Raw genomic sequence first — 144,179 nt, forward strand, 5'->3', positions numbered from 1 at the left:
AAATGTCATCTCTAGAGTTCCTTGCTTAGTTCAGAACTGGAGAGTAACCACACCTTAATTATGTACTCACTAGATGGCCTTTAGTAAATCACTGTACCTCATCTTCCTCATTTGCAATGGGCATAATACTGAACTACTATCATTATTGTAACAGTGATTAAATGATGTAAATGATATACAAATCTGAAATATTACTAATAATCAAGACTAAACTAGGTTTGTGCTACAGCCTAAGTGAAAGAACCCAGGAGCTGTTCACATATGCCTGAGCCTTTTCCTGGGATCATTTGAGCATTCGTATCTGCCAGGGCTGGCAGCATGGCTCTTATAGGGAGGCAAGAGTTGGTCTTAGCAAGGGCTCTCTCCTCTATTCCCTCCCACAGACTCAAACTCTTACACTAATGGTTGCTTATAAAAAGGCAAGAACAGGTAAAATGAATTCAATGTCCTTTGTGGCCATCTTTTAAAACTGAAAAGGAGGCACAGCCTGCAGTTACAAGGAAAGTAATTGCCATCTTGCTGTGCTGATTTTCAGTGTGCTTTTCTACTGTGGCCAAAAGCATGACCCGTAGTGACCATGTTGTTCAGTTGCTACCCTAGACTGTTCACCATCATCTCCATCCCACTGCTGCTTCCATGAATTTCAAGCAATTCACTCAGAAGTTTAACAAAATAGGCACTTTCTTGGAAGGGTGGCTATACATGCATTGGAAACAGACTCAGCATCATGCTCCATCCAACACACCACTCCTACCATACTTAGACATTAAGCATGTCCCACTACTGTATGTGTGCGTGTATAGCCATCAAGTCACAGCTGATTTATGGTGACCACGTAGGGTTTTCAAGGCAAGAGACGTTCAGGAGTGGTTGGCCATTGCTTGCCCCTGGTCATGCCCCTGGTATTCCCATCCAAATACTTGCCAGGGTCGAGGCTGAGAGTGTGTGACTGGTCCAAGGTCACCCAGCAAGTTTCCATGGCAGAGTGGGGATTCGAACCTGGGTTTCCCAGTTCCTAGTCCAACACTTTAACCACTACACCATCCTGACTCTCTGGAGCTATTCCCAAAGCCACTGCCAGCAAGTCTTGTGTAGCTGGCTGTATGGAAGAAGACACTGTGGATTCCCCTTTTTAGCTTTAACGATCAGCATTCAAAATGAGCTAGAGCCTAGATCTCACCAGCACTAAGCTTCAGAATTGTCTTTTCAATGCAGTAATACATGAGTCTGCACTAGTTGCAGAGAAAGATGGAGCGAAATATTTTTTATTAAATTCATCTCTGGAACATATGAAATACAACTATTCTGAGCATGCACCAAGTATCTCTCCATCTCCATCAGAAAACTGATGTCCATCATCCCTTATCTGGGATAAAGAGCCAGCAAGTCAGAATTGTGAGTTCCTGGCAGACAAGAGTCTCTGCACTTCTCTTCATAGAAATAATAACTATTGTGGAATATTTCTTACCAAATCCCCCCAAATCACATCTTTAATTTCATTTATTTATCCTCCTCAGTTATAAGAAATAGGATGCAAGCAAGCAAACAATGTACTTAGCCAACTCCATTTCTGCCCATGTTTCTGGCCACAGCCTCGCTCATTTTATTACTGCCGGGGTCAGCCTGGACTAACCTAAATTTACTTGTGACAACTGTGTGGGTCATGACAGATGCAAATTCAAAACTTTATCCTGTCCTAAAGCACACACAGATACAAAAAGACATATAATCTGGGAAGCTCATTTTCTTTTATTAACTACCACATGCTAATATTCTTGTTAGGCAAGTTTATTTCTGTTCAAAATAGAGTTTTGCTGTAAAGACAAAGTTTCACGGACCCCCCTACTCTTCTTCTAATAGAGCAGAAACAACAGACTAACCCTAAACTGACAAGCTCATAGGCTTCTCTTCATCAGAAATAGGCTACCCCAATTAGCTCCCTTTTCTTCAGAAGGGGCTTAAGGAACTAGGGGAGAGTGGAAGCCAAATTTGCCACTTAGCTACATTGTAAATGTTTTTGTTTTGTTCCAGGTCTGCTTTAATGTTAGGCAATTCTAAACTTGCATATATTTAAACGAATTAGCATTTGAAGATGAGCAATACCAATTTCCCCCTCTGGGACAGGGCAAGCATATTAGGGGGTGGTTGTTTACGAGGCTGGGTCAGAGCAAATTCAAGCTGCACAACAAACTTAGCTCAGGCAAGACTGAACAGACAAATGAGCAGCCCTTGTAAGTAACAAGATCAGAGTAAGAAAGTTCAAGGGTAAAAGCAGCCAGAAACAGGTATGCTTAAGACTGATGTGCACAAAGTTATAACAATGTCAGTTTATTCCATAGACTTGTACAGTATCACAGTTTACATTCAGGGCTTTCTACTGATTCATTCGCTGTAAATGCAATCAATTTCCTTTCAAGTACAACCTTTCCCCTCCTTTTTCCTTGAACACTGATAAATATGGTTGGTTTTTTTTTTTTTTGTAGAAATAAAGATCCTAGCCTTGAAAAAAGGACAACGTTATTGGCAAAGCTGCATCTTAAGTAAGAATGTATCAACCCCTGGCTTTTTATAGCTAAATGGCAGAGGAAAGCAGGGCAGATATAAAGCCACCATCAATGCAACACCAAGGCCAGAATGTCTGCTGAACTTTTCCTGCCAAGCAGACATTAAAGTTATGCAAGACAATATAATGAGGTGCCTGCTTCAGGCAGCAGATTGGGGGAGGCACCCTCTCAGCCCACCCTCACTGCCAGCTGCCTACCTGCTGCCTGCCACCCGTCCCAGTGCTGCCCCTACCCAAAAGCTAGAGCAGATAATCTCCCATGGTCTCCTCTTTAAAAGCTGCAATGCAATCCACCAGTGCCATTTCCTGAACTCTTGAGAGCGCTCTTCTTTTGTTGGGCCACCATTTCTGATCACCTGTCTACAGGAAGGATTCTGGTGAGTGTTCGGAACGCCCTACAGAGCATTCACACCTCTGGCAGCAAACTGCTTTATCAAATCTCATTTCCCCTCCCAGTCCTCCCTCCCTTTATTCTGTTCTTTCCCCTCCCAATCCCTTGTCAGCTGCAGTAAAACTAAGAGATCCCGTATAAAAGAAACAGAAGGGTCATCTCAGGTCAAAACATCCACAGTCTTCCATTCAGATCTTACTAGGGTTGCCAGTCTCACACACCCCAGCCACCCAGTAGGGGTGGGAGGACACTGTTGCCAGCTCCAGGCTGGTAAACTCCTGGAGATTTGGGGGTGGAGCCTGGGGAGGACAGGGACCTCAGTGGGGTGCAATGCCATAGAGTCCACCCTCCAAAGCATCCATGTTCTCCAGGGGAACTGATCTCTTTAGTCTAGAGATGAGCTGTAATTCCAAGGGATCCCCAGGTCTTACCTGGAGGCTGGTATCCCTAAATTCAACTGAACAAAATAGCCTTTTGACAGGAAAAGCAGGTTGTTCTTGTAATGCAATTGCATCTGGAAACTATTTGAAGGTCTTTATTATTAGACATTTTGCATTTCATTTCTAGCATCTGATTCAACCATCTCCTTGGCCTTGTAGATTAGTTTGTTCAGGAAACGCAAAACAAGCATTTCGATTAAAGGAGACAGCAAGAAACCAAAACAGGAAATTTGGGATCCTGAGCCATCTGAGCATTCCACAACTGGAGATAAAGTCCTGGATTTAAGACTTAAGCGTTACAGCCTGAATGGATAGGCAGACTTTGACGGTGCTTCTCGGATTACAGTCAGGGTGTTGCTGCCATGCCCCAGCTGGCGTTCTCCTGTTGTACCTTCTGCACTCTGCTTAATGTCAGAGACAGTCTGATAAGTTGACTGTGGCCTTTTAGCCCCACATTTCTCTCAAGAAGTCACACAGAGAAAGGGAAGCAAGTCTCACACAATGCCATTGTGTATAGGGTGTGTCCGCACTCTGTAAATAATCACAACTGTGGCTGGGCACAGTACTAAGGCGGTCATGACAACAATGGTGACCAGGATGATCAGGACAATGACCCACACATCCAATACATGCTTTGGAAGAAGCAATTGTGCGGGCACAGCATCCATCCTGCCCCTCCTCTTCCTCTCTGCAGGGAAAAAAAGAAAAGGTTATGAATGAAAGAGGGAACAGGAACCTTTTTACAGTATAAAACCCCTTTCCCCAGAATGGAAATGATTGAGATAGCATGAGCTCCTTTAAGCATTGTAAGACAATTTTTGTCTGTATTTCCTTTAGTCATACTAATATTCCTGAAGTTCAAACTTAACGGGCTAAGTCTTAAAGATAGATACAAATCTATGGTCTCACCATAGATTTGTATAGAGGCAGCATGTTCGCAGCAGTTTTATTCTCTATTCCTTGTCTAATTATGGCCAGCATGGAATTTGCCTTTTTCACAGCAGCCACACACTGGGTTGACATCTTCATTGAGCGATCCACTACCACCCCAAGATCCCTTTCTTGGTCCGTCACTGCCAGCACAGATCCCATCAGTTGGGATTTTTTGCCCCAATATGCATCACTTTACACTTGCTCGCATTGAATCTCACTTGCCATTTTCATACTTATTCCCCCAGTTTGGAAAAATCTTTCTGGTGCTCTTCATAATCTTTTTTTAAAAAAAACTACTCTAGATAATTTGGTGTCATTTGCAAACTTAGCCACCTCACTACTAACCCCTAACTCCAGGTCATTTATGAACAAGTTGAAAAGCACCAGTCCCACTTACCATGGAGTTTTCAGAGATGGCCAGAGTTCCCACCTCATCCACTTATGTCAATCCTGGGTTTTCAGGAGGATGTGACCAACGGCACATGCTGCACAATGTCATTTCTACCCCCAGCCCTTTCTCCTGTCGGTCTGAGGAGCATGGGCAGGAGGGCAAGCCAACCAGCCGGAGCCCTCCTGCCATAAGTGAACAGAAAGCCTGGGTGGAGATGAGCTACTGAATACACTGCCCCTTAGAACACATTCCTACGAAATCTCACAGAACATCGTTTTGATACCCTTCAATAAAAGTGTTGTAAAACTATGGTTAATCATTAGCATTTATTACATGCCATTATTTTTTCCTTCCAGCATTAGCGTAGAATCTGATAGAAAACTTACCAGCTCTGCTATTCGGGCCCTTAATTCCATAACAACACTCTGTTTTAATAAGAGAACCACCCTTTTAGAGTCATAGAATAGCTAGTAGCAAAGTCCAGTAGCCAGATGGCCCTTATTTCAAAGACAGCCACGGGTCATACGTAATGGAATAAAATATATAGACTTCACTTCAGAGCACTGCACCTCCACAGAATTTCACAATGTAACAGTTTGTTGTCAGCTGGCATGCTCTATGGCAATAAAAGTATAAAAATATTTAAGACATCTAAATGTTAAAAAGTACAAGATGGATGGGGGGCAGTTCTCTGTGCTGATCTCCATTTGGGGCAGGCTCTCAATTATCTGGTTCCCTCCACAGGCTCCAGCACCAAGTAAATTCAAAAGCACCATCATATATTCTAGGATACACACACTTAGGCCCTGCTTTGGCTGCCCCCGCCATCTGAGACTAGATGGGTGGTGACCCAAGAAAGGGCCTTCTCCATTGCGGCACCAAAACTTTGGAACCCTCTCCTCATAGAGATTTGTCTTTCTCCCTCTATCAGTGTCTTTCGCCAGCAAGTGAAGAAGACCTTTTTGTTTTGTCTGGCATACCCCAATAATGGTATTGTCTCTCCTTCTAGTGCTGCGTGTTTTTGTATTTTTAGTTGAATTTTACAATTTTAACCATATTTTTGATTGGGTAGAAAGGCAGCATAAAAATGTTCTAAATAAATAAATAAAAATAAATAAATAATCCCTTTATCCATGTTAAGTAAAAAAACCCTTGTGGTTATTTATAGGATATGTTAAAAGTCAAACCTCAAAGTCCGTGGACTCTGACTCAGACTGCACCTGAGATTTTGCATAGGCAAGTGAAACCAGTAGTGCTGTGAAACATCACCATCATCTCCAGTGATGGGTCCCACCTCTTGGTGCTTTTTTATGACTCTGGATGTTAATGCAAATTTTCATGCTGTGGCATCTTCTACCCAAATCAGCAACCTGGAGGCATCTCACCTGGTCTTAATCATGATTGCTCAGTCACAAAATTAGTATCTTAGATTATATTACTGAGGCATCACTTGACATGAGCTATTCATCCCTGCCAGGTAAATAGCTGATCTTGTTAGTCTATTATCTGCCTTTACACAAAACTGCTTCTCTTTTAAGTTTCTCCAGCCCGAATCAGTGTCTTAGCCTACAGAGCAGGGCCGGTGCTACCATTAGGTGAACTAGGCAGTTGCCTAGGGCGTAGACCTCAGAGGGGCGCAGAACTGGCCAGAGGGGCACAGTTTTTAAAATATTAGTTTCTTGAAAAAAATGCAACTGACAATTTATTTTTTTTATTTTAAGATAAGTACCACAACAGTGCTATGGACTATAATTAATTACAACATCTTATAAAAAGTTTTGTGCTTTTATTTTTTTCTACAAGACATCTGTTTTTGAAAATTGCTTAGCAATGGGGGCGGCATAAGTAGTTAGCCTTGCCTAGGGCGCAAAAATGACTAGCACCGGCCCTGCTACAGAGGCAACCTCCTTTCTTAACAGTAGGCTCTAGGTTGCCAGCTCTGGGTTGGGAAATACCTGGAGATTTTGGGGGTGGAGCCTGAGGAGGGAAGGGTTTGGAGAAGGGAGGGACTTCAAATCCATAGAGTCCAATTACCAAAGTGGCCATTTTCTCCAGGGGAACTAACCTCTGTCTCCTGGAGATCAGTTATAATAGTGGGAGATCTCCAGCTGGTACCTGGAAGTTGGTCTAAATAAGACAGTAGTAGGCGAAAATAATCAAGCAATAGACAAAGATAGCAAATGGCATGGACAGCAAAGCTGTCACTGTATTACAATGAATGTAAACATAAATAGACGAACCAAGCTAGGCAACCGAGGTTACAACGCAAAAGTAGCAAAGACAATGTAGCGAAAAAATTCAGCAGAGGCTGACAATGAATATACAAAAGTTCATGTGAAGCGTAGGGTAAAGTTCTAGTCAATTTCAATTTCTTCAGGTGACGGAGATATAGATGGTAACACGGCTCCGGAAGTATTCCAGTGTTTTCGCTACAAAAAGTAGCTTCATCAGCCTGATACAAAAATATATACATAAAAATACAAAAGTGCACAACAACCTCTATAATAAACTACAAAAATTTCATATAAATATTACAACTCACCACAAGGGCTTAATTGTACAATTCCTAGGATAAATTTGGAGCTCCCGAACGGGCTGCTATCTGGAGAGTTCATGCGTGGGAAAGGCTGTGGAAATGTCAAGGTCAAATAGAAAGCTCGGATAGAAAGCTCAAATAGAAACAGCTCCTTCTTCTAACTTCCGGTTCAGCTTAAGCATTTTTCAAATTGCTCCACGAGCCGGGTCGTGTATGCAGTCTCCTGTGGGTGCTCTTTGCTTTATATTGGCTCCACAATGAGACAAATTCGCCTACGCATAGGTGAACACAGGTCCCGGATTAGGGCACGCAATTTTGAGGCGCCCCTCACAAGTCATTTCGTGGCAAAGAAACACTCTGAAAACGATTTACGTTTTTTCGTCCTTTGGGTTTATAAGGACTATCCCCATAACACCAGTGATGTTCAAAAGATTTTATTACAAAATGAAATGCGCTTCAATTTTTTGTTCAACACCCTTACCCCAAACGGATTAAATACAGAATTTGATTTATCTTGTTTTATTTGACTTCCCCTTTAAGAGCCATGTTCCATCTTGCAGCTGTTTCTATTTGAGCTTTCTATCCGAGCTTTCTATTTGAGCTTGACATTTCCACAGCCTTTCCCACGCATGAACTCTCCAGATAGCAGCCCGTTCGGGAGCTCCAAATTTATCCTAGGAATTGTACAATTAAGCCCTTGTGGTGAGTTGTAATATTTATATGAAATTTTTGTAGTTTATTATAGAGGTTGTTGTGCACTTTTGTATTTTTATGTATATATTTTTGTATCAGGCTGATGAAGCTACTTTTTGTAGCGAAAACGCTGGACTACTTCCGGAGCCGCGTTACCATCTATATCTCCGTCACCTGAAGAAATTTAAATTGACTAGAACTTTACCCTATGCTTCACATGAACTTTTGTATATTCATTGTCAGCCTCTGCTGAATTTTTTCGCTACATTGTCTTTGCTACTTTTGCTTTGTAACCTCGGTTGCCTAGCTTGGTTCGTCTATTTATGTTTACATTCATTGTAATACAGTGACAGCTTTGCTGTCCATGCCATTTGCTATCTTTATCTATTGCTTGATTATTTTCGCCTACTACTGTCTTATTTAGATCAACACTACTTACAGTAGAGTGAGTTATTTGTATAGATACCTGGAAGTTGGCAACCCTAGCAGGTTCAACCCAGAATCCTAATATTGTCACATTCCCAAGAACTAGTACATTGGCAAGACATTAAAAACAAGAATTTGGAAATCCTTTCTTTGTAGACAGAAACCATCATACCAAAACAGCAGCTCTTGACGCTTACGACTATTGAAAGTATCAAAACTCACACAAAGAATAGCTATAAATAGTTATAAGCAGGCCCTTTTAATGGACAATTTCCCAGGCCTTGTACAGGGATGGGTAATCATTAACATAACATACTACATTTCAGTGTTTGAAGTGACCAGATCCTTTTCTTTCCAAGGCCATGAAAAGCTGATTAGTGAAAATGTAATCTTGTTACCAGGAGTAATATCAGTACCTTAGTTTTGCAGCTTTTAGTGGGCCATTGACTTCCGTGGAGGGATATTTTTCATTGTCCTGTTAGACCTGCAAATTTAATCAACAAATAGCCTTTACAAACTTCTTCTCTCCAGACCAATTACTTGGCTGACATCCAGACTGAAGAGAAAGCAATACAGCCATGACCCCATTGTCATGTCCCATGACCTCTCAGCATCTGAATCTGAAGACACGGGGTCAAACTACATTTTACCCTTTACACAAGTTCACCATAGGGACTTTCAGCCATACTGCAGCTGCGAGTTCCTGTAGGAGCCCCATTTGTAAGTTCCACAGTGGTCCAATTTGGGTTGAGACCATGGTACAGGGGGAGCAGCGACATCTGCCTTCCCCATTGTGCCATTTTCTGAGCCCAAAATGCTCCAATGAGGTCTTGTTTGTAGGTTGGGAATTACCTGGAGATTTGGGGGGTAGAGCCTGAGGAAGGCGCGGTTTGGAGTGTGGATGGACTTCAATGCCATAGAGTCCAATGGCCATTTTCTCCAGGGAAACTGATCTCTATCACCTGGAGATCAGTTGTAATAGCAAGAGATCTCCAGCCACCACCTGGATGTTGGCAACCCTAGTTATTTGCCCCTTTGGGGGGGGAATGCACATGAAGAGAATGCTTGCATATGAAGCCCTCCCATGGGGCAAATAACACCCTCTGGGCCATTTTGGCTTAGGAAAATGGTGTGGAGGGGAAAGCAGGAGCCCCTCCTCCCCATTCTACAGTCCTGCCCTGTGGTGCTTCTAAATGGAGTTACTTCTGGGAACTTGCAGCTGTACTATGGCTGCGACTCCCCATGGCAAATCCATGTACAAGGTAACATGCAGTTTGGCCCTCAGCCTTAGTGGGCAGGGAGCAGGGGGAGAATAACCATATGCTCTGAATCCCAGCAAGGATGCTCCAGAGGACCCAAGTACAACTAAGAAGCAAGAGGAGTCAAGTCAACACCTCAAGGGTGAAACGTAGAGCAATCTGCCAGGAAGCAACCTATGAACCTTGTTCTATCCTGGGAACCAGAGGAATTGCTACCTCTTGAGTTCACTAACCCATTCAGGATTTCCTGCAATCACCCCAACACCCCAAAACCAGAGAAGGCAGCAGGCCAGAGCTGAAGTCCAGAGCAGAAGATATTAGTTTCCCGCTTTTAAGGTTTTCTCTATGGAAAGAAAGGAAATCAACACTGAGATTTTTCATGTGTTTTTGTGAGCAGTACTAATATCTTTTACTGTAAAATTAGAGCAGCACATATTCTAATCAGAGTAGGTTTAAATTTATACACACTGGAAACATAAATCACTTGTGGAAATGGTTCTGTGGTCTCTGTGTTAAACCGTTTAGTGCTTCAATTGATCAGTGACTCAATTTTGAGCCCATTCCTAAAGTGGGGCGAAGCTCCATAGGAGCAAGCGTGACCCCGTGCTGGCGTGGGGACAAACACACCAGTGTCAGGGAGCTGCCGGGCCCCGCCATTAGCACAGCTACACTGGTGTGAGGGTGGGGGGCGTCCCCAGGGTGGTCTTGGGGGAGGAGAGATTCCTTACCCCTTTCGCCCTGGGTTTACTCCCTCACGCTGTAGTGGTGCTGTGCCACCTTTTTTGGTGTTAGCCAGGAAGCCTCTGAGGAGGCAGCTCGACTGTGCTGCTCCCGGCCACCGCACATCTCCCCCCCCCCCACCGCTTCAGGATTGGGCTGTCTGAAGACTTATTAGTTAAAAACCACGTACAACCAAAACAGACTATCCATTGTTTTAACAATGAACTTTATCAGAACCAGTCATATGTATAAAGGAAAATGTTAACAAGAAGTTATTGTACTTTGGAAAGATGAGTGATGAATCTGCTAGGAGCATAATTCATGATCAAGTCTCTTGGGAAAGTTTGCTAGTGTGGAGAATGTTTTAAATTTAGGATTCAGATTTTACCACAAATGCAATTTTGTGGGCTTCCGCATCACAGTCTGACGTGGGAACAGGCTTCCCTGTTTCACAGGGGGCTCAAGGCCTATTTTGCTGGCAAACAAGTTCATACTGACGTTGAATGCTGTTCTTCTTCTGTAATTGAGCCTTCACATAGTACAGGAAATGTCCTCTGTAACCAGTTTACAGAGAATTGCATTAGCAATGCCACTGATTCAAAGGAAAAACCTTCTTGGAAACAATAACTTTTAAAAAATCTTATTTTCCCAGACTGAAATGTTATTAGCTTTTATATTGACAAGTATTCCATGGTTCTAGGCCCCAACTCATGACTGTGTTCTGGTATCATGAGCAAGCTCATTAAACTAACTAGCTTTCCCTGTTTATAAACCAATTGAACTCCTATACGTGGATTTAAATCTCTCCTGCACTAACCTAACATTCCATTAATTCTATGCAAACACAAAAACATCATTTAAAATACAATATGTGACAAGCAGTGTGGAATAGTGTTGGATGTAGAGTAAGAAGACTTGAGAGTCATCTCCTCTCAGCCATTAAGCTCATAGTTAACTAAACCACCATCACAACATTGCTGCAAGGATAAAATGACATAGGAGTCTGTATCCAACCATGCATTTATGAAAGTGCCCTTAAATTTTCTAAGACAGGGCAGTGATATCCTCCTGTTGAAGCCTTCGAGTCCCCTGAAATTTTGTTTGGTGGTGGTTAGTGGGCCCTTGTATCCGCATAGTGGAGGTCTGTAGTGGGAGGCGGAATCATTAGAACCCCCCTAAGGAAAATGTAAGTGCCCTTAAGCTTTTGGAATGTATTTGGATACAGGCCAATACCAATAAAATCTTGAGTTCCTGGGAAGAAGTACAGGATACAGATTAGACCGCTGGGGGAAACCCAGCTAATTGCAAGTTACATAATTTGTGTAACATCTAGGGTTGCCTGGTCCCTCTTCTCCACCGGCGGGAGGTTTTTGGGGCGGAGCCTGAGGAGGGCAGGGTTTGGGGAGGGGTGGGACTTCAATGCCATAGAGTCCAATGGCCAAAGCGGCCATTTTCTCCAGGTGAGCTAATTTCTATCGGCTGGAGATCAGTTGTGATAGCAGGAGATCTCCAGCTAGCACCTGGAGGTTGACAACCCTAGTAACATCACATTTTGAACCTAAAATATTGGCTTTCACAGTATCCAAATAGAAAAATAACATATAACTCAAAATTGCATATTGTCACTGCAATCCTTGAATGTGATTTTCAAATTGCTGTGTATAGCTATTCATAACAGGACAGCCTAAAGAAACAAAAGGATAAAGAAAGGATCTTGGGAGAGGAAAACCTAGGCTGCTACATTGACTGGATGCCTCATATATGAGTTGTACCTTGAATGGCAAACTGCTGTCATTAGTTCCCATTAGTTGAGTACACAGCAAAGATCATTGTTGGATAATAACAGAGTATTGGGTTTGGGTATAGGAAATTGAAGTTCAAATTCTCATTTAGTTATGAAGATCACCGAATGATCTTGGGCAAGTTGCTAGCTCTCAGGCTAACCTAGCTCATAGGACTGCTGTAAGACAAAAGTAGTTTTGACCCCTTGCTTAGTAAAGGAACAAACAATAAAGAGTTTATGCAACTCTGTCTCTCCTGTAATTAGGGTTGCCAACTTCCAGGTACTAGCTGGAGATCTCCTGCTATTACAACTGATCTCCAGCCGATAGAGATCAGCTCACCTGGAGAAAATGGCCGCTTTGGCAATTGGACTCTATGGCATTGAAGTCCCTCCCCAAACCCCACCCTCCTCAGGCTCCACCCCAAAAACCTCCCGCCAGTGGCGAAGAGGGACCTGGCAACCCTACCTGTAATGAGAGGACTATGGGATTATGTGAATGGTTATTATACAAAAAGCCGTTGGTTTTCATTGTACGTTGGACTGGCATTCTGCCATGCTTGCCTCCTTGTTTGCTTTCCTTCTCATTACTGAAACCATATGTGATGGGCCTGCTGACCAATGACCTGTCATGCAAAATAGCGTGATGCCATCTTTACTGTACTTCTTGGCACTTTGTCAGTGGTATTTCTAGATCTCTAGAGCATGTTGTCACTTTGACGTCAACAAAACAGGTTGAGCTGGAACCACAGTGTTAATCTCTGAAGCACTCCAGATGAGAGATAATAACATTGCATCAAACACTGCGTCAAGATTTGTGTAGCTTCAAAGGCCAAACTACACTCCTCAATGCCTTCAAGGGATAACTTGTGAAAACACAAGCTTTTTGTAAGTAACCAACACATTCTTTGTTCATGAAAACACTGGTAAACACTGCCTATGATTTATGATGCATTTTTAGGAAGTGCTTTCTGAATTGGCCTAATTCTGAAAATGTAGTTAGAACACAAAATAATGCCCTTATAAGGAAGGAATAGCTTTAGCTAAATCTGTTTTCACTAGAGTCTAATTGTAGCAGAATTGTACCAGAATGATCAGAAACATATTACAGTTGTTCCTCTACACCAGGGGTCTCCAATAAGCTTGAGAAACTGCCTGGTGGTTGGCGGGCGAAAGAGGGCGAGTAAAGGGGGGACCCACCATAGAGATTCGGAGTGAATTGCTAGATCGTCCCCATCACTTCCGGGTAAACCCGCAAGTAATGTCGGAGCGTCTCACACAGGTTGCTTGCCCCCCAATTGCGGCCGCCAGCCACTCCCCTGCAAAGCTCCCGCCAGTGGCGAGGAACAACCTGGCAACCCTAGTCTCCAACCTTTTTGAGCCTGAAGGCTCCTTTGAAATTTTGATACCTGGGGTTGGACACAACCACAAAATGTTGACTGCAGGAGGCAGAGCCAACCACACAGAGTGGGTTGCCAACTCCAGGCTGGGAAATACCTGGAGATTTTAGGGATGGAGCTTGAGGAGGGCAGGGTTTAGACAGGGGAGGGACTTCAATGGGGTATAAATGCTATAGAGGCCACTTTCCAAAGCTGCCATTTTCTCCCGGTGAAATGATCTCTGTCGCCTGGAGATCAGTTGTAATTGCAGGAGATCTCCAGCCACCACCTGGAGGCTGGCAACCCTACACACAGAGGAATCCCAAGTACAGGGTAGAGGAAGGCAATTAATTAAAAATACATTGGGAAAGAGCTGTGGGAGAGAATAAAACTAACATGGTGGTGGCAGTTGCTGCTGAAATGTTATCTTAGTAACAAATTCACAGCAGCAAAGCCAAATTTCAACATAATGAACTGTGCAAATAATATAATAGAATTGCCTGCCAAGCAATGAAGTAACAATATTCGTTATACAATGCAATGCAATACTAAACACACAAAGGACTGGAACCTAGCCAAAGCTGCGAGGGACCACCTGAGTGATCAACTTGGCTGAGTAATCAACAAGACAGAATTCCTGTAAAAGTCCTGTTTCGCAATATCTTCATCAGATGTATGAGACGGGTTCTGTACATTTCAGTCCTAAGTGATGTCCTAATAATAAATAATAAAACAATCTATACAATGTTATTTTAGTCTGCATAGCCAATCAACGCTCCAATGGCCCATCAGAAAACCCTGCTGGGCAATGGCCCCACCTGGCCCCACCCTCTTTCTAAAAGACACTTGGTGGGCACCAGGAAAGGTGTCCATGGGTGCCATGGTGCGCATGGGCACATTGGGGATTCCAGTCTACACATTAGATGCATTTGCTTCATCATTCTGTGCTCAGAAAGAAAACAAGCAAGTGTAGCCATCAGAAAGAATGATATTCATTGGCTGATACCGGGGAATATATTGGGAAGTACAGAACGTTAAATAACACACCCTTATTCATTTAGAATGATTATAGACTCTAATAACCAGTTATACAAATATCCAGGCACCCAATACAGCGACTGGTGTCTAAAAACTTGGCCCTTTGATCAGTTGCTGAAGACAGCAGAAAGCAGATTTCTTCACCTCCAATGTGTCACTATTTCTACAACCTGGCTAACCGCCTCCACATATTCTTTTAGAGCTGAACTAGATGCGATGTGGAAGATTTGAAAACAATATCTCCTGGTTTTTTGTTTGTTTAGCTTCACAGTACCAGCATGGGGGTGTTAATTTGATTGGGGAAGGAGTATCTAACCCACACTAGTCATGTCATTATTCCAACTTAAATATCCATCACTAATAAATAAAGCTGTTATTATCTCTACATTAGTAAAAAGGCAGGTAAAGAGTCAGGAGTGCTAGTAGTACAGGCCTTGTCACAGTTAGGAATTGAACCTATTAGGAACGTCACATCTTGACATTTCATTAGGTTTAGGGACGGGGAATCAAATCATCCTTGCAAGTATGTGGTTGGTCGGAAACCCCTGTCTTTAATAGTCTGAGACAGAGTGACTGACCCAAGATCACCAATCAAGTTTCATGGCACAGTGGTCTCCCTAGCCCAACATTCTAACTACTATAACATACTGGCATCATCAGCCAATGTGTCCTCCTCTTTTCAACAAGAGGAAGAGGCAGTAGCTACACTGGGACCTCCTTACAAGGAAGAAGTGGCAGCCACTGCATTCTCCTCCTTCTGAAGAAATAAGTCCAGGCCCAAGTGCAGTGGCTGCCTCCTGCCTTCCTCCTCCTCAGACCCAGCCATTGTCAATGATGGTGGGTAAAGGCTCGGCCAATGCTTTCCCATTACTTGCCTTCACTGCTGCTGGTCACGGGCAAGCCAAGCACCAGCAACCATGAACTGGCTCTCTCAGCCACTGCCAGCCCTCCAAAGCAGAAGCCCATTAGGAAGTGTCACTGTATGATAAATGTCCAATCCACTCTGAGTGTAAAGGAGACAACTATCTACCCAACTATCTACCCACCCATCTATCTACCCACCCATCTATCTATCCATCCATCTAATATTCTAATAGCTAAATTGGCCAAATCTGAGCATACTTAAATCTGGTAATTGAAGCTGTGAATGGGCAAGTCAGATCTTTCTACAAACCTGAAAAATGGCGCAGGTTTGCAGAAAAATCTGAAATCTAAAAAAAATACACTTGGGGCTTTTAAAAAATCCCAAATGATAAAAGAAACGCCTGTAGCTTTAAACAATGGATTGCCTCAGTGGCTGTTGCTAGGCAACCACAGTAAGGCTTGGTTCTGTCAGTAAAAGGCAGGGGGAGGGGGAGGGCCCTTTCCAGGGCTGTTTTGGCCTTTGAGAGAGGACTCATTGGGGCCAGGCCTGGCTAGGGTTGTCAGCGCCAGGTTGGGAAATTCCTGGAGATTTTAGGGTGGTGTTTGAGGAGGGCAGAGTTTGGGGAGGGGAGGGGCCTCAGCTAGATATAATGCCATAGAAGCTGCCCTCCAAAGCAGATGTTTTTTTCAGGGGGGATGGTCTCTGTTGTTCTGGAGATCAGTTGTAATTTTGGGAGCTCTCCGGTCCTACCTGGAGGTTGGCAACCCAAGGCCTGGCAGCAAACACTGGGGAACTTGATACCACCTGATTTGCATGACTTAACTAGGCCTGGCTGTTTGCTACTGTTCAACAGCAGCCACCTTAGGAAAGCCATTGTGGTATAGCAGTTAGAGCTTCAGAGTAGGGTCTGGGAGACCCAGGTTCAAATCCCCACCTTCCTGTGAAAGCTCACTGGGTGATTTTAGGTTAGTCACATACTTTCAGCATAACCTTTCTCACAGGGTTGTTGTGCAGATAAAAAGGTGGAGTGCAGAATAATGTAAGCTGCTTTGGTCCCTAGTGTGGAAGAAGGTAGGGTATAAATGACATAAATAAATAATAAATATAGTTGAAAATAGAAGGCAGATAAAAGGGATGTTGGTGAATAGCTGAGATGGAGAGAATGAGGCAGGGAACAGGGCGAGAATGTGGGAGTTGCCAGGAAGAGGGAAAGAGAAACTAGTTCTGGGAGGGGGGTACAGTGAGGTGACCCCTCACTAGTCCTTGAGGGTTCCCTACCATGTAAGTGGGCCATCACCACACAACTGTGCCACAGTTTTCCTAGGTACAGGGTGCTGGGGAGGAGAGGGAAAGCTGAAGACAGAGGTGCAGATAAATGTAGGTTGGCCTTTGGAAGAGAAGGAAAGGAAATAGGAAAGGGGAGAGGCTATGGGAGCTTGGGAAAGGGAAAGAGGAAATAGTGGGGGAGGGAGGAATAAAATGCATCCTGCAAGTCCCTGTGGGTTCCCATTTGTATATATATAATACACACATATCATTAAGGGAAACAATTCACTTTTTGAAGGCAGATACAAAAAGCACTCATAATTCTTATTTGAACACTGATAATGCCAGCAAAGTAAAACCCATCTCTCCCTGAAATTCCTTTGATCAAGAACAGAATGTAGCAACATTTTTCTAACAGAAAAGGAGGCTGCTTCAAATAATTTCTATGAAAAAGTTACATGTATTGTCTCATGTGATGAATGCAAACACATATTGAACAAACATTGGCTTCTGATCACATATACCTATGGTGAATTAGACGTGTCTGGCAAACCACCCCGCAAACAAAGTCTGCCTTGGAAACGTTGGGATGTGACGTCACCCCATGGGTCAGGAATGTCCCGGTGCTTGCACAGGGGACCTTTACCTTTTTATAATCACATAAGCCTATGGTGAATTAGCCGGGTCTATATTAATCATACATGTAAACCTATATATGTAATGCACATATTTTAATTACATAAAAGTGAAAATTATGTTGTATGTGAAATGGCCTTGAGGAAAGAATCTAGCCCCAGGGCAATTACTGCTAGAAAAATACAAGAACTGCAAATTTCTCAACAGTTAAAACATGGAACAAGGCAGAAGCCATCTGGTTTTCTTGTAAGTCAGTGGGGACTAATGTCCGTTGAAACAGACTGCTAATCACAATCCTTCTGCTTTAGAGAAAGATCACCCTCCCTGCAAAATAAAGAGGATTCTGAAATGAAAGTCAAACAAGGAGACGATGAAGTCCTTATTACGAATTGCCTGCCAAGTTTCCATTAGTTACTTTAGCGTGTCTGATCTCCGAGAGGGGAACTGAGAAATAGGAGTAATTATAACACCACATGTAAAAGGAAGAGAACAACAACACACACAAAGACCTAGACAAAAAAATTAGGGGAAATTAAAAAAAAAATTATCCTGGCAGCTGCCAGGAGAAGCCGCTCTCACAGATTGTATTACATTTTGATACAAGCCATGTGTCAGTTGCAGATTCTAATGACAAGAGCTGGAAGAGTCAGGTCAGACTTGCGAGAAAAGTATCCTTACTACAGAGAGTGGTCTCAAAGACTTACAGTCCCCATAGAGAGTAGTGTTCCGAAAGCTACTTGTTAGATTTCTGAAAGTTTGTGGGTTCCAAGGAGTACAATACCTGTGAGTCGCCGTCTACGAAGAAGGGAGGGCAATTCAGCAGATCAGATCCCCCCCCACCAGGAGGCTGGAAGACAAAACACCCGCCGCGCCGACCAGTGTGCTGCTGGGTCACTGCTGAAATGGGGAATCCTCAGTGTAGTGAAAAGAGAAAGCCTCACCCTGCCCATGTGATTTCTTCCTCTTACTTGAGGAACCGTAACTGCTGTAGCAGCCTTGGGTTGGAAAGTCTGTCGCTTTGGTTCCCTCCTCCGCGAAACATCAAAGGCGACAAAAATTCACTCGGAGGAATTAATGCAGTCACCTCCCAGGCTTGCAGGCAAGCCTTTGTATGCCTCATCATAGGATGAGCCACCCAGTGGTCATAGGCAAGCTAGAAGAAGCCCAGGTTTAGTAAATCGTTAGAACTGTTGTGTTTAATGGCATGAATCCACGTTATAAAATTCCAGAATTTGTCATATTAAAAATACAATTAAAAACCATTAAAATTACAGCTGAAAAATAGTCCCACCTTTACTTTTACCTTAATTTCCTTTGGGATCATCTGCTTTTCTGTTACCATTTCCTACAAACTGCCTTCCCTTGAATTATTCCTGATATTACTTTTTAAATTGCTGACTTGTCCAGACACTTTAAAATAAAGAATTACGTTTTTGAAAGTCTGAGTGTTTGATTTCTTTGACAAATCTCTTACAACTCAGCTTTGCATTGTGCTGTCTAGTCCCCTATAAGAAGATTATTGCTTGTGCAATAATATTTTTTTACTTGAAAATTGAAACAACCATACCAGAAAACAACATAGTCAGACGCTTTCACATCCCACTTGCCCGCAGACAAAATTTAGCAACTTTATAAGTTATCTCCTGGGAAGAGTCAGCAAGAAGAAAGGAGGCATAAAACTGTCAACAAGGGGAGTCAGCAAGAAGAAAGGAGGCATAAAATTGTTCAGATATTCCTCGTACGATTGACAAAACTGGAGCGATATACTGATGTCGGATATCATTATAAAATGGGCAGTGCAGCAGAACATGTTCAACAAACTCGACTTTCCCTGTATTACATGGACAAAGTCGTTGAAAAAGCAGGACATGATGAGGGCTGAGGATCGAACATTAAAACACGCCAGTGTAAAAAGTCTCCGATATTTGGGGGTCTTGAGGGACCTAAGATAATCTGCTGGTCAAAAATATTTGGTGCGCTACAAAATAACTGTATTTTTCTGTATCCGTGCCCTGTCAGATTGTGAGGTATGGTCCCAATGCTGCTGTTTAATCATTTCTTTTGCTTTTTGGGGCCTAAGGCACAACAGAACTTGGTGGGAAAGGCCATACCCCTAACGTTTCCCCTCAACTGCTGTTAGCCAAGTTGAACATATTTGTCTGCAAAAATCAAGGACACCAGACCCATAGGATTGAAAATAAATTTTAGCCCATAAGTGACTGCCAATAACCACAACTGTGCCTCTAAAGGGATCACCCCAGCCTCTAATCTGAGAAGGGCATTCAAAGTACACACAGTGGTTGGCCACTGTGTGAACAGACTGCTGGACTAGATGGGCCTTGGTCTGATCCAGCAGGGCCTTTCTTATGTTCTTAAAAATCTTTCATAGGTTATATCCTATGGTATGTAACTCCAAGCGACATTGAAAACATGAATAGTAAATCCTCGGGACTATGCTGGAAGATCAGAGGCACCTTTTATCATTGCGGGTGGACATATGCAGTTGTGCAGAAATTCTGGAAGAAAATCCATATGATTTTGGAAGGTATCCTGGGACAAAGCATAAAATATGATCCTAAACTGTTCCTTTTGAATAAAACACCAGATACAATGGACAAGGATCAACAGGACATAATAAAATATCTGGTAATGGCGGCGAGAGTAACTGTGGCATCACTTTGGAAAACAGACAAGATTCCAAAAATACAAACATGGATAGACAAATCACTAGAATATATAACTATGGCACAACTAACGGAATATATAAGAGACAATTCACAAGAACAAAATTACGAGAAATGGAAATCTTTTTATGATTATATTAAAATTATCAGACAAAAGGACCGACTAAATCAAACTACCACCTAGTTAAGAATATTAATATGTTTAGAAGACAATGATATAGAATATTGTATTATGTATAAAAGAGGGGCAGATAGCCCTTAGATGTTTACAAAACAGCTTTTATATAACCTTATTTCCCCACTCCCTATTTTCCCTTCTGTTCACCCTATTAACAATAAAAAATAAAAAATATTGAATTAAAAAAATATTTCATAGGAACTTGGATTGAACAGCTTCCAATAGGTGCCTTTCTTTAAATATACAGAGCTGGGAGTCATACAGGATTTGGGTAATGACTTTTCACTGAAAAACCTTGATTGCTGCAGGGATAAAGGAGGCCCCTACGTGAAGTGAAACCTTATAATGGCAGTCTGTTGGCAGTCTCTGTTGCCCTGTTGGCAGTCTCTACAGCATGCAGTGCCTGAGTTTTCCAATGTCCAGATGACTGAAAGACTATACCAAGATATTTAAAGATTTTTGTCTGTTCGAAGTTGTGACCCTCTATTTGCCATCTATGTTCCCGATGTTTCTTGGTAAAAGTGAGGACTTTTGTTTTTTGGTCGTTTATTGCAAGCTGCTCTTCTTTACAATGTGCAATAAAGCCATGCAGTAAACATTATAAAACAACCAACCTCTCTAACAGAGCCACCCCAAGGAGCTCTGCTCATCATCTTACAATGGGGCTTACATCCAAGAAAGTGTTCTTAGGATTGCACTATATATATGTTGGGTATTGTAAATTGATTATTTGGTGTTGTTTTATTTTATGTATTATGTATTATTGTTATGGTTAAGCTCAAGAACTTTGGTCAAAGGAGCTAGTAAATAAATGGAATGGATTGCACTATAAATATAACAAAAAGAAACGCAGAAAGTCTTCTAAAGAACAAAAATGCCAACAAAAATAAATGTTTTAGCCTGCTTCCAGAAGGATGACAGGATGTCATATTAGAATAACAGAATTGGAAGGACCCACCAGGTCATCTAGTCCAATCCCCTGCACAATGCAGGAAATTTCAAACTACTTCCCCATCACACACCCAGTGACCCATACTCCATGCCCAGAAGATGGCCAAGATGCCCTCCCTCTCATGATCTGCCTAAGGTCATAGAATCAGCATTGCTGACAGTTGACCATCTAGCCTCTGCTTAAAAACCTACAGGGAAGGAGAGTTTACCACCTCCTGAGGAAGCCTGTTTCACTGAGGAACCGCTCTGTTGGAAACTCTTTTGATTTAATTTCAACCCGTTGGTTCTGATCCGACCTTCTGGAGCAATAGAAAACAACTCGGCACGACAGCCCTTCAAGTACTTGAAGATGGTTATCATATCCCCCCTCAGTCTTCTCCTCTTCAGGCTAAACATACCCAGCTCCTTCAACCTTTCCTCATAGGACTTGGTCTCCAGACCCCTCACCATCTTTGTTGCCCTCCTCTGGACACGTTCCAGCTTGTCTACATCTTTCTTAAACTGCAGTGCCCAAAACTGAACACAATACTCTAGGTGAGGTCTAACCAGAGCAGAGAAAAGAGATACCACCACTTCACGTAATCTGGACACTATACTTCTGCTGATACAGCCCAAGATCACATTTGCCTTTTTAGCTACCACATCACACTGCTGACTCATGTTCAGTGTTTGGTCTACTAAGACCCCAAGATCCTTTTTGCACACGCTACTGCTGAGACAAGTCTCCCCCATCCTCTAACTATGCATTTGATTTTTCCTATCTAAATGCAGAACTTTACATTTATCTTTGTTGAAGTGCATTTTATTAGTTTTAGCCCAATTCTCCAGTTTTGTATGAGAAGGTATTCTGAAGCTCCTGTGCTACTATAGCAAAGGCACTGAGTCTTGTGGAAACCATCTTTGCCTTTATGCAAGGTGTTACTTTCTGTTGGAGGGGGTGTTCTTGCTTTCATTTGTAACATTAGTAATATGGAACATAAGTATCCTGTCTTGTACCTGTTAACAGCTGAGTGCCAGCATTTTGCAGTATTTTAAGTTATCAGATTATAGGAAACCCACACACAGCACATTACAATGATCTGATCTAATCTTGAAGTCACAGAATGACAGTAGCCAGGTCTGTATCTTCCACCAGTGGGTGTATCTAGCACATAAAATGAAGCTGGTAAAAGGCACTAAGGCAACAATTCGGGGATCCACAAGGTACGAAGCTGCTTTTTGAAGAAGAATGTGACCTCATTCTGGTCAACAGTTATTTCCCCAGCCAGCTGGTACACTAGCACATGAACACCCATTTATTTTTTACATGTGTAAACATGGTGAGAACCCAGTTATTCACAATTAAATGCCTTGTAACGCTTTAAAGACAAACGACACACTATAATCCAAGCTTTCATTGGGAAGAAATGACTATCAGATTCTTTTACCATCAGTCACTACCTATCACAATTTCCTGTTGCATGACACATTAGTGTTCACACAGACTACACATGGCTTTCCTACATGGAAATGATATTCATGTAGAAAATTGATTTGTGCAAAGAGGCCCTAAGATCTAATGATTTCTGTGACTTTACTTTAGCCAATTTTAGCCACAGAATCAGTTTCTAACGTCAGGACTTAGTCCTGACACATGACAGAATTCTAAAGAACAGAGTCACCTTTTGACCAAGGGAAGCTTTCATGATGTTCTACCATCATGATCTGTTATCAAAATTCATATGTACAATAATATAATATAACTGTGAGAGGAAGCTAGTATTTTCTCATGAGACTAGTTGGCCACTGTGTGAGACAGGATGCTGGACTAGATGGACCACTGGAACTCTTCTTGTGTTCTAAAGAGTATTTACTGACTGTTCTGAGTTGACTGTGACTTCCTGCATGCTTCTGTACTCGTTATGTAGACTTAAATCTGTTTCTTTTATTCTGAATGTAAGATTATGCCAGAAACAGAGGAAATCGTGCATTATCTTCTCTACAACTTAATCCTCTGAATTATCACAGTGGCCAACACTATCATTATGAGACTGTTCAGATTACTAGCAAGCTTGTCGAGATCACTGAGAACTGTCAGACTGTGACTAGTTAGATGGTTATAGTACCTTCCAGTTCTACTTAGTTTTTATACGGATTTGTAAATCTACATTTCAATGCAGATGTGGACGTAAATTAGTTTCAAACATATTGCTTTTCAAATTAATCAACTAAATAAAGCGACCCTTTTGATTTAGATCTGCATCGTATACTGAATAAGAGTATTATACAAGTTCATTAGACCTGGGTTTAAATCCATACTCCTTGGATCACCTTGGATCTCAGCCAAGCTTACATCACAGGGATGTTGTGAGGACGAAGTGTGGGGAAAGGAACCTAGCACACTGCCCTGAGTTCCTTGGAGGAAGGGCATATTAAAATGAATAGTTAGAAGCAACTTAGTGGTTTCTATTTATTTGGTTTTGGCTAGTGTTTGGATGAGAGACCTCCAAGGAATACCAGGGTTGTGATGCAGAGGCAGGTAATATCAAACCGTATCTAAACATCTCTTGCCTGGAAAACCTTAGGGGTCACCATAAGTCAACTGAAACTTGACAGCAAAAAAACAAAAACAACAACAACAGCAGTTATCTTTGGTAGTATTTGAATGAAAAACATGCTACTCATACTGTTCTCTATATATAAAACCCTACATTGCACATTTGATAATAAAACTAGTATATTGCTTAGTTTTTAAGAGGATAGTGGGAAATGTAAATCACGTTCGGTGCAAATTTTAAAAAGTATGATTAAGATTGAACGATGGTTACCAGGTAGCAAACCCAGAATTTAAAACAACATAAAATAAGAATTCTAATTGCACAGAGCTCTGCCTGCTCATCACTCTCAAACACAAGCCCACTGCACACTCTATTTATTAAATCAGACACAGCAACATTTTTAAAAAATATCAAATTACTGTTATTAACCGCTTTCACATTTGTCCCCCTCCTTTCCCAAGAGCATCATTTCCCCTTCCGGCACCGTTAAGCGGAAACCATCAAGCGACCACGTGGGTGCAGCCCCGAGGCGGGCGCTTCCTGGTCATGTGCCGGAAGTCAGCGCTCTGGGTGAGGCGAGTGACTGGAGAGGCTGGGTTGGTCCCCTTTTTTCCTGAAATGGCTTCGCTGCTACAATCCGAGCGGGTCTCCTACTTAGTCCGCGGCGAGAAGGAGATTCGCGCGCCGCTCTCGCAGCTCTATTTCTGCCGTTACTGCAGCGAGCTCCGCTCCCTCGAATGCGTCTCTCATGAGGTCAGCTGGGCCCTGTGGGGGGGTGGGGGGTGGGGAAGGACCACACGCCCAGAGTGCCTATAGGCCTTTCCCACTGTCACTCCTTTTTTTCGTCCAATTGGGTTAGTCCCCCTGCTTGCCGGTGTAGATCAGATCGCTTCACAACTGTGTCTGGTTGGTCCCTGGAGGTGTACAGAAAGAGGCGGGTGGTTCTTGAGACTGGCTTCTTGATTGTGGCACTTTCTTGTCTGTCAAGTGTGATTTCTCGTTTGATTGGACGACTTCGAAGAGGGCCGGTTTGCCCTGGCAGGAGACGACTAAGCACAGGGGAAAGAGGAGGGGGAGGGAAGGCCTTATTTTCTGATTTCTGACAGCCTTTTAAGGATTTCTTAATGAAGAATCTCTTTTTCCTGCATGACGTGGCATCACTTCTGTCTTTCCCCCTAAGTCTCCCAATGATTTCCTACGATCCTGGGGGCTCAGCTAGTTTATTGTTTGCTTGTAAAGCGATGCTCCACCTACACACACAATAATCTCTTGGTTTTGTAAACTTTGTGAGTGGTGGGGGCTTCTTACCCTCTCCATGGCCACACATCTTTATTCTCTTTTAGTTTATGTGGTATATTGGGCATAAATTATGACGACTTTCATCTTGTAACAGTTATGTAACATTAGCCTGTTTCTCAGATCCTGCTGCAATATGTCATAGAAACGCAGAGTTGGAAGGAGCGTCAAGGGTTATCTTGTCCACCCCCCTCACAAAGCAGGAAATTCACAACTACCTCCCCACTCCCACAATGACCCCCTGCTCTATGTGTAGAGGAAGGTGAAAAACCTCCAGGATCCCTGGGCCAATCTGGCCTGGGGGAAAGTTCCTTTCTCACCCCAAAGTGGCAATTGGCATTACCCTGGGCATAAACAAAGGGGCAATGAGGGGTCTACCTTTTCATGATCTGAACACTATGTCTGTTGATGCAGTCCAAAATTGCATTTGCTTATTTTAGCTACCGCATCACACTGCTGACTCATGTTCAGTGTATGGTCTACTAAGACCCCTGGATCCTTTTTGCACACACTACTGCCAAGACAGTTCTCCCCATCCTATAATTATGCATTTGATTGTTCCTACCTAGATGTAGAACTGTACATTTATCTCTGTTGAGATTCATTTTGTTAGTTTTAGCCCAGTTTTCCAGCATGTCAGCATCATCATAAATCTTGATTTTGTCTTTTGTCTTGACTTGTTTTGATTTTGTCTTGATTTTGTTTTTTACTGTATTTGCTACCCCTCCCAATTTAGTGTCATCTGCAGATTTAACAAGCATCCCCTCTACTTCTTCATCCTAATCATTTATAAAGATGTTGAGCAACACAGGGCCCAGGGTAAATCCTTGAGGCACTCCATTGTCACTCCTCTCCAAGAGAGTGAGGAACCTTTAACAAGCACTTTTTGGGTATGATCTGTCAATCAGTTACAAATCCATCTAACAGATGTAGGCTCCAAATCACATTTTACCAACTTGGCAATGAGAATATCATGTGGAACCTTATCAAAAGCCTTACTGAAATCAAGATAAACAATTCCCACAGCATTCCCCTGATGCATCAAGGTATTAACTCTCTCAAAAAAGGTTAGTCTGACATACCCTGTACTTAAGGAACCCATGCTGGCTCTTAATAATCACAGCCATCTTTTCTAGATGCTCAAGGGTTGACTGATGATTTGTTTAAAAACCTTTCTAGGTATGGACGTCAAGCTCACGGGTTGGTAGTTACTTGGATCCTCCTTTCACCCCTTCTTGAAGGTGGGGACATTTGTCCACCCCCACTCTTCTGGCACGTCACCTGTTCTTCAAGAATTCTCCAAGAATTGTTACCTATCCAAGGCCACCAAAGAGATTACCACTTTAAAAGGTTTTATACCTAGTTTTAAGTTGCAGTTACAATTCCCAGAAACTTTGTTCTAGAGCCCCACTGTGGGCAAAGAGAGGCTCAAGAGGGGAATTGGGTTAGAATCCAAGCCATCCTATGTCATGACCTTTGACTTTATACAAATAAATGGAACTTAATGCTTAAAAAGCTATCAAATTTTATTAGATGTTAGTCTTACAGTATCTGATCTAAACATTTATTCTTATAGTAAGATGATGAATGTGAATATATGTTGAATTTAACAAAGATATGTTAGATTAAATGAGTGGCTTGTGATGATTAGAACTCACCAGTTCTTTTGATTTCCTATCTATAATTAGCCTTGGTTGTCCAACTAAGATACTAGATTCAAATCCTAAACCTGCTCATGGATTAGCTGTGTGGCCATGAACAGAAACTAGCCGTCACCCTTACTTGGCATTTGTAGAATTGGTGTAATTGTTACCTATCTAAAATGTACCATCATTCCAGGTATTGTATAGGGTTGTTTCTGCTGTTTTCTCTTCCACTCAGGAAGATATGTTTAAAGAACAGGCACCTTTTGTAAAGAGAAAGAAGTTGTATATAAGCTTCAGTTTCTTATGCAATGTTCTGAGAAGTGTGTTCACGCCGTGGCTGCCTCTAACATTCTCTAGAGAATGTGATAATTCACAAAGGTGCACACTGCAAGGAGCATAAAATATGTTATTCATATGCTCCTTCCAAGGATATAGAAGTCAACTATTGACTGAATAGCCTGTAATTTGCCTTGAATCCCAAGAAGAAAGGTAGACTATGAATTAAGCTGATAATAATAATAATAAAATTCTTGATATGTGAAACAATAAGGATGGAACCTTTTCCCTTTATAAGCAGTTTATAACTGAACGTTTGCAGTAATTAGAATGCCTTTTTATATTGGCATGGTAACCATGGGCAAGCTAATGCTTTGTTAAGGATTGTGTAATAGAACCCAACTTTTAAAAAAATTAATCAGTGGTGGAGTGGCTGTGTGTGCATATACATGCGTACGTGCACATGATTTAGCCACTTTCACCACTAGACTCAAAATTGCTCCCCTCCACAAGAAGCTGTTTCCCCCCATTGGGGCTCCAGATGTGCTTACCTGGGGTGAATATACCTCTGGAACCCCACAGGCGTCATCTTGGAGGTGATGGTTTTGAACAGAAAATGAGCAGCAGAGAAAAGGCTCCATTGTGCACATACCAGTGCTCTTAAAGAATATTTAAAGTTTGCTCTACCTGCTTTTGGATTTATATAGGAAAAAGGGAAATCAGCTAGTTCATTGTATGCAAGGAACAGTTTGCTCAGATAGTTTTACTTGGGTTCATATTGATTCATATGGCAGCTGGGCTTGTATAAGGTATCATAAGGGTAGCTTGGACAGATAATTAAGATAGGATATAACAATATTGTGCCTGGACAGATTCTTTAGCGGTTGGAGATAAATTTGCTTGCAAGATGAATACCTTGGTGTTTTTTTTTATTTAGACAATTTATATGGTACTTCTCTAAAGTCTTGCTCAAGGCTTTAATTTGCTCATTCTTTCATTTGATACACTAAATTGTCAGATGATTGGCTAAGCTTTTCATTGACACTAAATTTTATAATTCACAGTTTGTGTTCATTAAATAGACTCATTAAATAGACTTATGATATGGTGTTCGTAATTGCCCCTGTATAGTGGTGAGGAATGTAGAAACCTTTCTGTATTCTCTAGGTGGATTCTCACTATTGTCCCAGTTGCCTAGAAAATATGCCATCAGCTGAAGCCAAGCTGAAGAAAAACAGGTAAGACTACATGCTGCTGATTCCGTTTTTGCCAATTGTTTCTTTGTTTTACCTCTGTGTATACTCAGCTATGCTACATAGTTATTTGCTTAGATCCCAATATTTAGTAAGTCTAAGAAACTTACAAAATCATTCCTGTCATGTGGATTCTACTTAGGCATTCTATTCCCAATGAGATCTTATTCTATCCTTTTTGATGTTAGACAGCTCGTGTGATGTAGTAGTTAGAGTTTCAGATTTGGATCTGAGAGACCCAGGTTTGAATCTGCCCTCTCTCATGGAGGCTCATTGGGTGACCTTGGGCCAGACACACACTCTCAGCCTAACCTACCTCACATTGTTGTCGTGAGGATAAAATGGAGGACAGGAGAATGAAGTAAATAAATGCTTTTGATCCTCATTGGGGAGAAAGGTGAGAGGAAAAGGTAGTAAATAAATTATACCCATTTTGCATTCTATGTGCTTATTATAAGCTGCTGACTGCTTTGGACAAATGTTACAAATTTTGCTGCTCACACTTGAGTGTAAGGATGTTTACCTCTTGAGTAGTAATGAATTCATATCAGGAACGTGAAAAGCACTCTGAAGAATAGTTTATTTTAACATGCATCTAATTAAATGTGTGCTGGTGTATAAAAGCTTAGACCATAGTAAGTTTGATAGTTTTAAGACCCCACAAAAATTTGTGTGTTTATGTGTGTTTTCCCCTTAATTAATCCTTTGGGGAGAATTTGTTTTTTCTAAAAAATCTAGAGGTACCCTCCGAGTTTTCCACTCAAAATGGGGAACCTTTAAGGCACATCATTGACAGTGCAGAATTTCAAGCTGGTGTTTTTTCTTTAGGTGTGCTAACTGTTTTGACTGCCCGTGCTGCATGCACACTCTTTCTACCCGAGCAACAAGCATCCCTGCTCCACTGCCTGATGATCCTGCCAAGACTACAATGAAGAAAGCTTATTATCTGGCCTGTGGCTTTTGCCGCTGGACCTCCAGAGATGTAGGCATGGCAGATAAATCAGTTGGTGAGTGACGTAGTTTTGAGACCTACATTGGAAGAACATCTTGTTGGGTGAAAACTGTTCCATTTGCCACCCAAAGATTTGATGGTGCTAGGGAAGAATTGGGCTCTGGGGACATGGATCAGGGAAGCTGCTTTCTGAGCGTTCAGTTTCTCTTCCCCTCCAAATTCTTTTGTTAGCCACTTATAGAAGTCCAGTTGCCCGTAATGCCAGGGAATTGGTACTGGAGAAGACCCCATTTCTTAGCGTTTTGGGAATGGCTTCGCTGGAGTCTTTCCATCATTGTTGGCTAAGTGAGAATGACCTATGAACCAGTACACTTAAACATCTGCTTCTCAGAACTAGTAGTTGGCCACTGTACTCTGCTGCTGGGCTATTCTCTAAAATCATGAAGGAAGTATGCCTGCAAGCCCTCGCTGGGGAAGCTGACAACAGTCCTGCCCCAGGAGGTAAAGGATGTTTATTGTGCATCACTTTCTCATGAGTACCAAAAGCTCACTCTGCAGCATACCGAGCATGTGCATTGCATCTCATTTTTGGGGGTGAGGGTTAGATTACTGCTGAAAATAAGCTGCAGTGATTCTGAATCAGCGTGAGGGTAATTCATATGTGCCAGGGAACCAGGTGAATAGTAGTAGTTTGCCAGCCTGCAGTAGTAGTTTGCCTGCAGAACTCTGTGAGCCCAAAGGAACCTCCCAAAACTTTATCTTTTATCTGGTATCTTTAACATCAAGGTTAGAATAGCAATAGCATTATCCTCTTGTGGGACTGTAAAGTTTGGTTTATTTTAGTTATTCAGTGCAAGATTTTTTACCTTTTGATTTTGTTTGTTTTGTTATACAGCCAGTGGAGGCTGGCAGGAGCCAGAAAATCCTCATACTCAGAAGGTAAGTTAAAGAAACTGAGTATACTGTAATAGGGTGTCCTAAGACAGAATTCCTACTGAAGTGGCTTTTGCTTATAATCTCACTGAGGAAAAAAAAATGAACATACTGCCTGTATTCAAGAGCCTGAGTCTTGAAATATAACACTGGGCCTGGAGACAAAAGTTCCATGTGGAAGAGGCACCAAGCAGTAGAGGGATTTTTCACCAGTAGTTACTCTTTAAGATTCTGGCTTGGATCCACATTGGTGTTTCCACACACATGACGTTATATGATTTTTTTTCTCTCTCCCCACCCCTCGTTTTTTTGTGACAGCCCCAAATGCCCTCAGAAATGGACTGCAAGGACCAAAATTTTGGGGGGAATTTGAGGCTTCCATGGGGGGAAGATGAGAAAGTCATACTCTGCAGGTGGAAATCTTTGCACCCTTGAAAATGCTAGTGTGAATCCAAGCCTTTGTCACCTGCATGGGTTTTATACTTGATATGGGAATTGGCACAGTCCTGTGCTGCTGTCGAGCAAGATATCCATTACCTAGACCAGGTCCCTTCCCAGGTACACTGCACTTCTCTGCTGGTAGTCTCTCCATCACAGATGCAGTCAGTTTTCACATACATTATGCAAGTAGTCCTTTGAGTAGATGGCTTCTATCCCTTGCCATGTTATAAGCTGATAGTTGTTGAGATGCAGGATGCCACTCTTGTCCAAATCAGAAAAAGAAATCATGTGACTCGTACTTCATCTTTAATTGTTGTGCTCACTGAAAAGGTCATGTGTGCCGCTGTTAAGATGAGCATAGCAGTGGTAGGCCAGCTTGGCCAATTGTTAGTGAGGCTGGGGATTTTTCTCGAGAACCGTACAATAGTTAAAGAATATGCAGCCGGTTAACAGTTTTTGGTAAGTTGACATGTGTGTCCCTATACATGGTATTGGGCACTGAGAAAGAAAACAAAGGGAAAGCTGGAGAGAGGATCATAAAATAGTCAAAGGGAAATTGGTAGTATGAACAAAAGCGATGAAATGGTGGCATGAATCTAACGATCCATGCACAGAGGTCACATGGAGATTTCGTACATTCCATTCTCTTCAAGGCCCCTGCAAGGTTATCTGAGTAGTCATGGGAACTGTGTGAAGGAACAACCGTGCACATTGGTGGTCTGGAATGAAAAGGAACAAGGAGTGAAATATATTTCATTTCTCAGCGAAGCTGGGCTTGTGGAAGCAGGAGCAATTTCACTCCTTTGTCCTTCCTCAATCCAGCCTATCGCTCTTTCCCCTGGCTGTTCCTCTGCATGGGTCCTGTAACCCTGAGAATTATCTTTCTGGGATTTGGAAGGGGTGCAGGAACAGGGAGACACAGGAAAACTCTGCATTCTGTGCACGGGGTGGTATGCACACATTATGTGGGTGGGATGGCACACATTCAGCTTTTTTAAAAAATGTGATGATGAACTAAAAGTGGGACAGTAGCCAGGAACAGAAATGTGATGTTTTCCTCATGATCATTTGTGAGAAGCGTACATCAGTGGACAATGAGTATCTTTTCAAAGTGAATGGAAGTAAAATCCCTATTTTGTCATGAGTAGCTTTTCTTCCAGTCCATGGTTTTAACCTGATATTAATTCTTATACAGATCAATAAATTGGTTGAGTATTATCAACAGCTGGCTCAGAAGGAGAAGATGGAAAGAGATCGTAAAAAGCTGGTTCGACGCCGGCCCTACATGCCGCTGGCATTTTCGGTGAGCTGGACAAGAGGACCCTATTCCAGAGCTTCCAGTTTGAAAATCAGACCATGTTTTTTTAAACACAGAAGCAGAACTGTTATTTTAGTAGTGACTTTGCAGAAAAGGAGCCGGACAAATTTATAGACAATTGATCTCGAAAGCCCACTGTTTTATCAGATCAGTAATCTGTGGTCAAACTTCAAATACCAACCAACAGAATGCTTTAAAAATTCAGTCCACCATAGAAATGCAAGCACCTGTAATTTGGGAATCCCTAAAAGTAACTTTGCCTTCGCATGACATAGTTAAGAGAAGAATGAGTTAAATCTTGGGTTCAAAGCCAGGAATGCCCCAGTTCCCACTACTTAAAGTGCTATAATCCTGTCTGGTCCACTAGCTCAAAGCCAGTAAAATTTGGTATATGTGAGAAATCAGCTTTGACTACATATTTCTTTCTGATTTTTAGTGGCACATCCTGTGTCAGTACCAAGGGAGAGGCTTAATTTTGCTTAGCTTGAATATGTTTGCCTATGCTTCCTTCCTCTTGAATAACTGTATAACTCACCTGCTCTGTGCGTTTGCTTTTATCCTTATTGCTGCGTTTTTCTTGTCTCCATTGCTACCTGCTGCTATTTTGGGGGCTCTCCTCAGCAACACACTATACATGTAGTGGTAAGTTCCTTCAGTTTCTGATAAGAGTGAAAGCCTGTAAATCCATTTGCATTCTACTGGGGTATTCTTTACCCTCTCTGGACTTCTGATCATGGGTATGCCCCCAATAGTGCGCTTGACATCCAGTTGGAAATGCAGCATTGCTGACTTGAACGTGAAACCTGAGCCAGGTTGTGTGGTCGTCCTTTCTGTCATATAAAGATAATGTCACTCCCCGGAGCATTGCGGAGCATTGCGCTGGTTCAAGTCTCCATTAATGTGATATGTGCTCAGAATACTTGGGCTATTGGCTTAAGTGTTGTAAAAAGAGAATAACGGAGACCTGATTTGCAGGTGATTATGAGGATAAACAAGGAATGTGTCTCAAGAAGCCAAGGTCATTAAAACTCATGCAGTTGTTAATAACGTAACTTGGGATTTGATAGGCTTAAATTATCTACGAGGAAAGCAGTCTGCCACTACTTCAAATATAACAGCTTGCTATTGAGCAACTCACCTGATGACAGCTAACTTGAGGTGCAAATAGGTAGATACCTTGTAAATATCATAGTTGTATTTCATCATGTCTTCTGCATTTCAGTCCATAAAAGCTCTTCAGTATGTGAGCAACCATGTTTGGAATGAACTAGATTAGCCATCAAGTGGAGAATCCATTTGATAAGTGAACTCAATTAGGTAAGGTAGGAGTTAAATAAGAAGGCTCCATGGCATGCAGCTTCCTAGCTTCTTTGTCCCTGTTTAATTTTACTAACCAAACTACCAAAAATGCTTTGAGCAGAGAGAAACCTTATAAGTTTTGCTTTTCTTTGCTTTGGCCCTTTGTGGCTTGAAAAGTGTGTTGAAAACTGAGGGATCTTTTCAGCAGACCACAGGCTTGAGTTGTCTTATGTTGTTCTTCTTGTAGGACAAATATGGCCTCGGCACCAGGCTGCAGCGTCAGAGGCCCGGAGCACCAATCAGTGCTCTTGCTGGACTCTCGTGAGTATTAGATCCTCGTATGTGGGTGGTTGGGTGAAAGGGGGATGTCATTATAATAGTTTGGCAAATGGTCACCTGTGGTGAGTATAATTTGTCGCCAGGGCTGATTGCATTTTTGTCTTTAGAAAGGCCCTTTAAAAAGAAAAAACCTGTGCACATGCTGAGTTAAGCACTGTGAGTACTTTCAGTGTGTGTGTGTAAAGTGCCGTCAAGTCGCAGCCGACTTATGGCGACCCTTTTGGGGTTTTCATGGCAAGAGACTAACAGAGGTGGTTTGCCAGTGCCTTCCTCTGCACAGCAACCCTGGTATTCCTTGGTGGTCTCCCATCCAAATACTAACCAGGGCTGACCCTGCTTAGCTTCTGAGATCTGACGAGATCAGGCTAGCCTGGGCCATCCAGGCCAGGGCAGTACTTTCAGTACTCAAGCTGAAAGGCTACTCCCACTTTCTGGTTTCTGAAATTTCCTCCTTTGTTTGGAACTAGCAGGGCTGCCCCAGATGCCTTTCACTTTGCACCTGAGAAACCTATAACCTTCTGAGTAGGCTTGATTATCTGTGCTAGTTTACTGCTGAGGATTTAACAGTCCTTCTGTTGCTTGTATACCCTGAGGCTGGAAGCTATGTCTGTATTCTCTATTTGCAGTTATTTATCAGGTCTCTTGTTCATTTGGATGCTTAAAGGTAAAGTTAGTCCCCTGTGTAAGCACCGGGTCATTACTGACCCATGGGGTGACGTCACATCACGACGTTTACTAGACAGGCTATGTTTATGGAGTGGTTTGTCGTTGCCTTCCCCAGGGGATGCTAACTTGGAAATAAGTCCAAGTGGATTCACTGGAGCTTACTCCCAGGTGACTAAGCATAGGATTGCAGCCATACTTGAATTATGTGCATCTTAACGCGAGTGTATGCTCTGGGACAGGCCAAGACACGTGTTCCACGCAAACTTCATGTAACCCAGTTGCCCCATTTTTTGTTTTAAAAAATGTTTCATGATAGTGTGAATGTGTGCTGAGTGGGCAGAGGGGCGTCCCGCACTCTGTGGCTGGAAGAGATCTGCTTACTTCATCCAGTGTTCTCCCAAAGAAACCAGCAGCACGGTGTGAAATGCTTTTGGGGAATGCTTTAAGTGTCGGCATTAAGTTTATTTCCATGAGATGAATATAGTCCATTCTTAATACTGTCTTAGACATTGTAAGGATATCTGAATATAAAACAATAGCAGGTTGTGAATGATTCTACTTTTATTGTACTTTTTCAATAGGACCTGTCATCTTTTTACAAACTCGCTGACTATATTAAGCATACCTTGTGTTCATTTGTTCTCTTTTTGCCTCAGGCTGAAAGAAGGAGAGGACCAGAAGGAGATAAAAATTGAACCGGCCCAGGCTGTGGAGGAAGTGGAACCTCTCCCTGAGGATTATTATACAAGACCAATCAATCTGACAGAAGGTAATAGGTTTAATGTATCTCCTGTGCTGTTGTGCCCAAGCTGGTGAATCGGGCTCATGGTCACTTTTCATCGATGGTCACTTCGGCACCGCCTTCTCCAATATATCCCTCAGAGTGCCCTTCGTTTATCTGCGGGCAGCTTACTTGTGGTCCCTGGCCTGAAGGCCATCCGGCTGTCCTTGTGAAACTCTCTGTCAAATGAGACCCGGCCCAGTTTCATCAAGCCTGCAAGACTGAGGTGTTCCACCAGGCCTATAGTTGAGGGCAGCCAGAGTTTATATGGCTAACATTGTTTGCCGGCCTGGATCATGGGACTCCTTTCTGCCATTCTGCCACCAGGTCTCTCCAGCTACCAGTCCTCCTGGTATTACCTGGGCCACCGCTAACCATTGTACCCCCCAGTTTTCTATAGGGTGATAATTTGATTTAATATGGGATGCTGGTTTTAATGTGTCATCTTTTATGATTAGATGTAACTTATCGAATTTATGGTTGTGGTTTTAATAGTTTTACCTTATTGTTATATTGTGCTTGTTGTGAGCCGCCCTGAGCTCTGCTAGATGGAGGGTGGGATATAAATAATAAATAAATAAATAAAATTGTTGTTCAAAACTGTTGACTAAGAATTTGAACTTTCTGTGCTGTGGACAGTGACAACCCTGCGGCAACGCCTCCTGCAGCCAGACTTCCAACCCATTTGTGCTTCTCAGCTTTACCCACGTCATAAGCACCTGCTGATCAAACGCTCATTACGGTGCAGGGTATGTAGCCACAAATGTGGGAAATGTATTATGCTTCTATCCTGCGCTTGTTTTTAGAAAGCAGAGTGGCTAACGTGGGGCTCCCAGTGGTTTTGATTAGAAGTCACTTATTTTGAGTTCTGAACTATGTAATCTTGGGCAAGCTGCCTCTTTTCTTCATGTTCCAGAGGAATAGCTTTGATCCATTTTGCAATGTCTGCAAATTTCCAGTGTAGAATGCTAAATGTTCTGAGCAATGTTGTTTTAACAGTTGCAAGCAACAGAAGAAGCAATTGATATCTTGTTTCAGATGAAGTTACTATAAGCCTGAAACCTGCAAAGAACGGCAGAATCTTGACCATGTCAGTGAGAGGTTATCTTTCTGGCATGCAAATGTCTGAATTAAACATTGAGATCTCATTTTATTACACAGACTTTTTTTTTCTTTTCTAGAAATGTGAACACAATTTGAGTAAGCCAGAGTTTAATCCTACATCCATCAAATTCAAAATCCAGCTAGTAGCTGTGTAAGTATTTTGGAAATGGGTGGGGGCAAGAATATTATAAACTTTAGGTCTTGTTCTCACTGGGCTGTACCATCTGAGACCACAGCTGGAGGCATGCGTGATTGAAGGCTAGAGCATTTCTCCCTGCCATCTAATGTTCTGTGCGTAGGAGTAATAGGGGAATGAAGAAGGGGTCTCTCCCCCCTCCACTCCCAGACACACGCACACAACCTACAGTCTTAAATGGCACAGCCCAGTCAAAGACTTTTGGTGCTTTAGTGAGAACTGTGCCAGAATGGGAAGCCCAGCTTGGTTCTAAATTTTAACTTTAAAATGTCATGTTAAGCTGTCTGGAGAGCTGTTGCCCCTAGCTAAATTGCTATAAAGTACAATGTGCTTCTTTGGAAATCAATTGCAGTTCTGCATATTTATTGAAATAGTCCTTTTTAAGAAAAGGGTGTGTGTGCCTGCTTGTTTCATTTCTGATTCTGTTGTGAGGAATGTAGGCCTTTTAATATTTTGTGACATTGCATATTTGCAATTGGTTTCTAAAAGTCAAACTGGAGGTCTCACCTTTTTTAATTAAACTAAGTTGTGTATAACTGACAAATATTTTTGCCAGGTGTTAGAATTTGACACCTTTAGGGCACAATTTAAGTCAAAGGTTGGCACAGACATGTAAAAATAACAGTGAAAGTGGAATCAGAATACTAGGGACAAGAAACTCATTTTGCTATTTCTTCCCACCTGTTTGTATTGTAGCAACTACATCCCTGAAGTGAGAATCATGTCTATTCCCAAACTGCGCTACATGAAGGTTAGTTCTTGTTGATGCTTGCACCTGTCTTGGGGTGAAAGTTTGGAAGTGTGAAAGGATGGATGGGAGACTTACTTTCCCCTTTCTTTTTTCCCAATATTGCTTTTCTGGCCCTAAACCTAATACACTGCTTTACTCAACTGTGCCTCAATTTAAGACGTCACATCAAACCATGGTTTACAATACCATAGTTTAAATGCCAGACCATAACTCAGTTCAGACATTACACACAGCTCTGGTATATTTTAACTGTAGTTAGTTTGTGAAACCAGGATTCAATTCACAGACTACTCAATCCTAGTTTGCCTTAACAAATCCTAGTATCAGCATTTTATCTCTCTTCCCTGTTCCTGCAGCTGCTGTCCTGGCCTGCGTTGCAGAGCCAGGTTAAAGAAAACTTTGCTGTGCTAGCAAGTATTGGCTGGCATTACTGTAATGCCACAGGTTCATATCACCTTTCCAGTCAAACTGTATGACTTCTGCCAGTAATTTTTTCTGTGCAGCAAATCAGGAGACATCCTGATCAAACTATGCACCATAAACTCACTCACCTAGACATTGAAGGCTCCAACAAAAGATCTCCCACTACATGTGCATGCACACACATGTGTACACACACATACACACAGCAGTCTTATTCTGCCACTGGAGCTTGCCTTGCATGCTGGAGGCAGCCAGGAAAGTAAGTAAGAGGAGCACACGCTTCCCAGACTCTGGTGGCAGTGACATGTGATTGGGGTACACCATCCAAATGTGAGCCTGTGTCACTCCAGCTGCTTCTGGAGCATGTAGCCTTTCCATCTGCCAGTACAAGGATGAAAAGGTACTCACTTCCCCGAGCTGCCCTGTCATGGGCTAGGAGAGATGAGCCTCGGTGGAACTGGCAGCACTACTGTAGCTGATCTTGCACCTAAGTGGCAGTGAGATAGGTCTGAAGTGTTGGTCATCTTCTAGGCCTGTCCTGTCACTAGCTTGCCTGGGGCAGTGAAATGCATTGAACTGTTTAACCAATAGCAAAGGCAGCTGTGCTTGCTTTACAACATGTAAGGAAGAAACAGCATTTCTGGGCCTTTAAGAGGAGGAGGTTAGCAGCCATGAGCTTGCAAACACCAGCGAAAGGCAGTGAAAGGTGAGCGGTTTTGATTTGGAGAATAATTTTGTCTACTATGTTCATGTCTTCATAGGAGAGTCAAGTTCTTCTAACTCTAACTAACCCAGTGGAAAACCTTACCCATGTGACGCTGAAAGAGTGTGAGGAAGGGGATCCTGACGACATCAATAGTACTGCTAAGGTATTACACTTACTAGCACAAATGCTAGTGCATACTTGAAGTTGGTGCTGGAAAATGCACAAACTGTACACTTGGTTGTAGCCAGCTGTATGAGAATCCTCCTCTTGGAGGAAGAATGTAATTGCTGCAAAAAACGCTGAAAAACTAAAACCAACAAACCTTGTGTCTGGTATCAATCTTTTATGGCTGCCATAATGTGCAAGCTTACACGTAGATGACAAGCAGTTGAATACCTGTCACATTAATCCTTTCTACAATTTTTCAGGTGGTGGTTCCTTCGAAGGAGCTAATTCTGGCTGGCAAAGATGCAGCAGCAGAATATGATGAGTTGGCAGAGCCTCAAGATTTTCAGGATGACCCTGAGTGAGCTATTTCCCCTCCTCGTGTGTTTGGGTTAACAATGTGTCACTTCAGATTCATTGTTGGTTGGCATCATTGGCTTTGGCAGCTGACCTGTACAGTAATTGGTTTCCTTTGTTGTGTATTTCTGTTTGAAAGTTGTTCTTTGCCATGTTGGGTTGCATAAATGGCTGTCCTAGGACCAATCTATATGTATGCATATCATGTTGGTAGCACTAGAAAGAGCCACCAGGTGGACATGTCCATGGAGGATAGGGCTATCCATGGCTACTAGTCAAAATGAATACTAGTCATGGTGCATACCTATTCTCTATATCAGAGGAGCATGCCTATTATATTGGGTGCTGTGGAACGCAGGCAGGATAATGCCGCTACAGTCGTCTTGTTTGTGGGCTTCCTAGAGGCACCTGGTTGGCCACTGTGTGAGCAGCCTGCTGGACTTGATGGGCCTTGGTCTGATCCAGCATGGTGGTTCTTATGTTCGTATGACATTTGTCTCTGCTCAGTTCCCTGTCTTGCTTTGTTCTCTGCCTTAAGCAGTTACAATGGCAGTTGTAGTGACAATAGTTCACAAGAGACTGAAATAAGGCGATGAGGTGATATAAATCTTAACATAACTAACGAAACTATACAAATTGAAATGATTTTGAGGCTTAGTCTGAAAATGTGGTTGGACTAGGTGACCCATGAACATAGTTTGGCATGGAGCTGTTTGGAAGGGGAAGACTTGCATGAACTTTAATGATTCATTGTGCAAACGTCAAAGTTAGTGTGGCATTTATAAGACTATTAAATCCATGAAATGCACGTTTCTATGTATCGGGGTAGATAATAGCTGTAACGTCTTTCAAACTAATAGCAACTTCACAGAACATCCAGCTTTCAGTTCTTTTTATTTCATACCTTTCCTTTTCTCTCCAATGTGGACCCAAAGGGCCTTACATCATTCTTCCCTCCTGCATTTTATCCTGACAACAACCTGGTGATGTAGGTTAGGCTGAGTGTGTGAGACTGGCCCAAGGTCACCCAGCAATCTTCCATGGCAGAGTGGGGATTTGAACCTGGGTCTCCCAGATCCTAGTCCGACACTATACCACACTGGCTGGCAAAGCTCTGCTGAAACAATGATGCTCTATTTAAATAATCCTAAAAATACACATTGGGAATGGAGATAATGTATTATTTAAAGTAGATCTATATATATTAAGTTATTTCAGGAACCGTTCATTAATACATCTGACTGCAGTGGAGTAATTAGGCTATTACCCAAAATATCAAGTAGATCGGGTTTTTTTTTTTAAAGCAACTCTATGAAAGATGCAGAGATTCAATCGTCCTTCTTTCTATTTTGCAGCATTATAGCATTTCGGAAGGCTAACAAAGTTGGAGTATTCATCAAGGTTACTCCACAGAAAGAAGAAGGAGAAGTTACTGTAAGTTTTAAGATGAAACACGAATTTAAAAACCTTGCTGCTCCGATTCGGCCCACGGAAGAAAGTGATCAGAGCTGTGAGGTCATTTGGCTCACTCACCATGTGGAGCTCAGCCTGGGCCCTCTCCTTCCATGAAGTAAGCGGATCCTGAAAGATGGCCATGTGCTGCACCATATCACTGTTGTAAAAGATTGTGTCCCAAATAGATGTTGAAGGCACTGGTTCATGGAGCTTCCTTTGGATGAGAACACACACCACAAATATCAGCCAAAAGTTGTAGAGGTGGAATTAAAGAGGAAGAGCCGTGCCTCTGAATGATGTGTTCCTCTGCCTCCCTCTTTGTAATGCCTACTGAGATGGTTTTCTGACTACCACGTGCTTGGTCAACTTTACAGCACAAAGCGTACACACTTGTGGCCGTCTATGTACTTGCATTATGCTTTGATTGAATCACATGAGATTTCTTAGCAAAAACCTTCTTTGTGTCAGTTTCATAAAGCTAGAGTTAGAGAATGCCAAAATCTCTTTCTAGTAGGTTCACATGACCGGACAAATTTATTCAAAGGCTGCAGTAGCATCTTCTTGCAAAGCAGCTAGCAGCAGGGTGTGCTCTTGCTTACCACTCTCTATTACAAGTGGCACTGCCTAGGTACCAAGTAGACATTCTGTGAAACATTCTATTGTCCTGTACAGTTTATTAAGGAAAGGAAACTATTAAAAAGGCACTTTGTGCCTCCTCAGTATTCTATGGTTTTGGGGCTTAACGTTTGTGCTACTCTTAAGCTTGGAGATGCAGGATTAAAATTAAACAGGTTATAGGGCAGTCTGTAAGTGAAAATGCTGCTGTAGATGTCTTATTGAAGCTGCAGGGAGTTTGGATCAGGAGGCACTTGTTTGTGTTCATGAAATTATTCCTTTTAAAACAGTATATCAACCAAAGATATTTGATAGGCAAGATCATTTTGGGTATGTGTGTTTGAACTTAACACCTTTTAAGAAAGCATTTTTTCACTATGTACTTAAGACCACACCATTATAAGCATGGCTTTCTGAGTAGCAAATGAATAAATTGTTAAATGCTCAAGACTTGGCTCTGTATTTTGATTGGTAACCCTAAATTCAGTATTGCCATGCTGCACACACAAAAAAGAAATCGACACATGCATGTCAGTTAAATCTTCTCTTTGTTAGAGTGTTGGGAAGAAATGCACTGGAACACAGTGGTTTAGGTTTGTTTTTTTACCAAATTATCCTGGAAATAAACAACAGATGGAAGTATTACGATTGAGGGTTTGATGTGTAGCCTGCAGCAAATAGTAGAAGGAAGATCTTATCACCGTAAAGATCTTGGCAACAGGAATAAATTGCAATGTGACTGTATGCAGTACTGCAGACAAATGGAAAAAGGGGTATGCTTATCTCAAGTTTAGATTAACTATTTACTTAAATACATAATTGGAGACACACTAGATGGAAATGGTTGGAGACATGCTTTTTGTAGATCGCAGATTGTTCAAGGGTGTATTTTAAAATGATCTGCATTTGTCTGGCAGCATTTGGCTGAAGGTTGCGCCTTATTTTCTTGTTTGTGCAATGGGTGGTTAAAAAAAGTAATGTTTACAGGGCTTGTGTAGAGTATAAAATGTAAAGCATGAGATTTAGAAGTCTAGCCAGTGTTTACTCTTAAATGTGTAGTGTTAGTGTCTGCTGACCTCAATTTATATACTAAAAAAAAAAAAAAATCCCTGGTTTAACCTCCCCCAAGCCAATTCTTGGCTAAGTGATATTTTGCAAGTTGGAGGTGATAAGAGCTGAGATCTTGCTGTGCTGAAGAGATTAATAGTTAGTCCTGCTTGTAATATATATAGGAAAATTGGAAGTATTTGGAGATTTTAAGGGCTGGCTCAAAAATTGCAGCATATATTGGAGTCTAACAACTTAGTCAAGTAATTTGTTTCTTTTTATTTACGCTTACAAAGCATAGGAATAATTGTTGAAATATATTCCACGCCGTTCTGCAGAAACCTCTCACTGTTTCCTCATGAGAGAACACTGGAAGCACTCTGCCTCTCTGTTTAATGTACTGTTTAACTTTGAAATAAAGAAGCAGACAAAGCTGTTTATGTGAATTTTTTTTCTCCTCCCAGCAGCACAGAAAATGCAGTGCAAGTTTATACCATAAGGCATTACAGTCCTAAAATACCTGGACAAGCAGTTTTTTTTCAATACCAACAAAACATCTGTGGGGTTGACCCTCAGCAGAGATGAAATGATTTCAAATGTTCCCTCCTCAGCAACGGCTTGGAGAGTTTGGGCTAAGGGATGAAGTGGAAATATCTGACATTCTTATCAGTGATGACCCTAAGCAGCTGTGGTCCCAACCAATTGCTGGATGGGAGATTACAGGCGGCTTCTAGTGAAGTGCTCTCAGTTTCAATAAGAAGACTGGAATGCAAATATTCTTGAAAGCAGACAATGGGGGCCAATTCTGTTTTTGGATACATTAGCTTAAATTAAGCTACTTGAACCATGGTGAAACTGCTGGAAGAATTGAACACACACAAAGCTGCCTTATTCTAAATCGGACCATCGGTCCATCAAGGTCAGAATTCTCTACTCAGACTGGCAGTGGCTCTTCAGGGTCTTAGGTAGAAGTTTTTCTCATGACCTGCTGCTTGTTCCGTTTTGACTGGAGATGCCAGGGATTGAAACTGGGACCTTCTGCAAGCAAAGCAGAGGTTTTGTCAATGAGCCACAGCCAGTCCCTTAATTGGGATGAGCTTCTCATTACTTCTGTTGGTGTGAGGTCCACTTTTGAGTCTCACATTCCTTGGATACTTTTGTACACTACATAACACTTAGAAATAGGGCTTTTTGAGGTGATAAGGTGATCCATATCTAGAGATGGGTTTTTTCCTTTTTTCCAAAGGCTGTTTTTTTCAGGGGGAAATGGCTTTGGGGAAAAAAAACCTGTTTTTTCCAAATTTTTCTGTTTTTTTCCCCAGGCTTTCCCATCTCTGTCCATATCACAGGGTACATCCTTTACATGTCTTACAAAAATGCAGCATATGTATGCATCAGCTGTATTAAGCTATGTAAGATGTTTAGACTGATGTGTTTTGTAGAGGTGTAACCATCAGTACTTAACATTTGTGTAGTGCTTTTGGGGTTTTCAAAAAGCTTCATATACATTACTAAGCTAATTCTTCAGCCATAGAAACTAACCTGTTCTTTTACTATTATTGCAAATGAGACTGTTGAGAGAAACAGTAGCTTTGGCCAGGGCTTGTGAATTTCTAGTAGAAGTAAAACTGAAGAAGTAGAAGAATTGGTTTTTATATGCCGACATTCTCTACCACTTAAGAATCAAAGCTGCTGCCACATGGTGCTTCAAGTGTTTCCTCCTATGCCCAACTCGAAAGTAATACTTTATGCAGTGTTACTGGCACAGAGTGGTAAGCTGCAGTACTGCAGTCCAAGCTCTGCTCAGGACCTGAGTTCGATCCCGACGGAAGTTAGTTTCAGATAGCCGGGTCAAGGTTGACTCAGCCTTCCATCCTTCTGAGGTCGGTCAAATGAGTACCCAGCTCTCTGGGGGTAAAGGGAAGACAACTGGGGAAGGCACTGGCAAACCACCCCTTAAACACAGTCTGCCTAGGAAACGTCGGAATGTGACGTCACCCCATGGGTCAGGAATGACCCGGTGCTTGCATAGGGGACTACTGTTCCCTGTACTGCTGAGGCAGGCTGTGGCTGCTAAAGGTGCTACACCTTTAGCAACCTCGAGAAGGTGAACAGAGATCGTTGCGTCAGCAGCCTGCAAGCAGCTAAGAACCAGGCGGAGGGCAGACAAGGCTAGGCAAGCAGAGAACTTGGGAAGGGCCGTGGCTCAGTGGTGGAGTATCCGCTTGGCATGCAGACGGTCCCAGGTTCAATCCCTGGCATCTCCAGTTAAAGGGGCTAGGCAAGTAGGTGATGTGAAAGACCTCTGCCTGAGACCCTGGAGAGCCGCTGCCGGTCTGAGCAGACAATACTGACTTGGATGGACCAAGGGTCTGATTCAGTAGAAGGCGGCCTCATGTGTTCAGCTATAGAGATTAGGAGGTGGAGTGGCTACCCTAACTCTAGGGCAGTGATTCCCAACCTTTTTTTGACCAGGGACCACTAGGACTTTTTTGTTCGTTGCAGGGACCCCAAGGTTCAAAATAAAAATTCCGAGAATTTGAAAATAAACTTTAATCATAACTGTTAGTTAAACATTAAACTTAGAATATTTGAATATATATTTTTTATAATAGAGAACTTTTAATTGAAAATATTAATTTATTATGGGTTTATAACTTTGTTTCGTGGACCTTAATTTAGTTCTCGCGGACCCCCGGTTGGGAACCAGTGCTCTAGGGTATACTTTTTAAAAAAGTAGAAAAGGGCCAGAGTCCAGGAGCACCTTAAAGACGAACAAGAATATTTTCTGGCAGGGTGTGAGCTTTGGTGAGTCACAGCTCACTTTTCTGGTAGGGTATGAGCTTTTGTGAGCCACAGCTCACTTCTTCAGACACAGCTAGAACGTGAATCCATCTCTTTAAGTAGAGGAGAGTGAATTCAGACAAGCATTAGTATGCAAATGTTAACAGTATGTAAATGTGAATAGCAGGCGTGGTGGGATGAGGTGTGGTCTGCAGAAGAGTCCGTGATGTCCAGGGGAGAGATGGGTGGGGAGAAATCAGCATTGGTCATGGGCCATGAATGCAAGGTCTTTATTCAGGCCAGGTAAATGCATTGTCTTTAGTTTGAATGTGCCTTTTAAAAAAGGTTTACCTTTTTCTAGCTCTACGCCTGAACCTGGATGGCCCAGGCTAGCTTGATCTCGTCAGACCTCAGAAGCTAAGCAGGGTCAGCCCTGGTTAGTCTTTGGATGGGAGACCACCAAGGAAGACCAGGGTTGCTGTGCAGAGGAAGGCACTGGCAAACCACCTCTGCTAGTCTCTTGCCATGAAAACCCCAAAAGGGGTCGCCATAAGTCGGCTGCGACTTGACGGCACTTGACACACACACACCTGAACATCCCACCTCCCTCTGCGCTGCTCCCCCCGCCCCTTGACGCTCTACGTCCGCGTCTCTGTGTGTGTGTGTGTGTGTGTGTGTGTTTTTGGTCGCGATTCCCCGCCCCTTCCGGAAAGACAGCCGGGTCGTGAGGCCGACGCTTCCGGCGTTGCGGGCGCCTCCACTTCCGCCGCTGTTCCCCCGGGTGCCAAGATGGCGACGTCTCTCGGCTCCAACACTTACAATCGGCAGAACTGGGAGGATGCGGTAAGGCAAGGCGAGGCGGGGCGGGGCGGCGGGGGCTCGGGGACCCCCGGGGGGCCCAAACGCCCGGCTTTCCGCGGCTCTTTTCCGGCCGCCGGAGCGTTTTTGTAGCCGTGCCGCCGCTCCTTCGGCGAAGAGGTTTCGGTCCCCTTCGTGGCCGAGGGGAGCAGAGGGTGCTGGGAAGCGGCGAGGGGCAGGAGCCGCCGCGGGCTCGCGTGGGGCGCAGTTCAGGGAGGAGGGTTGGGAGGCTGCACTTGCGCCTTCGGTTCACGGGCAAGGTGAAGGCTGATCTCCATATAGGTACAGAATGGAGCTTTCATAGACAACGCAACAAACTCCACCTTGTATCCCGTCAGGTTTCCCAGAGGGGGGGGGGGAAATGCAAATAACGTGTCCATATTAGACTAATGCAATTTATTAAAAAAGGGCCAGAGTCCAGTAGCACCTTAAAGGCTTACAAAAATATTTTCTGGCAGGGTTTGAGCTTTCGTGAGCCACAGCTCACTTCTTCAGATATAGCCAGAATGTGAATCTTAAAGACAGGTGGATTCACATTCTAGCTGTGTCTGAAGAAGTGAGCTGTGGCTCACGAGAGCTCCTACCCTGCCAGAAAATATTTTGGTTAGTCTTTAAGGCGCTACTGGACTCTGGCCCTTTTCTACTACTGCAGACAGACTAACACGGCGACCCACTGCAGTTTATTAAAGTCACTGGAAAAGAGCCATGCTAGGAAAAGTGGAGGGCAGCAGGAAAAGAGGAAGACCCAACAAGAGATGGATGGACTCAATAAAGGAAGCCACAGCCTTCAGTTTGCAAGATCTGAGCAAGGCTGTCAAAGTTAGGACATTTTTGGAGGACTTTCATTCATAGGGTCGCCATGAGTCGGAAGCGACTTGACGGCACTTAACACACACACACACACACAATTTATTAAGGTGCATATTAGAGAAAATATGGCTTTTCTGCAGTATTCGGTTTAAAACAAAGGTGAGCTTCGTGACACCCCTGCCTTGGAGGCTTGTTTGGGGGAGTTGGATGTAAAAAAGAGCTGTGGTCTTAGGCTTGAAATAATTTTCATGTGTTTTATTTAGGATTTCCCCATTTTGTGTCAGACGTGTCTCGGAGAAAACCCATATATCCGAATGGTATGTGGTTTTTTTATGTGTTTGTAGGGAGGGGTGGCTAAATAAAATCGTGGTGTTTGCACGCTAAGAATTTAGTATACAAATAAACATGGAAGAATTAACGTAAGGCAAAATACCAACTTCCGCATACTACTTTATATAAACATACACGCCTTAAAGCAAAGAATAGCTATAAATGCTATTTTTGAAAAAGGAATTACCAGCATATGTTGTTATGCAATCAAGTTGTAGTTATATATCTTATACAAGAGTGCAGCCTCGGGAAACTGGATTCTTTCATAGTGAGATTCATGTGTCTTTGTGGAAGCTACCTGATACTCTGTTTATTCTTTTTTGATGGGAGTTTGTATAAAAAAACCCTGGGTGGTTATTGTGAAATGAGCATTTTAGTAAATGTTTTGGTAATTTGCATTTACAAAGTAGTCACAGATCAGCAGTCTTATGTACTTATATAAACGGAAGTAAATCCCATTAAAATTGGCAAGATTTTAAGGTATATATGCTTGAGAGTGGAGCAGCAGATCTCATGTTTTCATGTGGTTAGTAAAAATTTTCTATGAAACCATATTTCTGTGCTATTTATAAAGATTATACTTCTGTGAAACTGTGTTCTTAACATTCATGCCATGATCCGAAGTTCTGAGTATACTCCATTGTATGACAGCAGCCCATACTTGAGGGTGGGGATGCCAACTGCCTGGAGGAAAAAAATATCTTGTCCTTTTAAAAGAGGTTTAATGGCATTTTGTTTACGCCATGCTATTAAAAGCTTCAGTTCCCCTTTCCACACATTAAGCCTCTGTTAAATGAACAGGATACTTTCCCCCAGGCCTGTTAGCAAACCTTTACTCTGTTAATATTACACGTCAGTGCAAGAAAAGTGGGGACACTTCTGTCAAAAAAGCAGAGCTCCATGGGTAGGGGAAATTCTCCGTTTTTGCAAAGGGTTCATAATCAAACCAAATAATGCTTCAGATTAGGCCTGTGGGAGGGTGTAAACATTTTGAAAAAATGAATTATTTTCCTGTCCTATAGAACTGTCCTACAGAACTGTGATGTTAGTCTCTTTAGAAGAGGAAAGGTTGTGTCGCATGTGGCCAGCTTGGTGTAGTTGCAGAGGCTAATCTGGTGAACTAGATATGTTTCCCCACTCCTACACACAAAGCCAGCTGGGTGACCTTGGGCAAGTCATGCTCTCTCAGCCTCACCCACCTCACAGGGTGTCTGTTGTGGGGAGAGGAAGGGAAGGTGATTGTAAGCCGGTTTGATTCTGCCATGAGTGGTAGAGAAAGTTGGCATCTAAAAACCAACTCTTCTTCTTTTTCCCTTTGGTGATGATAGGAGACTGGGGTGATTGCCTTTGTTCCTGAGGGAATTGGGACAAATGGATATCATGTGCTGAGAATTTAGTAGATGATTATTTGTGGGAGCTGGTAAAGGAAAGGAGAACCACTTTTTTTTAGTAACATGCGTTTTTTGTTGTTGTTCTAGACCAAAGAGAAATATGGAAAAGAATGCAAGGTATGTTTAAGAGATTTTCAAAGCAGTATAGTTCTAATAGGGTCGCCATGAGTCGGAAGCGACTTGATGGCACTTAACACACACACATAGTTCTAAAGTTCTAAAGTTGTATCATCTAAAAATCCTGCCAGTACATTCTCCATGATTGAATACCATGGATTTAGATTCTGCTAGTGCATGCCTCCAGTGGAGTGATCCTTTCTATTGATAGAAGAATGGGTAGGATTCGGCACAATCTCCTAAAGGGGGTTAAGATTTCAAGTAATCATTAACCTCCATCAAAGTTGGTAGAACATGTACATGATGCCTTGCCAGCTCAATGCAAAAAAAATCTCTTACGTTATATAAACAAGTGCTTTTTGTTAAGGTCTGTTTTGAAGGTAAAATGTTATCATCATCTGTAGTGTTTTATTTTTCACTTTCAGTGTATTCTTAGGTCCCCAATCAAATAATGGGTCAGTGTAGATAATATTGTCCCAGGAGGACTAAATATATTCCTGTATATTGCAGACAGCTTCCTTACCCACTGGGTATTGCTGGAACTGTTTTCCTTCTTTAGTTTTCAGAGTGCATGTAGTTCTGCTGATTGAAAGTGAAGATGTTGTTGTGTGCATTATTCATGTCTTACGGTCCTAGGTTAAGCTGCTACATGCTAATGCAGCCTTTGTTTCAGATCTGTGCCAGGCCGTTCACAGTATTCCGTTGGTGCCCAGGTGTACGTATGCGGTTTAAGAAGACTGAAGTGTGCCAAACGTGCAGCAAGCTGAAGAATGTATGTCAGACCTGCCTTCTGGACCTGGAGTATGGTGTGTAGTTATCCTTCTAGTATATATTGAGCAAGTTCAAAATTAACATACTGTCACTCCAGTAAAACAAGGGCAGTATGTGTACAGAAACATACTTCTGTGTTTGGACTGTGTTTCCTGATGTGAACCTAAATACAATATGGATGCTACAAGGGAAAGAATACCCAGTAATGATATTGCTGTCACTGTGGAGTGGGTTGAATGGTTGAATTTACACCACCTTCCTCAAACAGGTCATCATTGTGAACACATAATGGGGGAGATTTAGCAGAAGACAATACTACAGGGAGTCAGGCTAATCTCCCTGTGGAGGGAATTCCCAAGTTTTGGCACCATGACTGAGAAGGCCCTTCCTTGTGTTGCTACCCGTCTAGCCTGAGATGGTGGGGGCAACCCAAGCAGGGCTTCTGAAGTTGACTTGAGTCGATGGGTAGGTTCATATGGGAGAAGGCAGTCCGTAAGGTATACTGGCCCCAAGCTGCATATGGCTTTGAAAGTCAATGTCAGGTCCTTGAGTTGAGCCCAGAAGCAAATTGGGAGCCAGTATAAATGGAACAAGACTGGTGTAATATGGTCCCTAAGACTCACTTCATCAACATTCTGGCCACAGCATTCTGAACCAACTTCAAGGGCAGCCACACATAAAGCACATTGCAGTAATATACTCTAGATGTTACTAGGGCATGCACCACAGTGGCAAGATCTTTTCCCACCAAGAAAAGGCTGCAGCCGACTCGTGAAGGACTCCAAAGGCTGTGCCTAAATGTCCCATGCATGCATGGGGCTTTTTAGTGACTTCCTTCCTACAGCAACAGTGCATGCCTAAAGCCACCTCCCTGGTTGAGAGACCCTCCGGAGAAGCACTTTATAAGGTGGCTCTTTTGGTATGAAAAATATGTACATATGCTCTCGCCCGTGGAAGCTCTCTGGACTCAGACTTCCTTGAAAGGTGATGGTTTATTAACTGGATGGTAGTGGTATACAGTGGTATGCTGATAGGTATGTAGAAGGCACACTGAAATTATATAGTCTTCCAGTTTAAATGTTTGCATTTCTTGGCAAGCAGAGTTATATCTCTTAATGTGTACTTTGGTTCCAAGGGTTCTTTACCATATTTGGTAATAATCCAGAAAGATGCGCATGCTTCTTATTTAAATAGGCACATCTGCCGTAATAAGCTCTTGACTGTTTTGCCTTTATTAATTGCTCTTTTTTCTTTAAATGTTAGGTTTACCTATTCAGGTTCGAGATGCTGGACTCTCACTTAAAGATGATATGCCCAAGTCGGATGTTAATAAAGAATATTATACTCAAAACATGGAAAGAGAGGTGAAGCATTGTCTCTGGTATAATTTGTGCTGTAAGCCAAGTGAATCTTCTGCTTGACCTTAATGCATGCACCTGTTTATCTGCCTTTCCAGATCATGAACTCTGATGGCACCCGGCCTGTTGGTGCTCTAGGAAAGGCTACGTCTACCAGTGACATGTTGCTCAAGCTGGCTCGGACCACACCTTATTACAAACGCAATCGGCCACACATCTGCTCATTTTGGGTGAAAGGAGAGTGTAAGAGAGGGGAAGAGTGTCCCTACAGGTATAATTGTGCAGAGAAAGACATTCTGCCTTTTGACCTTGAGATATGATATTTTCAGATGCATGAGTTACTGCTCAGCAAAATGAAAATAATGCTGATGTATTTAAACAGTTTAAACAATGGGGCAAAGTGAGTGCTGACTGGGCAAACCTTAGAATGGTAGTATCACTCCTGAGCAGATGTTTGCTGAGTACATTGAGCTGACAATTGGGAGACCTCAGGTTGCACCAGTGATGAATTTGTATTCCCAGTATTTGCAAAATCTGCCCATAATTGTTCACCTGAATGTCTGTTAATGAGGTCCTTTGTTTCAAAAACAACTTGCAATTTCGTACACCCAGTCTTTCATTTAGAAGCGTAATGAGGCAGAAAGTGAAACTATAGAGGGATTCAGGTTTACTTAATCAGGATTTTTTTTAAGTGTAAAGGAAACTAGAAGAATAAAATCGGCACTTGTTATCAGCTTATGCCATAAAATATTGTTTCTGAATTCTTAGGCACGAAAAACCTACCGATCCGGATGATCCTCTTGCTGATCAGAACATAAAAGATCGTTACTATGGTATTAATGATCCTGTGGCTGACAAGCTTCTTAAGCGAGCTTCCACCATGCCTCGCCTGGACCCACCCGATGACAAAACAATCACAACACTGTACGTCGGTGGTCTGGGTGACACTATCACCGAGACAGATCTTAGGTATGACGTTGTACTCAGCTCTGCTTCTGGCTTCACATATTCAGTGTTGTTCGCATTTCTTTGAGGAATGTAATGTCTACACTAGTGTCTGTTTCCCAAAACATATTGGAAAGCAGCTAGTATGGTGTACATATAGCCTTAGCTGGCTTCCCTGATTAGGGCTTCACTTCTGCCTCTTGTTATCAGAAGGTAAATACCTTATTAAAGGCTTGCTGTTCACTGTGTCTAGATGGGCATGATTTAAAGCTTTGTGTTTTTTTAAAAAATTTACCACATGAAATGGCAAATTTGCACATTTCCCTGTAAGTAGATCTTCTCCTGACTCTTGAAGAAGGAGACTGGAGTGGCTTTTCGCAAGCAGATGTGTTCCTTCATATTTCTCTTTTTGTGTCTAATGTTTTGTACAGATTTTTGTGTAGTGAGCATGTGTAACCAGCAGTGCAAAAACTAATAGCTGATGATGGGCACTCACCAGAATAAGATATTCAGTGTAGAAAGGAGCAATGGTGTGTTGACAAGTCTACTATTCTGGTCGCACTTGAATTGTTTAGGAATGATAGTATTTGCACAGTAATTACACTGGATTTATAGCAACAGCACACCGCTTCAGTGGCTAAAATGAAAGCCAAAATTGAATCTGTAGCACTGCTCTCTTTACAAAGTATCCATTTTATATTGGTAAAGGACTGTGGGGATAACTAGTTTCTACACAAAGAGAATGAAACCTCCAGATACCAGCTAACTGGCAGAAGTGTGGATATAAACTTCTCCATACCTGATACAGAGAGGTGATCAGGGTCTCCACAGTTGTGTAGCGAATTAAGTGTATTGGGTATCCAACAGTAATGAGGAACAGTATAACTCCATTGGCATATGTTTTCTCCTCAGGAACCACTTCTATCAGTTTGGTGAGATCCGGACGATAACCGTGGTGCAGAGGCAGCAGTGTGCTTTCATCCAGTTTGCCACACGGCAAGCTGCAGAAGTGGCGGCAGAGAAGTCCTTCAACAAGCTTATTGTCAACGGCCGCAGGCTTAATGTGAAATGGGGCAGGTGAGTAACTGGAAGAAAGGGAGAGATGGCAGTGTGCCTGTTTCTTTTCAAGAGTTTCCTCGGCGCAAATTGTGGTGTCTCTGTAGTCAGCTGCAGGGTTTGTTGTTGCTACACGCCAAGTCTAATGTAAGCAACATTGTACACTTCTGGTTCTGCTGTCCTGGCTGAGCTTCAGATTTTCCAAGCTGCCCTGGGAGGGAGGTGGCTAATACTGGGTCTGTGGGAAATCTACTGACATGTACAGCTATTTGTAAATAGAATTTTAGCTGTCCTTTCCCCTTTATGACTTGGTAACACTGAATTTCTAAACTTAGGGTCAAGATGACCCACAAGTATTGCTCAGGTGTCTTTGGTTTGGTTTTCAGGTCTCAAGCAGCCAGAGGAAAGGAGAAGGAAAGAGAAGGGACCACAGAATCTGGTATAAAACTGGAGCCTGTCCCTGGTTTGCCTGGAGGTAAGGGAAATACCCTTCTTTGAGAGACATGGTACTTTATTTATTTATTGTCTGCATTTCTCGCTGGGACTGAAGGCAGATTACACCAGAGTAAGTCAATACAATCAACAAGATGGGACATTTCAGTAAACAGTGCAATAGGGTTAGGGTTGTAGTGCCAACCAGAAACCTGAAGCAAAGCGTAAGTACTGACATGATGGATTAAATGATGCAAAATTACATAGAAGGATCCAACTTACAGCAAGCTATACACAGTAGTGTAGACCACAGTCCCTAATAATTTATCCAAGTACGGTAACTTTGCAAATCGTTTTGTACAGTGCTTTGTGACTTGCTAAGCAAGATGAGATGCAGATAAATTGCTCTCTTCTGTCCTTGGGAACCAGAAGTGCTAATGGCAGCTGTCTCAGAAGTTAAGGTGGCTGCATTGGGCCTACCAAGAGGTTGGATAATTTAGAGACAGAAACTATGACTAGAAGGAAGTTTATCAGTGAAGTTAACGGGTTAAACAGAAGAGTCGTAATGCAAGGGCTTGTTCATTAAGCTTAAAGGATTTTATTCTGGTGCCTTTGAGGAAGGAAACTCCTTTTGTTTGTGTGCATCAAATGAAATCACTTCACAGCAGTCTGTTTTCCCATCTCTGTCCTCCGATATTTCTTGCCTGCATCTTGTCTGTTGTACACAGTTTAATACATTGGCTTTGTGTCCTGCAGCTCTTCCTCCTCCTCCTGCCGCAGAAGAAGAAGCCGCTTCTGCAAACTATTTCAACCTACCTCCTAGTGGTCCTCCAGCGGTGGTGAACATTGCCCTGCCACCACCTCCCGGCATTGCTCCACCGCCACCTCCTGGTAATGTTATTTTTCTCCCTTCCTTTTTTGGAAAGAGGCACATGAGTAGCTTTAGCCTTGAATCTGTAGATCTCATTTCTGTGTCTGGTTGTCTTTGGCAAATGTGTTTCTGATCTTCAGCTTCAGGGAATAGGTTAGATGACAAAACAGTAATGTACTGTGTCAGGTGTTCTCACCTGTACTGCATCAGGTGTTTCCACCCTTCCAGCCAATTATACAGTTCTCTAGAACACAATTACATCCTACTGTTGCATGTGCTTTCATGGAAATAAGGCTTGCCAAGCTCACATGGGACTTAACTCCCCACGTAAGCGTATGTTGGATTGCATCCTTGCTCCCTACCCTTACTCTTGGTAAGTGTCTGTTTCAATATCCACATTTTAGAAGGAATGCAAAAATCTAATCTACACCCATAAAGCACAATTAATCTAAAAACAAAAGTGAAATTAAATTGTGTTAAAGGCAACGAAGCCAGAGTATGTAATGCCAAGGAGGCTTGGGTGTTGGATGCAGAAAAATTTGGGGTGTTGCCTTTATCTTTAGCAGGCAGTTTGAGGTGTGGAAAACTGATGTGCATCTTCTTTCCACAGGTTTCGGACCACACATGTTCCATGCGATGGGTCCTCCACCTCCTTTCATGAGAGCCTCAGGTCCCATCCACTATCCCTCTCAAGATCCACAAAGAATGGGTGCCCATGCAGGGAAGCACAACAGTCCTTAACCCCACAGTCTTGTTTTTTATTATTATTATTTTTTAAAGAGAACTTGTGTTGGTAGCATACCACATTCAGCTGTAATGAATGGAAATGTAAGCCTCTTTTCTGTGTGTGCACACAGCACAGGCTTAGTACTGCTGTGTTAGCACGAGGAAACCTGATCATTCGTATAACCAAAATACCTAATCTGAGGGGTGAGGGAAGGGTGGCTTGTGCTCTGAGCTAGAGGAACAAGTGGTTCTTCCAACTTCAAATCCCATCAGTGTATCCAATTTTCAAACTCTGTCTCCTGACAAACTCCAAACGACTAGGCCAGTTTGGTAATCTCCAATCAGCTGCCCAATAGAAGCTGTTCTGCTTTGTTTGGAAACTCCTTTACAGCTAATCTGTTTTGTATGTAAAGTTACGGTGCCTTTTCCTTGCACTGAGTTGGAATGGGAAGGGTACAGGGAGATCAAATCAGATTAATACGAAGGGCATTCTGGTGATGTACAACTTTTGTAATATTGTTTCTCTTCTTTCGTGATCCTTTCTGTGATACATGCTACTGAAAGTTGAAGCAGCAGCACTGCATGCTTGTAACCTCTGTTAAAAGGTTGGTGACTCTGGAGTTGTGGCTTATGTGGACTTCATGTCCAGTTGCTACTAAAACTAGTCTGGTCTATTTCTAAACTTAACATTTGATTGATTACCAGTGGCTGTTTTATATATGTTCTTTGCCCTCTACTGTCTGTTGTCTGTAATGTGCCCCAGTAAAGAGAATCATATTTTTATCTATTCCTGTGACTTGCTAATTTTGGGGGGGGTTGTTGTGTGTGTTTTTTACAAAGGGACACTGGGCAGATTTTTCTCAGTCTTAATGTGAAATACAGAATCTGATTGGGAAAACTCCCATTAAATGCATTTGGATGTTTAGGCATATCCAAAGGCTGGAAATTGCAGGTGATATAAGATTTTTTCAAAAGTGACCAAGTCTTTAGTTAAGCAACTTCAAGGCTTTAAAAATGCTAAAATAACAGATTAATATGTCAGAATTTGTAGGAATTGCATAAAATGGCAGCTATCGTGGCAGCAGTGTTAATAATTAAGCAAAGCCTCAGATGCTAATACTGGAAATTGAATCTGTCATCTCAGGCTGCTAGTATAGGCTATGGTTGATGCCACTCCATATTATGAAGATCAAGTATTTGTATCTCAGCCACACCAGCATACGTGCTAAAAAGTGCATGGAAGAACCACCAAAGGGGCAGCAGCTACTGGTTTGTAGTTCTCTTAAATTTCCAGTTTTAAAGCTAAATTGATGTCTGTGACTTTGTTGCCCACTTAACTGGTGATACTTCTCCACCTGAATACTGTTCAGGTGGGTCCTGTAATATTTTCCATGTGGAATTAATAAATTGGATCTGGTTAGTCTGCTGCAGGGGGGGAAAAAGACTTTTGGCACTTAAAGATCAATATTTATTGTGACGTAGTATTCCCCCCTCCCCCCCATGATAGTTTATGTTACAATAACTCTTCTAGTCCTTAAGGCACCATTAGGATTTCCCCCCTCTATGGAGTATAAAACAGTTGATTTGTACAGTATTAGCCTTACTTTTGTAAGTGGCTTCCTGCTTCCAAGCTTTACAACAAACAACTTTTATCAAATAAACAACCCAATTATGTTTTAAAATACAATTCATGTTCTAGCATTACCTCAGTTATTTCTGAATGTAAACATGCCTTCCATTTTGTAGGTCTGGTACTGAACAGTTCTCCACTGACAGGGTTTTTTTCTTTTTCTTTTGTTTGTTTTTTTGTTTTTGTAATCCTTAAATAACAGACTGTTGTTCCTACCTATCTTCCCACTTGCGGTATTTGGGAAGTGGAATGGAAGTTCTGTTTTTAGTATTTTGAATAGCAAGTACGTGCTCCTTGTATAGTAGTTAGCTTTTGCATTCCCCTTTAAACTGTCCCTTTGACAACTGCCCTGTGGCACAGAGTGGTAAGCTGCAGTACTGCAGTCCAAAGCTTTGCTCACGACCTGAGTTCGATCCCAACGGAAGTCGGTTTCAGGTAGCCGGCTCAAGGTTAACTCAGCCTTCCATCCTTCCGAGGTTGGTAAAATGAGGACCCAGCTGCTTGGGGGTAAAGGGAAGATGACTGGGGAAGGCACTGGCAAACCACCCTGCAAACAAAGTCTGCCTAGTAAACGTTGGGATGTGACGTCACTCCATGGGTCAAGAATGACCCGGTGCTTGCACAGGGGACCTTTACCTTTACTTTTTGACAACTAAACATTGTAGTTAATGTTGCCTTCTTTTACAAGTCAAAGACAGAAATGGAGAAAACCTGTCTAACTTAACTGTATTCATACCAATATATTAAATACCCATAAAGGTACTCAGGACCTAATTGTAAAAAGCTTAAACACAATAATAAAGCAGCTACCAATTTCTGAAAGTTTATGCATAAATGACAGCCTTCTATGAGTGGTTGCATATACTATTCTTTTCTAAGGGCTGGGAGAAGTTTAACTCTAGCTTTATAGGTGCCTTGCATTTGTCATACATCTATCTTGTACAATATATCTACCTATGCATGCAGAATAGGATACACTAGGGAAACTTGGTCAGAGAAGTGGTCCACTCTCTGGTCAGTTTCTGGACCTGCAGAAGAACTGTACTATAACTATGGATGACCCTAGAAGCTTGTCTACATGGAAGTGGGTTCTGTTGACATGAACTTGCTGCACAGGCCCACCTTTCCCAGTGAATCTATTTTCCATTAGTGTATCCTTAAAACTGGTTCATCAAATGTTTTTAAATGAGTTTTCTGAACTCTTGGCATATAATGTCATTTACAGATTTCTTGGCAGTCACATCATTGGATGTTACTACCTGCAAGAACTGGTGTCAGGGTGGCCCTATGCATTTAGCACCATGTTGATGTGGTATTGTGGTTCCATTTTGAACTGCTGACATGTCCTGTCATCTTAAATTGTCCTTAATACTTGCGCTAGAGATGACTCATCCCTCACTACTAAAAGTTGGACCTTGATTTAGCAGGTTTCAAACAAGAGAAAATGTGGTTGCAGTCCCTACTTGGCCATGAAACTTGCTGTGTGCCCTTGAGCCAGTGACACATCCTCAGCCTAACCTTCTTTAATTGTGGTTGTGAGAGTAAAATCCAGAAGGGAGAACCGCATTCAGCCTCCAGAGGACCTTGGAGGCAGCATGGAATAAAAATTTACTAGATATAAAATCTTAATGAGTGTACTTTGATGCTACCGTGAAAAAAAATACGCTAGCTATAAATCAGTTATAAATTGCTATAAATCAGGTAACTTATTTATATCTGAGAAAAAATTGGATTTGGGAATCTAGCTTGTGTCAGTTCTAACCTGGTATTTTTTTGTAAACAAGGCAAACCCATAATTTCTTGGAACATGCGTTAGCTTCATATTTCTCCAAGGAGAGTAAGTTGTTGAGCGATCCTTAAATGTCACGTTCTCTTTTTTAGATGTCCTACATTCCTTTAAAGAAGCTAGAAATAATTCAGTCTGACTTCTTGCTGTTCTAGGCCTGACAGCTGGTCTTACTTCACTGTAGGATCCTTATCAAAAACATGATGATTGCTTGTATGAAATGGTTTGTATGCTGGAGTTCCACATTAGAAGAGTATAAGAAGGCCCTGGATGGGAGCTTGCTTGAAGGTTTATGTCATGGCATGCTATTAATTGCTACAGTAGATAAACAGGGTATCTGTTCTATATGCTCAAGAGATTCTTGTGGTTCTGTATCAGTGAACTGGAAGACTAGCATGAATTGACACTTAAGAGAAAGGCAGCAGTATTAGCAGCAAGTCAATTACAGTTCCTCTGATTCTGGCATGACCTGTATCCAGCCCTGCGGTGCTCTGTTGAAGCTGGGTCTATTCAACATCAGCTCCAAGCTGCTCATGGTGTCTGTCTGGGCTTCATTCATCTCAAACCCAGGTACTGGGTACACATCGTTCAGTAATAGCCCCCCAAATGGGGTTGGAGTCCTGCAAGTACAAAAAAAAAGAAAAAGTGCTGGAGTGTGTTTGCAAACAAAGATTGTATTTCAAGCGTAAGTGGAAAAAGAAACACAGTCCCTTGGCTACTGATTATAATTCTTGGCTCCCAAAACAATTATTCATTGTTAAAGTGGATCACAAAGACAAACTGTTCCCATTATCTTCTGTGCCAGTTCGGCCTCAAAGGACTGAGCCATTCAAGTGTGTTTTACTGAATTTGTACTTCGACAAACTTCACTGATGTGCTTCATTTCCCTCCCCCCCCCCCTTACAAGTCCAATTCTTGGACTGCCTCACATCTCACGGATACACTATATGAACATATCCTCATACGTTATAGGCTATGTGTATAAAATGGATGGGAGAGAGCTACAATTAGTCTGTGGTCAGCCAGTGACCTTATACTACAGTGTATTTTCCTCTTTTTTTTGCGTCAAGTCATAGCTGACTTATGGCGACCCAGTAAGGGTTTTCAAGGCAAGAGACAGAGGTGGTTTACCATTGCCTGCCTCCGCGTCACAACCCTGGTATTCCTTGGAGATCTCCCATCCAAATACTTGCTAGGATCAGGGCTGAGAGTATATGACTGGCCCAAGGTCACCCAGCAAGCTTCCATGTCACAAGTGGGGATTCGAACCTGGATTTCTCAGGTCCTAGTCCGACACCTTAACCACTGTACCACACTGGCTCTCACTAATTAATGGTGATTGAGTTGCTGTTCATTTGTTCTGCAGACCTTTGATTCTATTGTTAATGTGATTGTGTTTGGAACAGTTACCAATATTATTTATGTAGTATTTTTCCAGGAGCCATGCCTTTGCGTTTGCATTCAGCATGACTGAATACTTTAACACAGGGATCTCCTGTGTGGCACCTACGGGCTGCGTGGTGCCTGCCAGCATTTTTCCTGGCTCTTGCCAAGTGTTTTTTTTTATAGAAAGTGTGTGGGGCCAGGTAGGGCTTTTTGAGTTTTTAATGTTTATATTATAATGCAGACAGTGGCTTTATATAAAGTACTTTTACCTGTGCAAATAGTGGAATTGTATTCTAAAAACATATTGGGACTTGATTCTGACTAAACATGATTGGGCTGTAGAGGTAAAATTTGTAATGCACCTAACTGGAGCTTCTGTTAAGTCATCAGCTCTCCCCAGTTTTAATGTATTTTTATAATTCAGGTGGAAGATGATAATAACTACATCAAATTTTGTACACTTTTCCAAAAACCATTTGTTCCTTTCAAAGTCTGGCCAGAATCTTACTGTACACATGTGCAAGGAGCTCTCAATAGCTTTTCTTCACCAACTGTTGTTACAAGTCATGGTTCAGGTTTAAAATAGCTGGGCTCATGAGAGAAAGGCTCATGTAAAGGGAATAGAGAAAAGGCATTTTTTCCCCTTTTGGTTAAGTGCATTAGATGCATGCGGAATTAAGACAGGTACTATGAGCTGAGGGAGGGTTTCTTAGCTGGCTTGATATGTATATGTATTTTGTGTGCATGCAAGAAAATATTTTAAAACACTATGGTATCCTTCCTGCCTGAAATGTTGAAGAGCTACCATCTGAGTTATACGTATCCCAACTCCCTGACCTTTTGTGGTTGGGTCTGCCTCATTTAGCAGCCATTTTGTGACTGGCTTCATCTCCCATGGCAGCCATTTTGTCGTTGTGCCCATCACTCTATGTCAGAATTGCAAATGCGCCCATAGCCTGAAAAAGGTTGAGGATTCCTGCTTTACCAGGTAGCGTCTGTCTTCTGGGATAACTTCCCTGGGCATGTGAGCAAAAGAAAGAGCTCCTGGGTGAAATAGTCATTCTTCTCTGAGAAAATGAATAAAGAACAGGTGGTGAAGGAGAAACAAGGTTGGTCAGTAATGCTTTCAGTTGGAGAATTTGGGACTGCACAACAGTAGTTTTCCATCTGGGAAAGGCAAGTCTCTCAAAAGCAGGAGCAGGCTGTCACCTCAATGCTCAAGCTAGGAGCGTCCAGTGGTATTGTCTTCGCTGCTCTTGGAAATGAAATGCTGGGTTAGCTACAATGTGGTATAATCCAGCCAAGCAATTCTTAAGGCCTATTTCACAATCATGTAACAGTTCAAATGTACAGTGAAAGTGAAGAATAGCGTAGTCAGTATCCCATGTTAGGCAACTACAGCAGCGTTTGCTTCCTGACGCTAGGCTGAGACTCTCAGGATAATTGTTACTCCCTGCATTCTGACTGACTAAATTGTATACTAGAAGCCTCCAAAGCAATTGTTTCAAAAAATGAAATATAAGATGATAACACTGCAGCGAAAGTAATGTAGAAGGCAAATTAAAACTTGGAACACTGAGAAGAAACTGAGCAGGAATATGTTTGTTCCTGAATGTCATTTTTGTAATTTACTCTGTGAGCTTTCCAGAGACCATTCTTTGTCCTCAGATTTTTAGGAAACTAAAGCAGTTTGACTTCTTCCTCTGCTGAACTTTCCACTGATGCAGAGCAAGCTTGAAAGGGAACAGTGTTCTTTTATCTCCCATGAGGGAGTTTCTGAGCAGGATCTTGAATGCAAGGTTTGCCTATTTCCTAAGGGATCTGGGAGCTGTTTTAAGTTCATCTCAAAGGATTACTTTTTTTCAGCTGCAGCTCTTGAAACTTTTTATGGCACGTCATAATGACCACTGAGGCATTAAAGTGGAGTGGTAAGCCTTACATTGCCATCCAGTGCAATTGAGCATTACAGCTTTAATTGGGGCAAAGTATTAGAGAAAGGAAATCTTACTGGGAACCAAACAGCCCTGCTCCTCATGCAAGTGTTGCATTTGCTTCAAGGCCAGAAATAAACAGAAAGTTGTGGATGGAGAAACATGAGTACCAAGAAAAGCTAAAGCTAACTGTCTGGAACCGTTTCCTGATTCAGCATGTGGTCAAGAGACTAAGGTGTAGGGAAGCACTTTTTAAAACCTTGCTGTAGCACAGAAGCATTATGGGAACTGTTTAACAGGTGGGAAAAGGCTGTGCCTGCCATTCGTCTCCAGAAATCCTTCCACCACCTTTTAAATAGGCTTTCTCAGATGCTGCCTTTTCCTTTAGCCCGCCTTGCTCTTCTCTTTCTACTCCATTTGTTCTTGCTTTTGTACATCTCATGAACACATGAAGCTGCCTTCTACTGAATCAGACTCTTGGTCCATCAAAGTGAGTATTGCCTACTCAGACTGGTGGCGGCTCTCCAGGGTCTCAGGCAGGGTTCTTTCACATCACCTACTTGCCTTTAACTGGAGATGCTGGGGATTGAACCTGGGACCTTCTGCATTCCAAACAGATGCTCTACCACTGAGCCATGGCCTCTCCATCTCCCTGTGTGCAAGCCTGCTGATGGCTTCCTAACTATAAATGAAGTCAAAACTTTATTTTTGTAAATGAGTAAATAAGAGGGGCAGAGCAGTAAAACCAATGGCAAGCTTAGATGTAGGGAGCGGCAAAGAAGCAGGAATGGAAAGGGAGCATACTAAAGTTTCAGTTTGCTTTTCCTTTCACCATGTATTTTCCAGTGTATCTCAAGGACACTCCCTATTTTCCATCCTGATTAGTTCCAGTCTTCAAATTACTTATTTTGCATTAGATCATTTTACTGTAATAGAATATCTGGAAAAGACTAAGATGCAAATGCATTGATAGCCGAGCTTTGTGTGAGTTGGATTTTGTGATTTCAGAGCAAAGCCCCTGACTTAAGCTGTGTGCGTGTGGAGTATTACTATAAAAACTTGCTTTCCCAACATGGTTAGTATACTGACGCTTCTTTTGCTAACACCCACAGCCTTCACAAGCCTTACTACATATACGGGGAGAGGAAGGGGTTGGTCACCTAGCTGGAATGGAGGCTTTTCCCCCTCCCCTTTGCAAGTACTGCTTGAAAAGTCAGAGCTTGGCTGGGGCATGAACTGGAAGGCAAGAGCCAAAGGACTCTTCCCTTTTCGGTTGCAGCCTGAGAGTCCAATGCTCTAGACCAGCAGGAATAAAAACAGTCTGAACACCTCTGAAAATGCACCAGGTGAAGTGATGGCAGCAGCAGTTTGTGGTAAGAGAATACCTGTGACTTTTTTTATTTATTTGCTTCATTTATACCCTCCTTTACTCCCCAATGGAGACTTAAAGCTTAAGTTGCTTTCCATTTTATCTTTACACCGACACTGTGAAACAGGTTAGGCTGAGTGTGTGACTGGCACCAGGTCACCCAGCAGACTTCCATGATGGGGCGGGGGGGAGAGAGAGAATCCAAACCTGGGTCTTCCATGCCCTAGTCAGGTATTTTATTTATTTTATCAATCTTATAACCCGCTCTACCCCAGCAAGCCAGGCTCAGAGCAGCTCACACAAACCATAAAACATACAGTACAAACCATAAAGTCACATATGACAGTGAGTTAAAAACCACTCTTAACCAATTAAAATCATAATTTCTAATGGTGCATAATGTTGCAATATAAGGGCACAGTATGGCCTGCATACAGTTGTTCAGCAGGAGCCATAGCTGGCCTCAGCCGAATGCCTGATGGAACAGTTCTGATGGAACAGGCCCTGCGGAACTCCATAAGGTCCTGCAGGGCCCTGGTCTCATTAGAAGGACTGTTCCACTGGTCCAGCAGATATGAGGGTCTCAGACCGTGTAAGGCTTTAAAGGTCATAACCAGCACCTTAAACCTGATCCGGTATTCCAGCTGGAGCCAGTGCAGATGATAGAGCACTGGCTTAATATGTGCCCGTAGCAGGGTCCCCGTAAGGAGCCTCGCCACAGCGTTCTGTAGCAGCTGGAGTTTCCAGATCAATTTTGAGGGCAGCCCTACGTAGAGTAATCTAATCTGGAGGTGACAGTTGCACCATTCTAACCATTCCTCTCACTGGTTCTACAACATCTAAGCTCTCCAGAGCTAAAGATTGGGGTTGCTTGTCAATTGGACAAAAAGCATCTTTTAAGGCTGGTTTTGTTCTAAATAAAGTAGGATCCGTGATTTTATTTAAACCTCTAAGAGCTGCGTGGAGGACCTGGAAATGTTGGTCATATAGAAAATAGAAATAATATTTTGAATTAAGCATACTCTATATCAATTTCTAGCGAAAATGTATTTAATTTTAAGATGCTGGCTTTGGTCTTGAAAGCCCTAGACATTCTATATCCTGGATATTCTACAAAATTTCTTCTTTCACTTGACCTCTTGACCTTTTAGAAGATTCAGGATTAACAGGAGGACTGTGAACAGGTAGTCAAATTTGTTGCTTGTGGGGACAGCTTCACAAGACATACATTCTACAATAAGAGGTATTCTGAGCATGCCATATAAAATTACTAATAAAATATAGAAAATTTATGCAGCAACTACCTGTTGAAGCTTCGGTCAACTGTATTCACTTTTCTGGGAAGCTCTGGCAAACGGGTCTCACTGTCAACTTGGTAATCCTCACTGCTCAGGAACTCCCGCCAAGGACACTGGTAGGCTTTGGGGATGGCTGTGCTGTTGAACTTCTCATGAGGCACTCCTTTTAGAGGTCCCGAATAACCTGCAGTTGAGAATGCCAAAACTGAGCATCTTTAATTACAGCAGCAAAACTGAGGTATCCACACTTCATAATCTCACTGTGAGGCATTTCTGCTTTTCCTAAAACACAATAGGAAAGGAATGGGGTTTCTTGTGTTATGTCATTCAATTACCAGAGAAAATGCAACAGTCCCATTCCAATTTGCATGAGGAAGAATTGCACAAGATGAGGAAGGGTGGGATACAAGCAGCGCCTGGGAAGGAGGTCAGTTAGGGTTGCCAACCTCCAGGTGGTAGCCGAAAATCTGCTATTACAACTGATCTCCAGGCGACAGAGATCACTTCACCTGGAGAAAATGGCTGCTTTGGAAGGCATTATACACCATTATACACTATGGCATTATACACCACTGAAGTCCCTCCCCAAATTACTAAGGAAGAACAGTACCTTGCCTCTGATTAAATGTCCTAACAGCGATGGGCAAAAAAAAAAAGATGTCTGCTTAGACATCTCAGAGAACACTGCAGGAAAGCTTTCTTCATGTTTAACAAAGAAAGGACTTCCCCCACAATCAACCCGGAATTTGACTGGAATTTGAGGTGAATGGCACAAGCTGCACTTCAGGATCTATCCCTGTAAATTAGCTTTTAGTAGTAATAAGCACATTAAAGGTGGAGCACATTAAAGATGGACCCTTAGTATTACCCCAGTTGCAACCACTCACTATTAGATAGACCATAATGAAACTCAGGCTCTTAATACCTGCATTCGTATTGATAGGCTCAGAAAGGCATGATATCAAGGTTTCGATAAATGGATAAATATTCTGCCTTACTACCTGGAGCAAGATTATCAGGATTCAGAGCTTTGCTCATCTGCAAAACTTTGTCAGTCTTCTTAGGTACTTTGGGGGGTGCCTGCTTCCCTGAGGCTGCCCCAAGAAGCTCTGTTGGATAATTCTCTTTCTCTTCTGCATTATGAAGAGGCTGGTAGACAAAAGTAAAAGAGGCAGAAGTTGCAAAGAGGGCCTGTCATCAAAGGGATCTGCTTAGCTTGCTCAGGATGGGGTGTTCTAGGGGAAGTGGAGTAATAAAGGGGAAAGAAACAACCCCAATCAGTTGTTTGGCAGGAAGATGCTTTTTAGGTTGAAGAGCGGGGAAATAATTTTGCATTCATTTGAAGCAGGCAGAATAGGAACAATTGCTACACACATGGGGTCCTGCTGTGGTTTGGGTGCTACTGACCCATATCTTCATTTTCCATTCGCTGTCTTTCCATGGTTTCCTTGACATTTCTGTGCGCTTTCTCAAATCAGATCAAAGGTAGTTGGAGAAAGCACAGAGAGATAGCAAGGAAAGACAACAAATGGAAAACAAGAGTGTGAAGAGAAAAAAACTGCAGGTCAGCACCCAAACTATGGGGAAACCTCTGTGTGAGAAGCCTCTCGCACATCTCCCAGAAACCACTGTGTCTGCAATTCAGTCCAAAGCTGCTTCTCCCAGTGTTCCAGTACTGCATAGATCTGCAAGACTAATTTTGCTCACTGTGTGGCTGAAGGTAAGCTGTGTATATGCAAGAAAATATGTTCATTGTGAAAGGCATCCTGTTAATCAGAGCTTCTGCTTGAAATGTTGAAGAGTTACTACTAGATTTATGTATAACCTCACTGACATTTTGTGGTTGGCTGGGCTTCCTGCAACAGCCATCTTTTGGTTGTGCCCATGACCCTAAATCAGAATTTCAAAGTGCCCACTGGATCAAAAAGGTTGGGGACCTCGATCTATAGCCTATGATCTTCCTATAAGAAGAAAGCTATAAGCTTATTTCATCTTTTCAGTTGAATAGGATTTTGCAACCATGTCTTTAACAGCTCCCATTGCATGTTACATTTCACCTTCCTTCCCATTATAAAATTTAAGATATTTTACACTGAAAGATAAGCATGTAAGCAATTAAGAACCAGTGTGATATAGTGGTTAGGGTCTCCCACTAGGATCTGAGAGGCTCAGATTTGAATCTCTACTCTTGTCATGAACTTGCTTGGTGACCTTGGGCCAGTCACACACTCTCAGCCTAACCTACCTCACAGGGTTGTTGTGAGGATAAAATGGAGGAGAGGAGCACTGTGTAAGCTGCTTTGGGTCACCGTTGAGGGAGAAGGTAGGGTCTACCATCAGCAATGAAATACTAATTTTGAATAATCAAATAAGAATAATCAAATAAGAATGTTCACTTAATACCATGTTAACAACTAGTTAGCAAACCACAAGTGGCATTGCCTCCTGGCGAATGCTCAAGCTGTCTCTCAGTGTTTCTGAGGCAACTTCAGGAACTCTACTGGACACTAAACACCATTCTAAAGAAATGAGCCCAGTCCCACCCCTTCTATGCAAGAGTCACAGACCATCTGCCCATTTGTTATTCCGTCTGCCTCATAGATCGGATGCAAGCCGCCCGCTGCTGTTCTGTTTGAGGCCTGCAGGGAACATAAAAAGAAAAAGAATAGTATCAATGCAGGGGCAAGGACCACAAGAACTCCTAAGGCTGTGAACACTTGGTCCCTACCTGAGTGGTTTTAAAGTTACCTCCGGTTGAAATTTGCAGTCTAAGTAGTTTCCAGTTATAGCTTTCAGGCAAATTATGCTTTGCCAACAAAAAAGGGAGGAAGAGAATTGCAGCAGATAAGACGAGGGAGTTCCCAAGCTCTGAAACTTGTGATTACAGGATCCTGTCCAAGAACGGTTGAACAGAGATCCACCAGCAACTGTTATAGATTAGCTGGAGGAGAGAACCATGGGATGTTTCAGGACTGCAACACAATTTTGTCAGCCCCACCATGCTCCAGTTCTAATGACAGAAGGAGAATTACATGAGGGTAGAAGAGCCTTGACTTGCTTTTCAAGCTCACTTCAGCAAGGTCAGAAATGCCTTGACTTCCACTCTTGTCAAATTCTATTCAAGTAAGGCATAATTGCTAGACAGAGGGAGGAGAAGGCCTTTGCTGGGCAAACAGGAAGAGAAGCCCACACATCCGCCTTTATACTTTAAAATTAGCAAAGATGTCTGCCCCACCTCTAGCCCAAACAGATTGGTTGGAGAAGATATGGGCTGTCGTGTTTAGGCAGTCCCCAAGTCCAGCCTTTAGAGGTGGAACCCAAGATTTGTTGGGTCACCTGTGAGTTTGGTCACCTCTTCATACCTCCTGCATTTGTTGCTGAGCAATATGTTCACTGTACTTGCAGGAGCTGTCTGTCTCTCCCTGCGATATGAAAGAATGACTCACAATTCTGTAACTTGTAGGGTATTCCAACACAAACCGCTGCACCCTCTTCTGCCTCTGCTGGTAAAGTTTCGAACCCCTGTTTATTGGTAGGGCCAGCTCTTCCATCATCAAGTCCTGAGGGATGCTAACCTTCTTACCCAGGTCTAGCTCTGGGACTGGGAAAAGATACATACCCACATACATACAGAAAGAGAGAGAGAGAACAGAATAGTAAGATCCATCTTAGGCTGACAGGTGATAAATAAATAATAAAGATGCAGGATGTTGCAACAAATGTCTTAAAACTATTTGTAATGAAGCATGTCCGGGTTCCTCAGACCCAACTCTCTTTCCCCTTAGCCCCACAGCAGCTGTGGGGAATGGAAATTTAAAGGTCCTCAGAGGCCTAATTCGGCTTGGGACTTCAGTGAGGGGAGGAGGGGCTCCTTAGGGTTGCCAGCCTCCAGGTACTAGCTGGAGATCTCCTGCTATTACAACTGATCTCCAGCCGATAAGAGATCAGTTCACCTGGAGAAAAATGGCTGCTTTGGCCACTGGACTCTATGGCATTGAAGTCCCTCCCCTCCTCAGGCTCCGCCCCAAAAACCTCCCGCTGGTGGAGAAAGGGGGACCTGGTAACCCTAGGACTCCTGTCTTCCCTCTCAAAATGTTTTTCGGAGTTGAATGGCCAGGGGGGAGGTTGTTCATTCCATTCTGGACCTGCACATGCAGTAATTCCATGCACATGGCAGCTCCAAAACGGAGCAAATGGCTCTATGGCCTTCCCTCAAACCCTGCCCCTCCTCAGGCTCTACCCCTAAAATCTCCAGGAATTTCTCTATCTGGAATTGGCAACCATTTTCACAGAGAGGGCTCTCCTAAAAACACTATACAAACATTCATTGCAGCATTCCCTTCACCAGCAGACTCTGGAGAAGCTGGAAAGACAATCTCCCAAAAGGTACTCATGCTTGTTTAACATCTGAAGCTCTCATAACCTTCAGTGTTTTTATAATGTCTCCACTATATCACTTCTGACCGCGCTAAAGAGGATTTTGTGGCCGCAGTGTGCTCAGAAATGTTTACCGTAATAGTGGCAAAAAACGGTAAGCAAACATGTCAGGAATTGCCTAGACCAGAGGTTCCCAAACCTTTAGAGTCATGCAGTACTTTTCAGGAGAGAAATTCATCACGGAGCACTAATTTTCACCTAGGACCTATATACTAAACCAAATGACAGTAGTAGTTTTCTTTCCAATCTCTTCATGGAGCACTAGGAGATGTTCAGTGGACCACCAAGTGCTCCACTGAGCACAGTTTGGGAACCTCTGGCCTAGACAGTTATGGAAGCCAAGGCTGACTTACCATCTTCTCCAGCAAGCTCCCTCATAATAGCCCGGGTCTGCACTTTCTGCTCTCTGTGAAGATCATAACGTGGAAGGGGAAACATCTTATCTGCAAAAGACGTAAGATTGGTGTGATCACATTCCTTTATGCTCCTGCTGGAACTGGTCTTACTTAAGTAGGTATACATCTTGAAATTTTGCTCATGTAAACTTGAAACTCTGGGAATATAAATAGTCTGTATTGTTATTAAAAAATTTGTTTGTGATTTTGGTGCATCTCTCGTTTTACATTAAAATTTCTGAAAGAAATAACAGCTGTTCCTTGAAATGAGGAGAAGGTGATGACCGCATTCACTTAGACTACATGGAGCCTTTTTTATTTTTGATTACCACCTTTGGTTGTAGGCCAACTGTTCCTTATTTAAAGAACCCGTTCCTTATTTCCCCCCATAAATACTAATGGAATGGAAGTGATGCCCCATAACTACAACTTTAATTTAATACATTGTGGGTAAAGTGCCGTCAAGTTGCAGCCGACTTATGGCGACCCCTTTTGGGGTTTTCATGGCAAGAGACTAACAGAGGTGGTTTGCCAGTGCCTTCCTCTGCACAGCAATCCTGGTATTCCTTGGTGGTCCCCCATCCAAATACTAACCAGGGCTGACCCTGCTTAGCTTCTGAGGTCTGATGAGATCAGGCTAGCCTGGGCCATCCAGGTCAGGGCAATTTAATACATTATAAGGTGCTATATTCTAATGAAGTTTTGGTAATGTTTTGACATACACATTTGTGTGTGGGTGTATGAGTGTGAAGTGCCATCAAGTCACAGCCAACTTATGGCAACCCCTTAGGGTTTTCAAGACAAGTGAGAAGCACAGGTGATTCGCCATTACCTTTCTCTGCAAAGTCTTCCTTTGTGGTCTCCCATCCAAGTACCAACCCTGCTTAGCTGCTGAGATCTGAGATCAGGCTATACTGTACCATTCCATACATCCCTGACATACACGACCTAGTTTTCTTATAGTGCTACACTGTTCTGGCTCATGTAAGACATTCTTTTCTTTTTGCGTCACAACGTGTTCCTTCTTTTGAAGTTCTTCAGGTGGCAACCTTAAACTTCCCTCTAAACAAATTCTAATTACTGACAAATATTAACCTTGGAGGCTAAGAAATCTTCTGAAAGCTCCGAGTTCCGGGGCTTCACTTTGGAATTACACTCTCCACCATGCTACAAGACAGTGTTCCCTAAATCAGCAGCAACTATTTTGAGCTACTGATCTGGCAGGATGAGGAGGTGTAACCCTGATCCTTGGACTGTGAAGGATGCAGGCAGAGATTTTTGGGATGATGATCTCATAGGGGTTGGAAGAAGGCAGGAATGCTTAATCCTGAGACCCCCGAGGCCCAAATAAATACAGCTAGAGGTTAGGCCCTGCAAGTACAAACATCTTGGATCACAAATATAATTTGATTGTGAAGGGAACAAGGGATCGTTTATCTTTACCCACTTCTGTTCATTTGGCAGAAATACCACCAGCATAAACTGATATATCCTCTTGGGACCTATTGCTGTCACTGCAGTATAGCTGAAAGTAATCGCTTGATGGCTGGTCCCAAATCTGGCTTTTCTGCTGTGTTAATTCTATGTGCATCCAGTAATCCTGAACAGTAAATGTGTCCAATTTTTTTTTGGGGGGGGGGACAGTTACTATTGTCTACTATTTATTTAGGGGAAGGCTAAACAATCTCTAGCGATTGTCCAGGTGCCAGAAATGTGATATAAATGCCTGGCTAACAGAAGAGATATTCAGTCTTATTTATTTATTTTATTTTCCTTTATTTATATCCTTCCCTTCTCCCCAATGAGGACCCAGAACTGCTTACCGTAGATTGTTTTAATCTCCTCCATTTTTATCCTCAGAACAGCCCTGTGAAATATGTTAAGCTTAGAGCATGGGAGCAGCCCAAGGTCACCCAGCAAACTTTTGTGGCAGAGTGGGGATTCAAACCTGGATCTCCCAGGCCCTAGTACACCATTCCAGCCACTATACCACATTGGCTCTTATTAGCATGTAAAATTTAATGTTGGTTCAAACATATGCTACATACACACACATACACAAGCACAAAAGCCAGTGCCTAGGAATCTGAAATATTTTTTCTGGGATCATCCCTTTTTAAAAGAGTACCTGAAGCTGCCAGTCAGACCACTGGTCCATCATGGTCAGTATTATCTACCCTGATCCAGGATCTCAGGTCTTTTATATCATCTACCATCTGATCCTTTTAGGTGCAGATGATGGGAATTGAACCTGGGCCTGTTTGCTTGGAATGTAGCTGCTCTAACACTGAGCTACAGACGCTACAAGAAAGATTTTTTGTGTGTTGGCTGGGTTTAAAAACCAGTTTTCTCTCAGCCCACTGCAAGCTTTTTGGAAGAGTTAGTATGATGTATGATGTAGCATGATGGATTAGAAGGAGGGAAACCTGGATTTGGATCTTCACTCACCCATGAAGCTCACTCGCCTTAGGTCCATCATCCTCTGTCAACCTAATCTACATCACAGGATTATTGTAAAGATATGATAATATCGAGAATTGCCCTGAGGTTCTGAGATGAAGGGCAATAAAACGTGAGAGATAGGTATAGGCTCCCTGAATCAAGCCAGGTCTCTTACTAAACTGGCTGGAGCACACTATTTTTTTCTCAGAACCCAAGAGCCAGAGCTGTTTGGTGAATTCAAGTGGCGTTATCTCCCAAAGAGCTTCAAAGGAAATCTAACCAGCCTCTGTTCCTTCTACAGCACAAAGGGGGCTCTGTCAGATAGCACGATATCTGCAGAGACAGCTAGAAACTGGAAAACTAATTAGCACTTAGCTGCCTGAGCTAATGTTACCGGGCCAACGGAGCCATGCATATCTTTCATGGCTTGAAATTATCCCCAGCTTGGACCAAGAACACAGCTTTCTTCCACCGCTCTGCAGGGACATTTGGCATTCTTTCATTACACCTGCAGCAATTTGATGCTAGAGACAAGATCAAGGACTTACTGGGCAAATGTTTAGTCCCTATATGGCACACGCTCTACCAGAAGCAATTTCCACAGTTGTATGAGTGTCTACGAGAGAAAGTGGTATAGTGGTTAGAGACTGGAGTATGGTCAGGAAGACCTGGATTCAAATTCCCATTTTAGCATGAATCTCACTGGGTGACCCTGAACCAGTCACAGTCTAACATTCTTCAAAGAATTGTGGTAAAGCTAACCCCATAAGTATGTACTGGACATCTTTGTTAAGAATTCCTTCCTTCCTCAGCAGTCTTGTTCAGGTATTGTAAAAAACAGATTGCAAGACAATCCTTCTTAACTGTGAAGCTAGTGTCTCATTCTCCATGCCCTCTTTCTTAGATTCAGGTTATTTGTACCTCTTGCCCCTTTCTTGTGTCCTTTGATGAAGAAGCAATCTCATTCTGTACCGTTGCACAGTGCCCCAATTATATCAGAGCCTTCCCATGGTACTATAAAAACAGATGCAATAAACTGTGCCCTGGGGCTGGATTAGTTAGTGGAGCTCCCATGCATCCGTCGCTAAGTCCAGTTCTTGTCCCACCAGCAGGTGCTGGCATACCCTTTGCTAGTTAAATCCCAGTCTTCCAGGGTCTGCCTGTGCACTCATACTCCCGTTGAGCAGTTTAATCCTCAGTAATATGTGTATCATGCAGTCAAGCAGTCCAGATGGCTGTCTCTTTTTTGCCCCATTCAGCATTTGGTCACAGCAACCACTCCCTTCTATACAGCACTCTCTGAAGTGAGATACAAGATTTGCTCCCCTACCTGCTCGTCCCCTTCTATAAAGCCTTGTTGTGAAGTCTTTCAGTGGCAGATACTTTCCAGGTGAGGACCCGGATGGACCTGTTTTGGTCTCCGCCTCAGCACCTTTTTTTCACCCAAGAGATTCTCTTAACTGGTACTTTCCAGCTGCCAGGTCTTGCCCCCTGTGCCTTTTTCAATCTCTCCAGCTGAGATGCCAAGCTCCTAATCCTTGTTACATCAGAAATTTATTTCTGGCTGAGAAAGGGGGTGGGTCAGAGCAGAGTTTTGCTCTCTTGGGCTGGCAGGTGTTGAGAGCAAATCAATGCACACAGCATATCATATACAACTAGGGTGGGTGTTTACCACTGTATTTGTGCCTTTTACAGTAGCTGAAAGGAAAGCATTGACAGTTGATGGTTTATTTAAAATCTTATCTCTTTAGACTCAAGTCAGCTAACAATGCATCAACAAATTGCAAAGACACAAAAACACTATCAGCAAGATAAACACAGCAAACAAGTTAAAACACACAGGTTGTTGTTTTATTTTCATTTACTGATGTTATTTATAGTTCATCTTTCTCACCTGGGCTCAAGGCGGATCACACAGAGCGAGTCAATACAATCGACAGATGGGGCATTCAATAAACAGTGCAATAGGATTAGGGTTACAGAACCAACCAGAAGTCTAAAAACAGAACTGAAACAAAGTATGGTCATTTATGCATGAGAGGTTTTGCCTTGGATTTGCCACTCCTTAGATGCACATTTTCCCCATCTGAATTCTCAAAACTCAACGATAAGCCCCCATGCAGAGTTTTGAGAATTCAGATGTAAAAATGTGCATCTAGAGAGCAGCAAATCCAAGGCAAAACCTGTCGTGCATAAGTGGCCTATGACACAATAAATGATGCAACATTTCATAGCAGTATCCTAGTTTCAATGAGCTGTACACAGTAGCACAGACCATAGTCTCTAATAATTTTTCCAAGTAACTTTGTGAATCATTTAGTACAGTGCAACTCAATTGGCTGCATAGAAAAGCCCTCTTGAATAATTCTGGCCCTTGTTTGAGGGAAGCCAGGCGAGTGGGAGGCTTCCTGTCCTCCTGGGGCAGACCATTCCTTAAGGTGGTGGCCATGATGGAGACGGCACATGTATGGGCAGTTGTTGATTTCGCCCATTTGCAAGTTGGCACCTGCAAAAGGCCCTGCTCTGATGAGAATAGCTGTCATGGTGGAGCATAGTGGGAGAGGTGGTTTCACATGCTGTGAAAACCTCACATTGCCATCTTTTAAAGAAAGGAAACAGCCTGTTTATGTTAAGACAGTAATTCAACTAAACGCTTAGGGAAAAAATCTGCATTGTCTATTTAGTATAAGATTACTTAAAACCAATGGCTTTGACACAGTGGAGAAACAGCGTGAAGAGTGTGGGACGTGGTGTGTATGTGTGCATTTACCTGCGTTCCTTTGTAACGCAAATTCTTGTGACAATACCCCACACCATTTTGGAGTTTCCAACTAGTTCTCGGTTCTGGTGGCAGACGTGGAGAGGTGGGAAAACTCCCTTCTGCACAATGAATTTGGCTCATGGTTTGTTGAATCTAAACCTGCTGACCCATGCATGTTAACAAATACAGAAAGAAAGCAGCCTATAAGTTAACTTCCCATTACAGATTAACAGCTCTCTGGCTTTTAAAGAACCACTTCAAGAGGGACAAATGTAGAGTGGAAAAGTGGCAGGTGCTTAATCTTTTTGCTGCCTGCCATTTTTCTTTTGTGTTCCCAAACCAATTTTCTTCCCACATGGCTCTGGATGTGCATTTTTATAAAACTCCAGGAACATATTTTTCTTTAAAACAATGCTTTTGACACCATGTAGCTGTGTGATGTATGTATGTGGGGGTACTTTAAATTGGGATTCCTGTACTTAACAAGACAGGGAACTTTAGTATATGAAAAGAGAGGAAGGGAAAGAAGGAAAATGCTTAGACCTAGATATATGGAGCTATGCAGCAGTGTATATATTTTAGTTAGGCTGATAAACATTGCTGGAGCCTAGGCTCAAACCATGCACTGCACTGGAGATCCATGACTTTTCTTTCTTTCTTTTTTCCTCCCAAAGGTCAAAGTAGCCACAGAACGGATGAAGATGTGGAACTGGGGAGACGGTTAGAGGAACCATCTATATGCCATTTTATCATATACCCTTTTCCTGATGAAAATTATATCCCCTTTCCTGTTATTTGTTCCTTGGGGGGGGGGGGATAGGTTCTTACAGGTATCATACAGTATGTTTTATCCTGCAGGGTGAATACCAGATCAAAGACGGAAAGAACTGGAAAAAAAACAACACAGAATGGGGAAAGGAGTTAGACACCCGTTTTTTCCATGCCATAGACTAGCCCCTTTGCACCCGTGGTTACTTTTGTCTTTGGAATAAAACATCGGAGATCTTGCTCATGGATCTCCCACATCATCTTTCAATCACCTGATGCAACACCAGGTATAAACATTGACACATATCTTTGTTTAATTAATGAAACTTCATGAAATCTAATGAATAAAGGTCTACCATGGATAATCCAACAAGGATTTTTCTCAGCTATTGCAATATTTAGTTCACTCAGTCTAGATAATGTTGATCCTAATTCACTGCTATTTTGTCTTTTCCTTAAATATTATTTAAAATCACACATATACTGTATATACTGATATATACTGCATAGCATGCAGGTTAATATATCCCTAATGTGCATGCATACCTGATTCCCCCAAAAAATTAAAATTGGAGAGCATATGTGATCACACATTTAGCTAACACTGGATACCACCATGCTACTGCCCTCTCCAGTCTGTACACATGGAAAATGCAGAATGTTTTTGGGAAATATAATAAGTGGAAACCCACAAGGACTTGAGGGAGGGAATCATCCTCCCCGACACACTATTTCCTCTTTCCTTTTCCAGAAAGCCCACATAGACGCTCCTCCTTTCTTGCTTCCTTTTTGAGTTGCCAGCTCCAGGCTGGGAACTTCCTGGGGATTTGGGGGAGGAGCCTTGGGAGGATGAGGTTTGGGAAAGGAAGCAACCTCAACAGGGTACAATGCCATAGATTCCACCCTCCAAAGCAGCCATTTTCTTCAGGGGAACTGATCTCTGTCATCTGGAGATCAGTTCTAATTCTGAGTGATTTCCAGCCCTCACCTGGAAGTTGGCAAACCTTAGTTTCCCTGGAGGAAATGGCTGCTTTGGAGGGTGGAGTCTATGTCATTATACCCTTCTCTTCTTCTTCCACCTCCTCCTCCTCCTCCTCCTGCTGTCTGGTTCAAAATCACCCAGTGAGCTTCCACAGCAAGATGGGAATTTGTTCCTGGGTCTCCCAGATCCTACTCTGAAGTTTTAACTGCTACACCATACTGGCTTTCGTAGGGTGACTGCTGTCAAACAGCAAGCAGCTAGTCGAGTCATGCAAGTCAGGTGGCATCAATCCACCCAGAGATTGCTGCTAGGCCGAGGGTTGCCAACTTTCAGGTGGGACCTGGAGACCAGATCTCTGTGGCAGGGGAAGCTGCACCAGCAGAGAGCCAGACCCAACCTTCACCGGCACAGCTTGGGAACCACTCCCAGAGTCTGCTGCGGTGGCGGAGCAACCAGGCCTGGCTAGGGTTGCCAACTGCCAGGTAGTAGCAGGAGATCTCCTGCTAATTCAACTGATCTCCAGCCGATAGAGATCAGATCACCTGGAGAAAAATGGCAGCTTTGGCAATTGAACTCTATGGCATTGAAGCCCCTCCCCTCCCCAAACCCCACCCTCTATAGGCTCCGCCCCCAAAATCTCCCACTGGGGGCGAAGAGGGACCTGGTAACCCTAGGCCACCTCCATTTTGAAACAGCATTGTCTACACATGCAGATTTAAGTATCCGCAGGCAGGGGGCAGATTTGGAAATTAGATATATAGCTATTCAATGCAGCATCAGTAGGTCACACTCCATTTCATCACCACAGGTCTCATTTGAGGGACCTAGAAACTCTGTCCTACACACAGGTTCTTCTTCCCAGTAAAATATCTTCCTGGAAGACTGAGAAATCAGAATGAAAGTTGTTGTGAACATTCAAATAAAATTTTGTGCTTCAAGAACAAAGCCCAACTTGAATCCCATACATGTTTTCCAGTGAGCCTGCAAATATCTAAAACACAGTGGCTGGCATCCTAAGCAATGTAAGTAGGGTTGCCAATTCCACATTGGAAAATTCCTGGGAGATTGGAGGTAGAGCCTGGGGACGACAGGGTTTGGGGAGGGGTGGGACCTCAAGGTATAATGCCATAGAATCCAACCTCTAGGCAGCCGTTTTCTCCAGGGATACTGATCTCTTTTATCTGAAGATCACTTGTAATCCTGGGAGATCTCCAAGCCCTACCTGGAGGTTGGCAAGCCTAAAATATGAGTGGAGGAGTCACACTGGAGGAAGGTAAATTCCCATCCTTCCCCTGCAGCTTTTGTGTCCTTGAAACTTGTGCTCCTTTTGGATCAATGGACCTCCAGGAATAGCAGAAATGTTGTTCCAGCTGTGGAACTGCTGTTAGGCCTTCAGAAGAGTAACTTAGCATAGGGTTGCCAGGTCCCTCTTTGCCACCGGCAGGACGTTTTTTGGGGGGAGCCTGAGGAGGGCGGAGCCTGAGGAGGGCAGGATTTGGGGAGGGGAGCGACTTCAATGCCATAGAGTTCAATTGCCCAAGCGGCCATTTTTCTCCAGGTGATCTGATCTCTATCAGCTGGAGATCAGTTGTAATAGCAGGAGACCTCCAGCTACTACCTGGAGGATGGCAACCCTAACTTAGCATCTAAACCTACATGATATGTTTCTGGACTGAGATATCAGAATGATGAAAGTTAGTGTTAACTTTCATGACCCAAATATAGAGTTCCTGCACAAACTCAATCACTGACCAGGCTGAAACCGTTTTTCAAGAGGGCCAGGAACCACTGACCCCTCTTAAATGCTGTACTTTATCGCTACATTTCTTTACTGTACTGCCATCTTGTGGTCATGCTTCCTTTCTGTGTTTTCAGAGGTTGACATGAAATGCGCAAGACGTACTTCAGTTGACATTTTCCCACATTGCTTGCCTTATTTAACTTTACATCCGTCACTTACAGAGTTATCCATTTGCTGCAAATCTAGCACTGGGGCACTGTCAGAAAGGGAAGTCCTGCCTCCCCTTGGCAAAGCATTTCATCATGAAGATTAAATGGCAAATAATAATCCAGACACAAACACTGAGAGAGGCAGTCTGTCATGAACACTATTCCCAATTACACAGTGGGTTGGCTAGGCAAGATATTCAGCAAGGCTTACGGTTCCATTCCTTGATGCATTCAAGATTAAATTACAAGGACCAAAGCCCCAGTGCAGTTTAAGAAGTTTGTTGTGGTTACATTTTCAATACCTCACACAGTATCTATAACAATATTATTAATACAGACCAAATAACCCCTTTTAAGCAAATGGATTGTACATGTTGGCATATATGACTGAGTTCATAGACTCAAGTTATTTGTAACAATACTCGGTAAAATCATTGTGTTAGCAAGAGGAATTCATATGTGGTTTCAGTGCCTTCCTAAATGTCATCTAGGGCTAACATTTCTTTCCCAGCTTTTAACAGCACCCTGATATATTGTGCTTCGGCAGGTGAAGCTTTTCAAGACATGGAAATAAACTGACAGGAAAATCTTTACCTTGCTTAATTTTTACATGTACTGTTAAATACACAAGAGCCGGGTCAGTGGAGCGGGTGGGGGGAGATGGTAATTCTAGGGGCAAATGACTAAACTGAGGCTATTGTACTTTGGTCACATCATGAGAAGACAAGAGTCACTGGAAAAGAAAATAATGCTAGGAAAAGTTGAAGGCAGTAAGAAAGGAAGAAGACCCAACATGCATGAGATGGATTGACCTCATAAAGCAAACCATGACCTTTGGTTTGCAAGAACTGAGCAAGGCTGTCGATGATAGGACATTTTGGAGGTCATTAATTCATAGGGTAAACCTCAGTCAGAAGCGACTTGATGGCATATAACTCACATACAATTTTCATGGCACCCCTGCAATATACAGAGAATGACTTGCAAACCCCTTCCAACCTCTTTGTTATGGATTAAAAAGGTAAAGATCCCCTGTGCAAGCACCGGGTCATTCCTGACCCATGGGGTGACGTCACATCCCGAAGTTTTCTAGGCAGACTTCGTTTACGGGGTGGTTTGCCAGTGCCTTCCCCAGTCATCTTCCCTTGTTATGGATTACCCTGGCAAATTGTCTAAGCATGGTCCACATCTGCATGCCTTCCTTCAAGTGGGTCTTCACCCTTTATGCCACCAGAAGGATTTTTAAAAATCAGTAATTGACATATTGCTTAAGCCAGGGCCCCCCAACGTGGTAGTCGTAGGCGCATGGTGCCTGCCGATGCCATTCCTGGTGCCTGCCAAGTATTTTTACAAAGTGAGTGGGGCCAGATGGGGCTTCTGCCTGGCAAGGCTTCTGATTGGCCACTGGAGATTTGATGGACTGCAGATTTTTAAAAAACATTGCTTTGGCAGCATCTGCAACCACAGTACAAGCTCACTGTCTGACTGAAGGTAAGCTGCAGCAACCATTTTGTGGCTGGCTTTCCTTCCTGCAGCAACCATTTTATGGCAACCATTTTATGCCTGCGCCCACCACCCACTGTGTCAGAATTCCAAATGTGCCCACAGGCTGAAAAAGGTTGGGACCCCCTGGCTTAAGCATTTTAATGCTATAACAATGTGTATCAGGTTCTCAGATCTTTCTTTCTTTCTTTCTTTTTCTTTCTTTCTTTCTTTCTTTCTTTCTTTCTTTCTTTCTTTCTTTCTTTCTTTCTTTCTTTTTTTCTTTCTTTCTTTCTTTCTTTCTTTCTTTCTTTCTTTCCTTCCTAGCCATCAGTCTTTTTGTTGCACATTGCCACATTTCTGGTGGCAGCAACTGAGAGAGTAGAGGCACTTTTCAAAATGTAATTTTTCCAGATGAAGGGAGGATAATGTAATGAGAAAGCATATGCTTTGCATGTGAAAGGTTTTGAAGTTCAGATCCAGGCATTTCCATGTAAATGGATCCCCGGCAGCAGGGTTGGGAAGGATCTGCTGTTGAGACCTTGAAATCTACTGATAGAGTGGGCCATGCTGGTCTAGATGCACCAGTGGTCTGACTCAGTACAGTATAAGGCAGATTCTAGACTAGAGAATGCCAGCCTCCAAGTGGGACCTGGGGATCCCCTGGAATTACAGCTCACCTTCACACTACAGAGATCAGTTCCCCTGGAGATCCCCTGGAGTTCCCACTGAGATCCCTGTCCTCCCCAGGCCCAATCCCGAAAACTCTAGGAGTTTTCCTATCTGGATCTAGTCACCCTACCCTCCCCCCAATCTCCTGCTGGTGGACAGAGGGAACCTGGCAACCCCAGCTGATGCAGATGCTCGAAGCAGCAGTCCTATGTACTTTTACATGCAAGCCCCATTAAACCCAATGGGGCTTATTTCTGAGTACATGTGCAATTAATTAAATTGAACATCACTGAAACTTCCTAACCATTGGGTTTTGGAATGCTTCTTAGTATAAGTCAGTAGCAGATCTGATTTGTTTTTGAAACAAACCACTCTCTATTCTTACCAGCCAGATAGTACAAACTCATGGTTAAAATTGTGGACTTCTTTTCTTGGGCCTAAAACGCATGGTCACTTAGCCCAGTTCCAGCCTCGTTCCAGCCCAGTTCCCTCCCAGTTTCACCCAGGATCAAATCTTCGCAAACGGACGATTCCTTATTTACTCTTCTTTCAGCCCTGTATCGAAGCGAAATGAACCCGCCTTTTCCCATTCCTCTTCTGGGAGAAACAGAAACAGAAACAGGGGGAAACACAGATGATTGGCATCTCTCACAGCCAATCGCGAAGCAGTGTTTGAAGCGGCAGGGATTCAACTGTTTCCTGCCTGCTGCTACTTCGGAGCATTTTCTGAAAAAAAGAAAGTCTTTTTTAAAACGAGGCTTGGATTCTCCCCCCCTTCTTTCAGTTAGCTCCGTTTTTTGTTTTTTATTTCTTAAAATGCTTTTAAAATTACAAGCGGGGGGGGGAAGCCTCCATTAGTCAATTCGAAAGGACCAATCACCAGGAGTGGGGGGGGAGGGCTTACTCAGCAGGAACCCGCATTTTCTGTTTACATGGATCCATTTGCACACAGTTTAGTCCCTGCTCATTCCAGGTAATGCCGGTTCATTGGATCCTGGGTGGAACGGGGATGGAACTGGGCTGGAACTGGGCTAAGTGACCATGCATTTTAGGCCATGGTCTTCCACACTCTGTCTCTTTCCATGACTGCAATCCTCTCCCTCTGGCTGAAAAACTGTTGTGGGTGGAATGGGGACAGAACGAACAGCTAAAGGCAGAAGCAAGTCAGAAGCTGCTGAGCTGAAAATGAAAACAAAAGTAGACTAGAAGCCCCTTAAAGGCTTCTCTTAAAGGCACAGTGCAACAAATCCCTTTGCCTTAAAAAGCACTGAATAGCACAACAGCAGCCTCTCTCTTATTCTCTCCATTATACAACAGCCCCCTCCTTCTACCAGACAGCCAGAAGGGGAAAATACCAGTCCTACCAGTGACAAATCCTACTCTGGGTGGGCAGTGCATTCAACAAACAGGAGACCACCTAGGGTTGCCAATCTCTTGCTAAAGATTAGATTTAAGCAAGTTTGGGTATACCAAGGACAAGGAAAACCTACAAAGAGGACAATTAGTGCTTGATATTGTATGGATGCTCCAAAAGAAGTGTTCCAGTCTGGAAGGAAAGGTGGAGAAAAACCACCATGTGGAAGTGCCATGAATTAAGAATGAACAATAACCTCACCTTCCTGGAATCTTGTCTTATTTATTCCCTACCGCAAAAGACAATTCCTATTATTTTTTGACATGTTTGTTTTAATTTCCATACTGCCATTGTTTTTATCACATGACTACCAGCAGAATAATTTCTGAGTTTCAACCTCCTAGAAGATTATTCTCCTCCCTTGCTGTGCAAATGCTTACGTATGTGAGTGAGCTCATGGAGACCAACAAGTAAACACTGTGAAGCAAGAGTCTTTCCTTGTGACTGATACTCATATTCCAAAATGATACAAGATGGTAGGACAGTATGGAATAATTTCTGATTTATTGTGGAGCTTGGTATACAGAGGTGTGGCACAGTGCATTTGGTGAAGCTCAATATGTTCTTGGTTATAGAATTTCAGGATGGAGGCATCTCAGAAGCCAAAGTCTCAGAAGTCACCAGTGGTCCTATAAGCTCTTGAGAGAAATTAGCAACATCTTGCTACGTGAGCAATTCCCCTGTGCGATCTTGTGTTACATCTGCAGGCTGCTAACTCAAACTATGGCACTGAGACATCCATTTGGAATTCACCTTTCTTGTTGTTCATTGTGTTCTGTGAGTCATTCCTAAGAAGCAGAATTTATATATCTGCTTTGCATGGAAAAAACACACTATGTAAACTGTGAAACAATTTTACTTATTTGAATTTTGGAATAAATTTTACTGAGAACCCTCAATTAAGAAGGGTCACAGCTTCTACTTTTCTCTACTATGAAAATGAATCCAGATGTGTGCAAGGATATTTGATTGAATTGTCTCATTTAGAACCATGGGAATTAGGGATTAATAATTTATACAAATGGGGGCCTTGCAAATATTCAACATGTCCTGATCCAGTTTGCTTTCTAACTTACTTTCCTGTGAAATGGGTTGGTTGAGCCTACAATGGAAAGTAACCACAGAGAAAAAGATTTCATCACAGATGGCCAAACTCTTTGCTTGGATTGAGTAAACTACTAGAAAATGGGGAAATGCGTACACTTTGTCGCAGAGTGGATATTGCAGGTTACATGTTGCTTCTGAAGTCATGCATTACTATTTACAGATAGTATCTGAATACACTGAGAAATTTTACATAATCAATATTTTGAATAACAAACTTTTTACAAAACGCTTAAAAAAAACCCCTAAATGAACAATAGCACCTCTGCAACAACTGGCTATCAGCATTAAAAAAACAACATATCCATTATTGCTATTCAACAGAAATTGTTCTTGGTCTATTAAACTATCCATCTTGTACTGTTGATGAGCCAATGGTCTGATTCAGTATAAGGCAGCTTCATGTATTCATGTGTGTGAATTGTTTCAAGCAGGGACAGGTTCCATTTAGATTATTCTGCTTTGTGATCAAATCCTATTTTGCTGATGTTCACAGATTCTCACTTTGTTGAGTAAAAACCACTTGGGATGCTAGTTTTCTTGCCCCTTCCCTACATGAAAATGTACTGTGTTCCAGCCACAGGAAACATCACGTGGGAATATTTGGAGAAAGAACTGAAGCCTGTTTCATAATGATACAGTCAGGAAGTGTGAATCAGACGTCTTCCCTTGTTCCATTCCTCTCCCCCCCCCCGCTCCAAAGAAGAATCCCAGCCTTTCTCAGGTTGCATTATATTGTCTTCCTTACACACTTTTCAGTGTTATGAAACACTCTTTGCATTGCTTCCAAGTTTGTTAGATCATCCATGCTTACAGGGCTTGGGCATGGATAAGCAGGCGTGTTATTTAAACACCACACCTCAAAGTTTATTACTTCAATATATATTTTATAGTCCTTTAAACATTGTTTTGATTGGAAAGCAAGAGAGCTTTTGCACTCAAAGAAGAGCAGGAAAGTGTTATTATGATAATGCTTTCATTCCACACATTTCCATTCTACTCAAGTCTTACCTTTGCTTCTTTAAGCTACAAAGAGCAGTGTATTAAAGGCAGCCCTGTACAGTTCAAGGGGGGGGGGGGTTAAGCCTCCAAAGAGTCTCAGTATCTTCAAAGTTTCTTCTAACACCTTCTTCTGGATCAATTACTCTTTCTCATACACTCAACAACATGCAGAATTTCCAATCACCAAACAAAAGTTCCTGGGGCACCAAGGGCAGAACCTTTATTTTGCCACAGTACTATCTTTCTGAGAAGCACATCTAACTAGTGCTGCCCTTATTTTCACATCGTCAAAATGCCTGCTTTGCTAAGACAAATCTTGCAGTTGACATCTTGAACCTCTAGAGGGCTCAATTGACCTTGCCTTGACGTCTTCCCTTCCCCCAGGTTGTTATTCCTCCTCCAGAGGAGAGGTTGACTGGCCAGAGAGCTATCTGAGAATGCCACTCAATATATACCATATGTCCATCTGGGGGGCTGAATGTTATCACACAGGCCAGTCAGTCATAACAGAGGCCTCAGTGTGGGATGTAATGTGCGATATTCTTCTCTGCCTCGCCATTCCTTCAGTGAAACCAGAGCAGAACCAAAGTATCCGTTTAACCTCCAGGCCCCAGAGACCAAGCAGCTGCAGGGGAAACAAATATTTCATAGCACTGGATGTTCTTACACTGTTCTTCTGGCTCTCGGGTCTGCTGAGTCAAGGCAGGGCTCAGGTCCCTGCAGCAGCGAAATGTTTATTTTGACTTCACTAACTATGAGTCCCCACCGTTGCCTATAGCCAATGATTCCCAAATGATGTGTCACAGCCCAAATGTGGGTTGGCAAACTATCTGAAGCAGGTTACAGGGGTGACAAAGGGCAAGAAGTTACACTCGAAGGCTGTAATCCCTAGGAATTCCTTCCTTGCAAGCGACAACATTCCACTGACAGTAATATAATAAGGAGCAGTTGAACAGGGTTAAATACAGAATAGCGTGCAGTATTTCATCAAGTTCATGGATGTTGTTGCTTGTGTCCTTTTATCATATATGACTGATGTCCATGATCATCAGATGTCTCTCTCAGCTATGTCTCCCAGAGATGATGCACTTGGTCTACGGCGCCCTCCTTCTCTTTACCTAAACTCTGCATTGTCCCTGTTGTGAAACTGCAGCACAGTGCTGAGGCAGTGTAATGCAAGCAGTACCAGTGCCATGCGATAAGCTTACCTCAGCTTGAGGTGAAATGTCTCCTAGGAACCCACGGCCTGAAGCCTCCCCAGCCTGCTTTCCCACATAAGCTATGCATGAACAGAAGAAAACAAAGATGGGGGTGGGGGGTCTAGCTTCATTCCTGGCTCACCTTGAATTAATACTGACACCATATTCCTGGCTTTAAAGGTTACAGGGATAAAAATAGATGATGAGTGCAGAATCAGGGGCAAGCAAGTGAAACACCTGATACGGCCCCACTCATGCAAATCCCAGATGGAATACTGGCTGTGTGACACGGTACCACACAGCAGACAGGAAAGAGAGAAAATGGGGCAGATGAGAGAGGCCAGAGTTGGGAGGTAGCCTCACAAGGCTGTATAAATTAGAGAGGCAATTAGTTTTTTAATAGGGATCTGACTGTGGCAGTAATCCCAAAGACGCTTGCAACTGATGTGAGGGAGTCCAATAGGCAAATTCCTCTGTCAGAAAACCTTGTTTCTAGTGTGTGGTAGGCCTTCCTAAGCACATTATAAATGCCAGAAAGGCTCTTCACTATTACCAGTAAATCAGCTATAAACCCTGATAGCTTGTGATCCTCATGGCAAGGGGTTTGTGTGGAAACATCTCATCTAGAAGGGGCACTATTGTGGTATCCAGACTCTTCTGGAACCAGCCTAGCCCCAGGAGGATCCTAACTTGGAATTTGTCTTTGTATTTCTCTCATCCACTAGATTCCTTACAAAGTCTTTACAATTCAGACACTATTCTACTAGCATGGAGGAAAGTCTTGGGTTTTGCTGTCCTGGGCGGATTCCACATGGAGGTTTTTCTCCATTTTTTTTTGTTTCCACATGACATCACAGGGTGATGCTGCTACTACATTACAACTTGTCCCCTTCCTCCAAGCAGTAGGTGGCCAATTAGTCTTTTCAATATAGATGACTGCAATGGGTTCACCCCGTACCTTCCAGCACTTAGCATAGCATACATTACTCTGGAGCAGCGCCATGCAAATGCGTGATTTCCTTTTTTTAAAAGTGCAGTATTGTGCTATAGTTGAGCAGCATGCCTGCACTGCAAAATAAAAAGCTGGGTGGAGAATCATGATGGTGGCATGAAAACAATGGAGGGGTGCATCTGGTGTGAAAAGGAAACTATGGCTAACAAGGGCAAAAAAAAAAGATTACTTTTTCCATTACTCTCTGTTGCAAATGTGAGTTGAGTAACCATTGCACTAGCAACATGATCACCACGGGAAAAAAAACCTCTCATCTGGAATCATCCCTAATATAAAATAATGGTTCTGAGAGGGGGGAAAAAGCTAGGCTTACCACTTAATAAGCTTTCATTTAATATAAGAACGCTGTCCACATCCTAACACCTTAACAAAATCTGTAGCTCAGCAGGAAGTTGTTTATGGTCTTTCTCATTTTAACTGATCCATACTTTGGCCTATGCTAGACAGAGAAACCCCTGCACACAGGAAGATCCTGTGTCTACCCACTTATAGGTGCTACTTTTAGAGAGGAAGCCTTTTTTTTAATAACAAAAAAGATGGTTACCAGACACTGATTTGGGAGTGTTAGCCCAGTATGAGGACATGTGGCGTGTATCGTGTTCTCTCCACATGCTTGGCTAATAATCATTTCTGATTCAGAAGAGTTCTAGATTTTGTTGGAGACCTGGTAACTTTCCGAAAACTGGACTTGAATTCTTTGTGTGTAAAAGATCTCTGATTTGTCATTTTGTGACTCAGTTCAGTACTCCCTCTCAGCTCTTACTCTCACTGTTGGTTTGTTACAGATCCTGAAGGCCAGCGAAGAGAATGCCACAGCTGTCTTCCTCTAGAATTTATGTAAAGCCAGGCCTTGCCGTATAGATCAGCCAGCAGGGATTGCAACTGAGTGGGCTTCTTGATCCTTTCCCCTGCTTTCTACTCATCCCCTCAGGCCAACAGAGGTGGGCTTGAATCAAGGGGTCATCAGAGTGCAGGAAAAACTATTACAATAGAAGGCAGAAACAAGATTGGTGAGCCTCTTCTCCTGCTTGCTCACTGACATCTTACTAGGAATTATTCCACTGGAAGGACAATTTGCAGGTTCCATATTCGACATACTCCAAACAGATATTTCAGAGTGGGAACAAAAGCAGTCCAAGTCAAGTTAGCCTCCCTTGAACAAGAAAGGCACTGATGAATCTTGCCCAGCAGAGATGGCTGACTCAAAAGTTGTGAAAGCCAAATGCACATACAAATATATGATGGGAGGAAACGAAAGGGATCCTCCTGGACTCTGGTGCTTTGGGGTAGAGTAAGTCACATTAGCCTCACTTTAGGGCACCTCTTCCCTAAGTTATTCTCTCAAATGAACAAGTTCTACCCTATACTGAAAACCCCCAGAAAGAGTTGAGAAGAAAAATTACATCTGGTTTTGACAGCACCATCTCCTTCTTCTTGATACTTAACAAGATTGGTAGGATTTGGTAGTTGTAGTGCTATAGAAATATTTAATAACAGATCTCATCTATTTCCCAGCTAACTTCTCTTATCCCAAGTTTAGGAGGTACAGGGTGCTTCTGCAGGCAAGCTACCTCGCTTCAGCCTCAAGCTTCCATTCCAGCCGCGGGGACAAATGTTGAAGCTGCGGATACTAGGTGACTTGATCCCAGAGTCTTCAGAGTCAATGGACACATCTGAGTTGGTAGGTGAACTAGTGGTATAGCGCTTCACTGGATAATGTGCTCCCATCATGGGAGACGGCAAGGGACTTTTGATGGTTGGGGAACAGTTGTCCAGATTCTTAGGACTAGTACATGATGATTTTCTGGTTGCACTTGCTGGTGGTGTGAAGATCCTGTGAGTATCCATGATTGAGGGTTTGGGAGATGGTGCTGGATCCCTGTAGGTCATAGAATGGTTGCCCATTGTTCTTGGTCCGTTACTGGATGCTGAATTGAACACTGATGCCCCACTGCTGGCAGGCAATGTGAAGTACTTGTTCCCATTCATCCGCACCGCTTTTGGAGATTGTAGTGGGCTTTTATAAATGGGGGAATGGCTGCCCATTAATCTGGGGCTATTGTTTGATGATGCACGGACTTGTGGTGGTGCAGCGGATGTGACGGGGAGGGAGACATGTGTGTATCCTTCCATTCTTGTTGGCTTGGGAGATTGCAGTGGGCTTGAGGTATAAGCACTTGGGTTCTTGGGACTGCCGCCTGAGTATGACACATTGGCAGAAGAGGCAGGGGGAGTGAAAGGCCTGAAGCTGTCTATTCCTGTGGCCTTAGGAGAAGAGCTCTTCCTCCTGGCAGCATTAATGATGTTTCTGGCCAGCATTACTTGCATCTGACGGCTAGACTTGGGATCTGTCTCCTGCCGAAATGGGGACAGAGACCTTTCACTCCATGAGGGAGACATAGGAGGTGGGGTCATGGCAATGGCTGCTTGAAAGGCCTCCATGTGTCCTTCCTCAGGTTCTGGTGTTTGGGCTGGGCTCATCCAACCATCTAAACTGTTAGGCTGTCGGGCCAGTTGTGGAATCCACGTTGGGGAAGCAGGGAGGGACACTCTTCTTTCCTGTAAGGGGAACAAAGATGAGGTTATCAGTCTGTCCCTTCAATCTGAAAGTACAACTAGATATATTTGACAGAGTCAAATGGAAATGGTAAGAGGAAGCATGGCCCAGAGAGCAGGACCTCTCAGTTCCTTTCCCAGAAATTAATTCCTCTGTGGGCGATGTGGGCCAGACACCTGACCTCCTTGTTAGTACCATTTCCTGGTAAGTTCAGAATATTAAACGGCCTGACATCAGTGTGAAAGTTTACATAACTAAGGAGAATTAATCAGAAAGGGCTTTAGAACTCAAGACGGAGAGGAAAAAATCTCAGAAGCATAACTATGACATTAAGCCAGTGTTTTGTAAATTGCCTGTGAAAATGTTGCCCTTCAATAAAAGGAATCCGTGAAGATGTTAACATCTGTGAGGTTCCCACTTACTAATGGCTACCCACACAAACATTTTACTCCTTCCACCACAGGGATTTCTGTGAATAGCAAGGAAGAACAGGAGCAAGGTGGGCATTTTGGTAGTGGTGGGGAAACTGATGGCTTATTCTTTCCTTTCTTAAAAGCTTTTGGCTTGTGTCACTAGCCAGTGTATATTATTTATTTGTTGTATTCTTAACCCACAAGTTTCCTCCAAACTGCAGGCCAAAGGCCACAACAACAAAATTTGACACACACGCCCCCTCAACAATTGACATTGTCTCATGGGCCCCCAAAAGGATGATCTATCTCCTATTGCCAGTAAAGCTGAATGAGGGTTTGTATATTTGTTACGTGATTCAGTCATTTCAGCTACAACCATTGGAATGAGTAAAAAGGATAGCTGGACCTTAAAACAGACAAGAACACATCAACCACATTTCCAGAGATATGTATGAGCACGAGTATCCCATATACCAGCTACTCTAGTAAACAGGCAGATTGTCTGATAGACATTGCAAGGGGAGTGTTTTTGTGAATGGGCAGATGTGTCTTAATATTGCATCTTTTCTAGAACCACAGAACTGTGCCATTTATCCATTGTTTTACTAATTCCTTAAGTTGGGGTTGGCAATGCAGGACAAATTGAGTTGTTTCTCCAATATTCACACTCTGAAATGGAGGCCCAGCGCTGCAGCTTTCAAGTCATGGTGGGCTGCAAGGACATTTTGACATAAAGCACTATACATCTATTCCTCATGACCCCAACAGACTAATTCCTTGTTTCTATATGTTGGACACTTGAAGAACACATCTATCCTATTCAGGGGTGGACTGGTTAGTCAACATGGCCCAAGAAGAGCCATCTAGGCTGAATAGCTCCTCTGGTGCTACAGGCTAGTGCTGCAGGGGCTGCTTAGGGCCAAACTAGATGTGATGATGTACCTGGGTCTGACCTGTGGACGCTGCTCCCATTTTAAAGCCTAATGAGGTGATTTTAAAATGCCATGAAGGCCTGATCCTGATCAGGCCCACAATGTGGCAGGATAAGGCACACTTGTCTCCCTGTGTGCTTTTTCAGTTGCCAAAATTGCTGCATCCCCCCCTGACCATATTGGCTAGGGTTGCCAACCTCCAGGTACTAGCTGGAGATCTCCTGCTATTATAACTGATCTCCAGGCAATAGAGATCAGGTCACCTACAGAAAATGACCGCTTTGTCAATTGGACTCTATGATATTGAAGTCCGAAACCCAACCCTTCTCAAGCTCCGCCCCCAAAAAATATCCCACTAGTGATGAAGAGGGACCTGGGAAACCTAATTTCGGCACTTGAAAAGATGTGGAGGAGACGAGAGTATCTCATCCTGATGTGTTGTGGTCCCAGTCAGGATCAGGCCCTCAAGTCATTTTTAAGAGACCTTATTTGGCTTTAAAATGGTGACTTCCAAGGGTCGGATCTGTGTTCAGCCCTTAGATCCAGGTAGTGGTACCCACAAGGGGTGTCCGCTTACTCATTACCTTCTCCTGAACTGCCAAAAGTCATGGTACAGGAAATGCCAAAGAATTAGGTGACATCTGTTGTAGGCTTGCAAGGTCTAAACTGAGGGGTCCCAGCAGTGGTGGCAGAGCTACTGGGTCTTGGCTGTGCTTGTGCAACCCCTAAGTACTAGTTGATTTAGCCCAGTAGGGGAGGAGTCAGCGTATGGAGCTTAGCAGCAAGGCAAGAGTCAAGTCGCTGGGTTAGGTATTAAGATTTTCTGAGCCCCTATCACCTTGCATGGGGTAATTGGAAAACTCTGGGTGCTTTCACACATGCTGAATAATGCACTTTCAATCCACTTTGCAGCTGGATTTTACTGCGTGAAACGGCAAAATTCACTTGCAAACGATCGTTAAAGTGGATTGAAAGTGGATTGAAAGTGTATTATTCAGCATGTGTGAAAAGTGCCCTCTGTGTGTGTGTTATGGATTGGTTGAATATGATGTTGTAGTAAGCAGGAAGAAATGGAATACTAAGCAAGAGCCTGTCGGCCCGCCGTTGAGCCGCCCAATCACGAGGGGGGGGGGGAGAAAGAAGGCGGGCACTCTGCCAGTATATAAGCGGGCGGGGAGCCGGAATTCTAAGTTCAGTCAGTTACTGTTAATAAAGGAGTTAGCTGTTAACTGCGCCTCTGGCCTCTTGGTGTTTCCCACGATACATAATAGTGTGAAAGTTGATTAGTAAAGGGGAGATTAAATTTAGTATAGCTGGTATTACTATTGCGATTATATTGTTATCGCAGAGGTTTGTCTTTCAAGCTGCAAACTGCAGTTTGTTTACTGTATTGTTAAATTAGCTGGACCTGAACCTCTTTGAAAGAGAAGTAAATGAGAAGAATCCGGCACCTTGGTGGACTAGAGGAGAAGTTGGACGCAACACAACGTTTTCCAAGCAAGAAATCAGTTGTTTAATTGATCTTGGAGAGACTATCAATTACAATTTCCTGTTATATTTATGTGTTAGCTATATCAGTGTTTGTTGCATTGTTCTGAAGGTAGAAAGGTAGAGTTAAAGAAAATAATATTTTAAATTAATCTGTCTTGCAAGTTCTGTTTCTTAATTAGTCCCATAGAACACACACTGAAAGACGTTATATTTATTCCTGTCTGCAGGGGCTTTCTAAGGCAGTGGCCCACTGGGAACTGTAAGTTATATGGCCAGTTCACCCTGATTTGGGCTGCCAAGCCCCCAGTTAGGGTGGGGAATCCCCCACACCGAGTTCCAGTTGTCCAGTCCAAGTGGCAGTGGGGGAATTAATAAAAACATAGTGCCACCTGGCGTTTTCTGGGGAAAACCGAGAAGTGACCATGGGTAGCTCTAGGAATGGCTGAAAACTACATTGGTTTTACCGTAGTTTCCAACGATTGCTAGAAGAACCCCATCACTTCCAGATTTTCACTGGAAGTGACATTATCATGACACTGGCAACCCCCCAGGTCCCTGCAACCAGAACTCCCAACAGTTACCAGGCTTGGCCTGGCATCCGTAGCCCCAATCCCATTCAGAGCTCAGGGTCTAAGGGGCAAAACATGTGGTCTTTCCTTATACAGGCAGACATCCCACCTCATAAAGGTGTCTTTTCCACATGTTTGTCAAATCTGTCATATGGAGGTTAACTAAAATAGTTTCAGTGAAATCATTCCTCTATGGTAGGGGCATAATGTGTTGCATGGATTCCCCATTTCCAACAACTGTGTTTGTATCTGTGTTACTGAAGAATGTTCCTGATAGCAACTGCTGGTGGTGTTGAGACTCTCCAGCTCACCAGATTACCCACAAGAAAAGTTGTGTTACATGGTTTGCCTCAAATATTGAGGGCTGCCAATTAGAGTCTGCCACTTTTAACCACTACACCATGCTACCACTATGATGTGGCAGTAAAGGGAAACAAAGTAATGCAGACATGAAACACTTCCCAAGCCAGATACATTCCTCAATTACTTTTCAGCATAAACCTTCATGTGCTTTAACCTAACCCAGCGACTTGACTCTTGCCTTGCTGCTAAGCTCTATACACTGACTCCTCCCCTACTGGGCTAAACCAACTAGTATTTAGGGGTTGCACAAAATTCTATAAAAAATAATCTCCAAACCATTCCCTGCAAGGTGAGTGTATGTATGTGTGTTCACATGTGCATTCATATGTGATACTAATTAATCAGTAAGATATCCAAAAAGCACCACAACAGTCATGCTAAAATGTACACGTCAACTGTTATCAGTCATGGTTATGCTTTAGAGGGATTCAAGAGCTATCCTAAAAGCTATCCTAAACACTTTAGAGGGATTCAAGCACTATCCTATTTGTTTAACAATAAGCGTGCATTTCACCAATATTTATGAAATATATTAAATTTTCATCCTGTCTTTGTTTCAGTGGGCTCAAGTTATCTTTAAATATAGGTTTGCCAACCTCCAGTTGCGGTCTGGAGTTGTCCTTGAATGATAGCTGATCTCCAGACTACAGAGATAAGAAAGAACTTTGGACAGCAGCTTCTATGGCATCACGTTCCCGCTGTGCTCCCTCTCCACCCCAAACTCTGCCCCCCCCCCCAGGCACCACCCCCAAATTTCCCAAGAACTTCCAAAATCAGAACTGGCAACCATACCTACATACAATGTATAGCTTTCTATGCTTATGCATTAAGTACTTGGCCTAGGAATCTATTGAACTGAATATGCAGGCCTACAGAATATATGAACCGGTTGGGGTTGTAAACAAACAAGCAAACAAACATTTTGGGAAAGAGTTCCAGCATCCTTCCTCCCAGTCCTACTTTGTTCCTATGCCTTATGTTTCCTTACCCACACACACACACTTCTGTCCTTCTTGAACTCTTGTTGTATATCCTCACCCTCTAGGGTTGCCAACCTTCAGGTAATAGCTTTAGATCTCCCACTATTACAACCGATCTTCAGCAGATAGAGATTAGTTCACCTGGCTGCCTTGGCAATTGGACTCTATAGCATTGAAGTCCCTCCCCTTCCCATACCCCGCCCTCCTCAGGCTCTGCCCCAAAATCTCCAGGTGTTTCCCAACCTGGAGCTAGTAACCCTATCACCCTCCCATTTTCTCTTTCCTGCTGCTCTTTTTCCTCACATTCCTTGCTTCACTCCTCCCTTTCCCTTACTCCTCTTTCCAGCGTCTTCCTTCAATACTTCCTCCTTTCCTCTTAGCTTCAGCCTCTTCCTTCTCCAAGATGACAACAGCAGCAATAGTTGGAGTAGCAGTCAATCTAGGCAATGTGAGCAGCGCTGCCCAGTAAGCAGTGGATATCTTGGCAATATAGGCTCTGCCCCTGCCACCACATTTGGCTCCATACTGTCCCATACAGTGATTTCAAAGTTGACCGCAGTGCTGAATGACACTGACTAGGCTTTGTTGTGCTTTTTTCCTCTGAAAGCTATGTACCTGGCATTGTACAACTTCCGCACAGGAGAGCTCAGCTAGCCATGTTTATTTTTGATAAACAGGTGAATGCTAGCAAGGCATCCTCCTTTATTTATAGCCATATCCTGCCATTTTGTAATCCATTTTCCAAGGCCTTTAAAAACCATGTTGAGTTTGTGTACTCAACCTCAACTGCATTGGAATACAATTTGTCTGATTTTTTATTAAAAAGGGAGAGGGACTTAAAAAGGCAAAACTATCCTGCTCTATCTCTTTGGTCAGGTACATCTACAATATGGGTTTGTTTATAGTCTTCCATTGTGATTGTGAGAGTATTGGGCTAAGGCTGAAATGGTACTCAAACACCTTTTGACTGATTCTGATAAACTGGTCTACAGTGTACTCCAAGAGTATTAAGTGTTGCTAATGAAACAATACTGAAAATGTAGAGGAAAAACACTTCAATAAGCAAATGTGTTAGCCTGGAGGTAGTGGAATATAAAATTGCTTCTTGCTTTCCGTTCTGTTGTAACTCAAGCTGTTGAAATCTCACCCTCAACATTTCTATTATATTTTAAACCCAACTGCTGAGAAGTAGACACTTGGCTGATTAATGCTTCCTTGGGCTTTGGTTCTCTGGGTGTTCCTTTCAATGGCCTTTAATTCTTAAAGGCATGTTTCAGTAATTGGCCCAACCCTTCCTCAGGAAGAGACGGAGAACTCATCCAAATTTATGTTGCTGGAATCCAGCCTAGGTTCGCAGCTTAGCCAGATCCTTTCTGTAACAAAATTAAGCAGTCGCACATGTCTTAGCTTCCCAGCAAGTTGGAAAGAGTATAACTCAGAGAGGGGGAGGGATTGTCTACCAAGGATTGAGAGAAGTTGGCAGGAGCTCTATTCAGCAAAAATGACATTTAAGAGAAAAAGGTCAGAGAAACAGCTCCTTCAGACAGCACGTTCTCTCAGAGCCCATTTTCATGACATGATATTGTAGCCAATTCTAACACTGAAATTTAGTTTTTAAAAAATATTTAGAGCCCCCAAACTGTAGTTTACTTAGTTTGCGCATAAATACATCTCTGCTTGCTTCCCTTAATATTGCTAGGCAACACTTAAAGCTTGTCTGTACATTGTTTTGTTTTTAAATTTTTAAAATAAATGGATGTTTGCATGAGTATGGATTCAAACGAGGAGTTCTAAAGCAAATGGGAGGGGGTGTGTGCTACAACTTGAATAAACAGCCCTGACTTCAGGGTTCAATAAAGAAGGCTTTGGGTCTATAAATACTCAGCTATCCCACAGTAGTTAGCCTGTAATTTTCCTGCCACCTCTTTAACTATCCCATCTCTAAGCACGTGGCATATCTAACATTCTCCACAGGCACTTGCCCTAGAAATCAGCTAATGTTGTAGAGCTTTCTGCCATGTCTACACAGGCTTCTCTATGGGTAGCAATTACCAAGTACAGTTAGCTTGACTGCTAGGAAGCCTGCACAGCAATTTGTGTGCTATAATTTTTCAAATGCACAAGTTTCCCATCCAGTTTTTTTTCCTGTTGGTGGAAATTTGAACCTGCAAGACTTAAACGCACATTTGAAGCACTATTTTGTCAAATGTAGATGTGGGACAGAACGTGGAAGAATTACTGCATGCACTGTTGGCAACAAATGTAGTTTTCACATTTGCAGGGCTGAGCAATTTGAACCATGTGTGAAAGCATTAATTCACGAGTCTTTCATTGCTTTGTGGATGTTCCTGCCTGGGGATAACCTGGATCCTAAGCAATGTAAGCAGAGGGCCACTCCTCTGTTGCCTTCCTCCCATTGCAGCCTCCTGTGCCTCCCACCACGAAACTGTGTTCTTATGGGTCAGTGCAGCCTCAGGATCAGTGTGTGTGTGGGGGAGGAATTGGGTTGCCCTCGCTGACACTAGGTCCCTCTTTGCCACTGGCAGGAGGTTTTTGAGGGGGAGCCTGAGGAGGGCGGGGTTTGGGGAGGGACTTCAATGCCATAGAGTCCCATTGCCAAAGCGGCCATTTTCTCCAGGTGAACTGATCTCTATTGGCTGGAGATCAGTTGTAATAGCAGGAGATCTGCCACCTCCTGGAGGTTAGCAGCCCTAGGGAGGAAGCAGGTGTCTGCAGTGGGCAGGAAAATTGGCAAAACTTTCCCACCCCTCGTGGGAAATGCTGTGGTGCATAGGATGGCAATTTAGGATCCAAGGCTTTGTTTTCAGCTTTAACCCCCTTCACTGAAGTCTTGGTGGACGAATTTGTCAGGCAGCCTAGCAAGATGAGAGAAAGAGGCAAACAGAAAGAAAGAGAGAGAGAAGGGGGGCACATCTACCATTTTAATTTACTTGTCATATATTTGTCTTCCAAGCTGTCACTGAATAAAGTGGTTGATCTGAAAAACCATGAGGTATGCCAAACACAGGAAATGGAGTGCAAAGTGTTCTAGATGGAGGGTTTGAGCGGCTTTTCTATGGAGTTCCCAGTTTGTCTGTTCCTGAAGGTCATTTTGCAATTAGCTTGCTTTCCTTCAGAAAGAATCGTCCTTTGGTGTGCAAAGTAACATGTGTGAATGAAGTACACTTTCACCTAAAGGCATGTCCATAGAGTCATATGTATTTCTGTATCCAGGAATACAGGGGAATTTAGGTGCCACTGCTTCATAGGAATCTCTCCTTTCCCTATCCACCCCATAAAAGGGAAAGTTTGCATGGCCAGTTTTTTCAACTAATAGTGGTTGAAATTATTCTCAGTCTTTAAAGCCTTAAATTAACAGCAAGAAGAGATTTTTTAAAACTGAAACTTCCCAACTATCCAAACAGGGATAATTCCCATCTATAAACTGTATATGAAACACCATCTTGGAAGCCTAAATGTGTGCCTGAATGTATGGAGATTCATTTCAAATACATGTCCAAGGTGAGGACTGCAATACTCACAACAGTATAATTTTTTTAAGGGAGGACATTTTCCCCAAGCCCTTATAGAAGAAAGTCATTTACATTTAATTTTTCAATAGTGAGCCTAGTCCAGCCATTGTGTGGGCATGAGGAATCCATCCCTTCCATAGAGTGGAATCAGATTATCAAGCTACAAAGCGGTAACCACTAAAAAGCTTGCTAAGTGGGGACATCTGTAAGTGGGGACATCTGGAGTGGCAATCTATAGTGTTCCATATTAAAGTCCAGCATTAGCATGGCCTTTGATGCTTCAGAAGGAATAGTGGTAATGTTGTTCAGTGCTCGGAGGGTCAAACTAAGGGCAGAGAGACCTGGGCTGAAATCTGGAATCTTATTGGGTGACTAAGGACTACCCAGTATATCCCACCAAACCTGGCTCACCAAAATGGCGGAGAGGATTGTCATCTGTCCGGAGCTCCTTGGAGTAAAGGAGGCATAAAAATCAAATCAACAAATAAACCCCATACTAAGAGAAAATAGGCTCCCATCTCCTTACAGACCACACAATTCTGTGGCTAATGTGTGGTTCCCGGTTGTCTGATTCTGTTCACAGACAAGTGACCAGTTCACCAAAAGTATTTAGTAATGCCTCACGTATTGCTCTCAAAAAATTGAAGGTTATAGCTGTACAACACGAGGCCGTACACACTTGATTATGGTGTTCTTCATACAGGCCTGCATAGCTGCTTTTATTGGCCTAAAAGTCTCCTAGCAAACAAAATCTGAGGGCAGGAGATAAGGCTCAGGTTGCCAACCTCCAGGTGGGGGCCTGGAGTCATCCTGGAATTACAACTGATCTCCAGACTAGAGAGATCAGTTCCCCTGGAGGGAATGGCAGCTTCTGAGGGCAGACTGCATGGCATCACATCCCTGCTGAGCTTCTTCCCCTCCACTGTCCCGAGGCTCTGCCACCAAATCTACAGGAATTTCCCAATCCAAAGTTGGCAACCCTAGCTACAGGCAAAAGAAGGCTTTTCGATATTGTCTCAGGCCAGCAGAATAACTTAGCAGGGAATTGAATTTTGAAGCAAGACTTTTGCTGGAAACAGCCTTTACATTTAAACTCCCGAGTCTCTTTATTGATGACAGCGTCAGCTCCAAATATTCAGTACTTTTAAACAAGATTCATGAGAAAGAGACTGCAGTAAAACTTTGAGATATAAAATGTTCAATTTGAGGTTCACTTTATTTTCCTTGTTTCTTAGTCTTTTTAGGGCATGCCTAAATTCTCCACAAACATAAGGACCAGAAACATACCGGATGAAACAATTTTTTAATATAGTTTTATCAGGAAATTCTGAGCCACGGGGGTCATATTTTGTACATCCCTGATATTTGTTTATATTGATTAGTGTGGAAAATGTCTCTCCTGCTAAAGAATAATTGTACCCGATCTCCTCAGATCTTGGAAGCTATGCAGGTTCAGCCCTGGTCAGTATTTGGATGGGAGACCACCAAAGCAATACCAGTGTTGCTATGTAGAGGCAGGCAATGGCAAACCATCTCTGAATGTCTCGTGCCTGGAAAACCCTACGGGGTCATCATAAGTCAGCTGCGAGTCTGCGACTTGACACCAACCCCCTCCCCCAAATCTTCCCTGCTTGCTGCTGATAATGGATCTTCAGAACCAGCTTACCCATATGAAACCTTATTAGCACAAAACTGTGTACTGGGCTACATGTGTTTTTGTGTTAAGGTTGATTGGAGGTGCTGTTGTTGCCCATTTTAACAACGATATTGTGTGTGTTTTCTTAACTACCAGTGTAGGCAGGATACAGTGGCTCTGCTTTATCTTTGCATAAGCGAACAGCAGTACTTCTGCAAAAGTCTGCTTGGTCTCAGAGGGGGACTTCCACTGTTTCTCTAGACCCTTCAAGGAGGAGGAGGAGGAGGAGGAGCCATTCTGTGGCCTATGGTCTTTGCAAAACAGGGAAGGTTTACTATCATTGCTGTGCATTAAAGAAACTTGGAAAGTAGCCATGTGTGCGTGCACTGTGTGCCCCTCTTTTCCCCTTTAGTGTTGTTGTGTAGAGGGGATCATGAAAGAGAAGAAGGAAAACATATGAAGAAGAAACACAGTGAGGATAGGAACAGATAAATCTAGAGATGATGCTGTCCCAAATCAAAGGCATTCATTGGTGAAAAGGGCACGTGCCTTCTGGGGTCAGGAGAGAGTAGAAGCGCCAAGCATATCATGATGAAGTCTCTGAGTATAGAGAGTATAGAGGGAAAAAACGTCTTGCAGAGCATAGAAGAAATTCAAAAGGCAAAGCAGAGATGCAGCCAGAGAGCCAATGTCCATAAAGTTTCTGGGCATGAGAAGAAAGAAGGCACCAGACGTTCCTCCTGTTTCAGTCAAGCTTTTGCTAACAATCTTCTAGGACTCCTACACTTGGACTATATTTATACCGCTATTGTGCACTGCATTCACACGCTGTTTATCTTTCTCTTTGGAAACTTGATTTGCACAATGGGTCCGATTGCACAGGTTCTGCTAGGGCTGGCCCAGCAAGGCCTATCAGATTTCACAATGGTAGGCTTTTTACTCGACTAAGCTTCCACAGCAGATCATTGCCCCAGAAATGCCTCAGTGAGCCCCTGTCTGCTTGATTAAACTCAGTATCTTTTGCGTTAGAGTATTCTTGCTCACCGGAGGTTGAGATATGACTAAAGTATATGCAAGTTGCATTTCTATTCATAACCTGCAAGCTGTCTTCATTTTGCTTTTTTGCACATCACCAATCACCAGTTAAACATAGTCTTGGCCACTTGAAGAACCCCCTGTACACATATACTTTCAACATCATTACTTGTAGTAAAAAGAAGGTTTCCACACCTGAGGCTCAATTCCTGCATCCTTGGTGGAATAAGAAGGCCTTGGAGCTTGGTAGATCCCTTTAGCTCTTGGAGACAAAATTCTGGAGGAATATTCAACGGACGTGTCTGTTGGTGCTCCAGCAGTTGTGATATTCTGAGGTGCAAATACAGTTCCAGGAGATGGAGCAAAATGGCCAGGTAAAGGTCTGCTTGGACTTGACTGGACAGGTAGATACAAAACAGGAGAAGGTGGCAAGGGAGATGTCGGGCAGGAAGCCTGTCTCATATAGCTGGGTTCAGGAACCACAGGTTTTGGTGGCGGGGCCGCTCTTGGTAAAGATCTCATTGGATCTTTGGCTGGGGAAAGAATAAACAAGGAAGATTGGAGCTGGTATGGCTGCTGCTTGGAAATTTCCAGCTCCTTTTTGGAAATCTCACTCTCTGTCATGCTGCTGTTGTACAAAGGTACAGGAGGGGGAGCTCTTGGAGATCTTACTGGACTTTTGGGCAAAGGCTGGAATGCCATGGGGGACAGGTGAGTCTCTGAAGCATATTTCCAGGAGGGAGGGAGGGAAATAGTAGGTGAAGGTGACCTGACTACATCAGCGTGTGATGAGGACTCTATGATGTACTTTTGCATCCTTGTCTGTCTCCTGGCAAATAATTCTGCTCCCTTTCCTCTTGCCTCTGTTAGGTTTTGGTTAGATTTGATCTTAGGTTTGGGTTGTATTCTTGGTGACCTCAGACATGAAGACCATTCAGGAGCATTATCTGCAGTAGCTTGGGCTGGGCCGTCTAATGTGTTCTCAGGTAGAAAGTTAGAGGCCTCTGCTCCCAGAGCAAATGGCTCATCCTCAGGTACTGTTCTTCCTCCTTGTTTTTTTCTATTATCTGCTCTCTGGACTAAATTCAAGAGATCGGGATTCGGAGCCACTTTTGGCTTTTCCACAAAGGTAAACATGGATTTTTTGGCTGCCCTGCGGCCAATGGACTCCTCCAGAAGGCCTGATTTAGTTGGAAGTGGTGCTTGGTCTCCTTCAGATGGGGGTCCTGGTCTGCTGTCTTCATAGTTAACCACTTGTGGAACAGAGGCTTTCTGCCCTTCGCCAGGGTACAGAGCTGAATAGGCTGGAGGTGACCTGACTCTAGTTACTGGAGGAGGACTGGAAAATGTTTCTGCATAGGTGGGTGGTGGAGGAAGTTCCACCACAGGGCTTTCCTCTCCTGGTGTATGAGTTGTAACTAACGACTGAGTCCCAAAGGGTCTTGCTGTTCTGTTCTTCACAGGCATTGGCTTGGACAAAGTCAGGCGTACTTCACAGTACTGCTTATTATTATGAGTTGGAGTGTCCTTGGGCTGGCTGTCCGTAATTAGAATGGATTTCTCTGTGTCCGTAGTGGGGAGATTTTTCTCATTCTCAATAACTGCCATATCCCGCTCCTTGTTAAGAATCTCTCCATTCTCCTTTCTGTCGAAAATTGTTTCGCTCAATGCCTCGTCAAGAACGTTATTCTCCCTGTCAATAACAGGTATATACAATTCCTTGTCAAGGGCACTGTTGTTATTCTCACTACTAATAAGTGGTAAATATGGCTTTTTATCAATAACATTATTTTCCCTGTCTGTCTGCAGTGTATACTGCTCCTTTTCAGGAGTGGAACTATTATTCTCTCTATCAGTGCCAGGCCGGTGCAGTTCCTCATCAGCAATAGGTGGTATGTTTTCCACGTTGTCAATAACTGGCATGTGTTCAATAACAGGCATCTTTTCAAGCTCATTGGTGGTAGGTTCATGCACTCCATTAGTTGAGGCAGTCTGTGTATTCTCTTTTAGGTACACACTGAGAGGGATTTGTTGAAAGTCTTCTGCTAGAATCTCCTCAGAAGATAATGCTGTGTCGGTTGCAGAAACAGACTCCTCATTTTTTACTTTATTCCTCTGAGGGGCCCCCATAGCCAGGCTCTCCTCATGTTTCTCCATGCTGCCTTTTTGTGCCCACAACCCAGAATCTTTGATGCAGGAAAATCCTTTCAGCTCTCTGTTGTCCCTTAAGGTCTCCTTCAAATGGAGCTCTTTCCCATGGCTTGGAATGATGTGGTGAATAGCTTTGGGGCAGACCTCCGAAGCTGCTTGTTCCCTGCTTCCCTTTGTGTTCTCTAAGGTAAATGCATTCACTCGCTGCTTGCGTCTGTGAAACAACAGCACACCTTTGGAGTTAGAATTAGGTGGGGTTGTCAACTGGGCAGCAATTCTCTGGCTCCTGGCTTTTGCTTCCTTCAGCTCTTTCTCAGAAAGGCTTGCACTTCTTGAAATATCTAAGGAGGAAAAAGAATATGGCAGACACTGTTAATAGTGGGATCAGAAAGCCCTGGAAAGCATGGCTTCAGCTCTCTCACACACACATGCATGCATGCATACACACATATCTTCAAAGGATGAAATCAGAATGCATATTCCTCCCATGTTTGTGTTTCCATAAAAGCTTGCTAGTTAAAATGCAATGGAGAATCAAGTCTATATTTCAGTAGGGACCATATATGGAAGGGAAGCATTCAACGACAGCCACAATAGTTGTAAAGCAGGAAGAATAAATGAAACATATCCTTCTTAAAAGTAGGGTTGCCAGGTCCCTCTTCACCATCGGTGGGAGGGTTTGGGGGCAGAGCCTGAGGAGGGCAGGGTTTGGGGAGGGGAGGGACTCCAATGCCATACAGTTCAATGGCCAAAGCGGCCATTTTCTCCAGGTGAACTGATCTCTATCGGCTGGAGATCAGTTGTAATAGCAGGAGATCTCCAGCTAGTACCTGGAGGTTGGCAACCCTATTCTTAAAGAGATGTGCAAATGTTTTTACTATTTCTATAAATAATAATGGTAAAATAACAGTAGAGCTAGCCTATGGTATTCATCTTTTGGTGTGCTACAAAGACTTGCATATAAGAGGCCTGACAGAAGAGTCTTCAAGGAAAAGCAAATATTATATGCAGGGCTAACTGAGAGCAGGATGCATGGCTTCCTTAACTAAACAGGATCAAACTGATGGGGGTGGTTTTGAAAGTATGTCAGGAGGTATGTGACAAATTAAATATCTCTTACCCTCTCCTCTCAAAAGTATTTAAGGTTGGGAGTAGGGTTGCCAACCTCCAGGTGAGGCCTGAGTTCTCCTGCAATTACAATTGATATCCTGATGACAGAGATCCGTTCCCTTGGAGAAAATGGCTGCTTTGGAGCGTGGACTCTATGACAATATACCCTGCTGAGGGCCCTCCACTCCTCAAATCCTGCCCTTCCCATTCTCCACCCCCAAAATCTCCAGGTTTTTCCCTACCCAGAGCTGGCAACCCTAGTTGGAAAGGAAGATACTGAAAAGTTGTTAGGGAGCCATATTATTTCCCTTGCTAACTTTGGGTTATTGTGATTTGTATTTTCTAGTATTTATTTTATTTCTTATTTGAAATCAATTGAAATCAAACAAGGATCCTGTATATTTAATTGAAATTTTAACAGGTACTGTGCTTGTCATTTCTGTAGCACTAACAAAAGTCACTCTTTACTTGCCAAAATTTCTGTTAAAAGTACAGGAATCCTTTTCTCCATTATAATTAATCACCCTAGCAATGTTTGCAGAAACGTTGGGTTTGCATGACATTGTTCACCGAGCTCTGTAAAGACGCATCATTGCAGAAAGGCAAGATTTCCAGAACATTTCAGATTAAAAATCTCCTCTTTCCCACAATATTAAACATTTTGTTTGAAAAAAACTAGGAAGTAGTGTTGCAAGAAAGAAGCCATTTTAAAAAGCAAATAATAAACAAACAAACAAAAAATCCCAAACTGGTGTTTCCCCCCCTCAGTTTCCATAAAATTCAGGTTAAGCAAATGTTTCACCAATCCCTGGGGTAAACCATGTTGCGATAGAGAATCTGTCTTATAAATATAAGATATGGGCCAAGAGTTGGAGGGGGTCAAGGAAAGAGAGCTTAAAAAAATGATTATCAAGGAACTGGAAGCTGAAGAAAACTAAATGTGAATCTGAGCATCTTTTCTTCTAATATAATTAAAGCAAACAGACAACAGACTATAGCAGGAGCCTTATTACCATTTCATTAGGAATTAGGGATAACCCATTGGTTGCAGTGGTCTGGTAGCAGCCCTCAGTGGGTATTCGGTCATTTTTTTTCTAACTCTTGAGGACACCATGGTTTGACCCTGCGGTTTCAAGAGTGGAAAAATCCCAGACTTTCCAAACTTACTATATACAAGAACAATTTTGCAAACAAAATGACAGGGGGGAAAGTCCCCGGGAGGCTGCGTCCCTGTCTTGAATGCAGTTTTACTTTGTGATTACAAATGACTGTATGTAAAAGGAATTTATTGAAAGGCTTCAAAAGGTTTCAGGTTGCAGTTCATTTGGTTTCAAACACCCTGTATAAACATGCTGCAAGCAGGAAATTGGCCAGGTCAAAACTGTCTCACAGAACTCCCCTTCTCTTCAGAAGGTTGGCTAAGCACAATGCGCCTGGTTATCATAAGAATTAGGAAAGTAAACAATTGCCTCAGTGCTGCTGGGGGCTCATCGCCTGGACAATGGATGCATAGTGCTGAGCTAACATTTTCTTTGAACACAAGATGGCAGTGTCTGATAATAACTCTGCACCGTTTGGGGCCTTTTGTATACTTCCTCAACAGCAATTAGCCCAATGGCTTCCTGGAATAGAACTCACTTAGCATCTCGTAAAAGCACAAAATATAGGCCACTGGTGTGCCTCCTAACTAAACCATCTAAACGGTCTGGGAGAGGAGGGGTGCTGCCAGCTTATAAAAACATCTGGCCATGGGTCATGGCAAAAGCAGCTATTAGCAAAGCCTCGAAAGGATGTGGCAGGACACAGGACACATTTTGTCTCAGTGAGCCATTTCCTATGAGCCACTTTTGTAAAACTCCCATGATTTAATACCTCTGGTAAGAGGAAGCAACAGAAACAAAGAACAGTTATTAAAGGTTTACAGCCCAACAGCCACCATTCCTACTGGTGATAGTGGCAGGAGAGGAGAACAGGATGGCCTGCCCAGGCAAATAATTACATCAGCTCCTCTTTAGACTCTTTCTCACAACTGGGACTGGACTTATGATACTTGCAATTAAGTTTTACCATGTTATTACTAGCAATAACATATTGAGGTTTTTGGAACACAGCTGAGTATGTAGGGTTGCCAACTCTGTGTTGGAAAATTCCTGGAGATTTGGGGGTGGAGCCTGGGGCAACCAGGGTTTGGGGAGGGGAGGGATCTCAATGAGGTATAATGCATAGAGCCCACACCCTACAAAGTAGTCATTTTCCCCAGGGGAACTGATCTCTGTAGTCTGGACACCAATGGTAATTCTGTGAGATGTCCGGGGCTCATCTGGAGGTTGGCAATCTTACAAGATTGCCACATTCGGTTGTCCAGACTACGCTAATCATCATACTAGGGAAGCCATGTTAAAACCAGCATTCTGCAACTATGCTCAATTAGATGATGTACAGTTAGGCCAGGGATGCTCCATGAAGGAGACTTACTCAGTATCCTTACAGTGCCATCTTAAACAGAGTAACGCCCTCCCCAGTCCATTGAAATCAATATATCTTTGCTTAGGATTGCACAGTTCTCTCCAACTTGCCCATAGAAACAAATTATTTCCTCCATCACAAGTGTGATCCAATCTTGTTTCTCAGTTTGTCCTGTTAAAGGTAAAGGTCCCCTGTGCAAGCACCGGGTCATTCCTGACCCATGGGGAGACGTCACATCCCGACGTTTTCTAGGCAGACTTTGTTTGCGGGGTGGTTTGCCAGTGCCTTCCCCAGTCATCTTCCCTTTACCCCCAGCAAGCTGGGTACTCATTTTACCGACCTCGGAAGGATGGAAGGCTGAGTCGACCTTGAGCCGGCTACCTGAAACCGACTTCCGTCGGGATCGAACTCAGGTCGTGAGCAGAGCTTTTGACTGCAGTACTGCAGCTTAACACTCTTGTCCTGTTACCATGCCAGAAATATAATTTGATTGCAGACTGAAATGAAAGGAATGAAAGAAATGGGGAAAGAGAAGGGTGAAGAGGGAGAAATGTAGCAAAAGGGAATGGGTAAGAATCAGGGAGGGAAAGGAAGAGCAGAAAGACATTGTGAAAAAGAGAGCTGGATCAGTATGTATCCCTTTCTAGTGTTCCCAGGTCACCTAATATCCTGGGAACTTGAGCCTCAGAGTCCTGGATTGACAGACAGGGCTGCGGATAAAGTTCAGAGTTGGAGGTGAACAGTGTCAGAGCTTGGCAATGTTAGTATCTCTCTCTGATCGTAACCTACATGGGGAATGAATCAGTGAAAGCAGGAGGAAGAGAATCTCACTAATCTTACCCTTCACACACACTGCAAGTGGGCTGCAAGGATGTGAACAAGCGAAGGGCTGTGACTCCATGGTAGAGCATCTGCTTTGTATGCAGAAAGTCCCAGTTTTGATCCGCAGCATCTCCAGTTGAAAGGTCACATGAAAGACCTTGCCCTAAGGTCCATGATAGCCAAGGCCACTCAGAGAGGACAACACTGGCCTTGATAGACCAATAGCGTGACTCATTATAAGGCTATTTCTTGTGTTCGTATTTTGACAAACGTTTGCATTTTTTTCACGTGAACATTTTTTGTCCATTCTCTTCTCTTCTTTTTAAGAAGGAAAAGGCTTTCATGAAACATTTCACTGAAACATCTGCAGAGAGCTTTAGGGGTTCCCTATCTGCCCAGCTGTAATGCTCTGTTTACATGGACCTTCAAGCTCTCTCATCACTTGAAAAAGAGCCATTTCAAATGTGATGAGATTCCTACATAGTCAATAGATTTTTAGAAGAACAAGCATGAAAACTGTGTGCAGATGTGATGTGACTATTAGGGTTGCCAGGTCCCCCCCTGGCCACCGGCAGGGGATGGGGTGATAGGGCTGGCAGATCCAAGTTGGGAAACTCCTGGTGATGGGGAGGACCTGGGATCTCAGTGGGGTACAATGCCATAGAGTCTGCCCTCCAAAGCATCCATTTTCTCAGGGAGACTGATCTTTTTAGTCTGGAGGTGAGCTGTAATTCCGGGGGATCCCCAGGTCCCACCTGGAGGCTGGCATCCCTAGTGACTATCCCACACACAACTGTTTCATTGCATGACAGATGCAAATGGCCATAACTTCCCAACAGGTTCACATGAAGACTTGCTTGTCACAGGTAACAGTCTGCATATTTTCTTACATGAAAGGGTGATCAGTGTGTATCATGATAAATGGAACTATGCTAACAGGAACTGTGTTCCTGGGGGGATGGTTTTAAGGGAACAGCACTCTGCCTCTCTTAGCCTTCATGAGCTCAATAAAAACCTTTTGTTATGACCATACTGGCTTGTTGATGTCCTTTCATTACCATAACACAGTGTAGGAAATTCATATTTGAAGCATCCCTAAGACAATGTAGAGTGTTGTGTTATGAGTGTCTCACAGAATTGCAAAGATGAGCAGGAAATCCTTTTCTTATACAATTGCTTGTCAGCTACCCCTGCATACAAACCAATATTAGTGGAAGCACGGGGGACACAGCTTTACCAAATGAAACATCTCTGCAGTTCTTTCAGAAACCGTAGCTGCAGTTCCTCTGAAGGGTTATTCTCTCTTTCCTTCTGGAAGAATAGCCATCTGGATGAGGACCAGTGGCCACAAACTCTAATCCAGATGACTAAGGGATGGGCCAGCCCAGCCTACTAACTGAAAAGTTGCTTTTATTTTATTACATACTCTACTTCCAGATTTCCAGTACGGGAAAGATTATCCCTCAGATTCAGTAGCTTCTTGGAGTCTCTCCTTACTCCTCAGAAGAAACACTACTCTTATTCAGAAAAAGGAATACCAAAGAAAGGAGAGCACACTGAACTGATTTCTGAGGAATTATTGGCAATGCTTGAAAGTTAAAAGCATATAGAACTGGAACCTGAATGTTTTGACAGGGTAAGCTGTGATTTGACATGACCAAAACCACGCAGAAAGGGAAGATTTAAGCAGGCTGTCCTGTGTTCAAACTCTACCATGGCACAGAGTCCCCATGATATTCCCTTCCCTCTGATTTCAGCATATGACCCACTTTGCAAAACTCATTCATGATTACTTAAGAGGAATTTTTTTCACACACACAAATAAATTTGTTGTGTTTTTTTTAAATTGCCAGGAGAAAGTAGTTACTGAGCAAGGTACTATGGAGCTACACATCTGAGAAACATTTTTTTTACCTTAAAAAGCAGATATTTAAAAGATATATTCAAATATGCTGATATTTTATTTGGCATTTCTTTGTGGTATAAGGAATCCTGGAGGGAGGGAAGGGACACAAGAGCCATCCAAAAGAATAAGCTATACATCGTATGCACCACAAAGAGACTGCAAAGATCCTGTGTAGGGTTGTGCATATCAACAAACCCGAAAGTAGCCGTTTTGGTAAATTTTGGGTTTCGGGTTTACCAGATACCGAAACCTGGGGATAAAGTCAAAGCCGATTAGGTGATTCCCGAAAAGCTGAATAGATATTTGGCTTTTCAGATTTGGATATTCGCCTTTGCTCCGAGACATGTCTCTGTGCTTTCTCCCCTTTTTCTTTCTTTCTTTTTTTTGACTGGTTTAGTTAGGGCCCCTTTTGAGATAGGGTTATTTAAAATACGGGGCTCACCCAGTCCCGTACAGAGGGCTATACCCTCCAACTAAAAGAGTTGGCTTCAACAGCCACCTACCAGGCTTCTGGAGATTTCTTCATCCATGTGGATGAGCAATCTCCTTCAAACAGCCCTCGTGGCCATGACTTGGCTCCAATATCACCCCCCCATGAAAACCTGTTTTCCAAAAGAATGTTGCCCTGAGTAAAGGCTTTGTTTCCCAGCACCGTGACCATCTCTTGGAATCAGATTTTTCATGACCAGAATAAAGGACTCTTCACAGGATGTCATTTGCCACCAAACGAAATATTTTCCCTGGCTTATTTTTCTTGCCTTTAAGCCTTTTTCCTCTGTTTGGAAGCTCATTTGCATGGACATCATGCAAAGTGACCCAGAAATGAAGGCAGATCCCAGACTGAAGGCACAGGCCTGGAATCGGCTTTTTCCACCAGTCCTTGGCAACGCTGAACTTTTGAACCTGAAAACCGATGGACACCTCAGCTAGAAAATGGCTGGAGGATGGGGCGACCCCTTTGCGGGCCCATAAAATTGGACCCCCTGTCCCAAAGTTCACTAAACTTTGGCGACCATTGAAGGAGAGTCCCTTGCAGCCACACTGCAAATTTGGGGATTCTACATCCAAAAATGCCCCCCAGGAGCTTAAAAAAATTCCCATTGATTATAATGGGCCCATATTTTTCAGGAAACCTGAAAATAAGCAGAATACCCATATTTACCGGTATGGGTACTCGGCTTATCTCAGGTTTACAAAAACAACAACAACAACAACAAAAACTGGGCCCAATAAACCCAAACCCAAAATTTACCAAACATTTTTTTTTTGCAAAACCCTAATCCTGTGGTAAAATAAAGCAACCATGTGAATCCACACTAAATGTTCTGTAATATCCTTAGCATAAATTGACCTGTAGGCACAGGCCACAGTACTGCTGCTGTTATCACCATATCATTAACAAATAAAATTTTGGATGTGATCACTTTTGTTAAAGGTCCTGAATGTGATGGTCAAGCCCATTTGCAATGGATGGATTCAGTATATTAGCAGATATGTTCTGCAGCCTTCTGGCCAAAGCTCTTTCTGAGGTTACATTTTCATCACATTAGGTAGTTTCCACAAAGGGGAAGGGTTGCGTGGTTTGCGCTGCTGCTAATACAGTGCAGTGACAACTGGGCTTCCACATGGCAGGTTTCCATGCAATTTCCCTGCCCCTGTCCTCCAGCAGCAGCTGCCCCCCTCCTCCCCAGCTCACTGGGGTTTTTTCAATTAAACAAAAAGTATCGATATAACAATGTAACAGTTGAGTAACGGGTTCTTTGAATCGCCAGGTTTCATTTTTTTTGCAAGTATGTCCCTAGCCTATACTATTATGGAGATATGCCTTTCCTCATATATCTCCAAATCAGGCTAGAGACTTACTTTAAAAAAAAAAAAAACCTGTGACTTCAGAGAGCCTGTTACACATGTTGTAATGTTATACTGATATAATGATATTTAATTGCTGATTTTTTTTTTAGAATACCACCTGATGGTGGGTAGGGTTGCCAGCCTCAAGGTGGAGCCTGGTGTTCTTCCAGAATTACAACTCATCTCCAGACTACAGAGAACAGTTCCACTGTCAAAACTGGCAGCTTCAAAAGGTAGGCTCTTTGGCATGACATCCCCTCTGAGTTCCCTCCCCTCCACAAATCCCACCCCCTGGCACCACCCCTCAATTCTCAGGAATTTCCCAATCCAGAGCTGGCAACCCTATCATGTGGGGAGGAAAGGGCCACTGCATGGACAGGGTCAGGGAAAATAGCTGCCATGTGGGTGTGGGAATGTCAATACAGGTTTGAGTAAGACTTGAGAAAAACTGAGGAAACACTGCATGAATGCACCACGATGCTGCGAAGAAGCAGGAAAAAAAACAACCCTCTGCTTCCTAAAGGCATTGAACCCAGGGCAAATAAATCTCACTAAATAAATGTGCATAGGCTTGTAGCTAGGGCTGCCAAGTTCCTGCCAGGCACGGGGATCCCCTGCCCTAGCTCCCATTGCCAGCTGGCACTCCAATGGCTGGTGGAAAGGAAACAAATTAAACAATAACTGTTGGGCAATGGTGTGACATCATTTCCAGGAGAAATGGAAGTGACATCACGTCTCTCTAGGAATCACCAGAAATTCTATGGATTCCTAGAGAGGCATGACATCACTTCTGGGTTTCCTCCAGAATTGATGTCACCCTGTCACCTGATGGTGTCCTCCTTTTCCCTGTCCCCCATTTTCTACCAGTTGCTAGACCATGCAACCCTAGTAGCTGCAGCAACTTTGGGATGTTACCTTTGGCTGAGAATAAAACAAACCAGATTAGGAAGAAGGTGGTTCAAACATGAACTTTCCCATCATACTTAGAGGGACATGGATGAACCAGGAGAAAACAACTTAGTAGGCATCAAGAGAAAAAGGGACTCAAAATGAGAAAATCAGGGGAAAAAATAGCAGCCAGATATGAGGAACTTTGGTTTCATTGGGAGAATAAACACTACGAACAATGTGTGTTTTGCAGCTGGCTGGAAATAAGAAAAGGAGACAAAGAAAGTAGATAGTTGGAAGAGCTTGTACACACACATTAGTGTTGGAAGACTCCGGATAAATTAAATTAGCATTTTTGTTGTAAGTACTGTAGCTTAAAATATCAAAGGGTGGGGGGAGAAAAAGAGAAGGAGAGAGAGAGAGAGCGAAAGTGTGTAGGACGTTCTCCAGAGCTGCCAGGTATGCTCTGTGGGTTGTTGCTGCCACTGATTCCACCCACTCTGAGCATGTCTAATGTTAACTTTAATTCTTTGAGTGTGTTTTTCATTTTCTTTCCTTCTGTGCTGCTTGGAATGTTTCCAGGGTATTTTAAGCAGTGGTTCATCCCTTTAATGTACCAGCAATAGAAGATCTGAATGACTAATGCAAGTCTTTTAAGAGATGGAGGTCAGGAAAAAAAAATGGAGGCGTGTGCGTGTGTGGGTTTCCTCCAGAATCTTGTCCCTTCCAATCCATTCCGTAGCAGACATTAAAGTTATCATATGTCAAGGACGAGGTTTTGAATTTCAGCATGAAGCCACTGAATTTGCACTTGTCAGTAAATCTGACTTTCTGAAACTTGGGCTTAACAGAACCAGCAGTGGCTAGTACACAAACACTGCAGTGGTTAGAGTGTCATGCTAGGACCTGGGAGACACAGGTTCAAATCCTCACTCGTGCCATGGAAGCTTCTGGGTGAAATTGGGCCAGCCACTCTCTCTCAGCCTAGCCTATCTCACAGAGTTATTGTGAGGATAAAATGGAGGAGAATGTTGGAAGCCACTTCGAGCCCCCACTAGAGAGAAAAGTGGGAGATAAATGAATAAATGTTTATATACACCATTCATCTTACTTTTCCAATTCATTATTAGTAGCCGGTGGTTGTGAATGGGTCACGATTTGATCCTGTATTCCTTTTATGGGACTGTGTATCCATTTCTGCTCTGCATACCAATGTGACACATCTATAGCTATCTTTTGCATTGCCTTGGTCTTTGCATTGCCTAGGGTTGCCAGGTAGCGTTGCCAGGTCCCTCTTTGCCACCGTTGGGAGATTTTTGGGGCGGAGCCTGAGGAGGGCAGGGTTTGGGCAGGGGAGGGATTTCTATGTCATAGAGTTCAATTGCCAAAGCAGCCATTTTCTCCAGGGGAACTGATCTCTATCAGCTGGAGATCAGTAGTAATAGCAGGAGATCTCCAGCCACCACCTATTTCGGCCTCATTTTATTTAAAAAATCCTTTTAGCTCTTTGGTATACGAGAAAGATGGTTGATAGACAGATAGATGGACAGACATGAATGTTTCATGCACCTGAAGTGGAGGGCTTTGGTTACACAAGTTTGAACGTATTTATTGGGAACAATCTTAAGCAATTGGTTCTTGTAGGTTATCCGGGCTGTGTGATCGTGGTCACACAGATAACCTACAAGAACCCGGATATAAGAGCCCGGATAACCTACAAGAACCAATGAACTCTGACCGTGAAAGCCTTCTACAAACCTTAAGCAAGTCTCCTCAGAAGTAACTCCCATTTTATTCAATAGTGCTTACTCCCAGGAAAGTGCTCTTAGAACAGCAGAACAACAAGACCCTTTGCTGTTCTTGTTGTGTCAGACTAACATGGCTAATCATTTGGAACTTCTTGACCCACACAAACAGAACCATAAATGAAAACGATCAACACATGAACACATGAAGCTGACTTATACTGAATCAGACCCTTGGTCCATCAAAGTCAGTATTGTCTACTCAGACTGGCAGCAGCTCTCCAGGGTCTCAGGAAGAGGTCTTTCACATCACCTACTTGCCTAGTCCCTTTAACTGGAGATGCTGGGGATTGAATCTGGGGCCTTATCCATGCCAAGCAGATGCTCTACCACTGAGCCACAGCCCCTCCCCTCCCCACAGACTTAATAAAATTCCAACAGTAATGTTCTCAGCAATTAAGTAATCAGTAAAAAAACACCAGATCAAGAACTCAAGCACATAACATCCTTTTCCAAAACCTAGACTTTTTCAATATCATTTGCATAGTGGCTAGTTGGTGGTGTGATAGGAAGCAGGAAGGGGAGAAAGGAGAAAGAAAGGACACAGGAAGAGATAAGAACATAAGAAGAGCCATGCTGGATCAGACCAAGGCCCATCAAGTCCTGCAGTCTGTTCACACAGTAGCTAATCAGGTGCCTCGTGGAAGCCCACAAGCAAGACATATCCAATAGCAGGTCTGCCTGTTCATGAAATACCATGGTGAAGTTCTGGGTCTACTCTGATGTCCAAATAATAGAATTATATCTGACTGCCAGCATGTCGGCAAGTATGCATATTACTAACACATATAAAGTCTTTAATTGTCTTCTAGCATTATTTAATTATTTTTTTATTTATACAATGTGCTGGTAAGGCATGTAGGACAAGTGACCTTGACCAACATGACTTCTGCTTTTCAGCACCATGCCCTGAGGAGAAGAGGAAAGGCAAAGAACTGGCTGCGGACCTCCCTCTCTGAGGATGTCTGTGGGAACCGTGTCTATGGCTGCTTTCCAAAGTCACTGTTAACCTTTCCTGTTAGATCAGTTATTCCGCCCTCATAGACTTCCTCTTGTCCTCACTTAACACACAGTGCAGATAAATGGATGACGACACTTGTCACTGGGGAAGTGGTTACATCTGAAGGATGGAAAACGTGCTGTTTGTTTGCACTGAGAATAGTGAATGTGCTTTCAGGTTTCTCTCTAAGAGGGTGTGACGAAAAATTGTTAATCTTTAAGAGAAGCTCAGAGAATTTTTTTAAAAAAAAAACGGGCAGGGAGTGGGCGGAGCTAAGGAGCTCACTCTCTCTTTTCTGAAAAAGGGAGAAAGTCTGTTTTTGGTAACCTGCGTGATTAGTAGCTGTTTTTGACTCTGGGAACCTGAGGGTTCAGATTTGCCTAGGCGGTTGTGAAACAACTCCTGTGGAGTGACAGGCAGAGATTGGGAGGAAAGGGACCCTTTCTCAAGTCACTGAAAGGGAATAGGCTCTGGGAAGGAGATATTCCAGATACAGGGTTTTGCGAAGGGATTACTGCCACAAAGGTGGGGTAGATCTATAGAGAGCACTGGAAGAGAGATTTGAGAAACAATCTCCATACTGCTTTGTTCCATGCCTTCTCTGTAGTAAAACTTATAAACTAGTAAAACTTATAAACTAACTCTGGTTCTATGCCTTCCCTACCTACCGTTTCCCCTCCAAGTCCATCCCTTGTACAGTGTTTACTAAAGCTCTGTTACTTGGTTGTTAACTTGAAAAGGTCTCCAATGTCTCATTTCTACTGAGGTAAAATAAGTAAAGGGACTAAGGGGAAAAAATTAAAACTCCAATCAAACATTTTGGAAAGCGCTCTCTCGCTCTCTCTAGGTATGCACGGATCGTGGTAGAGGATGTTAGAAGAATTTGAAGTAAATACAAGAAAAGCTCAACATGATGCCAATACACTACCATCTTGGTACCACCTTTCATCAAAACAGCCAAGCAATTGCTATGATGTCATCTTGGTGTTATGCTGGCTGTTGCAACACTGACTTGCAATCCCAACTATGGGACAGCTCTCAGAGGCAAACCCCACTGTCCACTGGGCTATGATCTCAACACGGTATCTCAACAGTGGCAGGCCACTGTGGCCATTGCAAACTGTTCCTTTTAGACTTGTTAATCTGCCATTCTCTTTCTTCTCACCTCACTGTGCCATCAAGTACTCTATAACAAGAAAAAACGCTAGCAGCACAATCCTAAACAGAGTCAATGGATTTAAAATGGTGTAAATCTGTTTAGGATGACACTTAAAGTTCCATGGAAACAAATTACAATTCCCTTGTAGAAAGTGTCCTCTATACGTTATCATTAGATTGGATGTCTTCCTCCTGAATGAAGCCCTTCCCCTTCTCATTTTTACTAACACACAGAGACGAAGGCTAAGAGGCAAGAAAAGTGTATTCCCTCTGGAATCTGCTGCCTGAAGCATCTTGTGATTGTCACTTATGGTAAAGCTATTATTGCATGCCTTGTACAGTTACACAAAAGGAGTCACATTGTCTGATTCCTTTAAGAGGATCAAGTTATTTGGACTATACTTGACAGCATTCAGGAAACAGCAAATGTTATGTGGTCATGCAAGTATAGTCTTTTAGAGTATTCTGAAGGAATTTTTAAGAACACACACAAAAGCTCATGTCAGTGTCTATGTATAATTTACATCAATTAACATCACACAATGAGGCATTTTCCGTGATCTCTGATAATTACTCCCTTTTTTGTTTATGCAATACATTCAACAGAGCCCCGGGGCACAGAGTGGTAAGCTGCGGTACTACAGTCAAAGCTCTGCTCACAACCTCAGTTTGATCCCAATGGAAGTTGGTTTCAGGTAGCTGATTCAAGGTTGACTCAGCCTTCCATCCTTCCAAGGTCAGTAAAATGTGTACCCAGCTTGCTGGGGGTAAAGTGTAGACAACTGGGGAAGGCAATGGCAAACCACACCATAAACATAGTCTGCCTAGTAAACGTCATGATGTGACATCACCCCATGGGTCAGTAATGATGTGGTGCATACGCAGGGGACTACCTTTACCTTCAATATATTCAACATATATTATGTTGGTATTGTACCCCACTGAGGTCCCTGTCCTCCTTAGTCTCCAAATCTCCAAGAGTTTCCCAACCTGGATCTGGTAACCCTAACCCGCATCCCCTGCTGGTGGCTGGGGGAGAGGGGAACCTGGCAACCCTACATATTATCATTCCGTTGAACCAGGAAGGCGACAAGCCACATTTACTGAATCTGATATATTTATTCTGTATGTAGAAAACATGATGTTACTATCATGTTTTCAAATTATTTAGCTCCTCTGCAGAAAGAAAGAAAGAAAGAAAGAAAGAAAGAAAGAAAGAAAGAAAGAAAGAAAGAAAGAAAGAAAGAAAGAAAGAAAGAGAAAGAATTTATTCCAGCATGAGCTTTCATGAATAAATATTGCTAACCTTTAAGATGCCAATGGACTTTTGTCTCGTTTTTCTACAACAAACTAACATGGCTACCCATTGGTATTTTTATGTGTGCCAGTTATTTTTCAGGTGTTTTTGTCATGCTTCAGTTTTACATTAAGGGGAGGGAAACTAAGAAAAAAAAAACACTTTAAAATTCTGGCATAGTTGGAAACTTTTGGAAATTTATAAGAAAGAATTCACGGTATGTGCATTTAAATGTTGCTTCGTATATAACTCCCAATATTCTCTTCCCCATATCTCAATCACCACATTGTGCTACAGGGAATTATGTCATCATGGACTACACTTATACATAGGAAGAACATGAGATATTACCTAATCAAAATACAAACCAATATATGCAATTCGTTAATACTTTACAACTAATCTGAACTGGAAAAGTAACAACAGCCAAACGTATATTGAAACAATTTCGATATAGCTGTTATTGCAGCATCTGGCTTCTTTGGGTAAGAGTTTATGGAAGCCATGGAGAGGCATGAGAGTGAACAAAGAGTGACACAGCAGATACATAACTGACAGCAAGAATTACCAATCAACATAATTAAATACGTATCTTGGCAGTCAAGAGGATTACTCTGACAGTAATGTGTATTTCAAAAGTGTTATTTACACAAATCACACTCTTGGCTTGGCGAGAATGTTGGTTTTGTTCCATAAAAGCACAGTGGCTCCTGTTTGCTTGATGTCCTGTTCTTTCTAGCAATACACTTCTTGGGCGCAGAGGCAAGCATTTTGCTTGCACATGCTGGCGTACAGATATACAGTAATGCAGAATGTGAAAAAGGTAGATAGATGCTGGCAAATGCTATGTTTCCCTCCCTCAGTATTAACTGTGCTGACTTACCGGTAAGCAAATTATAAAGAATGATTGACTGAAGTTCTCAACGTGTAATTTGGCCCTAAAAGCAGCCATTTGGGGCCCAAGACAGTCTGGGTTCACAGCTCTGTGGAAGGGAGGGTTAACTCTTCCTAGAAGCTGTGACCAGAGACAGACAAATTTAGGAGTAAACCACATGAGATGCAGATCAGTGACGAAGATCAGGGCCACCACACTGGAATAGAGGAGAGTAACCATTCACCCCAGAAAACAGATCAACAATCTACTATTCAAAAGCAAAGAAAGCAACCACAAGAGTGGGAGGCTGTTTTTAAATAAAAACAGAGACTGTGGGCAAGGGGAGTTAAACCTTGCCTGCTTCTATGCCTTATCTTGCTCTGCTCTGCTTCTTTCAGCATTTTTCTCCCAGCCAAGCTAATTTCCAGCCTTAAGGCTAGGGTGGGAGAAAAATGCATCATACACTAGAGCACAATGCAGTAAGGGATACATTAGATCAGAGTTAAGCTCCTCTTAGCCACATGCTCTGTTCTTGAAAACAGACCACCCCCTGTTTAATGCTTTAGACAAAAATGGCTGAATTCATAAATAAGGAAGTCACTATTTATTATTATACAGTAATTGTGCACGCCTGTTTTGGGAGGTTGCCAAATGCACACTCCTTGAGAGAGAACGGTGTCTTTTTGGCAGGGATGATTTCTCCAATCTGCCTGCAGTTTAGCAGGAAGGAGACCTTGGGGAAAGGGCATGATTCCTGGGAATTTCAACCCAGTTGGATAGTGGGGAGGGAGAGTTACAGCCAACAATGTGTTTCGCATTCAAATAAGTGTAAAGATATAATGAAACTAAGGAAAGAATAAACACTTTAAAGATAAAATGAACAAATAAATGAAAAAAATGTGCACATCCCAGCTTTATGTAGAAGTCAAGAGGGAGGATATTAAAAACACAACTGGTCCAAATTCAGCTTCATGAGTGTTGAGGACATAAATGGTATGTATATTTGTTATGGATATTCTATGTCCCTGTATGGGCTTATGATGTCTGTCTACACTACTTACAATGCCATCCTAAGCAGCATTAACACCCTTCAAAGTGCATCAATTTCAATGGATTCCGAAGAGTGTAACTTCAGAAGGGTTTAGGATTGCACAGGTCTTTTGGGCAGGGTCATTCTCTCTTCTGCTGTCATCATTTACAGCCGCTTCCAAATTGTGGCTGGAGTTTCTTCCCTACCTTATTTTACATAAATAAACAGCAATAGGACATATGTGGTAGATGGTTAGAGGATGTCTGTCACTGCTTTCATTGCCGCCTCTTAATTGCAAAGTTTCCCCCACGATTCTGCAATGAATAACAAAACACTTTGACTTGATGCCCTGCTTAAGCCCCAACAGAACAAACACATGCTCCATTGCAAATTCCAATGCCTAATGCAAACAAAAAAGAATACACACATGACATTCAACTCAGGCCAGTTTGTATTATTCTGCATTCATACTTAGGGTTGCTAGGTCCCTCTTTGCCACCGGTGGGAGGTTTTTGGGGCGGAGCCTGAGGAGGGCGGGTTCAGGGAGGGGAGGGACTTCAATACCATAGAGTCCAATTGCCAAAGCGGCCATTTTCTCCAGGTGAACTGATCTCTATTGGCTGGAGATCAGTTGCAATACCAGGAGATCTCCAGCTAGTATCTGGAGGTTGGCAACCCTATTCTTACTGGACAAACTCACTCATTTTTCTTCTGTTTTTGAATTGCATGTCTTTTTGGAAATACTAAAGTTCCTTCAAGATGCTTTCTCCTTAGCATGCAAGGAGCATGTTTATTGCTCCAGATGACTGTAGTCTAGAGACTGTACAGCCTGGTCTAAAAAAATAATAATCCCTTACACCAAAGTTAACGAAAGCTTAGCTTTCCGAGCACCACATTCTGGAATCAGTCAGTCAAGAGCCACTGAAACATGACTCACACCCCCACTCACACACCCCAGAAGTATACCATGGTTGATGTTATCAAACACCACAAAGGCCAGGATAATCAACAGGGATGCCCTCCCCCCCTTTCACTCTCCCAATGAAGATCATCTGTCAGGGCAAACCAGGCCCCTTCTCCAAAACCCAGACCAGAATTCAGATTGAAATAGGTCTAGATAATCCATCTCCTCCAAGACTGCCTGAAAGCTGTGTGGCCACCACTTTGGTCAGTCCTTGGGTACCAGAACAGCCAGTGCCAAAGTTGAACTGGTACAATCAAATAGAAAAACAGTTGTCTTGTTTCAATTACTTTTGGGACCTAGTTCACTCCTACTTCCTTGAGATAATTATGGAGCAAGAGCTACTGTCTCAAAAGCAGTGTGGTGAATGATAGTGCAAAACTGCAAAAGGTGCTTGAAGTTAGTAATTCTAGCATGAAATGTTGTGCTATAAAGTGCCCTGCTGAAACAAACGGGGTGCCGACTTACCCCAAAGAGCCCAAGGTTGCTGGACTGGGCTGTGGCGGGCGCAGGTGAGCCGGACCCCCCCCCCCGGGCCTGAGGGTGGGCGGCCGGCCGCTGAACGCAAGGAGCCCAGGGCTTCTGGCTGGCGTGGGCTCCTCTGCCCTTTCAGGCGGCAGCGACAAGGAAATGCGGCATCAGACATGACGCCGCTTGTACAGCAATGTGCCTGCCTGTCTGTCATTGGTGGGAGCCCATTTAAACGAGCCAATCAGGCTCAGGCTCCCAAGGGTGCGGGCTGCCCTTGGGGCAGTCCTCAGTTGGCTTCCGATTGTCCCACCCACCCACCACTGTATCATGCTGTTTGATGTTCTGTTGAATTGTTCTTTTCGTCACAACTTTGGGCAGTTTGGCATGGGGGCCAGATCCAGTTTTGGGGGAAAGCTGGCCTGCGTGCCCTTCCCAACATGGAGGATCCCAAGAAGGGATTTTGGGGGAGGCCGGAAGGGGACATGCCAAGATGGGAGGCTGCCATGGACAACCCTGGCGGGGGTTGTCAGGGGGCATGCCTTGCTATGTGCTGTCAAATGGCCTCCTTCCAAGTGGCAGGGGACCACACAGCTGGCTGCTGCCCTTGTGTGTCCCAGGAACTGCCATCTCAAAAGTTGCCCAGCATGGCTGGCTGGGTGTTGCGCATCGGCCTGCAATGGTGGCAGGTCGATGGAGGATAATGCTCCCATCCCATACCAATGCCTTGCTGCTGCAAACAATAAAGTTGTGCCATTTCCCCAAGCTTGTTGTATGTCATCTTTGAGTCACACTATGGGGGGTAGGCATGGGTCCTCACTCTTAATGGGCCAGGCTCGCCAGAGCGCCCCACACAACTAGACACTAGCCCGGCAAACAATAAGACACAACACTATTCCTTGAGTGAGGACTGACAAAATGATACAAATCCAACTTTTATTTAAAGTTATTGCCTAACACTTATGCTTGATGTGTGTGGTGTAATAAGGCCTTACTATCTTTGACCATTTACACTGCTTCTACTACCTGCATAAAAACTTGCTGAAATCCCACATCACATTTTAAACGTTTAAGTCTGCCTCACAAATGTGGGGATATTTTCAAATCTGACAAACCTAATGGATAACTACTTCTTACTGCTTATCTTTTAGTGGCAAATTGCATGTTACATGAAAACATTGTCTGTCATCACTACTTTTGTTTACAAAGCCATCAAGGTTTTGTTATATGCAATTGTGTGTAGTTTGCCCCATAACAGGCCTTCTTTACAGCAACAGTAGGATGAATCAAAACAGCTACATTGGAGGGTCTATGGGTTGCTGGCTTCCAAGGGACATAAAGGCTTATATCCTGCTATAAGTTGCCATCAGTGTAGGTACTTTTCTGACTAGGGTTGCCAACCTCCAGTTAATTCAAAACAAAGAACAGCACACTCAATATTTATCAGCAAATACAAAGTTTTTAGAGAAAGAACTACGGTATACTGAAACACCTAACTAACTAACTTATCTAAGGATATGCAATCAAAACAAACAAAGTGGTACTGATCAACAAGTATGTACAATATATACAATAGGCTGTAATAGCCAAAGATAGTCTTCACAGAAGACCTACTTCTTTTGGAAACGCTGAACCTCATTTTGAGGCTTTTGTGAATCATTTTGAGACGTGCAAGGCTGATGAAGCTGTAATTGGTGAAACGCAAAATAATACCTGGGAATTGCATTTCTATTTTGCCTTATCTTGCAGTCCTGAACAAATTTCTTGTGGGTCCCACTGGACATGAGAAGTTACCCTTTTAAGGGACTCTGACTGACTCTGATACTACCAGTGAAACGGAAGAAAATCAACGTACTCGGAAGGTCGTCCAAGCCTGTTTCTAAGTCTGTTCAAAGCTTTTCTGATTTCGCATATTTAAGAACTTTATTGATATTTTGTGGGACTATCTTTGGCTATTACAGCCTATTGTATATATTGTACGTGTTGTTCAGTACCACTTTTTTTGTTTAGATAGCATGTCCTTAGATAAGTTAGTTAGGTGTTTCAGTATAGTTCTTTCTCTATAAACTTTGTATTTGCTGATAAATATTGAGTATGCTGTTCTTTGTTTTGAATTTCTCATTACAGCACAGGGTGATTTTTGATTTTGTATAAGCTCCAGTTAATAGCGGGAGATCTCCTGCTATTACAACTGATCTCCAGCTGATAGAGATCAGTTCACCTGGAGAAAATGGCCACTTTGGCAATTGGCCTCTATGGCATTGAAGTCCCTCCTCTCCCCAAACCCCGCCCTCAGACTCTGCCCCCAAAACCTCCCGCCAGTGGCGAAGAGGGACCTGGCAACCCTACTTCTGACAGATGAGGGGTGTATGGATTTGTCTGATTCTCCCCTTGCATTAAGAGCCCTACATTGCCCCCCCATCCTGTTTGTGAGGGTCCCTCAACCACCGGGAATGGAGTTTCAGGAGGCTGCAGTGGGAGAAGAGAGGTAGGGAAGTCCTATTTCATGAAATTCACAGTTCTTGTAGTTGTGTGTGTGTGTAAGGTGCCTTCAAGTCGCAGCCGACTCATGGCGACCCCTTTTTGGGGTTTTCATGGCAAGAGACTAACAGAGGTGGTTTGCCAGTGCCTTCCTCTACACAGCAACCCTGGTCTTCCTTGGTGGTCTCCCATCCAAATACTAACCAGGGCTGACCCTGCTTAGCTTCTGAGATCTGACGAGATCAGGCTAGCCTGCAGTTAGCTTGATATAAACCATGGAGCATGAGTGGTCATTTGTAGAATTGCAAATGCAAGACCAGATCTAATCTAGCAAAGGCAATGCAATACAAAATATTCAGTTCTTTTAAATGTAACATTTCAGTTCTCTTTTCTTTGGCAGAAGCACAGACAAAAAAAAATTTTTTTCCAGTTGGCCAGAGAGACTGACCCTGGCTGGAGAAGGGCCAGAGTAGGCCTGAGTGCTGTCCTCTAGTGGGTCCCCCTTTCAACTGTTGATCTTCTCGGAATTTGGAAGAAGAACGGCTGCGGAATGCAGGGACTGTTGAGAAACACACCACAGGGGCCAGATGGTTATGAATTTCAAACTTTTAAAAGCCGAACCCTTAGAACACATATCTAACATTTTTGTGTGTGTTTTCAAGGCCGCTTGAAAAACTGAATCTCTTGTAGGAATACTTTCTGTGGCTTTGGCACATTGCTGTTTTAGAATATTTATAGTTCTACAGTATTTTTCGTGAACAGAAGTACTTCACTGTTCTTCTCATAGATTTAGGGCAGAATTGTCTGTGATAGTTTGTGATGACTTTTTAAAATGCTATATAGCTGACATGCTATATAGTACTGCTGATTTAAAGGCATGGGGTTTAACTTTACCCCCTCTCCTATCCTATTTCCCATTGAAAATCACCCCTCCCTGCTGTTTTTTATTCCACTAGGGGAAACCTACTTGCACCCATACATTTTCCCCAGTGATGGTGAAATCATGCTATATGGGGTGATAGGAAAGTGTTAAATAGCTCATCCCCCTCACACTAGTGTTCCCCTCTAAATTGCAGCCCCAGATGTTGGATTGTCTAAAACGTTTACAATATTGTTTAAAAGAATCAAGGATCAGAGCTTGATGTAATGTGTGGTTCTGTCCTGAGAAGCAGCTTAGGCTAAGAGTTAATGACCTACTCAAGCCATCAAGCTCAAACAAGGGGTTTCTGCTTTATCTGCTAATTCACCTTTTCTTAGGGTTGCCAGGTTCCCCCCCCCCCCAGTTACTGATGGGGGATGGGGGCTTAGGGTTGCAGGCTGGGAAATGTCTGGAGATTTACAGGTGGAATCTGGGGAGGACAGGGACCTCAGTGGAATATAAGTCCACCCTCCAAACCATCCATTTTCTCCAGGGGAACTGATCTTTGTAGTCGTGAGATGAGCTGTCATTCTGGGGGATTCCCAGGTCCCACTTGGAGGCTGGCATCCCTACCTTTTCTATACCTCACAGGCCAACAAGCAACATTCCTGTTACTAAGGGAAGAGAAAAAGATACTTTTGCCTCACCATCTCCTCCTCCTCCCTTATGAGTTGCTAACAGTTTCTCTGCCTGCTACAGAAATAGCTTTGCAAATGACCCGGGTGTGATTTCTGTTCTTCATTGTTCTGCTTCATTAAGGTCTATTTTGCCCCAGTGGCTTGTCTTGCAGGATTCTCCCATCTGCTTTTCATATACTCTGCTAAGATGACTTATTGCCCCAAGTGGATGAGCTCTTAATCCCTCGCTTGCTATCTCTGACAGGTTGCGAGTCTCCTACAGGCTTGGCAGTTCTGTCACCTTCTTTTCCCTCCTCAGACTTAGCTCAGAATCAATGAGGTGTAACAGGTCCAGGTGTTCAGAGGGAGATGGGAAAGGAATGGAAGAAGAGAGTGGTATGCTGAAGCACTAAAGTAAGCCACTTTGCTGATGGAAAAAAAATAAGACGGGGAGAGGCAGGAGAGAGAATGGGAGGAGAAAGATTTCTGACACTTGATCTTCCTGCTCCTTAGTGGGAGGAGGTGTTTTGCCTCACCCCAAGGAAGAGGCATGCAGCTACAGGCCATGCTCAGCAGGGCATTCAGTTTTGGATGTGTGATATCTGAGGGCAAGTAAGTCCAGAGGATGCACCATGATTAAAGGCAGCAAGATTAAGCTTCAGGAATTGTTCTAATGGATGTCAGTGCTTGTAACTGGAAGAAGCAGAGGGGGTGCTGATAGGGTTACCAACCTCCAGGTAGTAGCTGGAGATTTCCTGCTATTATAACTGATCTCCAGCTCATAGAGATCAGTTCACCTGGAGAAAATGGCCGCTTTGGCAATGGGACTCTATGGCTTTAAAGTCAGTCCCCTCCCCAAACCCCGCCCTCCTCAGGCTCCGCCCCCAAAAAACCTCCCACCAGTGGCAAAGAGGGACTTGACAACCCTAGGTGCTGATCAGAAGACCAAATCAGGCTGAAGGGCTACCCTTAAGGCACATAGCCTAAGAGCAGAGGTGGGGCCAGGCTTGCTCTATAGGGCCAGCACAGCACAGAAAGGACTGTTCCGATCTCTGGGGACTAGAAGTGCACAGAACATGACTGTTGTCTGGGAGGTGTGCCTTATCAGCCTTACCTTTCATGGTGGTGGGTTAGGTGTACTGGTGGCTCAAGGGGAACCACATCATGGAATACTGCATGGGGGTCCCATCGGCCAGCTACTTACATCCTAATGAAGTTATGACGACCTGAAAGAGGCAGGCTCTAGCTTCTCTGTCATCCTGTAATGTGCCAAACGCTTCTCAGTGAAGTTGTGGCCAAATTAAATCCAAGGTTGTATGTGGTGTGTACCCTCTGTGCAGCTGTAACACAACATATAATAAGTGGAAAAGACACTGGGAATAGCTTGAGTCCCCAGCATTTGACCAGTGTAAATACTTTCTCTCAGAATCATATGGCTATGTGAACAGCTTCAGGAGACTTTGATAGAGCACCGACCTCGTTATGATCCTCAATTACTTTAAAAGTTGGAACACAGCTTGAATTTGCCTCTAGGGAGGCTACATGAGGAGCACATGGAGATTTACAATATGATGGCCCCAATCCAAGTGAGGAATATTTCTAAGAGTTGCGGTCAGGAACAGATAAGTCTCCACAGCTCTAAGATACACACAAATAGCTCAACAGCATGACAAGCAACAGAGACCCTGTCAGAACACTCTCGCTATATACCTCAGCAGCTAACCTGATACTCTGGAACAGGGATGGCAAATCTGGTGGAAGCTTCCTAAGGACTGCTGAGAGGAAGGGATGGGGTGAGGGGAATCTAGGGGGCCCAAGCAAGTCAAGTGATTGGCTTTTATATTATGCAGGCAAATGGGAGTGAGCAGCTCAGGGGCAGATAGTCTGCCAAAGTATTCTAAACAGTGGAAGTGCGTAAGAGAGGAAAGGCCAAGCCTCTTTTGCTCCGCAGACTGGGGAGGGGGCAGTATTAAAGAACCTCTTGCCTGAATTTCCACTCTTACGGGTATGTCAGTGACCAGAACCAATGTTGCTGGTTCCTCCTCACTTGTTTAGCTCAAAATATGGTACCTGTTAAAAATTGTGAACAGTACAATTAAAAAATTTAAAAAGTTAAAAATTGTGAACAGAAAAATAATGGAACTCTAGAAATAGTACACATCCTTGTTCAAGACTTACTATGTAATATACATGTGCTCATATAGATCTGGTGATGCATTCTTTACTCTGGAACAGGGATGGCAAATCAGGTGGAAGCTTCCTAAGGACTGCTGAGAGGAAGGGATGGGGTGGGGGGAATCTAGGGGGCCCAAGCGAGTCAAGTGATTGGCTTTTATATTATGTTTGGGTTGGGATGAAGGTGTCGGGGGAGGGAGGGGATCCCAGAGAGAATCTGGATCCATGGTGGCATTATGAATTTCCCTCCACTTTAAACATTGCCTTGCTATCAGCTGTCACAGCAGCTACAACTCCCCCAACTTCTGTGCTAAAAATTGCAGGCACTGATAGTCTAGTTGTCCACTGTGTTATCCAGTGCCTTTGGGACTGGAAAATCTGCAGAAGGCAGAGAGGAGGCACAAGGCAGGGTACTTATGAGTACTGGTAATCTCCTACACCAAAATAATAAGAATTCTGTCAGGCTATAGTTCTCAAAGCTATCATGTATGACTGGATCAAGAGTAGGGGGTGAACGCTAACACAGTCCCATCCTTACAAAAGGTATTGCACTGTTGTTCCACCCAACTTACTTGAGCTTCCCCCGCTGGTTTTATCCACACAGTTCAATGGTCCAAGTTTACTGCGCAGTAGGCATGCTCATACAAAAGAGTAAATGAAGTAGGAGACAGAAACTAAAGGAAGTTCCATCTATTTGATACCCATTACAGACTAATAGAAGCAAATGTCAAGTTCTTGTTCAACGAACACTTTAGAAACACGTTCTCTTAAAATGAATGTACTGTTGAGGCTAAACCCACACATTTTGAATATAATGCACAACTGATTGGCATCTCCTGAGGCATTTTTATACAACTTTGGCTCGCTGGCATGTATATTTTTGTGACATATATTCTGTGAAACCCTTTCCCAGAGTGAATAACAACACCCAGGAACTATTCAATTAAGTTTCTTAAGGCGGGGGAAGATGCATTACACAGATTTCAGATACCTACAGAGCGACCACGGAGGCCACCATGTAGGAGGATGGAAAATGACTGTGTTCCGCTGCCACTCAAGGAAGGAAATGAGGTAAAGGATTTCAGTTATACCAGACTCAGCCTAGCCTGTGAACACCGTCACCTCAACTGTATAAAAAAAGATGTTGCCTTTGAACAAAATGAATTCTGCCATCATGTATGAGAGGAACCTTCCATAACTCATTTTTTCACAGCTTAGGAAGCTTATGAAAGAAAGGTCTCAGGGACCAAAAGCCTCTGCCAACCTTTGCCTTTATTCATCCCTTCACTTTTTTTTTTTTTTTTTTGGTTTGGAATGAGTACTTTGGAGTTGTGAATAGTTCTGTGTCAACAGTAAGAGTCTGAGGGCCTAGTTACACTACAAAATCAAATTGGAATAGTTGTACAAGAGCTGAGTTCCCAGGAGGCAAAAGCATGGGCTTTAAGCTTTAGTTATTGATTAAGATTTCTCTTTGCTCTTCCTGAGGGTAGTCTTTTAAGTTTGTTATCAAAGGACTCATGCGTTAATCCCTGGTTTGGGTAGGTAGATGCCAAACTTTAGAGGCTGGAATTGGAAAATACTATTTTGTCAACTATGTCTTTTTCAATAGCTTGCTCTCTGGTGCAAAAAAGATTGTTCCCGTGAGACCTAAATGCCGCTGCTTTTCATGCCCGTTGTGTGTGCTCTTCTGCTTTCTTTGGGTTCGCATATTTAAATTTTGTTGTCCGTACATAGATTTTCTAATCATCCTAGTTTATAGCCTTCTTTTCAGCTAGATTCAATGTACCACCCACCGCTGTTCTGAGTGGACGCTATTCTTAAAAGCCCTACTCCAAGCGTCTATGTGGATGTGGAACTGGTTCTATCCAAACTATGGAACATGTTCTTCTTGTAGAAGACATAAGCAATTAAGAACACCACTGATTGATCTGTTAGTTCCCAATATAGATGTGCCTGTAGCTAGTAAGCTTCCATATATATATTTCTTTAAGCCATAGTGACTGCATATGTTTGACTAACCTCCAGGTAGTGGGTGGAGATCCCCTGCTATTACAACTGATCTCCAGCAGATAGAGATCAGTTCACCTGTAGAAAATAACCGCTTTGGCAATTTGATTCTATGGCATTGAAGTCCCTCCCCTCCTCAGGCTCCACCCCCAAAATCTCCCAGCGGTGGTGAAGAAGGACTTGGCAACCCTACAGTTCCAATAATTAAATTTATTTTGGGTTTGTTTGAGTTTAAGAGGAATGAGGAGAATATAAAGAATGTATATACGATCAAATAAATTATATAAAATAAAATAATTAAAAGGAAAAAATTCTGCTTAGCAGTTCAGTCTGGTCAGCTCACAGCCTATTGGCTAGGAGCTGTACCATTAGAGTTTACATAGGATTGCATTATACAGTGAATGACCAACAGTAACAAGATAATTGTTAAGAATTAGGTCCTTGCTCAGCTCTGTCTTCAGCTAGTAAAAGCATAACATTGTCAAAAATCTGCATCACAGAAAAACTAATGGAGCTACAATTTAATCCAGATATATTCATGCATCACCATGTATCCAAAAGGAAATTGTAAACAGCCATGGGATGTTTCTAAAAGTTCATCTGTTTTAAGATCGACCAGGTGGCTCAGAAACAAAATATCCTGCTTACAAATGCTTTGTTGCTCAACTTTAAGAGCCAAAGTATGCACTCAGAAATATTAGATGGTACATTAGAGGCCTTCCTGAATTTTTGATATATCCGATTTGTAGTGATGTTTTAAAATGTTAACTAATGGTGTAGTACTTTGAATGTAGGGTTAGGGCTCAGGAAATCAGAGTTCAAATGCCCTTCATACATGAAGCTCACTGGGTAACTCTCTCACAACCTAACCCATGTCAGACTGTTGGTGAAGTAAAATGGAGGATGGCAAACTGTATGCTATGGTGATATCTTTGGAGAAAGGATATCACCATACAAATGTGATAGCACTCAAATCTAACTGTAGCACCTGCGTGGAAATTAAAGTCCTATTCTACTGAGATATCTCCAGGCTACCGTCCCTCTTCCTTCTCCTTCCATCTTTATTAATTTCTATCCTTCTACAAGCCAACTTTGAAAGAACAGGAAATAATTACTTAGGCGGAAAATGTACAAAAAGAATATTCCCAAGGAAAGCAAAATCTTTGCTGTAGATAGTGGGATCTTGCCCATGAGGGTGATTTTCCACTGGGAACACAGCACTATGCTAGTGCCTGACAGTATGGTCATGTCCATGCTGCATGTTTTGTGGCATGCCCAGTACAAATTATTGTCTCTCCAGGGGCTGAAGGGGCTAAAGACTGGGTGAACTATTTCCACTATTTGGCATACAGTGAAATGATCATGAGAATAAGGTCTTACTTTTGAGGCAAAAATTTAAATAGGATTACTTCTAACATTTTGATCTCAGGCCAGTGTCAGATGCACTGTTCACATTCAGCATCTTTTATACAGTAACTTAGGTGCATACTTCAAGGCAAGTGATGGTGCGTGGTGGCTGATTACTTTTTCTTGACCATGATCATGAGTCCTTCCTCATGGGAAGGTAAAGAATGTCTCCGATAAGGATATAGAGAGGACCTAGAAAATTCCAAGTATATATAGCTTGGGTACAGCCATTGAATAAAAATGAAACAGATCTATTTACCACCAGAAAAATACCCTCCAAACGTAACATTATAAATTTCCTAGCCTGCTCCACAGACCAGAGTTGAAAGGAGATAAAGGCTATTCTGACGTAAACAAGGAAATTTAGCACCAACCAGATGTATCTGCATGTTTAGAAGGAGAGCTGCCACACTCACATCGTACCCATAACCATACTCAGAGCTGAAGTCTGTTTAAGCACATCCAAGCATGATGGATTTTGGCTTCCTGGTTTTTGTTCCAGAATGTTGTGAGGTATGGAGAATAGAGGTAGACCTGGCAGGGTTATATATCCTTCTGGTTCTAACAATGTTTTATATCATGCCTTTGGTCAAAGGAGCTCACCAGACAATGCCAAGCAAGATTATTGTCTGGATTCCATTCTGATAACAACACGACTGCTTCTGGTGTGAGTTACAGCTTTGTTCGGGCGAGGTCTATTATGTCAGGAATGTTCCCCAGTGTGGCTGAGTGAGCTTATGGCAGAGCTTGAATTAACCTGCCACAGCGGGTGGAAAAATGAAGCCAGCCAAGGTTGGACTGAGTCAACTGTGCGACATCACTACAGGTGAGACTCTTTGCTTCTTGGGCACTGACATGCTGGCAGGCAGCTCAGCAAGAGCCACACAGATGCGTGAAGCTGAAAAGTTCACATGGCGAGCAAAGGCAATAACACCCTACATAACCAGGAAAGGCAAACACTGCATTTTCATTCAAATGCTTTCAGCTTTTGACAATAAGGAAATGAAGACAGGTTTCTTGGCGAGAAAACCCACTGGCATTTTGCCTTAGCAACAGCTGTGCTGGGTTCTCCCCCCCCACACACACACCTCTCACATAAGGCGATATATACATTTCCCTGCTCTCCTATAAAATTTCAGATCTCAAAACTCCCTTTTGCTCCCACACATCAAAGTTCTCCATAATGCAGGGTCTGCAGATTGCACAGGTCTAAAAGAAATATGAAGCCTGGCTCCTTGGAGAATATCCCACGCCTTTAGATCCCAGTCAGATGGACCACATGTGTGGAGATAATACTCAGAGCATATGCAGTTCCAAAAAGTCACCTCTGGCCTTCTTTACTTCTGTTGCTGTCGAGAATGTGCATGGAGTAGTGGCTAGATTGTTGGACTTGAATCTGTGAGACCCAGGTTCAAATCTCCACTTTGCCATGGAACCTTGCTGGGTGACCTTGGGCTAGGGCACTCTGTCTCCCAGCGTAACCTCACTGGTTTGATGTGAAAACAAAATGGCTGAGAGGAGAATGGCTGTGGCTCAGTGGTAGAGCATCTGCTTGGCATAGGGTTGCCAACCTCCAGGTACTAGCTGGAGATCTCCTGCTATTACAACTGATTTCCAGTCAACAGACATCAGTTCACCTGGAGAAAATGGCCGCTTTGGCATTTGGACTCTATGGCATTGAAGTCCCTCCCCTCCCCAAACCCTGCCCTCCTCAGGCTCCACCCCAAAAACTTTCAGCCGGTGTAGAAGAGGGGCCTGGCAACCCTAGCTTGGCATGCGGAAGGTCCCAGGTTCAATCCCTGGCATCTCCAGCTAAAGGGATTAGGCAAGTAGGAGATGCGAAAGATCTCTCTGCCTAAGACCCTGGAGAACTGCTGCCAGTCTGAGTAGACAATACTGACTTTGATGGACCAAGGGTCTGATTCAGTATAAGACAGCTTCTTGTGTTCATGTGTAAACCACTTTAGATCCTCAATGGAGAGAAAGGTGGGGGTATAAATGAAACAAACAAACAAATGTGGAGCCCTCCTCCACCCTAAGGAGCTGTGGGAGGAAGAGCCATTTAAACTAGAGGAAGGCTCCTGAGGCTGGAGGAGAGCTTCATGCTTTGCCCAGTGGAATGGTAGGATAGGGTTCAACCCCATGTCATGGCCACATTCAACGTCATTCATTTATCTAGCACAGGGAACTTTTAGAGTAAGTGGTCCACAATATTGCTGCCAGATACTCTGAGTAAAGGATGGTAGATACAACAGTACATGCATCAGCTGATGTCAATGGAGACTGTCAGTGAATGCAGCAGAATGTGTGTATGTGGCAAGAAGGGCTGTGTATCTAGGAAGCTGGAGAAAAAGTACAGGTGAATGTAAATGGCAGGGGAAATTAATTCAGGTGCCAAAAAGGGTTTGGGAGGACTGAAGAGGAAAAAGCCTCCCAGAACTACAAATATTGTGGTAGAATTTATTTATTGGACATCCAGAGTGGGGTAGTGGTTGGATTGGGATTTGGAAGACCCAGGCTCAAATCCTCACTCTGCTATAGAAGCTTGCTGGGTGACCTGGAGCCAGTTATACACTTTCAGCCTAACCTACATCATAGGTTTGTTGTGAACATAAAGTGGAGCAGAAGATAATGAAAGTGGAGCAGAAGATAATGTAAGTCCCCATTTGGGCAGGATATAAATGAAGCAAGCAAGCAAGCAAATAAATACATTTATAATATATTACATTTATTCAAAAGGCACACCCCTATTTACCGAAAATTCGACTTGTGGATCTATTCAGCCATCATGAGTAATCTTGTAAGGTCATTTAACTTTAATAATAGGTGAATTCCAATACAATCTGTGACGAAATGTAACAGAGACCACAATGTTTACGGGGTGGAGGCTGTAGGGTTCTTGCTGCCCAGTGAGCAATGGATCAAAGCATCTGTCTTTCAGATGTGGCTGGCTGACATTCTTGCTCTTTCCAAGGTGTCAAATTGCAACCAACACATCTAACATAAAGATGAGAGCAGATTTCAAAAGCTGTTTGGTCCTGTCCAAATACCCACATTTTGATTTCATTCTTCCTTTGTCGGACATGAACTCAAGAATATTTATTTTCGCATTAGTTTCTCTTTCCTCATGCTGGATTTCCCCCCAGTAAAAACACATTTCCCAACATTCTTGCATTTATCTATATGCATGGTGCATAATGTACAAGTGGAGAGGAAAAGACATGAAAATGGTGTATAAATGGAATAGAAGAAACAAATCAACAAATCAGAATCCCTTCTTTAAAAAGGAACTGTGGCTTCCTATCATCTAATAATGTCATTTCCTGCACCACATGGAGAAAATGGAAGTTCCTTCAGAGAGATATGAATGATACAATCATTCGTTCTCTTAAAAGAATAGAATGAGAGACTCCATAACACTGCAGAAGAGAGAGCACCCTCAGCCAAGGATATTGGCTTTCAGCCGCTGGAGGCAGGAACAGCTTAGTAATACACAGACAAGGTTCTGTCGGTGAAGGCTGGGATCTTAAAAGAGTGTTTAAACAGAGGTAGCATGATGTAAAGCTTGACCAGTGTGGTCTCTACCCTAGCCCTCCACCTGACAGGCTTAACCCAAGTGGCTTCTGAATAAAATAATTTCAAACCCCATGAGAGAACAGAAAAAAAACCAGTTGCTTTAATTTACCCCCAGGGATACAAGAATAAGTTAGTTAAGAAAAGAGGATAGAATCTATTTACAGATATAGCATAGTCTTGCTGGGCCCATTCATTTGAAAGGTTATAGTTGATAATTTATGAGAGCAGACAACAGTTAGCAGTCAGGTTTGTGTTCTTGAGGTGAATATTAGCCTTCCCTCTACCTCAGGATTCTCACAGAGTAAATCTGTTGGGTATAAAAGGACACCTACAGTTCAGATCTAGGTATGGGACCATGATGCATGGACCAGGTTCTTTCCCAAGGAAAATTCAATCTAGGCTGCTCATAGTTCCTTCCCTATACTGGAACTCACTCATGGAAATGCTACCAAAGAAGCTCAACTGTTGCCCAACAGGCAGGCATTCTTGGCTGACTAAAAGCATTTGCTCCTCTGTAATCACAAGGTGGCTCATTTGCCCCAAGTAGTCATGCTGCATTTTTCCAGTGCCAGAGCAGATCTGTATTTAGTGAAATGGTAGCCTCAGGCTATTCTTTGTCATGTTTGAAAGTGAGTTGAAAGAAGTGCCAGGTTCTTGCTACTAGAGGATTTCAGAAAAACTGAATTTGTCAGAACTGGGGCTGTTCAAACAGCTGAAGTATGCACCCACCAGAAAACTGACCAGTTCTCCCAATCCCTGTACATTTCAAACATAACCAGGAATTATTAATACAGCTTTTATAACTCATCACTTGCCATTTTGTTGTCTGCCAATGATCTTGTAACCAACTTCCTTAACTTCTGCAAGTTTTTTTTTTTTTTTTTTTTTTAAACAGGCTGTTCTTAAACAGTAAATTCACTGCTGGGACCTATGTGGATTTGCCTGTGACTTTGCTTCAGTCACCAAATTCAGTTGATTCTGAACAGGTGAATTCATTCTCCAGAGCAGTACTCAGGTGAGTAGCTGTGTTAATGTGTAGCAGCAGAACAAAATCTAAATCCAGTAGCACATTAAAGACCAACAAAATTGTACAGGATATAAGCTTTCGTGAGTGTTTGTCAGATAGAAAATTTGAAGAGAGCTTTGACTTGTGAAAACTTATACCCTGGACAATTTTGCTGGTCTTTAAGGAGCTATCAGACTTGAATTTTGTTCCAGAAGAGTACTGTTAGTCCGTTATAGCAAAAAGCACAGGCAAGGGTGTGTGTGTGTGTGTGGGCAATCCTATGGCACCTTTAAGATTAACCCAATTTTTGTGGCATGAGTTTCCACGGGCAAGATTCTACTAGTATTTGAGTTGTTCCAAGTTTAAATAAGGCTGAATGTTAGACTTATTCATTGCTTGTGGATGACACAAAAAGTTCATGTTAATTTCTGAAGGGTAATCATGTCCATCAATTCCAACAAAAATAAACAACAGTCTAGTGGCAGCTTAAAAACTAGTAAGATTTTATCCCAGCATAAGCATTTATGGAGCATAAAATCTTGTTAGTCTTGAAGGTATCACAAAATTTCTGTTGAAGGCTGATTGAATCACTTACACACATGTCCTGCCAGCTTCCATATGCATCCCACCTTCGCTAGAAGAAAACTTTTTATCATTCTCACATAGCAGCTGATCTGGCATAGCAGGCAGAACCCTGAGTCAGCAACCAGATCAGGGACAGTTTATTGCTAAGATTCATTGAACTGTAATAATACCATATAGTCACATCTACAGAATTCCCAAGCAAAAACCCCACTGGATTATCCTCATTTTACAAATGAACAAAGTATTGTACAGAACTGTAGATTTCAATCTGTATTAAGGAGATCTCTGGGTGTCATTGGACACTTGTCAGAGGTTCCTCAGTTAAGGAAGATCAAAACCAGCAGAAAAGCTACCCAACTTCTACAATGCTCAGCCATGAGGAAGTGTTGGTTGTGCTCTAGGATGTACTCTAAATTCACATATGATAATACTAACAATAGTCTGCTGTTGCAAAAATAAACAGGAATCTAGTGGAAGGGAAGTGGGCTTTACTCCACAAAAGCTTATGCTTGAACTAAATCTTGTAAGTCTTTAAGGTCCCACTAGACTCCCATTTATTACTGAATTCACACAGGACGTCAACAAGACCCAGTGCGCATGACCAGCTTTCCAGGAGAACTGATTATGCACTACAATCTTTTACAAGCACCAGAATCTTGATGACACACAGAGGTCCCTTGGCAGACAAATCAGTATGGAAAGGCTTACTGAAATGTAGGAAGTTTGAGAATCATTGGGAGAAGCAAGATCCTGTCCCCAGTGTGGCATAACACTCTAGCAGTCATGACAGGTATAACAGCTTTCTGAGGTCCCATCAACTAGGTAAGTATTCCTCAATGTGGTGCCTGTGGGCACCATTGTACCTGCCAATGTGTTTCTTGATGCCTACTTTTGCTTTCCTCAAAGTATCTCCCCATCAAAGCAAAGAACTCACCATATTTTTCTTCTAGCTCACTGGAGCAAGAGATGCTTCAGAAGAGTCCAAAAAGCATCATTTTTGCATCTGCAAACAGCACCCATTCAGAAACAGCTGCTATGATAAGAAGATGCTTGGAATGGAATCTCCTAACATTTTGTGGAACCCTTACAACATTTTGAGATTGGACACAGATCCCATGGTAACTATTTTGTGATTAATCCCACCCAGTTTGTGGTAGCTGTTTTGTTATCGGGCCCACAAGTTGACCAAGGTTGGGACCCCTGCACTAGGTCAAAGCTATATCCCTTATTAAGTATTCACTTCTAGCCATGTTAGAATGGGTAACTAGATATGGGGTTAAGGACAACAATGGCCACAATCGAGAGAAAAGTATTATTCATCGTAGGTTTCCCTTTCCTCCAAAAGTGACAGACTGAGTTAAAATCTAAATAATAGTTTAAGAGAAAGGGTAGGGAGCTCCAATGTGCTGCAATGGTGGTTGGAATTTTGGACTGAGGAGATTTAGGACCAAACTGTAGTAAGCCATGGAGCTCACTGGGTGAACATGGGCCTGTAAATCTTCCACTCTCAGTTAAATCTACCTCACAGGAGTCTTGCGAGGATATAATGTATAGAGATGCCAGTTTCCAGGTGGGACCCGAGGGCTACAAACATCAGTTCCCCTGGAGAAGATGGATACTTTGGAAGGTGGACTGTATGGCATTGTACCCCACTGAGGTCCCTGTCCTCCCCTGGATCTATCCCCAAATCTCCAGGAGTTTCCCAACACGGAAGGGGCTGTGGCTCAGTGGTAGAGCATATGCTTGGCATGCAGAAGGTCCCAGGTTCAATCCCCAGCATCTCCAGTTAAAGGGACTAGGCAAGTAGGTGATGTGAAAGACTTCTGCTTGAGACCCTGGAGAGCCGCTGCCAGTCTGAGTAGACAATACTGACTGATTCAGTATAAGGCAGCTTTATGTGTTCATGTGATCTGGCAACCCTCCTCCTCCCCCCTCCCCCGCTGGTGGCCAGGCGGGACCTGGAAAGCCTAATAATGTATAGGAGACCATGTGTGTCACCACCCTGAGCTCACTGGAGGAAGGGTGAGTTTAAAATCTAATAAATGAAAAGTATGTTTTGTAGTGGATCTACAGCTGGTTCACAGCAAGACAAGGGGTGATACGACTCTAAAGGGAACCATCCCAGAGATGCTTCCAAGCTGGCAGATTATTTTCATTGATTTATTATTGCCATTTATGCTCCAGTTTTCTGCCTGTCAATTATCAAAGTAATTCAAAATGGAAAAACAAAAGACTCTGATTGACGGGGGGTGTGTGTGTGTGCGAAGGCACAGACAACACAAAGACAGATGAGAAAAGACTGGAGACGTCCAGTTCCATCAAATTCACAGGATTCCTTTGCCCCCCTCCCCCTGTTGCTTTGAGGCACCACAAGCTACAACCTGACATCTTAATCCATCCCCATAAACTTCAGCATTCTGAAGGTCCGCCAGCAAAGGAGCAGATTTATAAAGAAAGAAATGCTTTAGAAAGGAGGCATTGTGTGCATGGGAGCTCCCCAAGCAGCCAAGTGTGAGAAGAAGCAATACCTGGAAGAGCGGCACTATGGAGCGCAGGGTTTTTCTGTGCATGCCTTCAAATGGAATTAAGCACACTCACTGACCCCTGTATTTTCTCTGCTCAGCCATGCAGGCCTGGGGAGATCATTGCAAGAGGTGTGCGGGCATTGCCATGCAAGTGGGGATCAGATTCCCAACATCAGCACATACGGAGGGGGAAGTGAGCTAACCCAACCACCTCCCAAACCCACAGCAGCAGAAGTTCAGATAGCTATCTAAATGTCTGTATCCCAGCTTCCCTTCAGGGGAGCAACACGTGATTGAGCAGAAGGCCCAGCAAACTTTAACAGGTGAGAGGGTCGCTAAACTGCTCCTTGTCTTAATCCAACCTACTAACCACTATCCCACATGGGCTGACTACCAGCTAAGCAGCATGGTGTATTAATCTTGGACTAGAATCCTGGAGATCCAAGTTCAGATCCCTACTCAGCAATGAAAACTTTTGCAGGGTGACCTTGAGTGGACTAGTCAAACACTTTCAGCCTAATCTTTCAGCCTACCTCATGAGGTTGTTATGAGGGTAAAATGGAGAAGGGGAGAACCACGTCAGCCCCTTAGGGTCTCCCCTGGCTGAAAAAGCAGGGTACAAATGAAGCAAATAAACACATACATGGCAAAAAACAACAAACAGAGGGAGGGTTAACAAGCTCAGTCGCTAAACCACTCCTTCAACTTGCCAGAAAACTGACATCCATCACCAGTCACGGAGAGCAAAGTAGCTGTCTGACCGGGGGACCGTGGGCAGACTGGGGAGGGTCTCCTCATCCCAGCTTGGCTTTTTCTAATCAGCAGTTCAGGTCCCCCAATGAAAAGACCCCCGACTCCACCCTTCAATCACACACACACAGGCCATTTATGCATGGGATTTGCAGCTCTCTAGATGCACATTTTTTCCACCTAAATTTTCAGAACTCAGAAATAAGCCCCCATGCAGAGTTTTAATAGGAACATCAGAAAGGCCCTGCTGGATGAGACCAAGGCCCATCAAGTCCAGCAGTCTGTTCACACAGTGGCCAACCGGGTGCCTCTAGGAAGCCACAAACAAGACGACTGCAGCAGCACCATCCTGCCTGTGTTCCGCAGCACCCAAAATAATAGGCATGCTCCTCTGATACTAGAGAGACTAGGTATGCAGCACGACTAGTATCCATTCTAACTAATAGCCATGAATAGCTCTATCCTCCTCCACGAAGAGGTCCACTCCCCTCTTAAAGCCTTCCAAGCTGGCAGCCATCACCACATCCTGGGGCAGGGAGTTCCACAAATACTTCTAGTCATACTAGTGTTCTAGGATTACGAGAAAAGCTTCTCCCTGCCCGCCCTCTCCAAGCCACGCATAACTGTATAGACCTCTCGCATGTCTCCCCTCAGCCGCCTTTGGAGAGGTCGGATGGGCAAAACGTGCCTCTGGGGAGCGGCAGATCCAAGGCGAACCCGCCCCGGCCTCAATGGCCACCGAAAGACGCGCCTTGGGCTTCCTCCCCAGGGCAAAAAACCGCCCCAGGCGCTGCTTGACGCCGCCCCCCCCCCCCTCCACTCCAGCGGAGAAGCAGCCGCGGCAAGTTTGTCGGTGTCCGCCCGCCCCTTCGGCCAAGACCCCACGGGGCCGCTCTGGCGAGACCCGAAAGTGGGGCAGGGGCCGCTCCTACCTGGGGGCTCCGAAGCGGGTGGCCCCTCGCCTCCCAGCCCAGCCGCCGGCCGCGCATCTGGCCCTCCCGTCCCGCGGAGGAGGAGGAGGAGGCGGCGGCGGCTCCGCCCGGCCCCGTGGCCCCGCTCCACGCCCCCCGGCCCCTTACCTTCGCTCCCGGCGGGGCAGGGGGCCTTCCGGCGGGGTCCCCCCCCAACCGAGGGGGAGCGCGGGGGGGGGGGGTCCCGTCCGGCTTTCCGCGGCAACTGGCCGCGTCTGTCAAAAGCGGCGGGGCGGAGGGAGCGAAACCCGAGCGCGGCTCCCGGGACTCCACTTGGCGTCGCAGGGATCCGCCGCCTGACTCACGCAGCCTTCCCGCGCCACCCCGGCGGATCGCCCCGTCGGGTCTTTATCACCATCATCAACAATCATAATATTAAAAAAGCAGCCGCAGCTGGCTTGGAGCCATCAGACTCTCGCGCGCCGATGACAATTCCTCTCTGGGGTCAGACCGCCCTTCTCCCGTCTTGGAGCGGTTCCCTTTCGCTCTTGTGAGAAGCACCTGCGAAGCAGCGCAGGCAGGTCGCGTCTAGTCAACACAGCTGCTTATGTTCTGCCAGCGCAACTTCCTCGCTGCTACTAGAAATCGCAGGCAGGCGGATCCTCCGACCCCAATCCGAGGCTGATGATCCCAGAAATCCCACAGCCCCCCCCCCTCTAAACCCCCCACATAAGTCTGGGGTCCAATACTGATCTCCTCTAAACACATGAAGCTGCCTTATACTGAATCCGGCTCTTGGTCCATCCAAGTCAGTGTCGTCTACTCAGACCGGCGGCGGCTCTCCAGGGTCTCAGGTCTTTCATATCACCTACCTGCCTGGTCCCTTTAACTGGAGACGCCGGGGATTGAACCTGGGACCTTCTGCATGCCAAGCGGATGCTCTTCCACTGAGCTACGACCCTTCCTCTCTATTAAAAAAAGTAAACTTCTTGACCCTAAGTTTGACTGTGTCAGTAAAGTTTTTGACCTGGTGCCCCATGATGTTCTTGTTGAGAAACTAGTGGTGAGATATGGACTAGAGCCAGTGGTTCTCAACCTTTTTTGCTCCATTCCCCCTTTTCACCATTGTTCAAAATACAATTCCCCCCTTCCCAAGATAGTCTAACTCAAAAGGTGCATTCCAAATAATATGCATATTTGCTGAATAGTGGTCCCAATTCCCCCCCTGGAACCCTAAAATTCCCCCGGGGGGGGGGAATTCCCCTTTTGTTAAAAACCCATGGACTAGACCTTGTTACCGTTAGGTGAATTAAGGCCTTGTGGGTAGATGATACCCAAAGGGTGATAGTTCACAGTTCCCCATCAACCTGGAGTAAGGTAACAATTGGGGTGCCTCAGGGTTCTGTTTTGGGCCCAGCGCTGTTGGACAACTTTATAAATGACTTAGATGAGGGAGTTCAGATGGAGGATTGGGCCCAGGCAAATAAAATGAAGCTTAATAGGTACAAATGTAAAGTGTTGCACTGGGGTAGTAAAATTCAGTTATATAAATATCAGGTGGGTGAAACCTGGCTGGGTAGTACCATTTGTGAAAAGGATTTGGGGGTTCCAGTGGACCATAAGCTTAATATGAGCAAGAAGTGTGATGCAGCAGTAAAAAAGGCTAATGCTATTTTAGGCTGCATTAGACAAAGTGTAGTATCTATATCACACAGTGCATTGCTGCCACTGTACACTGCTTTGGTTAGACCTCACCTGGAGTACTGTATTCAGTTTTGGGCCCCACAGTTCTGGAAGGATGTCAATAAGCTGGAAGAAGTCCAGTGTAGGACAACAAAACTGGTGAGGGGTTTGGAGACGATGTCCTCTGAGGAGAGGTTGAAAGACTTGGGAATCTCTACATTGGAGAAGAGACACTTGTACGGTGATATGATTGCCATGTTCTGATACCTAAAGGAGTACCATGCAGGGGATGGGGCGGATTTAGCTCAGGTGGTGCAGGACAGGTGTGTCCCATGGGACATAAACGGACTGTGACAAACTGCCTCCAGTTCTCTTTTAGAAAAAAGATTGCAGGCCTTTGGCTGACCTTCGATTGCTTTGTGTTGGAAGCAGACATAAGAACATGGATGGCAGGGATCAGACTAATCAGATATAAACTATACCAGAGGAACTTTGTTTAAATTTGAGGAAGAACTTCCTGACAGTGAGGTGTGTTCAACACAGGAACAGTCTCCCACATGAGGAAGAGTTTAAAGTATTAATTCAATACCTACTTGTCAGAGATATTATAGTTGTAGTTCCTGTGTTGGCAGGGGGTTGGACTAGCCAGTTCTGGTGGTCTTTTCTAATTCTGAGATTAAATAAATAAAATAAACATGCCCCATTTTAGGTACTTCATATAGTCAAGCTGCATTTGGATATTGAATGTCAGTTTTCTAATCCGAGTCACACATCATGGAGTTCACAGATCCGTTCTGGCCTCCTCACCCTGTGTCAGGCCTAACAGTGAGCTGTGGGTTCTCCTCAGGTCCTACATATGTGGTGCCTGATCTAGATGAGAGCCACGGGGCATGAGGGGAAAGGGCTTCTGTGCCTACACTGTACTACCTTCCTAAACAGAAATGGCCTGGGGGGAACTCTTTGGCCTGCTGTGGAAACCCACATGTATCCTTGGGAACAAATGGGTTTCCCCAAACAGCACCTCCATTGGGAAGTTTCAGGTTAGGAAACTGTGTATGAGGGGTACTGAAGCTCCATCTCCATTCAGAGAGCCAGTGTAGTGGTTAAGATTGGTGCTTTGGAGCAATGGACTCTAATCTGGAGAACTGGGTTTGATTCCCCACTCCTCCACATGAGCAGCAGATGTTAATCTGGTTTTCTCATGGGACATATTGATTAGATCTAGACTCTGTCAAATTGGAATTGATTTAGATAATCTTGCTCTGGCCAATGAATCTTACATCTTTAAAAGAATCAAGCAACGTCTCCTTGATGTAGAATTGCAGAATTTTAACCCAGCTCTTCCCCCCATCTGCTCTCCGGCGGCCCTAGGCCTTAATAATGGATCGGGTAAAATGGCTAGGTATCTAGATAACCTAGAGATACCTTCTCAACGCCGCGCTTTTCTATTAGCTAGGGTTAATGCATTCCCATCTAGGATGCTCTTAGGCCGATACCTCCAGATCCCTAGACATGAACGCCTATGCACATGCGGTTTAAACTTGTTAGATACAATTGACCACATCCTTTTAGATTGCCCCTTCTATGTGACTCTGCGGGATAAACTGCTATCTACTTTGCTCCAGTACAAGACATAACAGGAGTAATGAAGTGAAATGCAAATTTCTTTTGAGTGACCATGATCCTAAAATTACGGCTATCGTGGCTGAATTTCTTACAGGAGTTCTTAAAGAACAAGAAAAGTTTTATTAACCCGACTGTAACTTATATGTATTGCCCTTTGGAGGTATTTTGTTGTTGTTTTTTCTATCTCTGTCTTTGGTATGCCAATAAAGGTTAATGAAATGAAATGAAATGTTAATCTGGTGAACTGGATTGGTTTCCCAACTCCTACATATGAAGCCAGCTGGGTGACCTTGGGCTAGTCACAGCTCTCTCAGCCCCACCTGCCTCGCAGGGTGTCTGTTGTGGGGAGGGGAAGGGAAAGTGACTGTAATCCGGTCTGATTGTTCCTTAAGTGGTAGAGAAAATCAGCATATAAAAACAACTCTTCTTGTTCTACTTCTCTCCTGATCTGATCTAGGCAGGCACTGCACAAGTGGAAACTGAGAACCTGCAACGCAGATCTGACTGTGGTACATCTGTCACAGGGTAGGGACTCCAGACCCAGCTTAATGCATGAACAGGGAGCTGGTTTTGTGTCAAACTGTCAGCTGTTTGTGAACATTGAGCCTGTTTGTCAGGTTATTTTTCATCATTCAAACATTACAGTACCGCACACCCAGCAGTGTTTCACACATGCACATTCTCACCACAGCCCCATGCGAGTCCTACTCTCCCCTCCCCCACAGATCTGTTATCACCGCATGCTGCTCAGCAGCAGCCAATTGTATAAAGAAACAGTGAGCAAATCAATCAGTCAGCCAGCAATTATAAATAAATGCTGTAGTTTTTGAAAGAAAAATGTCTTAACTGTTTGGTGTTCATTTAAGTCCATTTTATCAATGTTATTTTGTGCATGTGTATTTTTGAACGGCTTTATGGGAGGTATCATATAATAACCTGACCCAGCCATACTTGACCCTGAGTAGAATCCTGCTCCCTACCACACAGATGAAAAAAAACCCCATAAAGCAAGGAAGCAAAACTCCACCACAGCAAGGAAACCAAACCACAGCTACTGCACAGATCCAAAGCTGCTCAACACCAATTCATTCAAGATGAGCAATGGACAGGTGAAGAGATTGGCTCATAAGTGATCGTGGCTGTCAAACTGGTCTATAATTCCACAGGAGGGTGATATGTGACAGACTGTCCCCCTCCATCCATACGCAAACAGTAATGGTTGACAGCAAAGGGAGCAACAAATGATTAAAACATAGAAACTAACATGGGGGACCAAACTTAAGGAAAGTTGTCCTGTGAGAGAAGGATTAAATCTTCCCTCACTGGCAGGTGTGCTTCACAGACCATGCTACCGTTTCATACCTATCTTAACCACTGCTACCTTGCTGCTCCATCATGCACACTCCCACCTATGAATTGTTCTAATAACTGATGACTACAAGGTCAAGAGAAGACTTGAATGTATGAGTGAGCCTCCGCAAATATAAATTTCATGTCACCCGAGATGCAATGTTTGTCGGTGAACTTGGTTCATACATTCTTCTGCCAGTTATCAAATGCATGGCAATCAAGAGGACTGAAGAGAGATGTGTGCGGGTGTGAACCAACTCTCAGAACAATGGCAAGTGGCTCCTATAAGATCTTCACTTTTTCATTTTTCCATAGTGTCATGCCAAACATTTTACTGTTGACTAGGAATATGTTGTTGAAATATATCACACCTATTCAGCCATAAATGCTATGGATCCTTTCAGGTGCAGACCCGCTCCTTGTAGCTCTCTTATCCCCCACAGGAGCAGCATTTTTTTGTGTTCAGTGGGCTTCAATGGAAGGGAGGGAGGCAGGAAAGTTCCATTCTGCTGGTGAAACCTTCAGTCTGGATCCCAGCCAGAAACATAACCAACACTCTGGAGCAACTGAAGACTGGACTGTTATTGTGGCACCCCACTGTTTGGTTTCCTTCCATTAGCCACCAAGAGGAAAAGACAGCAAGAGGGTAGAGTGACTAAACAGAAAGGTGCCTGAGAGGGACATTGTAAGACCAGAACAGTTATCGAATCTTCCTGCCAAACAGGTTCATCCTGGCTGCCTATTTTTGGAGAGTCTCCCTGTTCTGCCAGTCATTTCACCATGTCAGACTTTCAGAGAGTTTCTGATTCTGTATAGCCATATGTCCTGTGTTTACAAGAGATACTTGTCTTCTGTGCTTTTTAGTAAGAGCAACATCTGTATTTGCTGGCAGGCAGGGGAAGAAGTGGGGAGTGGGAAGAAGCAGAGGCTACAGTTCACCCCTCGTGGGTTTGGGAGGATTGAGAGCAGAGGCTCAGATTTGGGGTTACTGCAGTTAAAGGTAACTCAACCGCCCCGCTCCCCATGATAGGCTGGCATCCCACATCCCCAGCAGGGGAAAGGGACAGTGATTTCTTGCAAATGCTGAAAGACAGGAGAGGCTACATTGTTGGGAAGGCATAAAAGCAGAAGCCTAGGTCTTGCCCCAGTTTCAGGCAGCTCATTGCCCTGCAGATAGGGAGAAGAATAAAGGCAGAGGCTTATGCCCGCCCAATCCCCATCACAATAAACAGGAAATACCCATACATACAAACTTAGGAATTGTGAGAGAGATCAACTATCATGAAGAATCAAGTCACTTTCCATGTGAGATGTTGCAGGAGGACCTGATAGTTTGAGTTTACCTGTTTGTGTATAAAGCACATAAGGTGCCTGTTTTAAAAACAAAGTGGGAGCACATGAACAAGGGGAGCTAATCCTGCTTTCCTTACTGAACTCCATGGACAGAACATAAGAACATAAGAAAGGCCATGATGGATCAGACCAAGGCCCATCAAGTCCAGCAGTCTTTTCACCCAGTGGCCAACCAGGTGCCTGTAGGAAGCCAACAAACAAGACGACTGCAGCAGCATTATCCTGTCTGTGTTCCAAAGCACCTAAGATAATAGGCATGCTCCTCTGATCCTGGAGAGAATAGGTGTGCATCACGACTAGTATCCATTTTGACTAGTAGCCATGACAAGTGTATTTTCTCTCCACACGTTTCTGATATAAGAAGTCAACTGGGCTGGGAGAAAAATGCTGAGCAAAATGAAGCACAGTAAGGGAAGACAAGGGAATGGTCAGGTTTCCGCTCCCACTCATGCAAACCACTATCAGTCTGATTTCCTAATTCGAATAGCTTTAACTCCAATATTAAAGGACTCGGTTCGAGTTTTAAAAATAGCATAAGTACCCAAAAGAAATCCGACAATTTTTGAATACCCCTGTTCTTGATGCGGTATCCTATTCAGAAATGAGACTTCAGGACCTCACCCTATTCTGTTCCTAGTCTTTCTTCCCATTTAGCACAAAAATGACCAACTGTGGTATAAATCATGCAGCAAAGATACCAGAAAATGAAAGTTTGAGGAAGATTGAAATCTAACTAAACTAACCCCTGTAAAACATTA

At 43.3% G+C, this 144,179-nt stretch overlaps 5 protein-coding genes across 6 annotated transcripts in view; 2 read left to right on the forward strand and 3 right to left on the reverse strand.

The window, feature by feature from the left end:
* Positions 1–3,864: 3,864 nt before the first annotated feature.
* Positions 3,865–8,810, reverse strand: SMIM3 (small integral membrane protein 3). The gene is made up of 2 exons (XM_056859153.1): positions 8,790–8,810; positions 3,865–4,082 (listed from the first exon to the last, which is right to left on the reverse strand). Exon 2 carries the CDS (start codon positions 4,060–4,062, stop codon positions 3,889–3,891), a length of 174 nt encoding a protein of 57 aa, XP_056715131.1. The 5' UTR covers positions 4,063–4,082; positions 8,790–8,810; the 3' UTR covers positions 3,865–3,888.
* Positions 8,811–24,252: 15,442 nt separating this feature from the next.
* On the forward strand, positions 24,253–40,137 carry DCTN4 (dynactin subunit 4). Of its 2 annotated transcripts, XM_056859123.1 has the most exons (14): positions 24,253–24,419; positions 28,052–28,122; positions 28,966–29,144; positions 29,985–30,028; positions 31,659–31,766; positions 32,403–32,423; positions 33,328–33,401; positions 34,742–34,854; positions 35,506–35,615; positions 36,048–36,121; positions 36,863–36,917; positions 38,102–38,209; positions 38,475–38,572; positions 39,924–40,137. In XM_056859123.1, exons 1-14 carry the CDS (start codon positions 24,285–24,287, stop codon positions 40,135–40,137), a joined length of 1,404 nt encoding a protein of 467 aa, XP_056715101.1. In that variant the 5' UTR covers positions 24,253–24,284. The 2 variants fall into 2 exon arrangements, with proteins under 2 accessions (XP_056715101.1, XP_056715108.1); XM_056859130.1 differs by lacking the exon at positions 32,403–32,423.
* A 5,115-nt stretch (positions 40,138–45,252) lies between these two features.
* Positions 45,253–54,160, forward strand: RBM22 (RNA binding motif protein 22). The gene is made up of 11 exons (XM_056856685.1): positions 45,253–45,312; positions 46,401–46,454; positions 47,946–47,975; positions 48,649–48,781; positions 50,010–50,110; positions 50,203–50,375; positions 50,873–51,073; positions 51,962–52,126; positions 52,492–52,580; positions 53,294–53,428; positions 54,019–54,160. The coding sequence occupies exons 1-11, from the start codon at positions 45,259–45,261 to the stop codon at positions 54,147–54,149; spliced, it is 1,266 nt and encodes a 421-aa protein (XP_056712663.1). The 5' UTR covers positions 45,253–45,258; the 3' UTR covers positions 54,150–54,160.
* A 3,805-nt stretch (positions 54,161–57,965) lies between these two features.
* MYOZ3 (myozenin 3) lies at positions 57,966–70,842 on the reverse strand. Its single transcript, XM_056847599.1, has 7 exons — positions 70,815–70,842; positions 68,325–68,414; positions 66,981–67,135; positions 66,102–66,173; positions 64,536–64,683; positions 63,541–63,718; positions 57,966–58,170 (listed from the first exon to the last, which is right to left on the reverse strand). The coding sequence occupies exons 1-7, from the start codon at positions 70,840–70,842 to the stop codon at positions 57,993–57,995; spliced, it is 849 nt and encodes a 282-aa protein (XP_056703577.1). The 3' UTR covers positions 57,966–57,992.
* A 15,780-nt stretch (positions 70,843–86,622) lies between these two features.
* Positions 86,623–144,179, reverse strand: part of SYNPO (synaptopodin) — a 58,572-nt gene continuing 1,015 nt past the window's right edge. Inside the window, exons 2-3 of the mRNA XM_056859360.1 lie at positions 98,859–101,155; positions 86,623–87,713 (exon numbers count right to left, since the gene is read on the reverse strand). Of these exons, the coding sequence (XP_056715338.1) occupies positions 86,691–87,713; positions 98,859–101,155 (3,320 nt within the window). The 3' untranslated portion in view covers positions 86,623–86,690. The remainder of the gene's footprint in view (positions 87,714–98,858; positions 101,156–144,179) is intronic.

This window comes from Euleptes europaea, chromosome 1 (assembly GCF_029931775.1).
Source record: "Euleptes europaea isolate rEulEur1 chromosome 1, rEulEur1.hap1, whole genome shotgun sequence".
Taxonomy (NCBI): domain Eukaryota; kingdom Metazoa; phylum Chordata; class Lepidosauria; order Squamata; family Sphaerodactylidae; genus Euleptes; species Euleptes europaea.

Bases quoted from the DNA above. Each gene is read 5' to 3' on its own strand.
- DCTN4 (XM_056859123.1), top strand. From the start codon at position 24,285: ATGGCTTCGCTGCTACAATCCGAGCGGGTCTCCTACTTAGTCCGCGGC. The intron at 29,145-29,984 runs GTGAGTGACGTA...TTTGTTATACAG, and splicing joins CATGGCAGATAAATCAGTTG to CCAGTGGAGGCTGGCAGGAG. The intron at 38,210-38,474 runs GTATTACACTTA...ACAATTTTTCAG, and splicing joins ACATCAATAGTACTGCTAAG to GTGGTGGTTCCTTCGAAGGA.
- SMIM3 (XM_056859153.1), bottom strand. From the start codon at position 4,062: ATGGATGCTGTGCCCGCACAATTGCTTCTTCCAAAGCATGTATTGGAT.
- MYOZ3 (XM_056847599.1), bottom strand. From the start codon at position 70,842: ATGGACCTAAGGCGAGTGAGCTTCATGG. The intron at 63,719-64,535 runs GTAGTAAGGCAG...TCTCAACTGCAG, and splicing joins TCCTGATAATCTTGCTCCAG to GTTATTCGGGACCTCTAAAA. The intron at 58,171-63,540 runs GTAGTTGCTGCA...TTGTACTTGCAG, and splicing joins GTTGACCGAAGCTTCAACAG to GACTCCAACCCCATTTGGGG.
- RBM22 (XM_056856685.1), top strand. From the start codon at position 45,259: ATGGCGACGTCTCTCGGCTCCAACACTTACAATCGGCAGAACTGGGAG. The intron at 45,313-46,400 runs GTAAGGCAAGGC...TGTTTTATTTAG, and splicing joins GGCAGAACTGGGAGGATGCG to GATTTCCCCATTTTGTGTCA. The intron at 52,127-52,491 runs GTGAGTAACTGG...TTTGGTTTTCAG, and splicing joins CTTAATGTGAAATGGGGCAG to GTCTCAAGCAGCCAGAGGAA.